Source organism: Alligator mississippiensis, chromosome 1, assembly GCF_030867095.1.
Source record: "Alligator mississippiensis isolate rAllMis1 chromosome 1, rAllMis1, whole genome shotgun sequence".
In the NCBI taxonomy this organism is placed as follows: domain Eukaryota; kingdom Metazoa; phylum Chordata; order Crocodylia; family Alligatoridae; genus Alligator; species Alligator mississippiensis.
In genome coordinates, this window is record NC_081824.1 from 262,328,951 (window position 1) to 262,438,386 (window position 109,436).

General features: G+C 43.3%; 5 protein-coding genes across 14 annotated transcripts; 2 read left to right on the forward strand and 3 right to left on the reverse strand.

The window, feature by feature from the left end:
- Nucleotides 1-5,418: 5,418 nt before the first annotated feature.
- Nucleotides 5,419-18,228, reverse strand: PCNP (PEST proteolytic signal containing nuclear protein). 2 transcript variants are annotated; one of them, XM_059720565.1, is made up of 5 exons: nucleotides 17,930-18,228; nucleotides 11,427-11,595; nucleotides 9,353-9,427; nucleotides 8,574-8,629; nucleotides 5,419-7,182 (listed from the first exon to the last, which is right to left on the reverse strand). In XM_059720565.1, exons 1-5 carry the CDS (start codon nucleotides 18,211-18,213, stop codon nucleotides 7,053-7,055), a joined length of 714 nt encoding a protein of 237 aa, XP_059576548.1. In that variant the 5' UTR covers nucleotides 18,214-18,228; the 3' UTR covers nucleotides 5,419-7,052. The 2 variants fall into 2 exon arrangements, with proteins under 2 accessions (XP_059576548.1, XP_006271835.1); XM_006271773.4 differs by having other exon boundaries at nucleotides 6,805-7,182; nucleotides 11,427-11,647; nucleotides 17,930-18,027.
- Nucleotides 18,229-18,977: 749 nt separating this feature from the next.
- Nucleotides 18,978-22,108, reverse strand: TRMT10C (tRNA methyltransferase 10C, mitochondrial RNase P subunit). Its single transcript, XM_006271774.3, has 2 exons — nucleotides 22,000-22,108; nucleotides 18,978-20,516 (listed from the first exon to the last, which is right to left on the reverse strand). Exon 2 carries the CDS (start codon nucleotides 20,483-20,485, stop codon nucleotides 19,298-19,300), a length of 1,188 nt encoding a protein of 395 aa, XP_006271836.1. The 5' UTR covers nucleotides 20,486-20,516; nucleotides 22,000-22,108; the 3' UTR covers nucleotides 18,978-19,297.
- A 271-nt stretch (nucleotides 22,109-22,379) lies between these two features.
- Nucleotides 22,380-28,847, forward strand: TXNL4B (thioredoxin like 4B). Of its 7 annotated transcripts, XM_019476249.2 has the most exons (5): nucleotides 22,793-22,888; nucleotides 26,060-26,153; nucleotides 26,567-26,735; nucleotides 27,477-27,628; nucleotides 28,478-28,847. In XM_019476249.2, the coding sequence occupies exons 3-5, from the start codon at nucleotides 26,604-26,606 to the stop codon at nucleotides 28,641-28,643; spliced, it is 450 nt and encodes a 149-aa protein (XP_019331794.2). In that variant the 5' UTR covers nucleotides 22,793-22,888; nucleotides 26,060-26,153; nucleotides 26,567-26,603; the 3' UTR covers nucleotides 28,644-28,847. The 7 variants fall into 7 exon arrangements, with proteins under 7 accessions (XP_006271837.2, XP_014454543.2, XP_014454540.2 ...); XM_006271775.4 differs by lacking the exons at nucleotides 22,793-22,888; nucleotides 26,060-26,153 and adding an exon at nucleotides 22,380-22,775; XM_014599057.3 differs by lacking the exons at nucleotides 22,793-22,888; nucleotides 26,060-26,153 and adding an exon at nucleotides 22,380-22,726.
- An 862-nt stretch (nucleotides 28,848-29,709) lies between these two features.
- On the reverse strand, nucleotides 29,710-37,127 carry LOC102564448 (putative protein FAM172B). The gene is made up of 4 exons (XM_014599051.3): nucleotides 36,846-37,127; nucleotides 36,265-36,344; nucleotides 32,845-32,918; nucleotides 29,710-31,039 (listed from the first exon to the last, which is right to left on the reverse strand). The coding sequence occupies exons 2-4, from the start codon at nucleotides 36,287-36,289 to the stop codon at nucleotides 29,978-29,980; spliced, it is 1,161 nt and encodes a 386-aa protein (XP_014454537.1). The 5' UTR covers nucleotides 36,290-36,344; nucleotides 36,846-37,127; the 3' UTR covers nucleotides 29,710-29,977.
- On the forward strand, nucleotides 37,076-107,474 carry SENP7 (SUMO specific peptidase 7). 3 transcript variants are annotated; one of them, XM_019476243.2, is made up of 26 exons: nucleotides 37,076-37,132; nucleotides 38,893-38,948; nucleotides 42,099-42,206; nucleotides 43,258-43,355; nucleotides 45,122-45,196; nucleotides 58,250-58,447; nucleotides 60,009-60,206; nucleotides 67,305-67,423; nucleotides 69,233-69,399; nucleotides 71,920-72,217; nucleotides 73,280-73,449; nucleotides 74,604-74,750; nucleotides 77,445-77,478; nucleotides 78,987-79,169; nucleotides 79,851-80,107; nucleotides 81,334-81,467; nucleotides 83,242-83,358; nucleotides 86,673-86,792; nucleotides 88,501-88,593; nucleotides 91,637-91,854; nucleotides 92,242-92,294; nucleotides 96,015-96,110; nucleotides 97,564-97,604; nucleotides 97,867-97,935; nucleotides 102,060-102,210; nucleotides 103,270-107,474. In XM_019476243.2, exons 2-26 carry the CDS (start codon nucleotides 38,901-38,903, stop codon nucleotides 103,405-103,407), a joined length of 3,330 nt encoding a protein of 1,109 aa, XP_019331788.2. In that variant the 5' UTR covers nucleotides 37,076-37,132; nucleotides 38,893-38,900; the 3' UTR covers nucleotides 103,408-107,474. The 3 variants fall into 3 exon arrangements, with proteins under 3 accessions (XP_019331788.2, XP_019331790.2, XP_019331789.1); XM_019476245.2 differs by lacking the exon at nucleotides 96,015-96,110; XM_019476244.2 differs by lacking the exon at nucleotides 45,122-45,196.
- The last annotated feature ends 1,962 nt before the right edge of the window (nucleotides 107,475-109,436 follow it).

Here is a 109,436-nt window from a genome sequence, read left to right on the forward strand (position 1 = left end):
AATCTTGGATAAAAGACCAATGCATGGGTTCAGCAACCAAGATCTTTATTGAGTGACACATACAGCTCAAGTGGGGAAAAGCACTACTTTATCTAAAATCATTCATACATACACACAGGCTAATCCACTGGTGCTCAGGTTCAGTCACAATGGCCAGTTGCAGTGCCTCTGGACACTATGATCTTATGGGAGGGATGCTGGTAATTTTCTCCTGAGTTGATGTGGATGGCATACGACATCATCAGGGCCTGGTCTTCACTGTTCTTTTATACTTAGTTTAGGCAGACTTTGCTGCAGTGCTTGACAACCTGCTTAGCCAATCACCTTGTTGTTGTCAAGCTGACTCTAGTCACATACCTCATGGCTTAGATATGCAGATGGTAAGGAGTTACTTCAATTTACAACATCCTGACAGGGGAGACAAGGTGTCTGCTTGCTCCTTATCTTCTTGTAGATAGTTTGTTTGTTTTTCTCAAGACTGCTTTTTCAGTAGGCTGGGTATGCTTGATACCATATTCATTCACTCACTCATGCATTCATCTAAAATGTTTTTTGATAATATTCTCAACAATATGAGGCTATAAGTGTGACTACACAGCCCTGATTTTCATGATCTTGGGTATTACAAGGATAAGAAAAGAGCCAAGAGAAGCTCTTGTGATCAGAAAATAAAACTGACACCCTCAAGAGAACCTGTTCTGGGGTAGTTTGGATATTTCTTCTAGGTGATTGAAAAAAATGTCTGCTCAGGTAATCTGCTAGTCCACTGGTGAAGAAACAAGACAATCATCCTATGCATATGACCCCATCTAGCTGTTCCTCAATGGAGAGCAAATGAGTGTACATGCATTGGCTCCTGATAAAATGCATGGCAGAACAGCTGTCTTTCAGGATCTGTAGCAGGGAACCTTCTAAGAGGCTGAAGACACAAAAAGTTTAGAACGCTGCGACACATCTACAAAACACCACCAAACAAGTGGCTTTTTAATTTACCACCTGCAGCTCTTCACAGAAAGGGTTTGGGGTTTTTGTTTTTCATTGATTATATGTAAAAGATAGCTTATAATGCATTGTATGAAGTATCTGCCAGTGCCACTACGTTGAAAATACAGCCTGCAGGAATGTATAGGCTACAGTTCATCTAGACCAATGTTTCTCAACCTGTGGGTCGCAAAAATACATGAAAGGGTTGCAAACAAACTTTAAAAATGAATTCTCCTTTGGAAGAGAACAATATGGGAAACTATGGCTTGTCCCTTTCAGGTTGGCAGAGTTCCAGCCTGTGAGGGGTTGCTTGGGTCTCTCATGCCCCCCCCCACCTCCAACCCACACACACTCGGAGACTGGGGCCTGGGGCAGTGGGTCAGGACTAGCCATTAATGTTTACATATGGGTCCTGCTACAAAAAAGGTTGAAAACCACTTACCTAGATGTCCAGGAGAGTTTTAAAACAGTTAGCAACTATATTGTTCACACTACCTCTGGGGCAGCTTGCTAGTTTGGATATGCCCATACAAACCAGATGAATCACTTAATATAAGCTAAATAGGTCCTAGCCCCTCAAATAAGGGGGAGGAGCAGTCTTGTGTTGCTTGGTTTCTCTTTAGGGAGCAAACCAGGAAAGCCAAGGCTGCAACTGAACTCCAACTAGCTTTGAGCATCAAGGACAATAAAAAGTCCTTTTTCAGATATATGGGGAGCTGGAGGAAAAGCAGGGGCAACATTGGACCCCTGCTGAACCAGATGGGGCAACTGACAACTGACGCCCAGGAAAAAGCCAACCTATTAAATAGGTACTTTGCGTCAGTCTTTCATCAGCCCCATGGGACGCCCATGCCCGCTACAGGGCCGGGAAGTCCGGGTGAGGGTGATCCCCTGCCCTCCATTAATGCTGACTTCGTGAAGGAACATCTTGAGAAGCTGGATACCTTCAAGTCAGCCGGCCCTGACAATCTTCACCCCAGGGTACTCAAGGAGCTGGCGAGCATCATAGCCCAGCCTCTAGCGCGGATCTTTGAAAACTCTTGGCGCTCTGGTGCAGTGCCCGAAGACTGGAAGATGGCCAATGTGGTGCCTATCTTCAAGAAAGGGAGGAAAGTGGATCCGGCTAACTATAGGCCCATCAGCCTGACTTCTATCCCGGGGAAGATCTTAGAAAAGTGTATTACAGGCCATCCTTAATGGACTGGCCGATGCCAATATCTTAAGGGATAGCCAGCACTGGTTTGTTGTGGGTAGGTCTTGCTTGACCAATCTCATTTCCTTCTACAACCAGGTGACCTATCACCTGGACAAGGGAGAAGAGATTGATGTCATATATCTTGACTTCAAAAAACCCTTCGATCTGGTTTCCCCTGATCGCCTCTTGGAGAAACTGGCCAATTGTCGCCTTGGGTCCTCCACGATCCACCTACTGGAAAATTGGCTCCAGGGTCGGACCCAGAGGGTAGTAATTGATGGAAGTCACTCATCATGGTGTCCTGTGACCAGTGGGGTCCCCCAGGGCTCTGTCCTTGGACCCATACTGTTCAACATCTTCATTAATGATGTGGACACTGGAGTCAGAAGCGGACTGGCCAAGTTCGCCGATGACACCAAACTTTGGGGAAAAGCATACACACCAGAAGACAGGCGGGCGATCCAGGCTGACCTGGACAGGCTCAGCAAGTGGGCGGATGAGAATCTGATGGTGTTCAACGCCGATAAATGCAAGGTTCTCCACCTTGGGAAGAAAAACCCACAGCATCCTTATAGGCTCAGCAGTGCTATGCTGGCTAGCACTATGGAAGAAAAAGACTTGGGGGTCATCATTGACCACAAGATGAACATGAGCCTGCAGCACGATGTTGCGGCTAGTAAAGCGACCAAAACGCTGGCTTGCATCCATAGATGCTTCTCAAGCAAATCCCGGGACGTCATTCTCCCCTTGTACTTGGCCTTAGTGAGGCCGCAGCTGGAGTACTGCGTCCAGTTTTGGGCTCCACAACTCAAAAAGGATGTGGAGAAGCTTGAGAGAGTCCAAAGAGCCACGTACATGATCAGAGGTCAGGGAAGCAGACCCTACGATGATAGCTGAACGCCCTGGGGCTCTTTAGCCTGGAAAAGCGCAGGCTCAGGGGTGATCTGATGGCCACCTATGTTTATCAGGGGTGACCACCAGTATCTGGGGGAACGTTTGTTCACCAGAGCGCCCCAAGGGATGACGACTAGGTCGAATGGTCATAAACTACTGCAAGACCATTTCAGGCTGGACATAAGGAAGAATTTCTTTACTGTCCAAGCCCCCAAGGTCTGGAACAGCTTGCCACCGGAGGTGGTTCAAGCGCCTACATTGAACACCTTCAAGAGCAAACTGGATGCTTATCTTGCTGGGATCCTATGACCCCAGCTGACTTCCTGCCCTTTGGGCAGGGGGCTGGACTTGATCTTCCAAGGTCCCTTCCAGCCCTAATGTCTATGAAATCTATGAAACTCCTAGGGATTCTAGCACCACCTCAATGGTGAAGACTGAGAAAGAGCTGAACTATGACACCGTCTCAAATTTCTTTGCCAAAGTTGAATCCCGCCCCCCTCCCCATCACACACACTTACTAGTAGTGATCATGAGGCCAACTGGGGTAGTTCGAGTAAGGGAAATTATATGAAAGTAGGAAGAGAAGTATGTTGGGAGTTGTTACTGGCCTTTAAGTAACAGGAAAGGAAAACAACACTACCCAAAGGCTGAATGGTGGAGAGACTAGTGTGGCAGTATCAGTACGAAGACCAATGCTTCATCTTGAAGAAATAAACACATCTGCCTGTGTCAATAGAGAGGGCATCTGTTCTGGTACAAGGGTTTGGAGCTGACATGCACTTTTCCCACTCTGATCCTGCAGGGGACAAAGAATCAGCCTAACTTATCTGCAGCTATCAGATCTCTGGTCCCAGCTTAAATATCACAAGGCCTGTGTTACTTTCTTTTACCACCTATTTTACAAAGAGGATCAGCACCAAGTCAACTAAGTTCCTATCTCCCATCTTAGGTAGTGGAGACAGCACTGGATCTCTGTACCTTGTTTGAAACATTAGGAACAACTGTCTGAAGGGCTAACAGTCTTCTTATTACTGGTGAAATAAGCCCCCATTTACAGGAGGTGGAAAGAATGAAGTCGCTTAGAAAAGCATCTCTTCAGAGTTAGAACAAAGCCATCCTGAATCTGGCACTCTATTCCAAAATCTCTCTCAAGGTATCTGAAGGACCAAGTAAGTTCCAGTGAAGAAGCACGTAGAGAACAACCAAAGTGTGGAAGATGAATCTCACCAAAACACAGGAGTCACTGAGTGGAAAAAAGTAGTTCCATAGTGGCAATGGCTTGGGTTCTGTCATTACACACAACAGCTTTCACTGCTTTTACACAAGCAGATACATCTGTATACTTCTCTCTCTGCTTTGAATTCTGAAGCCAATTGGAATGCAGGCTTACTTACTTGGCAAATACATATTTTTCTCCCTTCACTCCAGCTGCTGACAGACTGAGCCCAAGATGCAGACAAAATAGCTGTTATAGACTATACACCTTCATTGCAGATGTGTCAAGGAAGAAATTCAACATTTTTTCCCCCCGTTAAGAAAAATCACACTTCTTCTTATGATGTGAAAGCTGTTTCTTGTGAATATTGGCTGTATGCTTAGCATCTCAATACACTGAGGCTGGACTAAAACCTCATTACAGCTGGTAGGTCTAACAGCTAACCTTTGTTCAGAAAAGCAATTGCAAGTTGTTTATGAAATAAACAGTTGAAATATAGCACCGCTAACTACCCCAAAGAGATGTGATGGCTGTTTAAGAAACTGAACAATGATGGGGGAGTGGTTGGCCTAGGAGCTGAAAAGAAATACATGGGGCTGCACATGGTCTGAAGTGGAGAGAGCATGTTGTGGAAGGAAGCAACAGAAAAACTGCATGGCCTGGGGAAAAAGCCAACCGATCTTTTGGACAGACTGCTGGCTGCAAGGAGAATTGTTACCATGAGCACAAGAAACTCTCTTTCACGTGTGATTCCTCCAGTGTTCTGTCAGATCCTGTAAATAAACAGGATTGTATAACAAAAAGGTCCCAAACTCAGCCATCATCAATTTCTCCTACTCCCTGCAAGACCCTGAATACTGACTAACAGTAGGCTCCAAAGCAGTAATATTATCAATCTAGTATTTCTACTTACATTTCTACTGCTTTGGGGGAAGTATTCTAGATGTATGTAATCATATAAATCTTTACAGTGGATAAAACTAGATGCCTCACACTCTGCTTCTGCTTAAATCAAAGGAGGTTTTCACCACTGGCTTCAAGAACACCAAAGATAATAAGAAGCCAAAAGTCACTTTTGGAAGTCCTTAAGTTCAGCTTTCAAAGCATTTTTATAAATCAATTTCTGCTATGAAAAAAAATGTATACGTTTTTATGTTATGTTTATAACAAGGCTTTTAAAGAAAATAATAGTTACAGATATTCAACTGCATCAGACTTCAGAAGAAAAAAAGATTACACATACAATACAAAAATACAAAAAATTGGTTTTAGAACTTATAAACTCAAAGTCTAAGTGGTCAGAGCTTTTCTAAAATAAACTTTTAAAGATGCACTTTCCTCTCTGCACCAGCTATGCTCAACAAGGTCTTAAGGAGGTGTGAAAAATGGTTCATCCAAACCAAATTCTACAATCCATTTCAAACATGAAAGATTAATTTAGCAGAGGACGCTATCAGGTACTTTTAGTCACTAAAAGTGCAGTTGTTCTCAAAATATTTTTGTTCAAGACTCGTTGATACAAATGCTTTCGTAATTCAAAGCTAAAGTAAAATAGTTTTAAGGAATTTAGACTCTTCCAATGTTTGAAATCTTACCTCACTCTTCCAAAATATGAGAAATAGAAAATGAAACTGATTTTGATTTGGTGCTACTGTTTGAACCAGATCTGTAATCAAAAGTTAGATTTTTAAAGCTGCCAGTAATTAAAAGGATTAGTAATGAGAGTAATAAAGGAATTTTCTAAACCTGATAGTGTCACTTGAATCCATAAGTATAGTTTAGCATGTAAAGGCATATTTAAAAATGGCAAAATACAGAAAGTGCATCTTAACAGTTCTTGTACTTATAAACAGTAAGTTATTGAATTTTTGGTGTGGCTTTTTCTCCTTTTAGGAGTAGTACAGGAAACTATTTCAACCAAATATGAAGCTTAATTTACATATATTCATCTTTTTGGTGGTGACTCATGTATTGATAATTATTTTGTTAATATTTGTCTCCATTTAATTCACAAGGAAATGCTAACAAAGCACTACTTGATGCCAATGATTTAAGAGGAGCACAGTTAAAATACTGGTTTACCTTTGTAGCAAATAATCTTTAGAGGCTGTAGCTAATATGTAGACAAGACCCATTTCTTGAGAATGAAACAGGCCACAGATTGAATATTACATATTTTTACATAAAATTTCAAAACAAGATTAGAGCTAAATTACTATAGCCACTCAGAGCAACATAATTCCTAGTTTGTAAAGAGGTAACAAAAGATGACTACAGGGAAAGGAATCCAGGCTTTTTATATTTCTATGTTGTCTAAACTTATGTTCAAATTAATAGTCCAGTAACACTTCTAGTACAACACAATGCTCACTCTCTGTAACTTTTCCCATTAGAAGGAGGGGGCTGGAAGCCAGAGTGCAGTAGCATTCAACATTAATTTGCTTAAAGAGACAGTAACCTTTTTTGTCCACCTGAAGAAATCACTGTGACAGAACAAAAAAATCTTAAAAAGGTACCACTTCCAATTTCTTTATTATCTGTAACTTTTGAAACTAATCACATGGAACTACAAAATTAGCAAATGCCTTGAAATCTTTATACAAAACATAAATTACCTCTAATTTCAAACTCAGTTATTAGTGTACCACTTAATTCTTAAAAAAGTGGCTCCAAAGATAGTCTTACACCATTCTTAAAAAAGGAAACTGTTCCTTTAACATCACACCCTGCCCTTCCCCCAACCCAAATCTCAATACACATCATTTAGTCATCCTCTTGGTCATGAACATTTCCAAGATGAGATTTTATATTCCGCTCCCATAGCTTCTGGTTGTCAGAAAACCCATGCTTTCCTTTATTGAAGGAATTTGGTCCTGCTGAGGTTGGTGTATCCCTGTGATAAACAGAAGATTGAAGGAGGATCAATTAAAGTACCCTGTGAAACTGGATGCATAAACACAGCTTTGCAGTTTCACCTTGCTAGTTCAAATCTAACCTATGTCAGCAGTGAACAGAAACCGTCACTACTGGCAGAGCTCTTTTAGCAGCTTATGTGAACCTGTGAACAAATGGCTATATAACAAGTCACTTTTACTGACAGCTTTGTTAGCAATCCATAGGTCCTTCCAGAATCAGGATGGAAGTGGAATCAGGACACAGTGAAACACAGGGGTATGGTGGGGACAGAAGAAGTAACCTGCAAAGCTGCTGCTTGTGAAGTACTTGGTTTTTCACATAAGAAAGAATTCTAGATCCAGATTCAGATCTTTCATTAACAATAATGATCCTACAGACCTCTGGCAGATATTAATCAATGTGTTAATTGTGCAATAAACTGTAACATGTGTAAACATTCAAACAATTTGTCATGCGGTAAAAATGGCAAGCACAAGCCTACTGATATTTCTCGATTCACAGGGAGTCTGCCTCTGACACCAGGCTCCTAGGACACCAGTGGGTTTAAAACTATGCCAGGCAGCCTGGTACTGGGGACCCTGATGCCAAGCTGAATAGTGAAGCTTTAAAACTTCTGGCACACAGTGGCATTCAAGGAACTTTATCCCAGATCCCAAAAATTGTGTCGCCTGCCACAGCAGATCTTGAACATTTGATCCCATTCATTGTGCATGTAAATTAACATCTGTCAGGGGCCACAAAGACATTACCCTTTCAAAGTTACAAAATGTCAAACTGGCTTAAGAATACAAGGTCCAAGATTCAGCCTTCATGTATGGATGTAACTGACCCTGCCTGTATCAAAGCCTAATTTGGCTCTTGCTAACTTTCTCCAAGTTTCATCAGCTTACACATATTTCTAATATATACAAGGAATTCTCTTTTGTTTTTCAGCAAGAGATAAGCCTCTTTTTCCTACATGTAGAGATTTTAAGTTCTGGGCAGATGACAAAAAAGGTGTCCAGAAACATTTACACCATAAAGGTAAAACCACAGTAGTTTGAGACTGCAAGGATCTGGAGTTCAATAATGAAAGAGAAGAATAGAAAGACTGCTAACACCAGGAGTCGCACCTAATTTTCACCTTTGAAATGTAGGTACAATTTCCTCTTACTCTGGAAAATGGAAGGGGGCATTTAAGTAGCAGTCCAAAACTTAAGTCCAAGACAAAAAAAAAAAAAATCTACCTCATTTTGTAGACTGTGGCTTTGTGAAGTTGCAGGAGCATGTTTGTCCTTCTGACATTATTAGACCATCAGCAATAATTCGCCCCAAGTTGTACAAGGTCCTCCTCCACCCTCCTTTCAAAGCACTGTTACACTAACATACCTTCCAATGTTCTTCATGCGCATCTTTGCTTCTGGAGGCATTTCTTCTGGTTCGCTCTACAGAGAAAACGTGAGTATTACAGAACGGTTAAATACTAGTGTGGCTACATTTTCATATTCTCCTGTTGACATGAACATGAAATGACACCCATATATCCTTAGGAAAGTGATACACTTTAAAACAAATAAGCCCAGACTCTTAAAAAGGAGCAGAAAGAAACTAGTACAAATTCCTTTGTTAGTCTCTTTATGAATAGAGCGGACTTTTGTAGCCAGCTCTCTATATATAACAATGCTGCTATACTTCAAGCTACAGCACTAGGCCCATCTCCAAGCAATATGCTGCCACATGGATCAATGGAAACCTTCAGCATCTAATATACCTAGCTTCCTGTCTTTTATGCAGCACAAGTGGGTATACAGTAGAAAAAGTGACAAATGTCATGAGCTACATACACTAGTCAGTTTGAGTGTCTCAGGGCTATTTAGATTCAATAGCAAGACAACAGTTGCATCAAAAGAAAGCAGCACTGAGAATTCGAACTGAAGATCTGGACTCAAGGCTCCTGAGCGAGAAACTTTTCCAGAGAAAACGTATCAGCATTTCTATCACACCAGTGGAAAAGGTCAGCAAAACTACATGTTTAAGGACAACACACAGACATTTCTCCACAAAAATGCCAATGCAGGTCAAGTGAGAAGTTAACATAGCACCTGCCCATGCTCTATAACTTGTGTCCCTCTATAATACATGGCAACCACCAGGTGTTATTTACTCACATCTTCATCTTCATTGAAAGCTGCTGCTACAGAAAGGGTTTTTGGAGCAAGGGTTGGAGTAGGCTCTTTAGGCTTCTGAAAGACAGAACACACAAAAATTAGAGAAGCTTATCTATTTGTCCAGGATACATTAGTTTAACTAACCTTTTAAAACAAATGTCTAGAGTTGAGATTTCTCTGAACCAGGCAGTTTTCCACAAATGAGTTCATGGGAGCATCCACTCATTTGAGCAGGACAGTCTCTGATGATTTAGACAGATCCTCCTAGGTTTCAATTCCTCATGAGAAAGATCTTCATTTGTAGCAAACACACACCCTAACAGGGACATGTGGTCACTGTTGCATGATTTGAGCGATTAAATCAGAACCTGAGCAGCTTGCAGCAAATGTGTCTTTTTATTATGTCTCCAAAACCGAAGAGGAATTTTTTTTCTCAGTCAAATGCATTCAGCTTTTTTGCATTTATCTTCTCAAACTTTAATACTTGCATAATTTTCTAGATTAAGCCATCAATGATTTTTAAATTGGGGTTTTAAACAGTATGCCCAATTCAGAAGCAAGAGACAGCATCAGCTTGTTCAACACCCTGGAGGAGGGAACAAAACTCCCTCTCACTGACAACAATAGCTTTAATATAAACATTATGCTTCAAAAATACAGTAAAAATAGCAAACCATTAAAACCTATGATAGTTCAGCATGCCCTGCAATGCAGAGGGAATAAATGGTAGGAAAGAAAAAGGAAAACAAAGGATAGAAGGCAAAATAGTTGCTAATAACTGTTCCTTTACATGTGTGGTTTGATAATAAATAGTGCCTACTGGGGAAGTAGATAACAATGTCCTACACAACACCTATAGGGAATAGCTGCACCTACAAAATTTACTTCCTCTGAAGGCATCAGTACCACTATCCTGGATAAGAAGACAGGAGAAATGGTACCAAATCTGGATGCACCAAACTTTTCAACTGCATGTGAAGTCAGTCAATCACTGAAATCAGTGAACCAGAAAGTCTGAGCTAAAATTAGTGCCACTGAAAATAACTTTCAGTGTAAGAAATTTGAACTTATAGCAACCCAAAAGACATCTTTTCTATTTTTCAAGGGCTGAGATGACTTCCATGTGCTTATGTACCAAAATGCGGTTTTTCCCCCTAATCGGAGAACAAGCCCTTGGAAAAGCATCCTACTAAGTGTCCTCTTTTCCTCCTCTGCAGATTTGAAAACTGCTGACATTTTAGGTATGTGATCTTTAAAGACCGCAATTTTAACTGAACCTAAGGATTTATTATGCAGTCATGAGATACAAGAACTGTAGAAGACTTGTATTATGTAAACAACCAAATTCTTGCCTGCAACAGTGAGCAGTGAAGCAAGCTTTTCATTAGGAAAAGTATAGATCTAAAAAAGATCTGATCTATTTGATTGGTACAGGAATGCAAACCTCACTTCAAAATTACCTATCCTGGCAAGCAAGCAGGAGGAACTTGTCCTGGACAAGTAGAGATGTTAAGATTTCTGGAAATGCAAGGATGGCAATGAGTCCTATTTCTTGTACATTTTCTATTATTGAGGAAATGACTGAGTTCTTGCATTCTTAAATCAAGATTCAAAAGAAGCGCTAGGATAAAGAACTCAGGAAAAGAACAGATTTTTCCATGCCACAATAAAATCTTAAAATTGGAAGACCACCCACTAGATGATTCAGTGCACCTAGCAATGCCTACACAAGATTCAGAGCTTTAAAACTGGTTTTGTAAATGCCCTGAACACTGAAGCTCCTAGGACTTCCCTTCCTGGACTTAGTTACAACATTTTCTCAGATATTCAAAGATAGTTTAGAGTTGATTTAATCCTGTTAATTTTCTACTTCCCCCTCCTTTCTACACCCTCCAATACATGCATACAAGTAGATGCCCCACAGCTATTTCCCACCAGCCAATATTGATGTGCTTTTGCTAAGCTATTCACATCTTGAGGATAAAGCCTAATGAAATTCAGAGTTGATCTCCCCAAAATACTACTCCTTTCCTTTGCTTTTCTTAAAAATAAACAAAACCTTCAAACAACTTACATTTGCCCCAAGTTTGATGGATATTGCAGGTGCCTTCTTTGTTGTCTGACTGCCTATGGAAAATCCAAACTTGGACATTTTGGCAGGAGCAGGCTTTGTGGAGAAGTCTTCAGCTTCTTCATTAGCTGCCCGTTTCTCTGCGCTGCGACTCGAACTTTCCCCTCCATTACTGGAAGAAACAGTCTTAGTTTTCACAGGTTTTTCTGCCTCTTCTTCAGGTCCTGGTGAAGTCGAAACAACTTACCAAGATGAGCTATTTTTACTAAGCAGATTGATGGGAGCAGCAACCTCATAAAGCATTATTATAGGGAGGGTGCTTACAATGCTACCAGTAGTTACTAATGTCTAGTCTCTACTACTGTATACACAAACTCAGAAAGAGTAGAAGAAACTAAGTTTTTAACTAAAGTAATACAAAAACTCCTTCATATGTACAAAAGTCATAAAGTATCTTAAGTGTCACATCATTAATATAGGACTTGTATAAAAACTAAAATGCAATATTTTCAACCTTTTTAAGGACCACAAGAACTTTTTACATTTGAAATCCCATTTCATATCTGGCATAGACAAGCTGAATCAAATTATTTTTGACATAAGATTGTTTGCATGGAGTGCCTAAGCCAGTCTCTAGGCTATCATCAAACTCATACAAGTAGTTGAAATGAGCCCAGTAGCCTCAATTTAGTTTCTACTCAATGTTTGGTCACACACCTTGTCTTTATAAAATTAACTGGCTCCGCTGACAAAAGGACCATCATCAGAATAGTGCAACTGAAAAGAGGAGCTTTAGGGAAGTTTGTATCATTTCTAGTAGTGCACAAAATTGTGGGGAAAAAACAGTTTATCTGTGTAACTGGCCCATGTTGCACACCATCTGAATTATGCCTTATTTGTATATACAAGGCTTTTTCAGCTGCACCAAGTGACAAATGGTTCTGAGAAATTTAATTCTGCTCTTGAAGTAGGTGAAACAATACAGGCATAAGTATAAATCAGATCCCTTTTTCTGCAGGAAACAATGTGATAACAGCAAGAGGAACACTGTCATAATTGGGATTAAAAAAAAAAAAAAAATCAGTCTTTTGCTTCTGTTGCAAGCAGAAAATAGGAGTACCAGACAGATAACCAATTCAGATGTTGAGGACTAGTTTAGCGATAGGCAGGGCCCAACTGAAAGAATAGCTGTTCTAAATTGAGGCTTATGAGGATGCAGAGAAAGAACTGGGAAACAAGCAAGATCAAAAGAAAAAGGCTAGGGAAATGGAAAAGCCTAAGACTAAAACATTTATTCCACTTTATCAGGAAGAAAAAAAAATAAAAATCAATACTTATACAGATTTAAATTCCTAACTTTAAGGGACCCAATGTTTTCCTAAGTGCTCATTCATGGTGTACTCCAGGGGTCGGCAAGCCACGGCCCCCATGCCGAGCGTGGTACATGAGGCCATTTTGCTTGGCACGCCATGGCCAGCCCCAGATCTGGGTAGCTGTTGCCAGCGACAGAGCCCAGGCTGCTCCCAGCAGGTGGCTCGGAGGCTGCAAGCCCTGCTGCGAGCAGCCCCGGCTCCGTCACTGGCAGCAGCTACAGAGAGCTGGAGTTGGCTGCAGCCGGGAGGCTCAAAACAGCTGCGCAAGGCTCTGGAGCCCAGGCATCAGTTCTGTACCAGCACATGCACGCATGCCTCAGAGCAGGTGGTGGCGAAGGAGCCTAAGGCAGCGCAACCCCAGTCTCTCCCCCGCTCCCAGCACAGAGCTGGTGACTGGGCTCCAGAGCCTGATGCAGCTCTTTGTAGCCAGCCTGGGCTCTGGGCAGCTATAGCAAGCAGCAGGCAGGCTGCAAACAGCTGCGCCAGACTCCACAGCTCTGGGATCAGTTCCATGCTGGCGGTAACTGCATGCGCACCTCGGGGCGAGCTGGGCTGCGCTGCCCTGCTGTCTGCCCCGAGGTGCATGCACAGTCACCGCTAGCATGGAGCTGATGCCAGAGCTGTGGAGCCTGGCACAGCTGTTTAAAGCCTGCCCGCTGCTTGCTACAGCTGCCCAGAGCCCAGGCTGGCTACAAACAGCTGCGCTGGGCTCCAGAGCCCAGTCACCAGTTCTGTGCTGGAAGTGGGGGAGAGACTGGGGTTGCGCTGCCTCACGCCCCTTCCCCACCGCCTGCTCCCAGTCGTGTGCACACGCCGGTAAAGAGCTGATGCCTGGGCTCTGGAGCCCAGCACAGATATTTGCAGTCTCCCAGCTGCAGCCAGCCCTGGCTCTGGGTAGCTGCTGCCAACTGGGAGCCCAGGCTGCTCCCAGGAGACAGCTGGGACACCGCAAGCCCTGCTGGGAGCAGCCTGGGTTCCAGCAGCTACCTAGAGCCGGGGCTGGCTGCAGATGGGAGGCCACAAACAGCTGCTGCCTTCCGAGCCCCAACGGGTGCAGTACCAGCACCTGCTGCCTTCCTGGAGCCCAGGGCTGGGAAACAGTCGGGGCCAGGATGAGAGGGCAGCAGCTGTTTGAAGCCTCCCAGCTGAAGCTGGTCCCAGCTCTGGGTAGCTGCGGATAGCTGCTAAGCCCAGGCTGCTCCCATGGAAGCCCTGCTGCAAGCAGCCTGGGCTCCGTGGCTATCCGCAGCTACCCAGAACCTGGGCCAGCTGCAAACACCTGCTGCCTCCCAGCCCCGGCCCCAGGCTCCAGGGAGGCGGCACATACTGGCAATGTTCCCCCACTGTGCTGCCTTTGCCACTTCTCCAAAGCAGCGTTGGAACCCGGCTCGGCAGGGCACAGAAAGCTGCCTGCTCCGAGCTCCCCCTGCCCTGCCACACTTCCCCTGCAAGTGGGGGCAGCAGCAAGGAGCACAACCCTGCTTGCTGCCCACAGTGCTCCCATGCACACAGGGGAAGTGTGGCAGGGGAGCTGGGAGCAGGCAGCTTTCTGCTCCTCCCGCTGTGCCCTGCTGCGCCGGGTTCCAACACTGCTTTGCAGAAGCGGCAAGGGCAGCACAGCAGGGAACTCTACCAGTACGTGCTGCCTCCCTCCCGGAGCCTGGGGCTGGGAGGCAGCAAATGTTTGCAGCTGGCCCAGGTTCTGGGTAGCTGCTGACAGCCACGGAGCCCAGCCTGGGGGGGCAGGGGCTTTGGGTGGGGGGCACAGGGCAGCAGGCTGGGGGCAGGGGCACAAGCAGGGCATCCTGCCATGTACACCCTGCCCTGGTTTTTTTTTCTGGTGCACTCCAGCACCTACCAAGGTAGGCATTGTGGGGGTTTTCAGCACTCCAGCCAAAAAATATTGCCTACCCCTGGTATACTCACTACTCATCTTCCATCTATATGTAATTTCCCACCATGATTCCCAAACCATTCAAACTGCCCATTCATGATGCATCTTAACTAGGCAGCAAAATAGACTCAGACCACTGCTTTAATAGTCAAAACAACAACAGCCAGCTAACAAAACTAACATGAAAATTATAACTCTAATCTGTTTTATTAACTGCAACAACTTAAGTCTACACAGCTCCCAACTTGACTTAGAGAGAAAAAATACAGAACAAGAAAATAGAAAGGAGAAAGCTACAGACAAAGTTTAGCTTTTAACTAGCTACTGTGAGCAGTGGTAGTAGTCTACCAACCCACTTTCTGGCAGGGTAAATTGGCTCATGATGAGCTCCATGATGCCAAGGCTAAATTCTAAAGTCCCTAAGCTAGAATACTGAAGTCATCTTAGGCACCTCTATACTAAACTGAAGCTATTTCTCTGCTATTTAGGCAAATCTTAAAACATTACAATAATGGTCTTTAAAAATTACTTCAAAGAAATTATTTATTTGAAGTTCAAGCCCAATTACCCTCTCAATGTCAAGTCTCTTTCTCAATGTCCTCCACCCAATGTATTTGTTTTCTTATGATACTGCTTCTGTATTCTTTTTTCAGTGCTAGTCAGGTCATACACTACATTCCCAGGGTAGATAAAAATCAACATTTAAAAAAAATAAAATAAAATTGTATTTCTTTATTTAATTGTATTTTTAAATTTTTTTTTAAGCTGGTTAAAAATAAACTTATACGAAGATAAATTTAAGATATGTTAAAGCTCAAAGATATCACCATGAAATAGGGATTATAACTTCTAATGATATACTGTTTGAGACAATATATTCATATAACCTTTTTAGAAAAAGTTTTATAAATAGGCCACAATAGGCCATGGACTATATTATAGGGGCCCAATCTTTTTGGGGTTCCCAGAGGCTCCTCTATTGCTTAGTAAAGATTAAAGAAAACCACTGTACCCATGGGACTCAGTGCTTAGTCTAGAAGATCCCATTAAGCATCTCTGTGATGCTTAGTTTCAGTTCTCAAACTGTGGATTTCTCTCTCCAGAGATCACAGGCAGACGAGGTTTTTTGGGTAGATGTGCTATCCTTTATTAAACCAACTAAATAGTTGGCAAAATTGTTCTTTGCAAGCTTTTGGGTACAAACACCCTTCTTCAGGCATAGGGAGAGTCTGTCGTCTCCAGAGATAATATCCTTATTAACAGCAGTATATGGAGATGAGAGAGATCAGACCTGATGATTACCCTCTCATCAACTATATTGTCTCTCTGCAAGTTTGCATACAGAGTCAAGCCCTTATCTTTCTCTAAAAGTGCAACATTTCAAGAAGTTAAATGAATAAAGGATGTCCAACAACAAGACTGCACTTTTTGTAGAAAACAATGATTAAATCAAGGCTTCCTGACCAGTGGTTTAAACTGATTTGATTTAAATCAAATCCACCCTGTACATTCCAGAAGCATCAATTATTTTGGTAACTATCAAGTCCTGTATTCTGTATATAGGTCAAAGCAAGACCAAAGTGTTGGTTTCAAGGAAGTATTATTTACTTGCATATCAACAAGGATAAGCAAGGAGCCTGTTTCCACTGACATGCAGCACTGATGATGATAATTATATATCCCTCTCAAGCTTCAGCCTTGTTCATCTGTTAGATATTTCACCTCTGGGCAATAAGGCTGTGATGTGTAGGACCATGACGCATCACAACACAGAAAGAACACCTTTCAACCAAGTTAACTTCTAAAGGCAAAAGCTAGAGTCCACTTCTTTTTTTAAACAAAAAGTTAAGGAATAACCCCACAGTTTCAGACACCCCTTCCTCTTGTCATTAAAATGGATGTTCTGTTTTATACAAGACTGTATATGAGACATGACAAGCTGCATGCCTCTTGAAACTATTCAGTCACTATACTGCTACTATGCAAAATAACTATTTTCTAAAGCTTTAAGTTTCAAAGAGCTACATGAAACTAGATTTTTGAGTCAAGAAAATGAGACATGTGGGAACCTAAAATTGCAACTCCTGCATACTAACATTAAGTCACAGTTATGTGTTGAGCCTGTATCAACTGGTTTGAAGGTTCATTTCACCTTTCATCAAATCACCCAAAGACCTGGAGTCTTATTAGTGAAAGAGTTGCATCTAAAGCCAGAAAGGGGTATGGGGCTGTACGTGGATTCCGAGTCTTTTTCCTCCTTTTCCAGTTTAGGATTTCCAAGTCAACTAACGTTAATAGAAATCTTCCAAACGGATACTGGGGGTAGGAGGGGAAGGGGAGGAGCAGCCATGATGTGTAAAATGGTGCGAGAGAATTGTCTGTATTACTCAAATGCAAGAAGCTGCCATACTATTAACAAAAAAGAAAAGGAGCCCTCTTCCTTAAGTGTTTTTACTCTTGCCAAGTGGTCCTGCTCCTCTCCCAGCATTCATGGCCTGACTGCTGATTCGGTTACAAAACACGTGTGCACTAGTACAGGGCAGCCCACTGGTTAAGGTGGGAGAAGATAATTCAGAAATTGAATATCTCTATTTATACCTGGTCTCCTGGTTGTAGCCGTGTTTGTCTAGAGGCAAAAGGAATCAAAACTGGTGGCAGAGGTGATATCTTTTATGAGACCAACTAGATATTCACAAATAAATGTCTTATGTGCAAGCTTTCGGGCACACCCACTCTTCCTCAGGCCCAGGAGACATAAATAATCTCCTGCCAAACATGAGTTTTCATTCCTACCTAGGGCAACCGTATAGGAGATTGCAAAGATTGTCAAAGTTCTCCTTGGTAGAAATTAAAATCCATGTTTTGCCACAGATTATTTGCATCTCCTGTGCCCCAAAGTTTACACACAAAAGGTTTTGGGGGTTTTTTTTGAAGATCTAGTTGGTCTCATAAAAGTTTCGATCCTATATATTCTACACATCTATTTATGCCATCAGTTTTGACTCCACTTATACCTGCATCGACCTATACCGCTGGACAATACCCGGCCCCATCCTGCAGCCTTCTTTCAAGTCAGCCCGCCCCCCTTTAACGCCATTTCCCTCTGCAACGGTGGGGCAGCACTGCGGCCTCTCCCCTGGCTCGTACCCTCGGGCCCAGGCCCCCCCCCCTCCCTCCCTCCCTCCCTCCCTCCCTCCCGGCGGGCCCGCCCGGGGCTTGGAGCGGCGCTGCGTGTTCACCTCCTTCGGGCTGCGGCCGCTTCGGCTGCTCCTCGGCCTCCCTGCCGTCCGCCATCTTCCCCCGCCGCCTCCCTCCCTCCCTCCCTCAGCCCCTCTGCGCGTGCGCGGGAGCCGGGACTCAGCCCTCGCGCGCCTTCCCCACAGTACGTGGAAGGTGGCGGCAGCAAAGCGTCCAGCCGGAAGGTGTCACACCCGACCCTTCCCTGCGCGCGCGACTGGATAACTTCCGGGGGAGCGCCAGAATGCTCGAGGGCAGGTACACGCACTTCCGGGAGAAGCAGCATGGAGCTCCACAGCAAAGGGCGGGAAGCCTTTCTTTGATTGGGCAAGGAAAAGGGCGCGCGCAGCAGGCTCGAGCAATGATGGGGCGGAGGAAGTGACGCAGCCCACCAGGCCCTTAAACCGCCAGGCCGACGCTGTGGGGGAACCTCAGCCAGGCTGCTGCTTCTGGCAGTAGCGCCAAGTGTGGGCCCAGGCCCGGGTCCATGATGGGGACCTCAGCCCCTGGTGGGGTCTGCATGCTGCGCCCACAGTTTTATTGTCATTTTATTATTATTCTGGCCATTGGCTTTCAAAGGGAAAGTACAGGGCTGTAACTGCTAGGAGTGAGCAGGGGGGTTGCTCATTTGCAGAAGAATGTATGTGCACCTGTCCATCCATCCAACCTGCAACACGGCCACACTCCTGCTCCCCCAGCTTCAAATCCTTCTCATGTCACCCTGCAGGCAGAAGGACCTAGCTTGCAGCACAGTGTGGGGTGGGAAGGAGAGACAGACAGGCAGTCCTGCCAACCCCAAATTGGCTGTGGCTAACACAGCACAGGGTGGCAGGGACAGTCGCACCTGCTAGGACCCTTCTGGCTGCCTGAGGTGCTTCCCCAGCATCACCTCTGGGCTGCTCTGTGCTGTTGGGGAGGGTGACCCCACCTATGACAGTTCCCTATAATTCCCTAAGTGGCCCACAGGCCCAAATCATTGCCCACACCAGCTTTAAAATGAAGCTATATTCTCCACTGTCCCACCATTATGTTACTAAACAAACAAACAAATTTACTGTAAGTGAATTTTATATTTGGTAATCAAAGACTCCTAGAGATGTTTGAACAAGATGATTAATAAGCTTCTGTGTAAATAGCAGAAATAGTCAGGTTATACACAGCATCTCATTTCAGGCAGCTCTTCTTTTAAAGTTTTTAGGTACCGACAGTACTTTCTGAGGACTAAGTTCTGCCCTTGGCTTTTTGCAGGGAATTCCCCATTGAGAAGAAACGCAGGCATGTTTGAGGGATTTGCTTCTTAGAAACCTCCTCTTTCCACCCTTTCTTTGCTTTGTACAGTAGTTTACCAAATTCACTGTTCCTGGTGATTTCTAAAATTTTGCATCATTAAGCCTGGAAAGCAAGTCTACATCTACAAAACCGTCATAGCACCTTTGTGGAACAAACTGCAGAGCTTTCTTCCAATCACCAGTTTCTTTTAAAGTTAGTAAAATGCAAAGCATCTGGTTCAGCGTTAGACTTTTTCTACCACTGGTCCACCGCAAGTACTTATCCAGGGGGAGCTTAGCAGTTGGCAAATTTAGCCGCCTTGCTTGAGCAAAGCTACTTCGCGGCTGTCCAGTCTTGTCAACCAATGACCCAATTATGTAAATTTTATCGTGCTCAAATGTCGTCATTATCTTACGGGAATCAGGTGTTAAATAGATGAGCCTGTCTCTTGGAAAGAGATTTGTGTAACACTGTTCTGTCACTGTCACGAGTAATTTGTCCCATGCCTCTCCATAGCGCTTGCTAAACCCCTTATGATATGGCCCATCTACACTGAGGTTACAGTAGTGTAAGTGGAATGGATCTACAGACTTTCTATTAAACCCTTCACATTCCATCATCTGGTCCACTGCGTTCCCCAGTTCAGCGCGTGACATGCAATTTTCATAAACCATATCGAATACCAGAGGTTGGCCAAAGATCATAGCGTTAGCAGCCCTCCAACTATGCAAGTTTTCCATAGTATTGATGTTGAACCGTCTCAACAAAGTATTCTTTAGCTCATCGGTATCCCTTTTCTCAACAGTTCCCAGCAGTTCCTCCTGGTCTTGCTTTTTCTTTTCCTGCTTTGCCTTCCTGGCATTTATTTTTTTCTCTTTCTCAGCTAAGAATTTCAAATATTTAAGTCTTGATGACTTTGTGGGAAGTTCCATAAGGGTCTTTAACGCTTCTTCAGTCACATTTTTAGGAACAGATCTGCTAGCTAGCCTCCGCATCTCCACAAACTCCCGCATGGCAGTTAAAGTGGAATCCTCCTCGCATTTGGACGTAGGCTCACAGATTTCCTCTTGCCGTCTCGATTTCATAACATTTTTCCATTCATCCAAATTCAGCTTCTGAGAGGGGTTAGGTTCAGCGTCCTTCAAGCAAGGTGACAAATTCAGAGTTCTGTGTGGAAATGTTTTATAGAAAGATGTTAAAAACAAGCCATTCTTTCTTCTCTCCTTCATGGCAAATGGGAAGACAGAACGTCTGACAACGTTTCTCAGAAGCATATTGAAAATGCTCATGGTTGGGACTATGCTGCGTCCAAACAATTACCTGCCAAAATGGTAATAAGACAAAAAGCGAAAAAAAACCCCATCAGTAGTCAAAGACATATGAATACCTCAAATCCTGTCAATTTTACAAATCCTGAAGAACAAAAGCTTACTTCTTTATATTCCCAGGAAAACACTACAGTATTTCATTTAACTTTTTTTCCATTGGCTTTAAAAGGGAAATCAAATTGATGTTACTGCTAGAGGAAGCAATCATTAGCTTTGCTCTTTAAAATGACAATAAGACGCATCTATATTTTGCTAAGTTGAGCAACAGTTAACCATGTTCAGCTTTCCCAATTTCAAATCAAACTTGTATGTCAGATTGCAGACAGAAAAAACGGTGATGGGAGTAAGCATTATGCTACTCAGATACCACAAATGATTTCAAAGATGGAGACTTTCACAGAAACAAGAAAACAACAATTTTCTTGTTTGATGTTACAACGAACAGACATTTCCGCTGCTTTTTCAATAAGGCATAGAAACTCAAGTCATAAGCAAGTCTGTGACAAGCAAAACTCAACTGTGATGTGGCAGCACAAGCAATGCTGCTGGGATACCCTGATGTCAGAGAAAAAGCATTTCTCCTTTTAATGTTATATTTATTATAGAGAAGCTCCCATTGCAAATTCCCACCAAGACTATATAGTCACTCACTTAGGCTTAGATTTTTACAAAGATGTGTGCTATACATGTGCTGTGAACAACTGAAGCACACATGTAACTTCATTCGCATTAGTATTCCCATTCATTTCATTGGGCTGTCCTCACCAAGTTACGTTGCGTATTCCTGCTTAAACAGTGAAGAGTTGGGACTAAAAACAAAGACAACAAGTCACCAACATTTTTCCACCCTCTCCATAGTGATCCTCCTTAAGAAAGTCAAACTCTGACTTTCAAAATTTGAAAAGTAAAAAATGATTTCCAAATTCTGTATGTATGTTACTGTACGTACTCTGACGGAAGACAGCCCCGGATTGAAGACAAACCTCAAAGACAGGTGCTGCTGCAGGGTCAGGGCCAGAGTCAGAGCTGCAGCAGCCTCCTGCACCTCCCATCTACTCTGTATATAGATCTAAGATAAGGGGCTTTTTTTCACCCATGCTGATTGGGACAGCTGAAGGGAAACTCAGGACAACACCTCATTTTAGATTCAAGTAAGTGCAGTATTAACATTGCCACCTGAAAGTTAAAAAATGCTCACACACACAGTTCAAAAACTAACAGCAGTTCCAAAATAAAACCATTTCGCCTGCAACCGAGATTTACTGGACTACGACTCTCTATACAGTTGCCCAGCTTTGCAATACATGCATGCCAGCGTGACAAGTTTCCTGAAACCATCCTCAAAGACAGATGGTTTTAGTTGCTGTGACAGCCACTCCTGCACAAGCTGCACACATGTTGGCATTGCTCCAACAGAGATGCTGGCTTATCCTAGCAGCAAACACAACCTAAATGCTTTAATAAGGCTGCTTTACCTCTCCTGCTTGCCCGGTGCTGAACACACGTGCCTACATAAAAGCTCTTCGAAAAAAGCCCTTTTGCAGGGAATCTAGATGAATAGTAGATCAGAAGAGAAATCCTTTGCTGAAAAACAAAACAAAACAAACAAACATTTGGAAGTTTCGCACGTGCCCATTGGAAAAACCACCGAGCCCTTGGCCCGCTTCCGATGCCAGAAGAGGAGTCTTCCTGGTTGACTTGGCAGCTAACGAGGAGCACGCTCGCGCCCCCAGCATGGCCGGAGAGGCTCGCGCGGAACCCGGCTGAATGCAGCGTACGAGGCCAAGCGGCCCAGCCCTCTGTGACGTCACGGAGCCCCTGGAACGCGGTGCACCCGGAGCCGGGCGGGGTGCGGGCCTCACTGCCCCGCTACTCGCAGCTAAATGCGCTGCCGCCAGCCCGCCGTGGGGACTGGCCCTGGAGTGGGACACAGGGGAGACGCCATACGTAGCGCCGCCGCTGCCGCCGCAGTACTACTTGCCTCCCGCCGGACCCGAAACCAGCGCCCTCGCTGGACTCCGGCCGACCGCAGTTTCGGTCCTGACCGGAACAATATCGGCGACACACCCGCGCCTTTCGTGACAAGCCGAACACCGCGGGCTGTGGAGAACCTAAGCCTTACACTGCATTACAACTAATCAAAGGCCAGGCTCTGCGCATGCGTGGCGGGAGCCGAGAGGTCGAGCGGCTCCTACGTGTTTGGTGCGTTCGTACTCTTCCGGTCGTCCGGGGCCCGCGGCTGCGGACTGAGGTTCCTCCCTTCTTTCCTCCCCACGCCAGGCCCTGCGCGGCCTCCTTGCGGCCCGGCCAGCACGGGCGGGCGGGAGCTCAGAGGCCGGACCTGGCTGGTGATGCGAAGGCCTGGTGCTGTGGGGGGAAGGGGCCAGCCCCAAGTTGGCTGTGCAGGGGGTGGGCAGGGGGCATGGCTGGGGTTGGACCTGCCACACAGGGTTCGAGGCATGGCAGCTGGGGAGGCTGGTAGGATTAGCTGCCACTGCTCCCCTGCCACCAGATTTCCCCGGGGCTGGATGCCATGGCTTCCTGGGCTGGGTTTGGCGCAGGGGCCAGAGGTTGAGCACCCCTGCTCTAGATGTACTGACTCGTATAAGCCTTGGTGCAGTGGGGGGTGGCGGGATGGCATAGTGCAGGCTCTGGGAGTATAATAAAAATAATAGGCGAAAATGAAGAAGACACGAAACAGTGACTCTCAGGGGAAAAAATAGCTTCCTCACAGTGAGCTGTATTATGACGTAGAACAATTTGCCAAAGGAAGAAGTGTCAGAAGCCACATGAAATTGGTTATTTAAGACTAGACAGCGCTCTAGAAGGGAATAATCCTTGCAAGGCAATGAACTGGGCAGGGGTGGCCAACCTGCAGCACAGGTGGCATGGGCAGCTTCTGTGTGAGGCGCATGGCTGACTTGGGACGGGATAAGCAGCACAGTGGTAGATAGGGCAAAAAGTAGGGGTACGCCAATAAAGGTTTTCTTGGCCAATACCAATAGCCGATTATTCACCAGGCATATTGGCTGCTACTGATTCAAAAACTGATTTACAGGAGCACAGCTGGGCAGTGTGGAGATCAGCTCCCTGCAGATAAGTCTGTGGAGGGGAAGGGTAACAGGGGAGGGAGGGAGGGGGAGGGGCAGGTAGGGCCTGGGGCAGGTGCTGGGGCTGCTTAGCTAGCGCAATGAATGGGACTCAGGGCCAGCCAGGGCGGGGAGCAGGATGGAGCCACTGGCAGCTTGTCCAGGGGATCAACATCCTACAGCTTAAAAATGGCAGTGGGGTACTTGAACTAAAGTTTATCAAACAAGCTTTAGTTCAAGTGCTGACACCACCATTTTTAAGCATAGGAATGCTTTTAGGAGCCAAGCCGAGCGAGGGTAGAGGTGGGCTGCCCATTGCAGACTTGGGCTCTCTGCCCTGCTGCCTTTGCCCCAGTTGCCGTGTGCTGGCCATGCATCTCCTGCCTGCTTGGCAGCGGGAGGCACAACTCGCCACTGCCACCGGAAAAGCAGGGGACATGCAACCAGCGCATGGATCCCGGGGCGAAGGCAGCAGGGTAGAGAGCCCTGAGCCTGCAGCCTGCTTTCCCCACACACAAATCTGGGGGGCACACGCCCCCCATGCCTCCCCCAGGTGGTGCGCCCGTCAGAGAGCCAACCACCTTTCCTGTGTCCGCTGGACAAGGTGCTCACAGCTCTGTCCCGCTCCGTGCCCCAGCCCTGTGGCCCCATTCACCGCCCTGGCTGGGCAGCTCCTCCGGCTCCTGCTCCACTCCCTCCCTCCCTCCCTATGGGGGCCTTGATCTGCCTCCCCTCTGCCCCTTCCCTTCCATAGACTTACCTGCAGGGGGCTGCTCTCCATGCTGCCCGACTGCATTCCTGGCCATGTACATGCTGCGGCTGTGCACATGCACACTCCGTCTGGGGTCCACAGCCAGAAGGAATATTACATTTATTGGAGACATAACTGGCTACACCGGCCAAAAAAGCTGGTAGCCGATAATGTTAATTTTCCTTTTATCAGTGCCAATCTGACATGGCACCGATATATCAGTGCGCCTCTAATAGGATGCATAAAGGAAAGCAGCAAATCAGAAAGGGAGCACAGACCAGGGAGAAGGCAGAGCAGCATAATAAGCAGAGGAAAGTGATCAGAGTTGCACTTGGGAGGGTGCAGAGCTAGTTTGTGGCATGCCTGCCAAAAAGGTTGGCCTTTAATGGGCTAGGGAATCTAAAAGGTTTTTTCTTATGCTGCAAACATTTATCAGTTGGTGGAGGTCTTCATTTGACATGAACTGACGCAGCTTTCCACAAAGATTGGGACTGTGAATGTAAAATGTGTGTCCCGTGGCAGGTTTCTTGAGTGCAACATATGTTTAGTACCAAGCAACATATATGTTCTTCAGTGGGGCTTATCTATACCTTATTAAATTTTTTTTTTTTAATTTGACTAGACTAGTCAAATTCAATGACAAACTTCTACTTCTGCTACTGTCTTAGACCTGCTTTTTTCCCCTGACTGCTTACAACTATCCTTTTCTTTCCCATATTTTTGTCAGTTATTTCCAGCATTTCTTTTGCAAATATCTTCTTTGACATTAGTTCTGGCTTTAAGTAGTTTGAAAATTGCTTATCATTATAGCAGCATGTATGTGCATAGCTATATACAAGGTAGACAGATAGTATGATAAACAGGACTGAAAAGGTTTACAGGCAGCCCCCGCTTAATGCAGTTTTGATTAGCGCTATTTCGCTATAGCACTCACTTAAAATTGATACCAGGTTTCATGAGTGTTCAGAGAGTTTCACTATAGTGCTCAGTGGAATTTTGGTGGGAAGGCAGAGAAGCAGCGGTGGTGGTGGCAGCAGCAAGTGTGGTGAGTGGCAGCGAGTGGGGACTGGGGGTGAGCATGGTGGGGTGGGGAGAAGCCAGGCACAACTGCTGAATACAGACTGGTGGGACGGTGGAGCATCCCATGGGAGGGGATGTGGTTTTGCAGCCAGCCGGGACCGGGGTGTGGTTTACAGCCAGCCGGGCACATAGCAGGGACACTGCAAATCCCCCTTGCTCCCGGCCGGCTGCAAATATCCACCCCGCTCCTGTGGCATGCTCCACCACCTGAGTTCACCAGCTGAAGCAGCGGCGGCGGTGAGGAGTGCAGAGCTGGTGCCCAGGGCCAAGCAGGGGCCTGCACCCAGGGTGGGGCAGCAGGAGTGCGGGGCCCAGGGCCAGGGCTGGTAGGTGTCCATGCCCAGAGCAGGGCAGCAGGAGTGCCGGGGCCCAGGCTGGCACGGTGGGCAGGTGGGTAGAGGCGGTGGTGATGAGAAGTGGTGAGTGGGGAGGCAGGCATCAGTGCAGGGATTGTATTGGTGCCCAGGGCCAGAGCTGGCAGAGGCCCAGGGTAAGGCAGCAGGAATGCAGACCCAGGCTGGCACATGGGACTGGAGTGGCCAGTGGGCTAATGGGGAGCGGCAGCGGCAAGAAGCCACGGTAACAAATTATCTATATTTACATTAATTCCTATAGGCAAATGGGTTTCGCCTGCTGCGGTTTTGCTTAGCGTTCGGGTTCTCTGGAACCAATTAAGAGCGCTAAGTGGAGGTTGCCTGTACTGTACAAGGTGGGAGCGCATCTTTAGCTTACACATGTAATTATTTCTAGCACTTGGAGGAGTAAGTTTTTCCCTGCTCCTTTAAAGAAATCTTAAGAAGTTGGGCTGCCTAATGCAAACCATTCTTCTCTTGTATACTTCATTTCCCCTTCTACCCATCATTAATGTGACAGAGCCACACAACTGCTTTATCCTTGATGCTTGCCAGGTCCTCAACCTGGGTGTGCTGCACAGTCTGTGGTGCATCTACATACTCGCATATTGGACTGTCCTTGAAGCCAATCTTATAGAGTGTGGCTTTAAAGCACCCAGCAAACCATTAAACCATTAAAGATGGGGCATTGTCTAGACAAGCATATTTTTTGTGTATTGTTTGTGGGAAGGTAGCTTTTCCAATTGACAGTCTTTTTTTAAATATTTAGATACAGGACTTGATTTCCGGAGCCATTTTCAAGCAAAATGAGTTTTCTGCTGCCAAAACTGACTAGTAAAAAAGAAGTGGATCAAGCAATAAAAAGTGTAGCAGAAAAAGTTTTGGTTCTTCGATTTGGGAGAGATGAGGATCCTGTTTGTCTGCAACTGGATGATATTGTAAGTGCACTTATAAAAAGAACTTGTTTTTGATGCTATGGTGAATATCGCATACACATTTGGTCCAACAAAATTAAACAGTGTGTTAAAATAAAATACCCTTAGAACCACATTGAACTTAAATGTAATTATTATCGTAGCAATGAAGTGGAACCAATATAATGCAAATTGGAATTAATATCTAGCTATTTAAGACTAGACAAAGCATTAAAAGAATGTCCTTCACTCTTCTAATAGGGATGATGCAACACATGGCGTTGTTTGCAAATAACTTTGAAAATGAAAGTTATTTGCAAACATCTATATATAATCTTTAGTTTGTGACACTTAATTTTTTCCCAGCGTAGCTGCACGCAGATAAAATTAGTTTACTCATTGGTGGCCATACAGGAAGTGGTGCACTTTGTTTTAGAAATCAGACATTTCTGTTTCCAGGTTTCATGCTAAAATGCTATATCATGCTGCTCATGCATGAAACTAAGTGGACTAATATTTTATCGGTAATAACAAAAGCTTGGTATGGAAGAAAGCATATGTTCAAAGCAACAATCCAAGAAGAGTCAAATATGAATTAATTATCAAGTATATTTTTAAGGATAGAACCCTGTCTTTCCCCAATTATTTTCTGTCTTTTTTAAACAGGAGAATCATGAATTAGAGTTATGCTTAAAAGCAGGTCATGTTTTACCTTCTTGCGTTTCAGAATCTTTTTTACCACCTGTCTTTTTCCAATCTCAATAGCTTGCAAAGACATCTCATGACCTAAGTAAAATGGCAACCATTTACCTGGTGGATGTGAACGAGGTACCAGTGTACACCCAGTATTTTGACATCAGTTATATTCCATCTACTGTTTTTTTCTTCAATGGACAGCACATGAAAGTGGATTATGGGTATGCTGGCTTGCATATTGCCGTCTCATGTGTAACATAATTAGCTCATTCTCTGCATGTGCTAGCTTACTACATTTATAATTTCATTTTGCTAGCAATAGTACCATGCAGGATCAAAGAGGCCAGGAAAGAATAGGGCAGACCACCCCTTCCATTTTGAAAGACCTCTTCACATTTATCATTCTGCAGCAAATTCTCTGATATACTCTGCTTATGAAATTGTCTGATATACTTTCTTTATGAAATGTGGTTCGTGATTCTGCATACATTAGCATTACAGTCTTGGCCATTACACAGCATTGTTCTAAATTTTAGAGGTCTTTGAAGTCGCCTCGTCTCTTCATTCATACGTGTCATACAAGAGTAGTTCAAGCCACAGGTGTGACTAAGGATGTATACACATGGCTTCTTTACAACAGAATACATAGAACTCACTCTGCAATGAAGATGGTATGGATACACAGCATGCAGCCTTACACTGGTATAATTCATTCCACTTAAAAGGACCCCTCAGAAAGTGAGGAGTAAGGAAATGCTGGCATATGCTACACTAGCAAATTGGGCTGTGTCCACTCCTCTCGTCAGTTTTAATGCAAGTCAGCTCCCACCACCTACTGGCTAGACAATATAATAGTGTCTTCTGAGAGCAGCCAGTTCAGGGGAGTTGTGTGTCTGCTCCTTGCTACGGTGGAGATTTACTGCAGAATAAAATTACCCTGTAATAATCCTGTTGTGTGGCTTCACCTTAAATCAAAATCCTTCATGTATATATGTTTGCTTGTCTTTAAAAAGTTCTTCATTCATTTTAACAGACATTTTTGTTTCCATTTATCTTTATCTGCTTCATAGGTCTCCAGATCACTCTAAATTTGTGGGGAGCTTCAAAATAAAGCAAGACTTTATAGACCTGATTGAAGTGATTTATCGTGGAGCAATGCGTGGCAAACTTATTGTACAGAGCCCTATTGATCGTAGGAATATTCCCAAATATGATCTTCTCTATCAAGGAATTTGACATGACTGCAGATGGCTAAACACTGAAATTGCAACAGTTGTGGACAGTTTTCTTAAAATATTTCCCACGTTTGATACCACAGGACAGAAAAAAGAACTTTTAAAAGCTTGTGGTTTCTTGTTGAAGATCTTATTGGTCATCTGTTGAAGACAGACAATCTGTCATTTAATATTATCCTTTAAATAAAGTTGTGTGCTTTACTTATATGAGTAGTGCCCATAGTCTTTCCTGTAAAAGCACAATATATGGCAGTTATGAGATGGTGACAGGTTATGTACTTTCAGGGTGTGGCCATCTCACCTTGTTGATTGGAGAATAGTTTGCATTAAAGCATGATTATATATTGTTTTAGAATTTTGACACCATTTTACTTAAGAACAGCCTGTCTCTCATTCCTTGAAAGTGCTTCCATTTTACACATTGCACTGTCTTCTTTTTTCAAAGTAAATTAATAAATAGATAGTCCCTTGATGCAGTAGGAGTCCTTTGATGCAGAAGTCAAATGGACTGAGCAAAAGTTTAAAAGGGAAAGTCTTACTCTCTTTTAAGACTAAGTAGCAATATTATTTTACATATGTGGTTTCTGTTTAACTAGAATGAATGATTGTGAAAAATACTTTAGTCTGAAAGGAGATGCATAATAGAACAAATTCTGTACTCAAGTAATCTCAGTGGTTAGCCCTGGGGATTAATTTGATCCAAGTATACTATATTTAGAGCATCTCATCCCTGACTGGAGGAGAGGAGCAGTGTATGGTTTGGTGAAGTCTCCTTAGGCTCAGGAAAAATGTACCAAGGGGAGAGGTGAAAGCTCCAGTGTGAGACTTTCAAAACAAGAAAGGGCAAAATACTGGTGAACACATAATAAGCAGCAGCCCTGCACTGGCAGAGCTATGCGCAGGTTGACAAAAACATACAGGTTATTAGCATTAATCCCCTACGCCAAATTGCCCTTGACAGTAAAACTGTATATATACTCAAGGAAACCTGAGTTGTTAATAGTAAAGTGTAATTAGATCAGTGTGCATCAATATAAACTTCCAAAAACAATGTAAAGAAAACCAGATGTACCTTAAGATCTTTACTTTGCACCCTTTAAATTTTGGAACAGTTTACAGGCATCCATTTAAAAAGCACAATTCATTTTTCTGAAAAGAGTAACATCAACCCTTTTCTAATACAATGTTTTCTGCCTGGCAGGGGGGGGGGAAGCAGGGAATCAGAAAAGAAAGGTTCAGAAATTCAATACCAAAACTTCTACAATGAGAGCTTTTGTTTCAAATTTTCAGAGCTAGGCATGGGATGAGGGTTATGAAAATTAATTCAACATCCTCTTATTTACTGCATCTCTTACTTGACGTGCTCCTTGTTTTAATAGGTGAACGAGGGGAAGCTACCATGGTCTTTGCTTTCAGTGTGCTCTTCAGGTACTTGAAGATGGCCTGTAAGCTGTAGGAGGGAGCTAAGGTGTATTTTTCAGTCCCCGCAGAGACTTTAGGACAATCCACTTTAACAAGGGAACCTGTGGGCCTATCTAAATGTTTACTGTTTGTTACCCATTCACGACAGTGCTTCTGTATCCATTCTTGCACTTCTGGATTGCTTCCCACCTGGTGTTGTGTGTGGTGCATGGAGTCAATAAAGGCCACAGAATACACTTTATTCATCACCTCCCACTTCCTCTGCATGAGTAAATTGATGAAAACCAAGCCTCCATAGCCATGAGCAATGAAGGCTACATTCTTGGCTAAACTCTTGGATGAAATAAAATGATCCCAGACATAGATGGTATGTTCTTCAGGGCTGCTGCTGCATCTCTTTGGGATCTGCCCCATGGATTGGCCATTGAACAGTGATTCTCCCTTAGTTAAGAAACTCAAGCGTTCCTCCTCCATCTTCATATCAATAAAATTGTCATTGGGATTTAATACAATAACTCCCCCATAGTCATGGAGAGCCATTTGGATGAATGGTATTTGAGTTCCATGCTCCAGGCCCTCATGGATTATGGTCTTCTGACCCCATTGCCCAGCCCGAAAGACTCCATGATCTTGCAGAAGGACAACTAGGCTTGAGGGATTTGTTAATGCTTTCTCACTCATGAAAAAGAAACTCCTGGGTTCATTCTCTCTAGCATCTATTGGAACATGGACTCTCTGCAGCTTGCATGCTCTTTCCAGGAGTTGATAAACATACTGTTCAATGAGATGTCCTAATATCTGATAGCGTTTATGATTGTTCTCATGTGCATTTTTGTAGTAATTAAAGACAAAGGGTTCATTGGTATCTAGATGCCTCAGTTCACCTTTTATGTTGAAGCTGTACTTCAGATGTTCTGGGTACTCTGAACCCTCTGCTAGTTTCCTGAAGCTTAGTTCCTTCCCCATTTCCAGCCACTGCAAATAAAGTTGGTAATATCAGTATGACAGTCAGCTTGGTTTTTTTTAAACATGATTGGTTAAGCCACTGGTTCTCAAATTGTGATGTAGACTATCTGTAGAACCCAGCCTGCGTGCTAGTTTCCAAAGAGCTGGCTAGTCACATAGTCTTCGCTAAATTACCTCATGAGCAGGGATCCTGATTTTCTCTGATAAAAAATCCCCAATTTTCAGATTAAAAAAAGTAACCCAAAACTCAGTTTGTAACCTTAGTACTCCCTCCCATTTCTGTGTTCATCTCTTCCCTCATCCTCCTTAACAACATTGTGGGCGTAGGTGGGATAGTGCAAAACTAGCCCTTGGTGTAACTCTGGCCCAACTTGAACAAGAGTTTCTGGGTTAGCAGCAGGGAGAGCTGCTAACATAGAACTCCAATGATCAGAGGCCATTTTTTTAGCATTACCTGTTCTCATACATCAATTCATTTACACTTCAGTCAACAGGTAGAATGAAGCCAGGGTACTGAAGCCAAAACTGCTCAAGGCAACATATGTGGGTTTCCATTTTCCTTACTGGGTACAATAATTAAAACTTTAAAGGTATACTAACGTGTTCAGATGATGCTAAAAACTACAGTTTAATATTTCTAATAAGATAGAGCTGATAAATACAACAGGAAAGGGTTATTAAATTGGTCTGAAAAAGACATGGGACTTGGCCCTGCTTCTTCTGAAAACTATATGAAACAGCACTATGCTTAGCAAATGGAAGACTGGCTAAAAGCTTAGAATTCTAAAATCGAATCCTCCTGTTTTGTGAAAAGGTGAGGAATAGGAGTTTCCTCTTCCTTGCATGTCTTTTTTCATCCTCTCAGCCTCCTTCCCATCCAAAAATATATTACTCTCTCACAAATAATAAATCTTACTATAAAACAATCTTAAAGCAGTAGTTGGGATCCAAGATATAAGCCATAGTCTTTAGTTTAGAAAGAACACATGCTGTGGCTCTTATCTCAGAAGCATTTGAAAACAGAAGTGGCTTCCATATGACTTGCAGAAGGAGAGCATGTCATTTAGCTCCTTCATTGTGGAAGAAAGAGTCCCCAGTTTTGCCTTTTCCTTCACCCTGGCTTATTTTACCTGTTAGAAATCTAGGCCACAATACTGTAAACATGTATGTGTATGCTTAACTTTACTACTGAGAGTAAGGGAAATGGTCCTTCAAGGTCCACACCCTTCCTTCTTTTCATACATATATGGGTGGCAGACAGGGTTCAGAGCAGAGCAGGTGAGGTGTAAACCACTCCTTGCTTTTCCTGCTAGTATCTGGGGCAGAGGCAGTGCAGGGAAAATGGAAAACAGGTGGCTGTCTCTGATTCAGTCTATGGGAAAATGGGCAGAGAGAAGAATTGATGAGCATTTCTTGAGATAGAAGGACATCTGAAAGGCAGTGCATAGAGTGTATCACTGAAGTGAAAACAACTTACACCAGGACCAGAAAACATCTGGTAGAGCTACAGTTGCAAATATGGATGTCTCTCTTCCCAAGGCATGTTACAAGAGTGAAACAGGCTCAGTTGAGAGAAAAAATGTAATTGTCAAGGGAAGAATCAGCATAATAAGGGCACCCCATTGCATCTGAAAGTGGAAAGAAGGTGACTTGCAAACTGCTTGTCCAAACAAAACATCTACAAGATCAGAGCTTACTGGTGTACAATGGCCCCTCTTGGACTGTTCCAGACTAGATTATTTTTAATTTCCAAAACAAACTGAGAAAATACATATTAAGCCCTTGCAGATATAACACCTTAAGTCTATACTTACATCCATTTTTTCTTTATGGCACAGGGAAGGGCTTCTGGAGATTTCATTCAGCTCTGCTTTGGGGATCTGCTTTTCTGGTTTAAACAGTAAAATATAAATAAGGTTTTAAGTTGGGAGAGACCTGTCTCCGTATCCTCTACTACAATGATATCCAAGGTTTCAGAACAATTTACAGTACTCCTTCACGTACAGGGTGGATTAAAATCAACAATTTAAAATAAATAAATACAAATCAGATTTTTATTTAAATCAGATTTTTTTTGATTTAATCGTATTTTGCTGTTTTTCTTAAGATTTTTTTTTTTAAAGCAAACCCTATATATAGTTTTAAGATATGGTAATGCTCAAAGATATTAGCATGAAATAGGGATTATAACTTCTAATGATATACTATTTGAGACAATATATTCATATAACCTTTTTAGAAAAAGTTTTATAAATAGGTCACAACAGGCCATGGATTATATTAGGGGCCCAATCTTATGGGGTCCCCAGATGCTCCTCTATAGATTAGTAAAGATTAAAGAAAACCATTCTACCCAATGGGGCTCAGTGTACTCTAGAAGATCCTATTAATCGTTTCAGTTCTCAAACTGTGGATTTGTGTCTCCAGAGAGAATATCCTTGTTAACAGCAGTATATGGAGCTGAGAAAGAACAGACCTGATTACCTACCCATCAGCCCTCTTGTCTCTCTGCAAATTTGTGTACAGTCAAGCCCTTACCTCTCTCTACAAATGTAGAGTTTCAAGAAGTTAAATAAAGAGAGGATTGTTGGGGGCAGAGTAGATCTGGGCAAAGAGAAGAAGTCTGGAGATAAATGCAAGGAGGGAGGGGCAGTAGAAATGAAACAGAAACATTTTGAGCAGAACTTTGTTGAAATTGCAAAATACTTTGGTAACAACCACTTTGCAGCAGCTGCACTGAAGAAAGCAGGAGGAACCAAATGAACTCTCCCACAAGACATATGATGAAACTCAGTATTGGACTGTTTTGAGCGATATATTGAGAACTGGCCTAATCTGATGACAATTTGTGAGCAATATCGTGATGAAAGAGATGGAATTATCATAGCCAAAGTTCTCAACATTGGGATAAAGAGAAATGTAGAACGTAAGCTGACTATCCTGAAGCCTATTTCCATAGCCTTGAACAAAGGTTATATCAAACAACAAGACTGCACTTTTTGTAGAAACCAATGATTAAATTGAGGCTTCCTGACCAGCAATTTAAATCAATTTAAGTTAAATCCACCCTGATCACATAAGACAGTCTTTGATGAATAGTAAATAATGGAGGTGCACTGATACATTGGTGCAATATCGGATTGGTACCAATATAAAGAAAATTGGCTATACAAGCAATCCTTGCACTTACAGCAGGTTATGTTCTTGGAAATGGCACTGTAAGTCAAAACGATGCAAGTCGAATCTAATTTTCCCATACAAACAATGTTATAATAGGGGGTTACGTTCCTGACCAAGGACCTGATGCCCAACTTTTTATAGAAATGACCATAAACATATTTAAATCAACTATTTAATCAACTATAAGTGATTTAATCAGAAAGCCATGGACCACACACAATCAACTGATAGAACTGGAAGGGAGGCACTGGAGCCGGCATAGGACACTTACCAAAGGTAAGCTCCTCAGTCCTCACATGCGGCAGGCAGCAGCTCCTCCCCAAGGCGAGGCAAGGCAAGGCAAAGCAAGGGCAGGGATGCAGGCTCCACTGGCTCCAGGGAACTGCTCTGCTCCCCAGCCCTGACACCATGTGCCTCCTCACTCCCCAAGGTGATGCAGGGGTGTGGAGCATTTCCCTGGAGCTGCTGGAGCCCATGCCAGTCCCCATCCCCACCTTGCCATGCTTCTGGGAGTGAGGAGGCACGTGGTATCAGGGGTGGGAAGCGGAGTAGTTCCCTGGCACCAGCTCCCAGCTCCGGCCCCCATCCCCGTCTCACCTCCAGGAGCACCTGGCCTTGGGGAGGAGACGCTGCCTAAGCTTACCTCCAGTAACTGTCCCGCGCCAGCCCCGGTGCCTCTGCTGTTGCCTGCTGTAAGTGTGAGGATCTGGCACTGTAAGTAATGACGGGTGTAAATGGCTGAGCACTGCAAGTGCAAATCGCCATAGATCGAAATGCCTTAAGTCAAAGACTGCCTGTATCAGAAACCAGGCTGATAATTTGGCCAATAAATGCCATTCCTGCACGCAGCCAAAGCGCAGTACTCAGACAGCGAGGAGCACAGATCGGCAGTGTGGAGAGCTGCATGCACAGCTCTCCACACAGTGTAGTGGAAGGGGCAGATCAACACCCCCTGTGGTGAGGGGCAAGCAGGGACAAGGTCAGGTGCAGGGGCAGGCGCTGCCCAGCAGGGGTGGGGCGCAGGACGGAGCTGCAGCTCATGGTGGGGGGGTCAGCTCCCTCTGGTGAGCACACTTTGGGAGAGGATGGGGGGGGGTATGCGCTCCTTGGATCTGTGGGGTGGGGTGGGCTGCAGCTGCGGGCTGGAGCCAGGGCTATGCTGGGCAGGTGTCAGTGCTGGGAGTGGGGCTATGGTGAAATTTGGGGTGGCTGCAGCCCCCTCTGTAGCCCTCACCCTGAGCCCAGCCCCTGCCGAGAAGAGCCCAGTGCAGCTGTGGCTCCAGCCTGCCTGCCTCACCTTGCGCAGATCTGGGGGCACACACCTCCCCCACACCCTGTGCCCTCCCGGGGTGCAAGCAGCAGCACAAGCTGCCTTCCCCCAACCCTGATGAGCTGCGGCTCTGTCTTGCACCTGCCCCGCTCCGGCTGGGCAGTGCCTCTCCCTGCCCCTACCCCCCCTCACCTCAGGGGGTATTGATCTGCCCCCCCCCATGCCCCTTCCCCTTCCACCTCAACGGACTTGCCAGCTGCACGCAGCTGTATTGGAAATCAGATCAGTATCGGCCAATATGCCTCCTTAAAAATTAGCTATCGGTATCAGCCCCCCAAAATCTCTGTTGACGCACCCCTAGTAAATAAAAAAAATTATACACCTATTACGCAGGAAAAAGAGATTTTTTCACAGCTATATTGTCTTTAGATTTTAAAAAAAGGCATTTATAGATGGCTTTAGATGCAGTCTTGTGATGAATTGAGTCCTTTGCGGTGGTGTGAAATTCTGAAAATGGTGAGCTACTGCTGCATAGGCTGGACTGTGCTGTGAATAAACAGGACTGCAGCATGTGGTACCTTTTCTAAGTGCTATGTACATCTATGTACAAAAAGGCATATTTGAACTGAAAATTAACCATTCCCCTTCAGATTTAACAGGCTCAACTGTAAGCCCTGCCTGCTGGGGTCTTCCCATGCTTGTAAAATGTTTAAATGCTTGGGCACTACTGCCACCAAATAGACAATGCCTCCGTTACCAGGTTCACTATAGGACTGAACGTTACCTCGTGGCTTCATCTCACAAAGCATGTCATCGTCAAAAATGCAAACCTTGGCTTCTGGGGTTTGGACAGACCCCTGAAATCTTTCAAGGAAAGGAAAGCAGCGTTATTTCAGATTTCCAAATCAACATGTCAGCACCTCCCTGGAGGTCTAGAAAATGATGCCTGAAGGCCAGTGTGTTAGGAAGCAGGCATCTAGTTCAGGGGGTGACTGCCAAGGGCCACCTGAACTCCTATTCTCACTCCCCAATCCAGGCAAGTAGACATGGCTCGGACTCAGGCATGGGCACTGTCCAGGGTGCTCCGCTCGCTGTCCCCACTCAGTGCGCTTATCAGCACGAACCTACCATCTTTCCCCGGTTTATTTTGTCCGGAGGAATACACCTTATGCCCTCAGCAGCCTCCTTTTAAAGGAAGCCTTCTTATTTCACCTGGTGGGCCTAGGCCCACACGTCCCCAGCGGTGTCACAAACAGGCCTTGCAGGCAACAGGGCAGCGATTCTCAACATTTTTTTTTAATGTTTTTATCTGGAGACCCACTAAGCGGCCCGGGCTAGGTTCAGGCCCCTCTCCGAGAAGGCCACCTTTGGTTTGGGACGCCAGGAAAATACCAGCGCGACTCGTGTGGCAGAGAGCCCAGGAACCCCCCCCCGCCCCGGGCCACCGAGGTCTTTCCAGAGCCTGTCAAAGTCTCCACGTTTCTCCTGCCGGCCTCCCAGCGCGGCCGCGGCACCCCAGGGAGACGGACTGGAGGGACCGGGAAGGCGGCGGCAGCGGCTCCCCTGGGTGGGGGCGGGGGCAGGAGGCGGTGCCCGAGCCGGAAGCGGCAGCGCGGGCGGCGGCCTGGGCCGGTCAACAGCTGCGGGGCCGGGTGAGTGCGGGTGCGGGGCGCGTCGGCTTCACCCTCCGCTCTGTGTCTCTGTGCCGGGGGCACGGGAAGGGGGAAGGAAGGAGGGAGGGGGCCTGCAGCCTCTGTTCGGGCAGGGCCGGCGGCGGCGGCCGCGCTTCCTCGGGTGGGGGAGGGCGGCGGGGGCACACATACACGCACACACAATACACACGCGCACGCATAGATACGCACCCCCCCCAGTACACAGTACGCGTGCACACTACATGTACAGCCCCAATACACACGCACACAGCCTCGATATACGCACGCACACACATAGATACGCACCCCCCAGTACACAGTATGCGTGTACACTACATGTACAGCCCCAATACCCCCCCACACAGCCCCAATACACGTGCACACACACGCATATCCACACATGCACACAGCCCCGATACACATACACATACACACGCGCGTGTGCACAGCCCCAGTCCCTCCAGCAGGTAAGACAGTTCCTTCTGTCCCTTGCCCTCTGTGCTCAGCAGTGTGTTCCCCCTCCTCCCAGTAGGGTTGTCAACTGTGTCTGAAGCTATTCGGGGAGATTTTTTTTTCCTTAAAATATCCTATTAAAATCTCTCGGATGGGTTTCAGTAGTCACCAGGAGATGGATGCCGATTCTGGTAGACTCCGGGCCAAGTTGAGAGGGTTGGCAACCCTACTCTCCTGTCCTTTCCTCCCCTGCCTGTCACTGTTGCTGTCCCCAGGGCAGGGGAGGGCTGCAAAGCCTCTGGGAGGCTCCAGAGCTGCTCCTGCCCTCTCCAGCTGGGCTACATGTGGGTTAGAGGCAGTGGCAGTAGTGCCTGGATTCCCTTCCCTGTGCCTGTTCCTTGGCTGGCAGGGAGCATGTTGGAGGAGTTGGGGGCAGGACTGGAGCTCCCCCACTCCGAGCCAGAGACAGCAGCAGTAGTGGGTGAGGGAAGGGAGGAAACACGCAGGTGAGCACAGAGGGGAGGGGAGGAGAGGATCCTTACTTGCTTTGGGGAACATAAGAAAAAATAGTCCCTGGGAGCTGCTCCAGTGGTATGGTGGCCTGAAATGGGGGGGAGTCTCTCCCACTTCACGCCCCTGCATCCACCTCTGTAACCTTGTTTCCTTAAGTTAATGCCCTCAGTGTTGGGAAACTGGTTTCTGCACTTCATTATTACAGGACAATAGGGACACAAAAGACTGGTAGAGCTGGAGTGATGTTGCAGTCATGATGGTCCAGGAAATATGTGAGAGGCAAGAGTTTTTGTGGCAAAAGACAAACTTTTGAATGTCGTGCATCCAGTTCAAGGCTGGAATGAATCGGAAGGTCTCGGAGGGGGCATAGCCTGGGAGAATTGCAGTTCCAGCCTGATACTGGGATCCTTACCAAAGTGCCACCTTTGAACCCTGCCTTGGTGGCTCTCTCTATCGTATCTGCCTTTGGTTATTAGACATCAAGGAAGAAAAAAATTCTCTTTCTTAGCCATCACACCGAAAAACTTTCTTTAACAACTGGGTACCTGTTCTGCCTCCCATCTCATTTGGGGCTTTTCCAGCAATTAAATACAGAATGTTTTTTCTCTGCTACTCAAAGCCTTTCCAAACAATAACAGAATGAAACCTTTGATCTTTGATGAGTTTCAGAGCTACAAGCTAGCAGCTAGGAAATTAATGAGATTTTTGGTTGACTGTGTGGCCCATCTCTACCAAGTGTGCTGAGAGTATTCATTGTGTGTAAAAGCTGAATTCTTATCTTTATTTTTCCTCAGTAGAGAAAATGATGGAAGGAAATGGAAAAACATCTGTACCTTCAGGTCTCTACAGAGTAAGTAGTTCTGTTGCTTCAAACAAAACTGCTTTTGAGATTATCCTGCAGCCCCTTGTATTATCTGCTTGCAAAAACTCCAGGCGCTTTGCAGACATTTGTGAATCATACAGGCCTTCAGTTCCTAGGGATGCCATCCCAAGGGAACTGATTGAGTCTAGGCAAAATACAGGGGTCAGTCAGAAGGTAATCCATCCTAACTTTTATCTCCTAAATAAGCCATGGACATGAGGGTGTTTTCACCGAGTTCCTGTCAAAGTGGGCCACAGTAAACTCGGAGATGTTCATCAAGACCAGTGATTCTTAACCAAGGTGCTGTGGTCCCCTGGGGTGCCTTGAGAAACTTTCAAGGGTGCCCTGGGGTGCCACACAGTGTTAACACACATGAATAGCGTGGGCCTCCAGAGGCTGGGGGGGCATGGCGACTGCCCGCAGGCAGCGGTGGTGTTGGCGGTGGGGGCATGGTGGTGAGTGGGGAGTTCCTGCAGGTGGCCGCAGTGGTGTCGGCGGTGAGGGCATGGCGGTGAGTGGGGAGTTCCTGCAGGTGGCCGCAGTGGTGTCGGCGGTGGGGGAGGGGGAGTGAGTGGCAAGTGGTGACCGCCCACAGGGGGTGCACCGCCAATCTCGGGGTGCATGTGCACCTGACTGCACCCCCTATGTGTCACCAGTGTTAACACACTTAGGTGTACAAGCATGAATTACAAGATTAAACTCTGAGACTTCAAATAGGAATTTATAGTGTTAAAAACATTCTGAGCTGTTATGGTCTGAATCCTTTGCAACAGAAAAACTGCTGTTATTTTCTTGTAGTAAAAAAAAAAAGGGGGGAAAATATTAAGAGCTGGCATTTTCTGAGGGGTGCCTTTAGCCTAACGCGAGGTACCTTGAGCCTAAAAGGGTTGAGAACCACTGGGGCGGGGGAGAGAGGGGGCTACCATTGTTTTGTTTCTAATACCATAGTTGTTTTTGTTTTTAACCCCATCCCCTACATTCCTCTTTTTTGATTCTTAGTTCCTAGCTGCTCCTAGATTCTGGAAATATCAAAATAATATTAAAACTGAAGGCAGCTAGCCACTTACTGAAGGGAGAATCTTAATAGAAACCAGCAGTCAGGCAGCAGGTTGACTTTTTAAGTGATTTTGATTCTGGATGACATTAAGTTTAGTATTCATCTGGATGTTGGATTAAAAAAAAAATAATATGCTTTGTGCCCCTGAAAGTTAAATAAAGACTAAGAACAGTAGAAATTCAAGTTGTATGCAAATACAGGGATAGGTTGCTACATCTGAGCTTAAATCACTGCTCTGGTCATGTGCCGTATTATGGTCGGAGAGGATTGCCTTTAAGACTTACTGTCAGTCTCTCTTCTAATTAATGTTATATTACATTATATCACTTCTTTGCTAGTTAATGGTCCAAGGCCACCAGTTTCTTTCATAATATTCTTTGAACAGTCTTTGGATGGCAGTAGACTTTAGCTTACTATTGTCCCCAGGGCTATGGACAGAAATTGCATGTAAATCAGTATGAGTGATCGGAGACCAATTCATATCTGTAACAACAGAAGTTCAGTGCACGTAAACTGCTTTTAAATGGCCAAAACTGGTTTAAGAGAAACTTGGATGGATGTAGTATCAGACTTAACTGATTTAGGTTAAATTGGTTTATTGAACATCTGTCCCAGATCCCCTCCAGAATCAAGTTAACTCTCTGTTACTCAGCATCCCAGGATGTTTTGCACCTCCCCCACAAGCGCCCCTCACCCCCTCCCTCCGGTGGGCAGGCTAGCCTTGGCCCAAGATGAGCAGGGAGGCCTACTCTGGTGCCCCCCAGCTTCTGGCCTGGGCCACTACAGGCATGTGGCTGCTTTTCCAGAATCAGAAGTTAATGTCTGCTCACTTGCTTATCAGTTCAGTATGTGCATCTTATACTAATCTGGGAAGATTGAATTGATTCAGCCTCAGGCTTTTTGACTGCCTGTGCTTAGCTCAGGTGTATTAGTATCTGAACGACTTCATTGTACCATCGAATCTCTGGTACTTTACTCTAATTTGATCCCATGTAAAATGTAACATAACAAAACTTTCTGTGTTTTGTTTGCAAAACACAAATAGGCTAAAAAAAGCCTTTTTTTCCTTCTTTATTAAAATCATGTTGGGTCACCCAAGTTAACTTAACCTGATTGGAAAACATTACACTTGAACTGCCAAGATAGGTCTATAGGAATTCAATTGTCTAGTTTTTGTTTTGAACTTCATACTTTTATATTCAGGGATTGGATTATTTTCTACAGAAAAATCACATGATTTTTCTGATTTTTTTTTTGGCGAGCTGCCAAAAATGACTGAGATCCTTACTTAATTTTTTTTCCTTAAAAAAAGACAGTTTTATTTGATTAAAGTTGCAAATGGAAATACACGCTGCCTTGAGTCCACTTCAGTATCTGTATATCAGTTATCCTGGGCACATCTACAGGAAACTGCACATTGGCAGTCTACTGCACATTGGCGCGGTTGGTAAAAACCACGTTAATGCCCTAATGCACAGTGGATTATTCTGAACAGCATTAAGTGTCACAAAAAAGCATTTGCACTAATGCGCAGTAGTGCTGATTATGGCGCATTAAGTAATTACAGTGCATTAACGAGCGTGTATATGCACCCACTGTCAATAACACTGTTTTAGGGTTAAATTGTTCTTGAATGAGATATCTTTAGAGCATTTAGAATGCAACATAATTTCTTTAAATATTGTGTTTTTTCTCTCTATTCTCGCCTTAACCTCTGAGTTAGAGATCTGAATTTAATTTAATCAGAAGAGAAGGTATCTGAGAGGTGAATTGGGCGCACACATAAAATTATCAGTACAATAAATTGAGTGGGAAGGTGGGTTTTTTTTGTTTGCTTGGGGTTTTTTTAACTGATTTGAGATGTAAGGCTAGCTTTCCAGTGCCCCATATGCCTAGTGCTAGGAGCTTCATAAAGAATGCCGCCTTCAAATTAAAATTACAGGTCAGTTTTTCCATGTTTGTCCATGGTCTGAGGGCAGAAAAGATGTTTGTAAATGGCACTAGGTAAGTTCTTAGCACCTTGTATCATTTAGCCTTAACATGGATAATGAATGTATGGAAGTAATATCCTCTTCTTTCAGTTTCGAATACCAAAGAAGAAACCAAGCAGCAAGCCAGAGGAAGGCCATGTTCAGTCCCCTTTGTCGAGGCTCACAGATTCCCACCATTTGGACTGCCCTTTACAAGAGGTAAATAAAAGCTGCTGCCCTAGATGAAATTTTTTCAGAATCAAATGTGTTAGGAGTGCCTTGTCCATTCCTTGTGTGTTTGAAAATTGCACACCCCCAATCTTTTTATCTGTCAAAAATAAAGTCCCAATACTGCAGCTGCATGACTGTGTGCAGACAATCACTGAATTGGAAGCAGCTCTGCCTGGCGTCTGAGATCCTACGTGTGGGCGTTTGTTAGCTTGAGTCCTGACTGAAGTTCAGACTATTCAAAAATCATAAGTTCAGCTTATTTATGTAATTATGTATGTAATTACAGTGCATTGGAGCAGCCTCGCTGCATGTGTATAGGCGTCTTTTGATTTTGTACAGGTCCTGTTTAGGGCTTCCCCTGTAATCATGAGGGCCAGAGATTTAATGTTTTAAATGAGTTTCTCAGTTAGTGGTTTGACTCCAGAAAGTGGGACTGGATAAAAAGCAAGAAATATTGTGAGATTTGGCACAAGTGTACATGGGTGGATCTAGGATTTTGAGAAGGGGGTGCAGATGGTGTTGCACATAAACACTCATAACAACACTTGTTTCTCCAGTTAGAGATATACTAGAAGCTTTACTAATACGCTAGGAGGCTAGCACTATTATTCAGTTTATGATCAAAGCAAAAAACAAATAGCTATTGGAATGTGCTCTAATTTGCTAGAGTCTGTATAAATTAAAAAAGCAACCCAACAAAACTTGGCAAAAAAGTCAAAGGGTATTGTCCTGTAGTTACTATAGTTAAATGTACTTTTCTTATTCAGATTCATACAGCAAAATCTAGCCTTCTTGAGTATAAACATCTAACTTAGAGAAAGGGGTAGTCAGTAAAGATTCTGGAAATCATATTGGTTTCACATACGCTGTATGTCTTGGGCAAACTGAGTGTCCAGTACTTTTTGCTGATCTGCTGTACATAATCAGTTTTGTTGTTTCAAGTTTGTATCATTGTTCACCCACTCTTCCACCCATCCAGACATTAGTCACCATAATAATTTGTTTTAATTTCATTACTACAATTATTTTTGATTTTTAGTGGAAATTAAGGGCAAGGAATCGGGGCTGTTCTTCAAACAGGAAAAGACAAAGAGACTTTGACAGACATGACTTTGCTGGTGAAAGAGCCATAATTGGGTAAGATATGTCTCTAATCAAAACTAGATCCTATTACTCTTACAATATGCTTGTATACAGACTCCAATGGTGGGAGTCTGTATATTGAGTGTTGTCACCTTCTCTTGGAAACAGGTCTCCAGCCAGTGATTAAGGACATGCAAGAAGTAGTTTTTTCTTTGTTAGAAAGCCCAAGTTGAGCTGACTAGTTAGAGATGTGTGAAATGATAAGCTTTGCTTTGTTGTAATGTTTTGCACCTGACGGGATTGCAGTGTCCAACTGATATACAAATGTAACAGGAATAATTCATACCTTTAACTTTGATACCCTTATATGTTCAGATTATTATTTCAGTACATGTTGTGTTTATATCTGTATGCATGTCATTCTTATATATGTTGTCAGTCATAAAAATGTTTAGTTTTATCAACTGTCAAAAAAAAAGTTAGCTAGGCTTAGGTGCTGAGAAATTTTATGTGCGTTCTCAGACCTCTTAAGTGGGTCAGTGACATGGCCTGAAATTCTGTATTATACTAGTGGATTTTTTGGTATAGATACATTTCCATCTCTTAAATCTTAAGAGTGAATTGCCTAAAAAGTATCTATTCTGCAGCTGTGAGCCAAAGCTTGTTATGAAATCACATGTGAAGGAAGCGAAACTGGTAAAACTGAATATTAGCTGTTGTGGAATCACTTGTTGACAATAGAGAGAGGTAGTTAAGCATATTAGTCTGAGGTTAGCCAGAAGGCAGGGTAGGGTAGCACCTTAAGGTGCTTACAGATGTGGGAAAAAAAACCCAACAGCACTTTACTTTCAGGTCAATGTATCCCCACACCAAGTGCAGTACGTGCCCAGAAGAGGCATTGTGTTAGTTTGACCCAGCTCACTCAACATCTGTATAGATTGGGTGCTTCAACAGGGCTTTTTGGCACTTTTGTCTGATAGCTGGTTTAGATAAACACCAAAAAGCCACACTGAAGTGCCTAATCTGTACAGTTGCTGGGGAGTCAGGCTGAACTAAAGAGCTTCCTCTTCTAGTAAAGTGCTGGTTTTTCTTTTCGTTTTGTTTTTTTTCACATCTGTCAGTAGCATTGGAGACAAACTCATTCAGAAATGCATAAGATTTGTTAGATGCTGTAAATACACTAGGAGAGCATCTGATGTAGGCTGCTGCCTGTAAAAGCTTATACATTTCTAAATGAGTTGGCCTCTAAGGTGCCATCTTGTTGACACTAGTTAAGAAGTGTTTTGATGTCTTATTAGAATTAAGTCTACATTATTTAAACAGCTAAGTTGGTGGTGCCCAAGTCTTCTGACTCCATGGGCTGGATGGATGCTGTAGGACTGGTTCACGGGCCAGATTTGGAGTGCAGAGCCATGTCACTTGGCCTGTGGGAATGGAATTTAGTGGCAACAGCATTAACAGCTGCAGTTTCTGTGGTAACCACTGCTTTTCCAACCCCATTTCCAGCCCCATGGGCCAGATGATACAGACCTAGATCTGGCCTGCAGGTCCAGAAATTTGGTGGTGGCAAGCAGTGGCAATGTTATTTGTTCTGGCTCCTGGAGATGTAGCTATTAATGATGCTGTCTATTGCCAAACCTCAACTTCCAAACCTGTGGGGAGCCGCTTATGCCAGATCTTGGCTAACTAGGCTAATTTGGCTAACTTGGCTAACTGGGGCTAGTACCTCAGTACTAGTTTTTTCTAGTTGCTTCAAGTGCATGAATTGGTATAGAATAAATTAGAAAAATCAACTAACTTAGGAAGTGCCTTCTTTGTAGGAAGATGTTTTATGCGGGGAACAGCTGTGAAGGAAGAATTAGGACAGACACACGCTCAGTGTCATTGGATAAAAGGTGATTCTGCACTTAGACTTCAATGATTATGTGCCCTAAAAAGTATTTTGTGTAATCATTTGGCTTTATGTTTATGCCCTGAGTGCTCCAAAGAGTTGCAGGTAAGAAAGTGTGCTTATCATAACCTGAAGTTAACTTTTTGCTTTTCCAAAGGCATAAAAGTCAGCTTTTGTTTTGATACCACTGAATACTTCTTTGTAATTTAACTACAACAGAACAGCTAGCAGACTGTGAAACTATTCTAGTCCAGTGGTTATCAACCTTTGGTACTTTACGTACCCCCTGCCAATTGACGTGGCAAAAGCAAAACCAGAAGTCCCACTGTGGCACTTCCAGTTTCGCTTCCATGAGCCGAGTCCCACTTTTTCCATTGCGGCCTGGGACAAAGCAGCCTGCATGCATCCTCCCTCCCAATCCCTTTGCACACTGATGTTGGGGAGTGAAAGCTCCAGTGCACCGGACTTGGTGGGGGGGCAGTGGTTGGAATTTCTGACCCAAGCAGGCAAAGACCAAGATGCAGCACCTGCGTACCCCCTGCCTATGTCTCATGTACCCCCAGGGGTACACGTACCACAGGTTGAGAAATACTGTTAGTCCACCCTATATAACTTAAAAGCTGCAGTAACTGCTGCTAGTGGAACTCTTGTTTCCTGTCTGTGTATTTCAGTAGGGAGTACTTGATGTCCACTATTGATTCAATGACATGTTCTTGTACTGTTGCAATAAACCTTTTGAACTAGTTTTTGACTTCAGAAGGCTTAAGGGAAAAAAAAAGGTACACTTGGGATTGGATATTAGGTTACTCTTTCACTTTCTTTTTGAGATATTGATGTGTACTCATGGGTTAAATATTTTTCCCTAAACTCATGCAGATATATTGATAAAAAGGTGATTTAATTGTATAGTAAAGTAGCAAATAAGCTATGCTTTTTTTTAGATTTTAAGAGTAATATTTATGGAGAAATATTTATCCTGTTAAATTAACTTCACCACTGTCTTCAGAGAGAGCCTCTTATGAATGTTTCACTAAAATATGCAACTTTCCTCCCAATGGATACAATCAGGATTGTGCTTTTTATTGTGTGACCAAACTGGGGGGTGGAGTGGGGATCATGGACTCTAAGGGAATCAGTATTTGTTTAAACAGAAGATGAATACTGACAAAAGTAAGGAGGGAAAATATAAAATAGAATGTTATATATCTGATGTAGAAGTTTTTCCACTTCATTTCCCCCCCAGGTGTAAAGATACAACTTATAATAGACCATAACTCTTAACTTTAGAAGGAAATAGATATTTACAAAAGGTAAAATTCTTTAAGACAGTTATCAGGGTCTGGAACTAGAAATTATAGATATCAGAGCTATTTTTCTGGTTCAGGCTTTTAGTTCTCTCTCTTGGGAGAAGTTTTGTAGTAATATGTGGACCTATTAAAAAAGGTGCATGATGTTTCTGTCACCTGTTATTGTAAACATTTAACTGGAGTGCACATCACTGAGTGAGGTCGCAACTTGAAGAGTCAAAGCTTTGTGACAACACTATCAGTTACCTGTCAGCCTCTTTGGGGGATAATGATTCCCTGGTCCCTGTGGTTCAAGACGACAAGCATGGATGCTTTCTTGTTTGTTGTTGAAGTTAAAGCATCCACAGTCTGAATCCTTAACTGCAAGGCAGCAGTGCATTCTTGGAGCAGGAAAAGGAAAAACACAGGCTTTTTAAATCATCAGTGCTCTCTGAACATGCTCAGTGGGTTTCCCCTTAATTTCATAAATGAAAGTCTCATTCCCTTGAACTCAAGAGGGCACAAAGGGACTTTGTGACTTCTGCATGTAGGTCAGGAGCTCAAATGATTACATTTAAACAGCTTGTCAGCCACATCATTTTGAAGGCCAGCAGCACCAGATAGTTATTCAGATCTCTTATGTTGTACAGGTCAGTCGTATCATACATGCATTTAACTTAAGCAAATTCAACTATACGCGGGGTGGGAGGTGGGGTAGGGCTTGAGTTTGCATGCAACGCTGCTGCTTACCTGGAGGCCCATTATGGCAGTGATAGCCACTGCCTCCAAAACCTCCCGCTGTTGCCATGGAGCCGTGCCTGGAACTGTGTGGTCAGGCGGCAGCGTGGTGGTGGCCGGGTGGCACGCAGCCATCCCCACCACCACTCCGCGCTGTGCTGCTGCCGCTGACCACACAGCTCTAAGCACGGAGCCGTATGCAAACTCAAGCCCCGCCCCCCTCCCACCCTGTGTATAGTCACCGATTTTCGCCTTACGTGATTTTCACCTTACGTGCTGACTTCAGAACCGAACCCCCACATAAGATGCATCTCCACTGTACTGTTTTGGGATCCTGAAGTGGTGCATGGACTCCCTTCATTGAAATTTATGTGGTTTGCAGAATATATTATAGAAGAGTTCAGGTTTGCTGGTGGTGGCACAGGCACAGGCTTGAAGGAGTGACATAGGGCTTTAATCATCAGCCCACTTGTTAAAGGCTGCACCATCACCTGATTTTTGGTTACACTTATGCCAAAGTAAAATAGAACGTATTGGAGCCAGTGGTTTTGACCCTGGTGTGTGTATAACAGTGTGAGGAAGAAGAGCAGTGGGTTCTGCAGGAGAATCAGGAAAGAAACAAATGGAGCTATTGATGGAAGCAGCTTTAACAATGGGCTTTATGTAGTGAAGCTGGGTCAGGGAGACTAGGGTGCTATCCCTAACTGATGACCAGAGTCGTGCAAAGAGCTAACCGCAGTGTCATCATCTGTAATGTACAAAGAATACTCTTCCAGCATTGTGCAGTGCTTTGATGTCCTTTGACTAAAGGTCCTATATATACATTTTGAAGCATGTTCCTTATTGTGTTGGGTTTTTTCAGTTGTTTGTTCTGTACCTGTAGCTATCGCTATCACATTTTTTCTGGCTTTTCTCTTGTATGTAAGGGTGTGTATTTATTTAGGGATGGATGAGGCTGAGAAGGAGGCAAGGGTTGGTGTTTGGAATGAAAAATATTTGGTTTGGGTTTCCTTTCCCAAGAAGTCTCCATATTGATTGTTGTGCAAGTTCTTTGTCATACCTGCCCAGTGGGCTTACCTTTTGTGTAGCTGTCATTCCAGAGAGTAATCGGTCTTTTTTTGTTTGCTATCATGTGACTTCTCTGCTAGAGCAGTGTTTATGCACTATGGATATGTCTAGATCAGGGGTTCCCAACATTTATGTGCCCAAGGACACATTCGAATTTAAAAGGAAAAAGCAGTAGGTGCCTATATGACTGCATTTTTGTTGGTATAATGATTTTTACTGTTTGGGGAAACACATGCGGGCACCTGAATAAACCTTAGAAGGCACCATGGGACCCACAGGCACCGTATTGGGAACTGCTAGTCTAGATAGTGCTATGCAAAGATGCCCAAAGTAACCATACACAGTAACTCTGGAACAGGAAACAATATAACTACATTAATGTGGTGTTATTCCTAGGCTAATAAAACCTAGCTCAGCAGGTCCAGTTAGTCTAGATGTAGCACTATACCAACATGAGTTCACAGATTCGGGGTTTACAGTTCTTGGTCTTGTGTACACAGATCTAGCTCAAGTATCTCTGTCTGACACTATTTTGGACCACATGCATAAACTTTGTGGGTTTTTGGGGAAACTGGGGATTTTGTGCCCCAAACTCCACATTTACTAAAGGCAGGCTGGCGAGGCTGTCACAATCCTTTGTGCTTTCAATCTTTTGTGCCGAGATTTTTCCAGAAATGCTCTGTGCCACCAAGTTCCATTGACTTTGTAGAAACTGGAGCCCGTACAAGGTACGCATGTTAAACTACCTTGAAAATCAGGCTATAAATGGCTGCTGTGTTGAGTTAGAATAATTCCAGGTAAGATGAGATGCTCTATCCTTTGGGTGCTGGTATTGCTTCTAGTCGCCAACCAAATGCATATTTTTGAGTATTAACCCTCCCTCCCCCCTCCCCCCCCCAAACCCCCCAGACTTTTAAAGTCATAGATTCCATATAGTTATTCAGATGTTTTAGAAAGGCCAAAACCCAAATGTATATAAATTAAGGGTGCTCTGGTTAACTATTACAAACATGCTGGTATCCACTAAGCCAATCCATTGAAGGATCTGGAACCTGTCAAAGAGTTGTTTGACATGGATGAGAGTCCTCAAGATGAAAGCTGGCCCATAAATTATAACTATTTTACGTCTCAAATCTTTTCTGGTAAATCACAGAGATTTAGCAGTTGAACAGCACCTATATAATAAAACCAAATGGAAGTCTACCCAACACTGTTTTATAATGAAGTATTCCTTGTTTCTTTGCAAAATAATAGCCTTTTACCAGGCTTTGCATGAATTATGCAGTGGGCAGGTTACAACAAAAGCTAATAAGGATACTGGGACATGCTGCAGGTTCCAGAAAATTTATCCCTGTTTACTGTGCTGGTGTCTGCACCTGAGGGCCTAATCCTATTTGTGCCTAGAATTGCTTATGCAATTAAATGCAATATTTGGATTTAAGGTTTCATGTGGGATTTTTTTGGTGGAAAGAAATATATTTTCTAGCATACCCATCTAAAGAAAATGCAGAAGAGGGAGGCATCATGTTCCAGAACCAATTTCTTTTTCTTGTTCCTTTGCTAACCTTATAAGCTCATTAAGAATACTCAGCATTTCAGATCTTGCTGTCTCATGATTCAAGAATCCTTTCTCCCTTTTAAACTCTTTAGGAAACTATTGTTGTATAGAGCATCCATCAAAATAAATGCTCAGTAATTTGTGATCCACCTAATTTAGGCTTTGATTTTAACAAGATACTTAAACACAGGCCTAATATAAAAGTACAGAAGTAGTCCCATTAAAGTCTGTGGGGTTGGTAGCATAATATGTGGGGGAACAAAAGGGGGAGGCAAGTGGTGCACAGGGTTGGCCAAGCATAATAGGACCCCTTCCACTTTGGGGAGTCAGTGCCCTGGCAGCAGTAGGTGCCCATGCTGTTGTTGCAGGAACAGCAGCTGGATGTACAGACACTGATGCGGCTGTAGGAACAATAACCAGAGTCAGACCATGCAGCAGCCAGGGACATTTTTTGAGTCCCCAGAGCCAGTAAGACTCCTGCTTCTCCCCTGCAGTGCTCAGTGGTACCCCTTTCCTTCTGTCCTGCTCTGCCTCCAGCAGGATTTTCCTTGGGCACAAAACTTACTAGTTACACCTCTGCTTGGGGCACCTCTTCGGCTTCAGTTAGATGTTTAAGTAGCTTCCTGAATCAGGGTTCCTTAATGTTTAGTAAGATCAGATACACATTGTAATGTTCTCTCTTATCACCAAGATCACTTTGGGGAACTTTTTCAATTTATTTATTTTTTTAGATTAAAGTTGGGTCTCATTGCATCCAGTCAAACCACACGTTATTAGGATCTCATCACAAGGGAGGATGACTGTGCCTGGCTCCTTTAACTTATGCACTACACCTGCTCCCTGACGAGTATACTCCCAGAGCCCTTCACCATTCACAGAGGTTAAAATGAGCTCAGGATTTTATCTTTTTCTAATAATCTTTAGTCAGTAACACCCTCCTATTGCATGTGGGCCCCTGCGGTCACATGAAGTCCCACTAGGCTTTACCCACAAATATTCAGATGAGGGCCCAGAACCTAATTGCATAAAATAAGTTTATATGCATTTTGCCATCTCTAACGTGGAAAGGATGCAAAAACTCAAGAATTTTGACCTGCTGTTTGGTCTGGTGCCTGTTCAGATCAAATGCTCTTCCAGTCATGAGACAAAAGACACATATCCTTTTCAGATACTATAGGTGTCATACTTAAAATCTCGTATTGTCCTGCGTAAAGAAAGAGGAGATGGCACTTCTCCTCAGCTGCCTATGCTCTACTTTCTTTTGGACTACAATCAGAAAGCAAAGAACTCTTCACTGCAGATTCCTATTAAGAAATCTCTTGAAATAGAGCAATGGGGATCAACCATTTTGGCAGACATGTGACAAGGTAATCCCCACACGCTCCCCAACTGCCACTCCAATCCTCTTCCACAGTCAGAGTTGCTGATGAGTGTGTGTGTTCATGTACGTGTACGTGTACGTGTATATACACTAGGGCTGTGTGAAACAGCATTGTTCCAATTTGACTTCCGTTTCGACGATTTGATGGAACAGTTTTTCGTTTCAAGTTTTGTTTTGTTTCATCAAAACTGTTTTGCTGTTTCAATGCTGTTTCGATGTTTTGCCCTTAGGTTATTATGGGGAAACATAAAATGCAGCAGGCAGGCAGATTGGAGGCTCACCCGCACCCCTGGGAGGGCTGCCTGGGTTGTGCCTGAATCCTCCTGGGGGTGCAAACCCCTGATCTGCCTGCCAGATGAGGGAAGCTGGTTGTTGCTGCTTGGGACCAGCACTGGGAAGATTGCTGCAGCCACCGGTGCCAGGCAGCAGCACTCTGGTGCTCTCATCCAGCAGGCAGATCAGGGGTTTGCCTGCATCCCTGGGAGAGCTGTGGGGGCTGTGCCAGAGTCCTTCTGGGGGTGCAGGCCCCTGATCTGCCTGCCAGATGACAGACCAGCACTGGGCACAGATCACTCCCAGCGCCGGGAAGATCAGTGCTGCCACTGGCCCCAGGCTGTAGCACCCAGCTCCTGTCACCTGGCAGGCAGATCGGGGGCACGCACCCCCAAGGAGGACTCCAGTACAACCCCCGCAGTCTTCCCGAAGGTGCTGGTGGGCCCTCAATCTGCCTGCCAGCTGACAGGAGCTGGGTGCTGCTGCCTGGGGCCAGCAGGGCCAGGGCAGATCAGCTTGGGCAGGGACTGGGCCGGGGGAGGGTCCCTGCATCAGCTGATCTGCCCCGGGCCCCTACCTGGAGCCAGCTCCGGTAGGGGGCGAGGCAAATCAGCTCGTGGGGACCCGCCACTGCGATCCTGGGGTGGGGCAGCATCCGGTAGTTCTCTTTGCATTAACCAACTTGCACATTTTTCCTTTCAGTTAAAAATATATATATATATATGTACATGCTATATATAGATATATCTATATTTAGTGTGTGTCTATAGATATATATAGATATAGATTCATAGATGTTAGGGTCGGAAGGGACCTCAATAGATCATCGAGTCCGACCCCCTGCATAAGCAGGAAAGAGTGCTGGGTCTAGATGACCCCAGCTAGATACTCATCTAACCTCCTCTTGAAGACCCCCAGGGTGGGGGAGAGCACCACCTCCCTTGGGAGCCCGTTCCAGACCTTGGCCACTCTAACTGTGAAGAAGTTCTTCCTAATGTCCAATCTAAATCTGCTCTCTGCTAGCTTGTGGCCATTATTTCTTGTAACCCCCGGGGGCGCCTTGGTGAATAAATCCTCACCAATTCCCTTCTGTGCCCCCGTGATGAACTTATAGGCAGCCACAAGGTCGCCTCTCAACCTTCTCTTGCGGAGGCTGAAAAGGTCCAGTTTCTCTAGTCTCTCCTCATAGGCCTCGGTCTGTAGGCCCTTGACCATACGAGTGGCCCTTCTCTGGACCCTCTCCAGGTTATCCGCATCCTTCTTGAAGTGTGGTGCCCAGAATTGCACGCAGTACTCCAACTGCGGTCTGACCAGCGCCCGATAGAGGGGAAGTATCACCTCCTTGGACCTATTCATCATGCATCTGCTGATGCACGATAAAGTGCCATTGGCTTTTTTGATGGCTTTGTCACACTGCCGACTCATGTTCATCTTGGAGTCCACTAGGACTCCAAGATCCCTTTCCACCTCTGTGCCACCCAGCAGGTCATTCCCTAGGCTGTAGGTGTGCTGGACACTTTTCCTCCCTAGGTGCAGCACTTTGCATTTCTCCTTGTTGAACTGCATCCTGTTGTTTTCTGCCCACTTGTCCAACCTATCCAGGTCTGCCTGCAGCTGTTCCCTGCCCTTCAGCGTGTCCACTTCTCCCCATAGCTTTGTGTCATCTGCAAACTTGGACAGAGTACATTTCACTCCCTCGTCCAAGTCACTGATGAAGACATTAAAGAGTATCGGTCCAAGGACCGAGCCCTGCGGGACCCCACTGCCCACACCCTTCCAGGTCGAGACCGACCCATCCACCACGACTCTCTGGGTGCGACCCTCTAGCCAATTCGCCACCCACAGGACTGTGTAGTCATCCACATCACAGCCTCTTAACTTGTTCATCAGTATGGGGTGGGATACCATATCGAAGGCCTTCCTGAAGTCTAAGTATACGACATCCACCCCTCCTCCTGTGTCCAGGCGTTTCGTAACCTGGTCATAGAAAGAGACTAGATTGGTCAGGCACGATCTGCCCACCACAAACCCGTGCTGGTTTCCCCTCAGCATAATTTGCCCTGCTGGGCTCTCACAAATGTGAGCCTTGATAATTTTTTCAAAGACTTTACCAAGGATGGAGGTGAGACTGACTGGTCTATAGTTGCCCGGGTCCTCCTTCCCCCCCTTTTTGAAAATGGGGACCACGTTAGCTCTTTTCCAGTCCTCCGGGACTTGGCCCGTGCACCACGAGCGTTCGAATATTCCCGCCAGTGGCTCTGCAATGATGTCGGCCAGTGCCTTCAGCACCCTCAGATGGAGCTCATCCGGGCCTGCCGACTTAAAGGCATCCAGTTCTTCCAAGTGACTCTGCACCATCTCAGGGTCTACGCATGGCAGTCTGGCGCCTTGCTGCTGCCTCTCTACAACCCCAGTGAGAGAGTTGTTGTGCCCCTCACTTAGGAACACTGAGGCAAAGAACTCGTTGAGGAGTTCAGCCTTGTCCCCCCTGTCCGTCACCAATTGTTTCTGCCCATTTAGCAGGGGTCCTATTCTTCCCTGGGCCTTCCTTTTACTCCCAATATATCTAAAAAACAATTTCTTGTTGTCTTTTACTTGGGTTGCCATCCTCAGCTCCATGGTAGCTTTGGCCCGCCTAACTGCCTCCCTACAAGCACGAGCAGAGGAGGTATATTCGTCTTTAGTGATCTCACCTTGTTTCCACTTTTTATGTGCTCCCCTTTTGTCCCTTAGGCTGCCCTGGATTTCTCTGGTCAGCCATGGAAGCCTCCTGGCCCCTTTCCCTCTTTTGCCTCGCTCGGGGATCGTCTTGCTTTGTGCCCGAAGGATCGTTTCCTTAAGGCACAGCCACCCTTCTTGGGCTCCCATCCCATCAAAACTCCTACTTTGCAGTGCATCCTTGACTAATTGCCTGAGTTCATTGAGATCAGCTTTCCTAAAGTCTAGCACTTTCACCCTACTAGTTACCTTACCCACTCGACGTCTTATGTTGAATTCTATTATTAGGTGATCACTGTCCCCCAAATGGCTACCGATCTGGAGGTCCCAGATATAGATAAATATAGATAAATATATATAGATAAATATATCTATATATGTGTGTGGGTTTTTTTTTACTGAAAGGAAAAATGTGTAAGTTGGTTAATGCAAAGACAACTTCAGAGTATGTTTAATTAATTTAGAAATGTTAGACTTAATGAGCCTTTAGCAACTGAATTTTGAAAGCTGCTTGCCAGATTTCTCATGTACATAGGTGCATAGTTTTAGGAATGCTTTCATAATAAAGGCTGTGGGCTTGCGTTTTTGTACAGTTTTGGGGGTTGGGTAAGGCATCCTTTAAACAACTGGCACACTTTAAAAATGGACAAATAAAAAATGGCTAAATGTAGGTCCTTTCAGTTTGAGCTCTTCTGATAAAGCAAACAGGGCTTAAGATGGCAGTACCAAGCCAAAAAAACCCCCAACTTTCCACAAAGAAGTAGAACTACTTGTTCAAGAAAACTTACCTGAGAGAGAAGGTTTTGTTTTTTTTTCGTTTTGCTTCCCTTGGTAAAATGGGATGTCAGATAATTCTGACTGAGTTTCTTGTAGCTGGCTATGCACAAGTTAATTGTGTTCAGGTACTACAACATGTTGTTAGTCTTTTCTTTAGTCTGAGCAGACTGCAGCAATGGCTCTCTCTTTGCTTTCTCGTGTACGCTGTCTGAGTGCAGACCTTTCCATGGAAATAAAACCTCATGGCTCAGCTACTTTGGGCCTCCAGTGATGGGTGCTGACTTTGGAAAAGCTTAAGCACACCTTTCCACTGAGCTCCAAGCTTTGGACAGTGGGTTTTTGTGGTTTACCACATCAGGGGCACATGGTAATTGAATGAGAGGCACAAACTTTGTGAGGGGTTCCTAAAACAAACAACTTTTTTACTTTAGGTAACCCAAAAAATACACCGACCTAGATAGCATAACAAAAGCCTACGTGTATGTGTTTGCCTCAATTTCTTCACTATTCTGAAACATTTATTAACCTTGGTCAGACTCATCTAGTGAGTCTTGGATCCCTGCCCAGGATATAGTTTCTCCTCTTCTTATGAAGTTTGTGTCTCTTGTTCCTATGCATCTAGCCATATAATTGAACAGGGTTCTTCTGTTTTGAAAACGTGTTCCTCTTCTGCCTTGCCTCCTGTGTCCCTGGGTCCCTTTAACTCCATGTCTCTTCAGTTCTGTTCTGTTGGTTTTTAACACTCATTGTTAACACCTGATTATTTGTTCTCATGTCTAAGAATTTTGCACTCCCCAAATCCAACCTGCAGAGAAGTTCAGGAAGAACTAGTTTCATATAGGATGGATGTGTTCATCCCATGGTCTTGAGGGTTTGCCTTTTTCAAAGGAGCAATCAAGGTTTAATGACCCTGTATGGTACCTGGTCTGTGAAAGGCATGACAAGGTTTGCACATAGATTACTGCATGCATGTAGATTACTGCATGCCCACAGAGTTGTTCCAAAATGTAGCAATTTTATTAAGGTCGACCAGAATTTATAATTCTGCAAAGATTCTGATTTGTGACAGGGAAGTTGGTGCATGGGACTGAATGGAGAAAGGTGAGAGAGTTGCTAGGTAATCTTTATGTTGTCTTTGTTAATGTGATAATTAACTGAAGAAAAATAAATTCTGAATGTGCCAAACAAATTGCAAAAACACAGTTTGGAACTGCTGAAAGCCCATCTTTTCTGAGCCCTGCACACACCCCTAGCACGTCTCTTTCACACACAGATGTTTTTGTCTAGATTAAAAAATAAATTCCTCTTGTGATGATGGTAGTAGTAATTTTTATTATTAAATCTTTGTATTTCTTTGACTTTTCTGGTGCAGCAGAGCAGAGTGGTGCAGTGTGCAGCCCTCTCTCCTCAGGCTTTCGGCAATAGACAGCATGCTGGATAGGATCAGTTGGCATTAGGGCTGTGCAAAATGGCTGTGTTTTGATTTGGTTTTAGATTCCGCCGTTTTGGAGGACAGTGATTCCTTTCGGTGTTTCGGATCACTGTCCTGTTTCATTTCGGCCAAATCTATTTTGGAGATGCAGCTCTGCCAAATCTCCTCCGAATCTGTTTTGAAGCCCAGCCGGGCAGGGCTGCAGGGCCCCAGTGGGAAGCAGGATGGGGCCATGGGTGGCTTGTCCGGGGGAGGGACCACTGCCCTCTGTGCAGGCAATGAGACCCTGTGCGGATCTCTGATTCCTGAGGAGTCAGGTTGCATGGCAGGGACCAGCACTGCCCTGCCGTGCGACCTGGCTCCTCAGGGAGCGGAGATCTGTGCCAGGATCTCCTCCCTGCCGCTGCCCACCCTGCACTACCCCAGATATCTGCTCCCTGTGGAGCCAGGTTGTGCGGCAGGGACCAGCACTGCCCTGCCATGCGACCTGGCTTCTCGGAGAGCAGAGATCTGCGCTGGGGTTTCTTTGCCATCACTGCCTGCCCGCGCTGCCTCAGATCTCTGCTCCACGTGGAGCCAGGTCGCACAGCAGGGACCAGCACTGCCCTGCTGTGCGACCTGGCTCTGCAGGGAGCAAAAGTCCACACTGGGGTCTCCTCACCGCTGCTGCCCACCCCATGCAGCCCTGTGTCACCGGGGCAGTGAGGGGTGGGCAGCAGCAGTAAGGAGACCCCTGGTGTGGATCTCTGCTCCCTGCGGAGCCATGTTGCGTGGCAGGACAGCAGTGTACAGCTGTTTCCCTGCAAGCCCAGCTCTGAAACTCTGACATTTTCTGAAATGTTTCTGAAACTTTTTGGATGCCTTATTTCGTTTTGGAGATGTTTCTGAGCCTTCTGTTTTGATTTGGATTCTGTGTTTCGGGTGCTGAAACAGCCCGAAACACCTCCAAAACAAAATGGCTGCCAACATTTCACACAGCCCTAGTTGGCATATCCCTGGCCCTCAACAGCCCCACCAAAAGTCATTAAGTGGTCCTCCAGCCTGAATAATTGCCAACCCCTGCCATATTTTCATGAGTCATGCACCTTTTCCCCATAATTCTGCTCCAGTGAGGTATATATTGTAATTGAGGAAATACAGTAACAGCAGTTTCTGCCGCCTAATCCTCTGCCTGGAGAAAGGGAAAGTAAAGCTGCAAGTGCTTCATGCAGGACTCCATAACTTCTGGCTGTGGATATTTGCTCCTCATCTGCCTTCTTCTCGCAGCCACCTCTTCCCCTGCTCTTTGCAGAGGCTTTCAAGGAATATCTTTTTTGCCTTCATTCTGCCTTTCAAAAACAAGATGCATATTTTATTGGAAGGGGAGCATGTTATATGTGAGAAAAATACAGTATTATCAATCTCAATAGGTTTTTTTCAGTGTAACTAGCTGTTTTCACCCATTGGTAGTCAGGTCCAAGCTCAAATCTACAGTTTCAAAACTGTATTTGGCTCTGGCACTTCCTCTGTCTCTGTAGAGGTGATGCAGTGAAATTCCTACACTGTCACACAGCAAAGTTACCACTACACATCCACATTTGTTTATAGGTAGCCACTGAGGCTGAGTGCAAAACCTGGAAGGACGCTATCACCACAAAAGTCAGTTCCAGCTCCCCACCTATAAAGAGAGTAGTTCTGTAAATCATCAGCTGAGTAAACTTACCTCTAACCAAGGTGAGAAGTAGAATGCAGGAATAACAAATCTGTTAAAAGAAGCTGTGTTGAATTCATGTACCTTACCTCGAGATCAGTGCCATATTCATCATATATTATTGTATGTATGACAGGCAACCCAAAGTTATGTTGACGAATATCCTGAGGACGGAAATAGGAAGAAAATACACACAGAACCAGCTTATAACTGATGCTAATATATCTGACGATGACAAAGTGCAGTCAGATCTACCAACTTCATCTTCTGTTGCCAGCCTAGAGATTTGTCAAATATTAAACCCTCCTCTCCAAAACCTTTTTCAGTCCAAAAGGTATGTTGCTGAGTACACTCTTACTCTGTTTCAGTACTGCTTTACTTCATGTTGCATACAAAGTCTTTAATAGTTTGCTTGCAATTGTTGTTCATAACAAATAATTCCTCTTTGCATGGTAGCTGTTTCTTGTTGTTGCCAGCCTTACTTTCACCCTCACCATAGCAGACTTTGTTAGGTTTGCTTGCAACTGTCACTTTAGGCCATAATATTTGAGAGACAATGTGCCATCCATGCCCTCATGGGGTTTCTGATCCATTGTTTTCTAAATTGAACTCTATAAAAAAAACTTTATTTAAAATCTGGTTCAGTCTTTGGACCCTTGTAATCTACGTATTTCTCCTCACCCTCATGAAGAGAAGAGATCACATTCACATCCAGCCAAGCCCTCTTCTCTCCTTCCTCCAGACAAGAAATACTTGCAGTTCTTGTCTTCTCTAATTGTTCTTCTGGATCTAGCTGTGACTCTACCCTCTAAAATATATTTCTCATCGCTGACTACCTCTGCTCCATCAGCAGCTTGACGACAACCGTGCAAATACTAAGGTACTCTGAAAAGAGAATCTGTACATCTGAATGGAACAGGAGTGCAAAGAACAGTAATCGGACATCATCTTAATGTTGTGCTGTAACATGCCCCAAGTAGATCAGTACTCAGAGACATGATACTGAAAGAGGAATATGCAGTGAATATCCAGGAGGCAACGTACAGAATCATAACAGACACAAACAAGCAATGACTATCTATTATTATTTGGAATAAGTCACTATGGAAATAGTAAAGCATAAGCAACAAAGTTTGAGGACAATGAGAAGTCAGCCATCAGCCACAAAAGACAGCAAGTTGATTCTGATGATGTCAGATGTTTTGTGACAGTCTTGAACATTTTAACTGCTGATCAATATATTTTGTCATCTGATTGGTTTAACTTTGGTGCTTATTTCATCTAACACATGTAAAATCATCTCAGTTTCATAATCATGTGCTTGAAGAGTGTCACCTGGGAGCTGTGACCAAAGACTGGAATGAAATACTGAGTTTTTGTGATACCCGGTTGACCGCTGATGACCAGGCATTTGAGTGAATCAATCTGACAGTAAGCTTTGTTTTGTTAGAGACTTTCTGTTAATAGGAAAATTACTTTTTTCGCTCCATACTTCTATCAAATGCTTTGCAATTTCAATTTCACATAAAGTTTTATGGTGAGAAATATTGTGTGGACAGGGAACTGCAAAATCTTAAGGTGAGATGTCAAAGACAAGACTATGTTAATGTGCTGTTTAATTCAACAAATGTGATGTTTCTGTCCCCTCTCCGTTTGACTACCCAGCTTAGTGTAGTCTGTTACCATTGATTCTAATGTGACCTGCTTGAGTTAAACTGTTAGCTTCTCAGTGGAGGATCATGTTTTATGACTATAAAGGCCTGTGGGCAAAATTATGCTTTCTTAGTATTATTGATGTTTGGTGTTACCAAGCTATTAATTTACGTACACTCAGCCAGAAGTTTCTATATCCAGAATTCAGTGTAGTATTTCTCGTTTCTTGTTATGTATGGCAGGCAGCCCAAAATTATCTTGACAAATGTCCTGAGGACAAAAGTTGGAAGAAAATATGCAAAGAGCCATCTTAGCTTTGATGCTAATATATCTGATGCTGACAAGTTACAGTTGGGTCAACCACCCTCATCATCTGTTGCCAGCCTACAGACATGTCAGATATTAAGTCCTACTCTTCAAAGTTCTTTTCTGTCCAAAAGGTATGTGATTCAGTACTGATTTTTTTTTAGTCTTTCTTTCCCTGAAATAACATAACTGATATGAAAGATAATTTGCCTGAAACAGTTTTTATCAGAACCTCCCTTGAAGCAATAGTTGAATTTCCCGGGTTCAAACTAACATGCTGCCAACAGCCAACCCTTTTAACTATGCTTTAAACTGATTCTTGATATATCTGCATTACTAGGTCAGTTCTTTTATCAAGAAAAAACTTAAGTGTGTACAGTATCTAGGTATGGTTATAGGCTTCTTGTATCACTACATTGGTTTGAAATTATGTCTAAAACCAGTCAAAATATTACCCTCCTATTGTTGAGAGAGTTGCTGGCTGGACTTCAGGTAATTTCTTTACAACATTTCTCCACGGTGCTTGTGCATACTGATCTTTTACATCTTCCTAGAGCCACAGTTATCTCTCAGTGCTGTCAGCAAAATGCTGCAATCTAAGGGCTGCTTGTTTCATTGCTTAATTTCTACTTTTCTTGTCTTCTTTCCACATTTACCTAGACATGAGTATCATTATGGGGCTTGACATGTGGAACTAGTAGAAAGCAGGACTGTGCGAAATTTCACCAGGTGTTTCGTTTCGACACTGTTTTGAGTCGTTTCGAGCTTGAAACAGTGAAATTGAAACGAAAGGCTTCGAAACAGCCTTGAAACGAAACGAGGACACTTGAAACATTTCAAAACGTTTTGAGTTTTGAAGCTGGGCTTGCTTGCAAGGAAACAGAAGCAGTGAGTGCGAGGCCCTGTGGTGCTGGAGCCAGCAGGATCGTGGGCTGAGGGCTGGCACATGGGGCTGGAGCAGCCAGCAGGCAGGCAGAGGGGTGGGGAGAGGCGACGGCCATGGTGAGAAGCTACGGTAAGAAGCAGCAGTAACCAATTAGTTCTATTTACATTAATGCCTACGGGTAAGAGTTTTGCTTAACGCGGTTCCACTTAATGCTCAGTTTTCCTGGAACCAATTAAGAGCATTAAGCGGGGGTTGCCTGTACCCTTTTATTATTATATTCATTCATTCCTTTCAATTTATTCCTCCCCCAAAATCCTTTTTGCTTTTGTTAGTCTATTTTGATTCTTTTCCCCCAGAAAAGAAATCTGTGCTTTCTTTCACAGTGTGCATTTCACTCACTGTGCAGGGAAGCACAGCATACGTTGCATATTATAATACATAATTTATTCAGGAATACGTACATACATTTATATATTTTATTTATTACATAAATACATACATACATACATACAATTATCTACATATATTACATTAATACAGATTACATTACAGAAGAACACACAGATTTTCCAGCACATGAAACACACTTTGAAGTGTGCTGAAAAAATAGCTGGCAAGCCTTCAGGGAGGGGCAGAAGAGGGGGTAGAGGGAGAGCTGTAATTTCTACCACTCAAATTGAGACGTAGCCTCTTTCCTACAACTAGCAGGCATGAGGCTTCCAGTTCTACTGGCAGCAAGGAGAGGGGAACAGTGCCACTGCCTGAGTCTGCATCCCCTCCAAACACAGGAGCCATAACCCCTCGTACCACCACCATGACAACAAGCAGCACCAGCATTACAGTCTCCACCCCCATTTCACTTCCCATCCTGAGCCTTCAAGTGCCAGAGGAAGAGCTGGAGCTGGATCTGAGTGCCATTGCAAGGGAAATTCTGGGGAAGGAGGGGGAATCATCTAGTTTGTGCTCCACGCCCCTCAAGTTTCCCCTACAGCCAGGTCTCCTTCCCCAGAAGGCATTTCGGAGGAGGTTGAGGTAGAGCTTGTGGAGGCAAGTGGCTCAGCTGAGTCCACTCCTCCTGTTGCTGTGCCTCTGCCTGCTGAGGAGGGGGAAAAGGGAGCATCCACACATGTACCCCCACCCTAGAAGTGAGAAAGTAGCGTGGTCTGGGACAGGCCAGTGTTTGGGGTGGGGGGGGATGTAGCAGGTAAAAGTGGAGAGGTACCTGGGGAGTCAGGTGTCTGGCAGGTTGTAATGTGTCAGAATTCCAATGTCCATATTGAGTCCATGAGTTTCTGTACCTAGGAGGTTGATGAAGTGCAGTTCATAGGCTTGTCTGTGAAAAGTGGTTTGTAAATTCCCTTTGAGGATCAGTCCTGAGATCGGAGACAGGTAGTTGGGTGTGATAGATTTTCGGTGTGCGCTCATTCTGGTGCGAGAGTTTGTTGCTTGATGTCTCCTACATATTTTCTATCAGGGCACTTAGTATTATCTCTATACTGGAGATGTTGTTGGCAGGTTTTGCATGTCTTGTCATGGCATGGTCTAGAACCATTTGCTGTGTTTTGGGCTGTAGGAAGTTTGGCTTCTGGTGATGAGGTTAGTGAGGTTCAGTGCTTGTCTGTGAAAAGCGGTTTGTAAATTTAAACAAGCCTATGAACTGTACGTCATCAACCTCCTAGGTGGTAGGTATAGAAACTCATGGACTCATTATAGACATTGGAATTCTGACACACTACAGCCTGCCAGACATCTGACTCCCTAGGTACTTCTCCACTTTTACCTGCGCTGCTATATCCCCCCAATCTCCTCCCACCTCAGCCTGTTCCTCACTCCCTGGCACCTTCATTTCCATTTTTACTGACTGGCTTTCTTGCCAGCATTACATGCCAGCCTCTGACTTCTTTACTATTCCTTTCATCCAGGAATAGCGCATGCACGCACACGCGCACATGCACACACACACAACCCTCCCCTCCCCCCCCAACTGCAGGTGCTTCATCAGCCTGACGAAGGATTTTTCAACCTGAAAGCTTGCTAAGATATATTTCTCCAACTATTTAGTTGGTCTAATAAAAGATATCAGATTGACCCAAAGATGCTTGTCTGCCAGTGCCATGTCCTTAGATCAACATGGCTACAGCCTACACTCCTAGCACCTGCCCCTGGTCAGCTGACCGGAAGGACGTGGGGCCCTGGGCACATCTAAGTCCCAGAGCTGGGGCTGGCAGGGAGAGTTCTCTGGGAGCTGCTGGAGAAGCAGCTCCTGCAGGAAAGGAAAGAAAGGCTCTGTCACAGTTCGGCTGCCTGAGATGCTGCTAGTGCTACTGTGCTGCTTACTTACCTGTTGTTATTTAAAGTGATGGACTGGACTAAGGCTGTAGGGGAGGAGGAGACCTCATTGGGGCACACTACCGTGTCATGTAGAGGCCCCAGTGCCAGTGAGGCCCTTAACACACACACAGTCACACATGCCACGAGTTTTGCTTGTCAGCAGTTTGAGGTGCAGTTTCCCAGAAACCCCTGTACCTATCTCCTTGAAACTTGACAGGCTTTGTGGATTCAGCACGGGCTACCACCCCTGCTTTTTTTCATTCGAATCAGGCAAAAAATGACAAAGTTATAGGCATATTTGTGATTCCCCATTATAGCCTATGGGCAAAACGTTGAAACGTGTCAAAACAGCGAAACAGTTTTGACAAAACTAAACAGAAGAGAGCTTTGAAACGAAATGAAGTGATGAAACAAAACACTGTCCCTTTGAAATGGAAGTCAAAACAAAACAATGCTCTTTCGCACAGCCCTAGCAAAAGGCATCTGACTAGGATTGCCTAATGTTAGTTTTTTTCTGAGTGAGCAATGCAATATTAGTTTTTTAAGAGAACAGCGCAGAAAGTAGAGACACCTGAACATCAGCAAGAACAAAAAGGAAATGGCAGAAGAAAATAAAATGCTAGAGAAGTCTGGTAAATGGACAACTAATTTTAAAATATCCTTAAAAATTCCTGTAGAAACCTAGGTCACGTTCCTCACCTTTAGAAATGTTAAAATTTATGTTAACAAGGATCTGTCTCTTTTGTTCCAAGCTGCTGTAAGTATTCCTTAACAATTAATTTAGGGAAAGCTACATTTAAAACAGGATTTATACTTCAGTGAATTGACCCTGATACTACTTTGGTTCATGGTGTTCCTTTCCTCATTCTTAAAATTCTGATGGGAACACCGAGTATCTGCAAGTTAGTTCAATGCAGTACAAAAGTTTGATTTTTAGCTTATAGGATATACATCAGTATATGTACATCACGCAGACTGAACCCATTTTTTCTTAATGGAGGAACTGCTCTTCTTACTGATTGTTCCTTTATAGCCAAGATAATGTTGAGAAACAGAAATAGGTCAACTAGAATTTAGTCTTCGAATCTGTTATGAAACTATTAAAGACAGTGAATGAATGGAAGCCTGAGGTGTGTATTCTGATGTGACTAGGTATAGCTTTGGAATGATGTTGATTCTTGTGTGTATTTTTAGAGATAGTTTCTGAACATTTTTACATAGCTCTTTGTATTTGAGAGAATAGGTAAATGAACACTGTGAACATATATACAGATAAATATCTGGGAGACAGCTACTGTCTAAGTTTTACATGAAGCCACATGTTGGAAAAAGCGGTGCTGATTTTTCAGTTTTGAAATTGCTGATTACTGTTTTGCAGTGTGCCGCCATTTTTATAAGTGTACTCAGTTCTTTACTTTTATAAAAAATAGGTAGGTAAAAATGTATTAAAACGAGAAAATTGCAATAGAGGGAGCCCAAAGCTTTTAGCAAGAGATGGAAACATCTCTATGAAATTAGTTTAAATGAGCCAAATGTAAACATTACACCCCCCCCATCTTCTCTAGTTAGTGCACTAAGTAAAAGGACTGAAGTGAACAAGTCAGTGTTTCAGAAGGTGGTTCCTTTATAGTGAGGTTTCTTTGGTTTTTGAAAGATTAATTTCCTGTCTGTATTTTTTACAAACCTTTATCAACCTGTGCATTAAGGAGAAATGTCAGAATTTTTTTGCAACGCACCCTAAAATGATGAATATGCAACATAGGGAGAACTATTTTCAGGAATCATATGTCTTTTTTAATGGAAATGAGCTTATTCTATGAATATATTATACAAAGTCCGACAAGAACATTTATTATAAGCATACTGGTGGAACATTCTGCTAGTGAGGTGTCTGTCTTGGACTTGGACTCAGTTTTATTCTGGTCTCCATTTTCTCTCTAATGTTTCTGCCCAAGATACTCTTGTGACTTGGTTTCATTTTTCTGATCATCCCTTCACACCTCTAGCTCCTCAGAGACCATGCGCATGCATCCACTTTAAGGTCCATTTTAACCAGATCCATGAGAAAGGGGTGTGTTGTAAGTGAAAATCCTGTCTGTTATGTATGGTGGAAATAAATAATAAATTTAAAGTTGTAATTTCTAAAATATATGTAAGTGCATGATAGAGACTGGCTGGTCTGCCAGTCCCCACAGGGGAAAAATATGGGCTTGTTATGCAGAATGAGAATAATTAAAATACATCAATTCTTTTAAATTGGTTAGAATTAGAAAGCTTGTGTTGCACTCAGGGGGAAACTTATGTTTTTCTCATCCAGGCATTTTATTTTTTGAGGGGGAAGGTGTTTCAGAGGCAAAACACTGATTTATTTTCCAGTGTTTAGAACAGCGCTTCCCAAATATTTCCTCAGCATGGCCTCTTACCCCCAGCCTGCAGCCCTACCCACAGCCCCCTGGCCCTGAGGTGCCTCGCAGTCCCCTGGCCCTGCCTACCCAATGCCAGTGATGCTCACTCCCAACCCGCCGTCCCCTGGCCCTGCTGGTGCCTCTTCCTCCCAACTTGCCGCCCCCCATGTGCTCCAGAGCCAGGGCCTGCAGCCCCCTGTGGGAGGTGGCAGGTGCTGTGGCCAGAGCAGACTGTTGCGCCTGGCTCCTGCTCAAACCCCCCCCCCCCCCCCCCGCGTCCCCTCCCCTGTGGGTGGCACAGCTGGAGCAGACCCCATGTGCGGGGAGGGGGGAGGATTCAGGCTGCCTGCTGCAGGCTAGGGGCTCCCTGCCCTGCTGCCCTTCCCCTGGGGCACCACAGCCCAGCAGGCAGGACCTAATGCGGGAGGGAGCCCCGCATTGCCATGGCTGCCAAGCTGAGCCACCCCCTGCCCATCCAGCAGCACTGGGGGCACAACTCCATGCCATGCTGCACCTCACCTCGGCAGCCATAACGGTGCAGCATTCCCTGCAGTGCTGGATCCTGCCAGCTGGGCTGCGGAGGCAGCTTCTGCCTGGAGCTGCTTCTGTCCCACTGCAGCCCCTCACCCTGCTGTGGGCACAGAAATCCTTGTGACCCCAGTTGCTGATGTTGCGACCCTATTTGGGGTCATGACCCACCATCTGGGAACTGCTGGTCTGGAACTATGTATCAACAAGGTGTGAAATGTTCTACTAGATCAGAATGGCTGTAACTCTGTCTGTCTGTCTAAGATGCAAGGCAGTAGAGAATCAAGCTCAGTGTATTCAGTAGCCTTGGAATTTATGGTTGCTCTTCTTGGTAGTTCTGACATACAATTTAGGTTGCAGCATGTTGTTGGCTACAGGATGTTGCCAAACAACCTGAGTACCAAGGATCTAGGTTTTCCATTTCTGAGGGAAAAAAATGGAGTAAAACGCAGATTTCTCATTTTAGCAGAGAAACCCGTGGATTTTGCAGTTTTGCAGCGAGCTCTCTGTGAGCTGGCAGAGTGTCAGCTGGGAGGGAACAGGAGGGGGGTGGTCAGGCAGGGGGCACCATGTGCATGTACATGCACGTGGCCCCAGGCAGCCTGGAGAGCAGCTCCCTCAGGTAAAACGGGGGGACTTGAGGTCCCCATAGGGAGGGAGGGAGTTGGGCAAGGTTGGGGCTGGAGCTGCTGCCCAGCTGGGCAGTGTGTGATTTTAACTTCAGTTATTATGGGATAGGAGCAGATGACCTAAACTGTTACAGAGGATCAGCCTATCTGCACTTGTGATCAGTAAGTCTCCTTTTAAAGTGGTGTACTTATTTTGTCTGCTCACAAGTTAAATTACTAACACTTTCTCTACAATGTCATATTCTCATGTTGAACACCTTTTAGAACGTTGTTTTTCTGTAATGTCAATACTTGTAGCACAGTATTTCCATGGACAAAACTGAATTAGTTTGTGTTCTATTCTGCCAAGTTTCACGGTATTACAAGTGAAGCAGGAATGCATAGTCTGATCCTGCTCTGGTTAGTCAATATGATTGCAGGATCAAGGAGAATTTATTGTTAATATTTTTACAGGTATGAACGCCGCCCAAAAAAGTCAGATGACAGTCTTTTAAAATTGACTGAATCCTCAGAAGAAACTGAAAGCAATAACATTGTCATCAGTGTTAGAAGACATGATGCTCAGAAGAAAGGTTTGTAGCGAAGAGCAACTTTGTTTTGCATTTAGATGCTTGGACAATACATTTAGGCTGCATACAGACATTTGGGGAAGTTAGGGAGAAGTTAGATTATTGAGTTAGCAGGGGGAGGGGTTGGGAGATGGAGGAGCAAGCAGGGTCTGTGAGGGGGAGTTGGGTGGCAGGTGGGGTCTGCAGAGGGATTGGGGGGTAGATGGCATTTATAGAGGGGGATCTTGGGGGCAGGTGGAGTCTGTGGGAGGGATTGTGAGGGCAAATAGTGTAAATGGGAGGGGAATGGAGATGGGGGGAGGCAGAGTCCATACTGGGGATTGGAGGGGACCTGGGAGTGTTTGGCTGGATGGGGGGGGGGGGCGCTTGTGGGATCTACAGAGGGGAGGCAGTTTAGGGTCTGTCTTCCCTAGGATCAGGGGCTGTTTTTAGTCCTTTGACCCCCAGGCAAACAACCATCACCCCCAACAAATCAACAACCCCCTGCCACGAACTACTTGCCCCTTCCCCCCACTCTGACTTGCTTGGCTCCCAGCAGTAGTGAACCCCAGTAAAACTGGCACTGAGACCAGCTTGCAGGATGGAGATTTGGCAGGCTATGGTGCAGGTGTGGGAGGCTGTCCTTTGGAATGGGGGACTGGGGGGCTTAAAAATAGCCCAGTGCCAGGGAGGGAGTAGAAGAAGAACAGTCTGGGCCTGGGCCATTGCCTGGCTTTCCCAGCCCTGGGGCTGCTCTGGGAACTGTACAGAAATTCAGGACAGTTAGATCTGTTTAACAGTGGTCAGCCCAATCTAAGTTAGGTGTACCTCGGAGGTAGGCTTAACTTCTGTACAGTTTACACTTTGATCAACCTAAGTACTGTGAGGTCTGCACCTGGGCAAACTAAGTTAGATCAGGTGGCCAGTTTCAACCCAATCTAACCTGTCCTTAACTCCCCACGTGTCTGTATGCAGCCTGAGAGTCCCTAGGGTTTTGGGAAAAAAATTCTTGACCTATTTGTCTTTGAGTTACTGTATCTGAAGTAGAGAGCAATATAAAGCTTTGCAAGCAGTGTATGCATTGTCTTGTAATGTTGTTTTTAACTATGGTAGGAAATCTATATGCAGGACCAAACCTGCATTTTAAATAATGGTAATGAGATAACTTACACCCGCAGACAGGACTAACTTAAAAGACAAGTCTCAAAACTCTTTTCTTTATTTATAATACGCATTTCCTTTCATCTTAAAGGATGAAAAGTATTAAAGTGCTAAAATATTGAACAAGCACTCTATAGCCATCATTTTATCTATTGCTACAAACAGCTAAGCTTGTGTGGTACTATGTGCTAGCTTCTTGACATTGATCACCAGTGTTCCACAGATTAAGACAGGATTTGGAGACCACCATATCCAGCTGAAACGGCAAGAGGGTTTAGAAAGGCAAAAGACCCTCATAAGAATTTGGATTAGATAGTGAGGATAACACTTCTACTCTGAAGGTAGCTGTGAGCTTAGTTACATCCTTTACTAATTTTTGTGCTCCTGAAGATTTCAGGTTTGTCACTTTTAATTTAATATAGTCTTTACTGTTTAAATTAATATTATAATATTTTTCTTTCTATCTCTGTTTTATCTTGGGACAATTATCTTGTAATTGTATACAAGAAAATTGGGGAAAAAATCTCTTGTGGAAGCTAATACATGCTTTTATTTAAAACATCCTGAAAGAGATCTGAAAATAAAATCTTTAAGAATGACCACCAGTAAATTGTATAGTAGTCTGTGTCCCATTAAGTGATTTTTTTTTAAATATTAAATCTTTTGATATAGAAAATAAGGAAGCTGACCACCAGGATAAAAGGAGTAAAAATCTGAACAACACCTCTCTTGACTGGAGGGAAGCAAGCGGTCTGAATTCTGAGAAGAGGAAAAGATTTAGTGGCCATCTTTCTGATCAATGTAATACACGTTCTTCAGAAAAACTATTACTGTCCTGTGTAAGTAGTAATTCTGTTTTACTAAAGTATTTTCATGTTTCAAAAGAAGCAACTAAAATCCAAATTTCATAACAGTATCTTGTAAATTAGTCTTAATGGCTGCCCAGAAACGTGCAGAAATGGCTGCCCATACATGTGCTTGTTGGTGTTCTAATTAGAACACATTGAAGCAGACTTGATTAATCAAATCTGCTTTGTGTTCTAATTAGAACGCTGCAGCGTCACGTATTAAGCACCTGCAGGTTTAAAAATGGCAACGGGGCACTTTAGCTAAACCTCATTGAATAAGGTTTAGGTAAAGCACCCTGCAGCCATTTTCAAATGGGGAGGAGCTTAATACACGTGACACTGACTTTTTAAATAGAGTGACTGCCCAGGAGCCACTCTAATTAGCTCCCCCTGCCACTTCTGAGCATGTGTGTAGGCAGCCAAGTGCAGCTCCCAGCTGCAACTCAGAACTATTTCTGCAAAGCTTTCTGACTTACAGCATTACCCCAGACCAGACAGAAGTGCACTGTTGGTTCCAGGGGGAGGGGCATCTAGGTGCATTCTGGGAGCAATGGCCACAGGCTTTTTCTGCCAGTGCTCACTGTTTTCACAATGGGAGGTGGGGAAAGGCAGCAGAAGGAGATTGTTTTTGGGGCTCCCCAGCTGGTGCTGAAGGGTGGGGTGGGTCAGTACCTCAGATGGGCTCTAATACCCTTGCCCCACCCTTGGGGGGGGAGGGAGAGGGGAAGGGTGCTGAAAACCCCCAGACTGAACTCCCTCTGCTCCCTTGCTCCCCCTCCCATTCTGAAAACAGCAGCAGGCTGGGAGTTCAGCAGACACAAGTTACAAAAGATGCTACATTTTGAAATGTCATTATCTGATACGTCATGTAACCAGGCGTCAGATTTTCACCTGATTGGCCATTTTTGAAGCTGTCTGCAGCCACGTGCTTGTGTTTCGTCACAGCTTTAAGCTGGTTTCTGTGGCCAGATCAGGTGAAAATTGACACTTCTGTCTGCACCATAAGAGACATCACGTGCCCCTAATTGATTTCTGGTGTTGAATAGAATCTTGAAGTCTCTTTCTTTTTATTAGTCTATAATGACACACACAAACCCTGATCTTAGAACATTTACATTCTCTATTTGAGTAGTTCCATACGAATTTGTATGACTAAGCAGGTATGCAGAGTTACTTTTGTAAGTGCTTTTAGGATCAGAGTCCAAGTAGCAGAATTTTACAGGTATGTTCTGTTGCTCCTTTTACTGCATCTTGCATTTTCAGAATTTTTTTATGTATATTGTAATCTAAGATGCTAAACTATGCCTTTAAAATATGAGTCACATTAATTAGAGTGGCCTTCCAAATAAACTATTTTAAATAAATGTAATTAAAAACATTAACTGCAGTGTAAATATAGTATCAAAGCTTCCTTCACTAACAGAATCCAAATGCCTATGAACCTTGAAAGAAGTTAAAATGAAAAATTATTAGAGTTCTTAGATTCTTGAAAAAGGTATCAACAGCAAATATATTCTTTTTGGTCGTGAAGCAAGCAAAACTGGGAAAGAGCTGAACTGAGGGAATGTAAAATCAAGGGTCTACTGTAAGTTGTCTTTGTTCAGTCATCTGAATTCTGTGATCAGGGCTGACCCTACCAGAGTGCGGGGCCTGGGGCAAATCAGCCTGTGCAGGGCCCCCTTAACATTCTTATAGAGCAGGGTGGAGGCAGCAGCCCTGACGCTAGTGCTGAGGGTGCTGCTGGTGTAGCCCTCCACAGGGGGCTGCCTGCAGCACGGGGCAGCCAAGGTGAGGGTTGCACTGGGTCAGGGATGCTCTTGTGGCACAGGGGCCCTGAGCTGCGGTGCCTGGTGCCCAGCAGCCTCACAGGGGTGCCAGGTCAGGCTGTGCTGCAGGGTAGGCACTAGACAGCACCTCTGCTGCAACTCTCAGAGCCAGGATGTCGAAGCATGAGGCCCCCAAAGCACGGGGCCCAGGGCAGTTATCCTAATTCACCGTACCGTAGGGGCAGCCCTGTCTGTGGTGATGATTGCTTTCTAAAGGCCTGATTGAAAGCCCATCGATGTGAATGGACAGACACCTGTTAACTTCAATGGACTTTGGACTAAGACCTAAATTCCAAAGGTCCTGAACCTGATTGCTATACAGGACCATTAGGTTCTGACTTTAGCAAGGGTTGCTAAATGCTCATTGCCTTTCAATGTCAGAGACTGAGCTATACACCAAAAATTTGTATGCAGGTTTCTTTTTTAGTTTGGAAGTGATCCTGATTTCTTGCAAGGTTGTTTCCTGCTTTCTGTAAATCAGTCAAATGTTCTATACTGCCATAAACCAGGAAGAAAAAGAAATGAATCTTGGTTTGAATTTAAATTTAGCTAAATTAAGCATACTTCCTTCACCTTGCAAGCTGCATTGCTGGTTTGTCACAAAGCTGAGTCACCTTGGCAAAGTCAGGAAACGAGCATCTTGCACTTCAGAAAAGAGAGTAAACCTTTGATTTTTCTTTTCTAGAAAGAACAAAGAATTAGTTCAGATCAGCTTCCAGACTGCAGAGGCTCTAGTGAGAGCAGCCATGGCCACCAAGCTAACACACTTCAGGAAGATATTCCTCAGCTACTAAGCACAGAAAGTAAAGCAACATCCATCCAGGATGATGGGAAGCCTGCTGCTAGCTGTGCAAAGGAATCCTGCTTAGGGTCTCCTCCCAAGAGTTGGTTGCCTAGCAAACTGAAGGTGGACACATCGGAGTATATGAGGAAGTTGCGTAACAGATGCAGGAGCGATCGGACATTTATTCCAGCTGAGCCAAGTATGTACTGTACCTGCACTGATAGTAATAATTATACATATTGATCCATCTAGAAACTTAGGAGAGGCAGGCACGACTACCTAGTATAAATATGTACTTGAAGCAAAAGATTTAGGTGAGAAATTGCACCTTTTCAAAGCATTCTACAAGTGCGGGATGAATGCACAGTATGCACCATGGGAGGGCATTGTCTTGTAATTGAGGAGTAGCTTAAGGGTGGGTGACATTTTTTTATGCTTCCTTGTTCTGCAATTGACTCCTTGTGGAGCTTCAGGTAAGTCACTGTGTACTTGTTTCCAGTTTCCAAAATGAGGGAAATGTTTACTTTCTTTTAAGGTGGTGTGCTGTGACTTCATTAATGCCAGAAAAATGTCATTGGGTCATTAGCTGAAAGGTGATCAAAAATGCAAGTTAGATACTGTTGCACACACTTATTTTTATATCTATACAAAAATAAAAAAGTAACGTACTTTTAAATGCCTAATTGTACTGGAGTGAGTAAAGGATGCAGTGTTACTCTTAACTTAGAATCTTCTCCAAGCCTTCTACATCCTTTCTTGGTTATTGAGAAATACAGGAACAGTCACATGTGTGTGCAAGTATAGTAAAACACCTATTATTTGTATCTGAATGGTTTGCAACCCACTTAATTCAATGGGTTGTTGAATAAGGACAAACTGCTCAGCTGTTTGCTGCAGCTTCTACTTCAAAGGTCGTTGATCTCTTATCTGCTATAACTCATCAGCAGTCCTGCACAGCTGATGGCTGCAGTTGTCTGTGTCCTGGACTGTTTGCAAACTGTTGTCTTTGCAGGAGGCCAAAGAACCTAACCGTATGAAATATATCCAGGTTCTGTTGTATATATGTGGGTTACTTGAGTTAATGCACAGCTCAGCTCCCAGGGCTCTTCTCTCAGTGCAGCATTTAATGGTCATGAAGACCATTAAAAGAGAATTTCAGGGTGGATTTTTTTTTCCTAAACAGAAATCTTCTATTTGATAGGAGACACAATTTACTCTGAAGTCTGAGTCTTATAGTACAAAACTACATTTTTCTCTTCAGTTGTTCTTTCCAGTGATGAGGAAGAAGGATCTTCTGAACCAGATCACCCAGAAATGCCACATGTGCAGCCTGGGCAAGATGATTCACCTAACAGCAGAGAGAGCGAGCAAGATGCTGAGTCTTTGCCACAGGAACCATTGCAAGATGTAACTGAAAGCAAATCTGAACAGGTAGTCTGCTTTTAACCCATAGAATTTTGGATGCCAGGCTACGAATTAATTTGTACATACTTGGGTTGCATTACAAGACAATTTGAGATGCTTCAAGCAGAATTAGGTAACTTCTAGAAGCAGGCAAGTAGACACGTGCTGCAGTCTTTCTAGCTCAGTGGTGCTCAACCTTCAGGCTGTGGGCAAAATCCATTCCATGGAGCCATGTCATGTGTAGTGTTCTCCAAGGATCTGAAAGTTGGGGGCAGGGGAGTGGACAGCACCCTTGGACTGACCCAGTGCTCCTACCCCATGTGGGATTCAGCCTGCGGATCAGCCCCATGTTGCTCATTTGGCCTTTTAGGCTGGAAGATTGGGCACCACTGATGTAGCTTGCTAGGCTAAATTTCCATTTTTTATTTCTATCCCTGCAACTTCAGTGTTTCTATAATCTCAAAATATCGGTGCCTTTAACAGTCAGTAAAGTTAGGGACTAAATAGCAGCAAAGGTTGGTAAAGATACAGCTGTGGGTGCTTTTCTGCTCCCTCTACTCTTCCAATCCTTTGTCTCTTTTTCTATAGAGCCTACCAGGTATGTTGAATTTACACAGGGATCTTTCCCATGAACATCACAAAGGACTAAGTCAAAACTAGTCATTCCCTTTGTACTTAATGGGATTTGAACTGAAGGCTCATGTTAAATTAAAGTCAATGAGACACTTGCCCATCTTATATGTGCCACAGTCAGTGTTGCTGGTGGACTTTAAAGTGTCTCTGAGGGTAATGCAGTAAGAGGCTGAAAATGTTATTGTTGCTGTTCTACATGGAGGGGGAGCTTCCATGGATCTAGGTCAAACAGTGAGGTTGGATTGAGTGGGTTTGCAGGAAGGGCTGTTTTCTATATCTGTATTGTCTTGGTCTTATTTTGAATTGTATCACTTTTCAAAGAGAGTGAAAATGGACTGTTAATTTGACGGGCCTAAACTAGGAAGAGTGGATTGTTGCTTATCACTCTGAGAAGGTAACAAGTACAGCACGTAGTGTAGAGTACCAGCATGAAAAATAACTTCTAAGAGCAACATGCACAAAAATTCTGATAAGGTGGGGAAAAATTCTGAGTTTAGCAGGAGAAACCTCAATTAAGACACTGTATTAAAATATCTTTTACTTTGTAGGTTTCATCTGAACCATGTGAAGACAACTCTTCCACAGGGTCACTTTCCAGCAGCACACCAAATGAACAAAGGGGTCCAACATTAGATATCAAGTATGCCACTCTGTTCATCGGGAAAATCAAAGGAAGAGCAACAGGCTGTGTTTCAGTAAGTTGGTTTGTTGTTATTCCTGCCATTCATAAAAAAGACAAAACTTCAGTTAAATTACATACTTTTTGAATCCTAAAGTTAAGCTACATGCCAAATTATTTTGATCAAGAGATGTCAAGATCAAGTAATGTAACCTGTCACTATCTTTTGTACTTGTGGATTCCATTCAGCAACTGGAAAAGATATCAATATTTGCCAAGGTCCATACTCTGGAGATTTCAGAGACAGAATTTTTATGAGTAGGCAAGGTTACTTGTATTAATTGACATAAATCAGACAGGCACGATGTAACAAGGCAATGTCTTTTTTTAAGAGGGAGCCCTGTTAAGAGAGCCCAGGTGCAGGGCATTTGGATAATGAGGTAGTGTCCCACTAGGGAAAATACCAGAAAGGCAGCAAACAGTGAGAGGATAGTTTGTAAACAGGAGGCAACCTGTGAGCAGAACAAGCTTGCTACTAGTGAGGGGCCAGGCTGCTGTGCTGCGATCAAAGCCAAAGATATCCCCTCGTAGGGCCTGGAACAGGGCAGAAAGGTTTTGTTTGTTTGCTTGCTGCTCAAAGACTGCTTTATTTGGGAGGACTGGTAGAGGAGTTCATCAGGGAGCATAAACTGCCTACAGAAACCAGCAGGCTAGGCAACCTGCTTATAGACGAGTTTTTTTTTTTTTTTATATGTAAAAAGAGAATACACATACTGATCCTGTCAGAATTTACAATATTTATCCAAATTCAACATTGCCCTGAAATTAAGATGACCCCCCTGCAATAATTAGATTGTATACATAGGAAATGTATAAATTTGTTAAATTATCCATCTATAGAATCTAATTGTTGCAGGGTCATCTTAAATTCATCTCCCCACCATTATAACAGGTAAAGCAGTTGCAGGGCATTGGGGGGCCAGGCAATGGAGCTTAATCCCTGCCCCCATCCCCCACTACTTTGCCCCCTGATATCTGTCCACCCCACCACTTGTTGCCCATCTGTGCCTACCCTTCTTGCTGCCTCTGTTCCCTTTTTCCCCACCTTCCCCCTCCACTGCTTGCCCATGTGAGTCCCTGCTGCTAAGCTGAGCTGCGCCCACATGTGACCAGCTGCAGCGGGACTCAAGGTGCAGCAGCAGTCACCTCTGCTGCCTCTACCCCCGCAGAGATAGGGAAGGAACCTACCCTGTGCCCCTGCAGGAGCCCCTGGGCTCCAATCCTCCCACCACCCAGCCAAGCTGGGGCCCTGTTTACTTTCCCCTGCTCCTGGTTGGGCCACACGGTCAGTCGCTCACCACGGGGGCCTCCATCTGGCCCCCACCCTTTCCCTCCCCCACAGATTGACCTGCTGGAGCTGGGGGCAGCAGGTGTGCACATGTCAAGCCCAAGATCTACCCAAAGAGGCTCCAGGATCTACCTGTTGATTGGGATCCCTGGGTTGGTGACCACTGGAGTAGGGAGGTAGAGGTGGAGGGTCAGACAGCAGCTGCGGCTCTGACCCTAACCCTGGGCTGGGGCCACAGTCGCATCAGTTGCCTGCCCCCTCCCCTCTCATACTTGAATCCTTGACAGGGGGCTTGACACTCTGGATTCCTATTTTAAAACATCTGAGTTTGTTTTGTGAATCACGAGTAGGTGTTTGCACACCTAACTGCTACTATTGCATGGCATACTGAAAAAGATCTCACAACACTATACAGTTCCATGACACCCTGCTTGACAATCACTGCCCTAAAACTTACCATTTAAAGGTTCTGTTCTTTTCATAGCTTCAAAGAAAAGAGCACCAAAACTGCAGTATGGGAGATGCAGTAACTGACCTGCCATGTCATAGTAAATAGAAATTACACCACAGGCCAGGGACACTGTGAGGTCTTGGGTTTTCAGCAATTTCTTGACCCACTCAATATTCATACTACAGTGACCCCCCCCCCCCCCCAAGCTTTTGTTTGAGAAATTGTTCCATTTTAGTTTATGTAATCACAATTTGTGGCCTGCCTTTACTAATACAAAGAGCTGTTGGTAGCAAAAGCCAATAAAAATGCTTAAGTTCAGTGTCTCTCAATTTGGATGCAGTAAAAACCTGCCCAAATGCCTTTTCTGTTAGCTGACATGCTGTTGGATCAACACATCAGTACAGATTTTGAGAATTTTATCTTAGAAAAGAAATTTTGTTTCTAGTCTTTAAGGTAGTGAGAGAAAAACAAGGCCAAGTATAGAGAATACTTTTAGTTTAAAATGACATCAGATATTTATTATAACTAACAAAAAAGCACCACCTTATGTTTGATAGTACAACTATTCTTAAATTGTTAAAATAAAACAAATGTTCACATCATTAAGTAAGGCTACATGGAGTTAAGCTTTTGTTTTTGTGTTTAGACCGCTACATAAAGTGATGCAGTTTCTAGATGAGTTAGGTATTCATAGCTTCTACTGGTTAAATAGAGTTTAGAGATTGCTCAGCACCTTTGTAAATCAGGACACTATTATTAGGTCCTTCAGTATGGATTTAAGAGTCTAACATGAGTCTGCCTTGTCTGAATTTTTTGCCCAAGCTGTCAGAGAAAAAACCAAAATAGTCATTTTTAGCTTATTCAGCTGAGTGCATTTGGCAGCATACAGGAAATAAATGAGGGCTTTTAAATTTGTTTTGAGAAATAATACTAAACACAGACTAATTTTTGTTGTTTTTTTGTCTTTTAAGTTTACTACAAGGTACATTAACATCCCATTTCAAGGTAAGATGCTATATATTACTATATAACCTCTTAATAAATCCATTGCAGGACACTTGAAACATTTCTGTTTTAGCAGTTTCACATAAGAGTTCAGGTACTGAAAACTTAGTAGCTTTCAGTTATTTACTTTTTGTTGCTTATATGCTACAATGACAGATCCATTATGAATATAGGAATCTATATTGTAGCAACAGTTATACCTAATTTTAAATATGCAAGCACTTTCATTGAAATAAGTATGACTACTGAGGTGTTTGAATCTGTGCAGGATTTGGGCCTAAGCAAATGCCACTTTTGAAATGTTACAGAGTTAAAGAAGATTTCTTAACCAGGGAATCATGAAGTGGTATTTTGGAATTAGGTCATTTTCATGGGTGGATCCAGGATTTTGAGAAGGGATATGTAGATGGACAACATCACATATAACATAACACACTTTTCTTCAGGTAAAAAGAAACTAAAAGCTTTACTAATATGCTAGGGGCCTGGGGCTGTATTATTCAGTTGAAGATCAAAGCAAAAATTAACATACCTTTACTGGAGTGTATACTCATTTGCTAGATCATACATTAAGTTTAGAAAACGCAACAAACTAGACAGAAGTAATCAAAATATATTGTTTTATTAGTCCTTTAGTCATTACAGTTAAATGTATATCTCTCACTCACATTCATAAAAGAAAATTTAGTCTTCTGGAGTATCTTGACACAGTGAATTCTTCACTGTCGGTCAGTTCCACACTTGATATAATGTTCACCTGAGTAACTGTTATCACACCAGAGTTAAGGTTTTTACCTAAGATTGTCTGCAGGGCTGTTAAAGAGAGAGAGAGATATTACCATGAATGGCTAACAGACACAGCAGAAGAAAGGATAACTTGATTAATGGAATATCTAGACCATTAAAAAGGCTAGAGGGTCATTAGCATCTGAGATTAGCAGAAATCAGACAGACTACCTCAGACTGCCTCAGCTATGCCTTAATAAAAATGCTGCTGCCCCTTCCAGGCAGCTGGTTTTAAAGTTTAGGTGGAGCAGGAATCAAAGTGGGATACAACTGTGCTACTGCACCTGCCCTGGATCCTCCCTTGGTCATTTGTATTAGGTCAACAATTCACAACTAATAGAGATAAAACCGTAGTTTATAAAAATGTTAGTCTGTCTTTCTTAACTGACTGGTGAGCTGATGGAAAGGAAGTGGATAGATTTATTGACAGAATTCAAGTTTAATATAATTGGCAGAGAATTAATGTAACTGAGGGAAAAAGAAGTTGGGGTGGGTTGCTGTTTTTTAATAAGTCATGTGTGCACAGCTGTACTTTGGTATCACCTGGTAAAGGTAGACCTCTTGGGTAAGTGAAGAATTTATACTTTATACAGGTTGTACAAGTTTGATACAGTGACTTGAATGGAGGCTTCAGTTGTAGCTTTAATTTACTAATCTGACTTCCATTTGTTTCAACCTTAATGTGCAATTGCTATAGTGAGTGTGTATCTTGTTTCCTACAGTGGCTTTTAATAAGATCATAGAATTGTCAGTGGATACTGTCCACCTAAGAAAATTTGGCTTGTGGAGGAGTACTGATGACTCTCACTCTGAAAAGAGTAAAAATCTCATTTTCCTTTGGCTGTCTGCAGACTGTGTGGAACAGATTAAAACCCAACTAGGAATGTCTGTTTCAAGGAAGCCATGTAAGTATGATAGAACTATCAATGCCCCCTTTTAGACATTTATGAAATTATGGGAGAAGAACCATCACTATAGAAACTTTTTGAGGGAATGATTTAGCTGATGTAAAAGCTTCTGACTCCTGAGTCACATGAGTGTTGTTACAATAGAAAGGAAGCCAGTGATGAAGATGTCAGAGACATTCTCTCTCAAGACTAACCTGAGTTTACAATATTGTGACCCACAAATGTAACACTGGACATGTGTTATTACTGAAACTGTACTGGCAGTTTTGTCTCACAAACTTAACTCTTAAATATACTTGGAGAGAAATTGGAGAGAAAATGTAAAGTAAGCATCGTCTTTTACAAGAAGCGTGGGGATTGTGTAATATGAGATGCACAGGAATTTGTGGTCACCTGGGAGTTTTGTTTACAACCGTCACTGACATTAAGAATTGTGACAATAGGAACTGTGAGTCTAAATTCTCAACATAATTCTATATATCTTAGTCTAATTTATTTTGAAGTACTTCTGTTTAACGGTAATACATAAGGGTTTCCTATTAAGCTTTTATGCTTAGCTGCTTTGTAAAGGGGACATTCAGGAATCTGTGCTGGGGTCTTACGGACTCTACAGTTCTTACTTCTGTTCCACGATTCATGGCTGATCTGCATTAATGTTCTGCCCTTTTTCCTTCACAGCCAAGGCCAATGAATTCCTATTTCTTGAACTATTACAACCATTAATGGAACAAGAACAAATTAAGCTGAATGAGTTGATTGCAGAAGTGAGCAAGAAAAACCGGGCACCCGATCTCTCTGACTTGTCTTGGAAGCAGGTGTTACCTTTGTTTAAGGACCTGTCCCCTGAAGACAGCTCTTTTATGAAATATCACCATACCTTGTTTCAGCAGCAGCTGAAGGAGAGTGCCTCAGTTCTGCCTGACCCTGTGCCTCAGGTTAGTACGTGACCATCACTTGGTTCATTGGAGTTGCATCACTTGGCATTAGAGAAATCAAGTCAGTTTCCCTTGTGCACAATAAATGAACTATGGCAGTGTACTGTGTAGCTAAAAGTCTATAATGTTTGTTTGTTTACCCCCCTAAATGGGGCAATATATACATGAAGTGCTAGATAGTACCCCATGTTAGTACATAGGAGGAGAGTTCCAAGAGGCCTTTCACACATCCCCTGGGCAGGAGCCCACTATCATCATAAGTCCTGAACAGAAACTAACCCACTCCCTCCTACTCCCTCCAGGACTGCAGGTGGCTTCAGGAGAGAATCAGAGGAGATAGATGCTTATAATTCCACCCATTACTGCAATCTCCTGAGCTAGCTAAGAACAATAAAAGGAGGGCACTGCTCACTGTAAGGAACAATACATCTTGTCTGTTCCCTGTGGGCTCAGAAGGTCTAGTTCAGACTGTACAGCCCCTCCAGTGATCTTATGGAAACAGATAGTGGGTTCATTGTACAGCCTGCTCCTATGTATAAAATTCTCAACAATTAGTTTCATAATTGGAAAGACATGTTCTAGTCAGTAGCCCTTTGGTACCCAGAGGCAGAGGTTTGCCTGATTTGTGAGACTGGAAAATCTGACACATCATCTATTTTGCTCACAGATCTCATACCAGCTTTTTTCCAGACATAAGAAATAACTGCTGCTTTCACCAAATCCAGTGGTAACTCAGCACATCTGCTGTGGTAGCTCTATCCTTTTCATCTCCTTTTCTCCACCAAAAACTAAGATTAGGGGACCCATGTCACATGACTGACTGACATCTGCAAACTGTCCTGAAGAGATGCGCTTTGTATAAGTGGGAAGTAACTAACATGTTTTTTCACATACACACACCTCCAAATATAATACGCACCTTGTTTTTGAAGGCAACGGTGTGTGTTGTAGATGCAAGAAAATCCAGTATTATTATTGGTGTTGTTCTGTCTGACTTCTTTAGTTGATCAGCGGTACACACATACCTTCTAATTCTTGCAAGCAAAAAATTGTGAATTTTCCCAGCCAGCAAATACAGCTAGTGACAGAATATGTTCCATATTGTAAATGACTATTCATCAAAAATAGCAAAGTAGATTTGTGCAGGCCATAGGTTTATTATCAGCCTCCTGCAGTGTGCGCAATTGTGTATAAAGATGATTTTTGTTTGTTTGTTTTTATGGCAGGAATCTAAAGTAAATGCAGCCAAACCCAATTATGCTGTTTTGCATAAGCAGAATAATGGTCACTATGCCATTTCTCTGTCATCTAAGTCAGATGATAAATGGAAAGAAATAAGAGAAACCGGACCAGTTGAGAAGTATGTATGTTCTGTTTAAGTAAGCAGTTATGAAAAGGCCTCTGATTTCTAGAAGAAAAGTACTGGTTTAAGTAATATTTGTGCATTAGTTGGAGATCTCTGCAGAAGAGCTACTGTGGAAAGATAAAATATTTCTATTCTAAGTTAACATGAAATGCACGTGGTTGTAATCTGTGCCAATAAATAAGAAGTAATGTGTGTATATCCCATGTGGGGATTTTAAGATCTTCTAATTAAGAGAGAGAGAATACTTGTATTAAGGGCTCAGTCCCTATCATTGCCAGATTCTCACTGATTTCCTGAGAGTACCATTTGTGTCCAACTCATCCCTTTAACAATGAACTGCTATTATGTCATGTTTAAACTGTTCAGCTGCAAAAATGCCAAGTTTGGAGTCTCATAATTTATCTCAGGGCATTCTTGGACGAGTATAAAGCAGTTGTAAAATGAGGAAAAAAATATTATGTAATGTAGCAAGATATTGGAGTATATGCCTGGCACTGATACTGCTGCTATACCTAGGTTGCTATATCTGTCTCTTACTCCTGCTTTATAATTGCATGCAAACCAGAAAATGAATAGATTCAGGGGTTTTTCCTCTTATTTTTGGAACTTGTCAGTGTCAGTCACTACATTTTATTGATTCCCATTTTATGTTGTCTTAATACTTGTCATGTCTTAGTAGAAAGACAAACAGAAGCATTGCAGTTTTGGGAATAAAGTATTAACAAAATCCCGAGTGTTTTAATTACAGTTCTTATGAAAGCACATAGATTGAACAAATGTGCTCTCATTCTTTGAATGTGTCTATTTTAATTCTACGTTTCCTATTCCTCTTATTTTATCATTCTTTTGCAACTTATTGCTAAATCCTGCATGTTGTATAGATCACAAAAGTCTTAGGTATATATTTTGGAATCTTAGAAATGGTTAATATGTTAGCTCAAAAAAATGAAGAAAGAGGAAGTGATTTGTGAGATCTTAATAAAGTGGAGATGTAATGGTAACAATGGAGAAGGGGGAGCCAGGATAATTAGATAAGTTGAATAATTCAGCTCTGCTGAGCATGTAAATACATTTGCCTGAACTAACACAGTCCATAAACACTTGTATCTAGATCAGTGATTCTTAAAGCACTCCAGGGTGCCTTGAGATCCATTCAAGGATGCCATTTGCTTTCACACAATGGTAGTACCACTAGGTGTGCAAACATGATTCCCAAGATAAACCCCAATGGCATTTATACACGTGCTCCAGGAGGGTTGTGGTGGTGGGACGGGGGAGGGACTGGTGCTTTAATTAGAGCGGCTCCAAGAACTGCTCTAATTAAAGCACCTGCAGCATCACACATATCAGCGTCTCCACACAGAAAAATGGTGGCAGGGATGCTTCATTAATGCTTGTTGAATCAGCTCCATGCTCTGTAATTACAATATGTCAGAGCAGCCTCTATACATGTGTATAGTTGCCCAGAGTTTTCACATAGGAATGCATAGTGTTAAAAACATTCTGACTTGTTTTGGTCTGCCTGAGCTCTCAACAACAGAAGAATTGCTCTGTTACTTTTTGTGGTCAAAAAGAATGAAGCCTAAGAGCTAGCATTTTCCAGAAGGCGCCTTTGAATTTAAGAATGTTGAGAACCACTGGTCTAGGTAATGAACATAATTTTCCTTGGCAGTTTTCACCACCTTCTGACCTTCAGCAAATATGAATTCTTTGTCAGTTGCCTGTTAGTATCACAGTACATCATGTTAATATCACTTTTGCTTTCCAGTTTGATTGTTTATCCTCCTCCACCTGCCAAAGGAGGACTGGGAGTCACGAAAGAGGATCTTAAGTGTTTAGAGTATGGAGAATTCCTCAATGATGTCATCATTGACTTCTATCTGAAGTAAGTAATAGAAGGGAATAAATATGTTTCATTCTTGGATGGATTGGGCTTTTTTTTTGATGAGTAGTTAAATAGTTCATGAGCAGTTACAAAAGAGGAAAGAGGTGATCTAGTTATATCTCTGGCAGTTATTTTTAGCCTCATTGTATTCCCAGTAGTGTCAGTTGGCTGAGTTTCATTCTTCATGACTCCCTTGAGATACTGTTATATATGCTAGGTAGAGCCGAGTGAAGTAATCATTGCATGCGTATTAAACATGGAGCCTTCCATAGAACAGTGGGTACAATGGTGGAGGAGAGACTTTCAAGGCACACAGGGAAGTTAAATGTGCAACTGCCATTGACCTTCAGTGGAAGTTAGGTGCCTGAATTTTCTTGGTGTCATTGGGTGCTTGTACATGCGACCGGGGTATGGTTGTCCCTAAATTGAAATGGTGGGTTTTTAAACTGCACTATTAAAAATCCACCATTTCAATTTAGGGACTTTCATGACGTCACAGTGTGTCACAGTCCCCCATCAGCTCGCCCACCTATCCCTTCCTCCTGCCTCTGCAGGCTCCACCAGAGAAAAAAAAAAAGCGATGAGTGGACTGATCCTCTTTTTTCCCCCCACCCCAGAACCTACCTGCCCCTGTGGAGGGCGAGCTGCAGGCAGGCTGAGTGGTGCCTGAGCTGTGGGGGCCCCCAGTCCTTCCCTCTGCAGTGGCGATGCCCCCCAGGCAGTACTCATCTGCTAGCACCCTGCCTGGGCAGTCCTGGGGGGCACTGCCACCACCAAGGGAAGCACCAGGCTCCACACAGTTCAGGGGCTGTGCAACCCAGCAGCAGCTCATGCGGGCAGGCTCGACTGAAGAAAAAAAAAAAGAAGTGGCAAGGAGCCTGATCTTTTATCTTTTTTTTTTTTTTTTCCTTTTCTCAGAGCCTGCCTGGGCTGCACAGGGCCCAGTGCTTCCCTCTGCTGCGGTGGCACCCCCAGGGCAGCACCTGCCTACTAGCCGCCCACCCAGGTGGTCCCAGGGGGTGCCACAGCCACAGAGGGAAGCACCAGGTCCTTCATAGCTCAGGCAGGCAGGTTCAGGGAGAAAAAAAAAATCAGGCTCTTTGCTGCTACTTTCTTTTTTTTTCTTCTTCAGTCGAGCCTGCCCGCATGAGCTGCCAGTGGGTCGTGCAGCCCCTGAGCTACGCAGGACCTGGTGCTTCCCTCCACACTGGCAGTGCCCCCTGGGACCGCCCAGGCAGGGTGCTAATGGGTGGCTGCTGCCTGGGGGGTGCCACCACCGTGGAGGGAAGGACTGGGGTCCCCCGCAGCTCAGACCACTTGGCCTGCTGACAGCTCGCCTCCCAGCCATGGGAGAGGCAGGTAGGCTTTGGTGCCCCATGCACTGTCCCCGCCAGCTTCCCGCCACCTGGGACTGCCCAGGAACAGGCTGGCTTGTCCCTGGGACAGAGTGGCAAGGCAGCAGGAGTGTGCTGGCAGCCAGAGAAGGCATCAGAGACAGTGCATAGGGAACTGGAAGCCTGCCAAATCCAATCCTGCATGCTCCTATGGGTTGCTCCATCCGCCCCACCATTGCAGCATTCATGATCCATGCCTGGTACCTCGAGGTATGTAAAAAAAACATTTAAAGCTGTGTCTATGGCCAAATTGCTGATTCTCTGAATTGGCCGCCATCAAATCTTCAGATTTGGATTCGGCCAAATTGAATTGGGGACAGTGATCCGAATTAACAGATCAAATCATTGTCCCTGATTTGGGCCTAATCTGAGTCTGAATCGAATACAGCCCGTTTTGCACACCCCTACTGGCAATACAGGACTGCATTGCAGAAGCTGTCAAAAGTTGGATGTTTCAAGAAGCTAGATGCTTAGGAGGCTTGTGGAGAGAGGGAACTGTTGGGGATTTGGAATGGTAGTCTGGCATTGTGAGATAAACATGTTAAGTGGATCAATATAAATAAACTTCTGCATACTCGTTTTAACTGTTTAGCTTTAGAAGTGAAGAAAATAAGTTTTGCATTTACCCAGAGTATATATTTAACTGTCACATAAACAAGGCTCAGTAAGCACAGAGTGCCATCAGAGCTGTGGTACTAGCAGCCCCCAAACTTCCTAGCTATCTTCATTTTCAAGGCTTCTCATCACTTTCAGAACTACTGTTGACAGTGATGAGAAATAGCAGCCATGAAACTATCTTTCTCCCACTGTTTTCAAGTCTTCTAATAAATGTCCTTTGACAGCTGCCCCCAATTCCATGTTTCTGGTGCAGTTAAGCAAAATACAGTTAGTATAATAATATAGACCAGTCAACAACCTTAATTCCAGCCCACGAAAGTTTGATTTGGAAGGGAGAGTGGGAGGAGAAAATGCCAATTTAAAGGGGCCTCATTAAAGCTGTGACTTAAAATCTCCTTGTCTTTGTACTTACTGTCAAATTTGCCATTCCCTGATGGTGTTTGATATGTGTTTCAGCAGCACCCATTAAGCAGAGATGGGCACTGAGTAGAGAGAGGATTGGAGCAGCAAAGGATCAGTGGTTGGGGATCATCAATCTGTGGTGGTTGCTGGGTCTTAAATACCCAGCCCAGTGCCCTAAAAGTTTGTCAACCTCTGAACTGTTACTATTGTAATTAAGATGCAGTTGATAAAGCACAGTGTGTAGACAGTGGGGATGAAAGATGATAGTCATTTAGGCAGTTTTTGCATTCAATTAATATTCACATAACTGACGTTTCCTACAAAGTAAGTAACAGGCAACAAATGGGGACTGGCATTGTGCTATGCAGCCAAGTAACTTATGTACATACCTGATGTAGATGTAAGCAAAGTAGCAAAATAATTAACAGGTTGAACATCTAACTTGTAACTTTGAGGTTTCTTAATGAATAACCCATTGAGGTGAATGGTATGATTTACACTACTGACCTTTTGTTTCACACACTAGAAACTCAGGAAGGTAACACTGCATTAGTGTTCATATTTAAAATTTTCAAGCTTATCTTAATTATGTTTCTAGTTCTTGCAACTATTTAAAAAAAAGTTGACTCTGGAGCACAAATCTCAAGGCTAAGATTGGCTTTTTTGTAGCTGTGTTCACATTAACTGGTTGACGTGTACATATTACAATGATTGCCATCTATACACATACGTAAAATTACACAGAAAAGTTTGGTATGGTTAGCAACTGTGTGAAGGTAATTGGCTTCTAGGTTAAAGTAGCAGTAGTGTCCTTTAATTTTTATAAATGATGATTTTTTTCAGGGAGAACGTGGCTTCTACACAGGAAGTAAATATATGCCTTTTTCATTTCTTTTCTAGATACCTTTTATTGGAGAAAGCACCAAAGCATCTTGCTGAGCGCTCACATGTTTTTAGTAGCTTCTTCTATAAGTGCCTGACCAGGAGAGAGAAAAACTCTGAGAAAGATCCAAAGCTTTCGTAAGTTCACTTCCAGATGCCATAACATTACTGTTCCAAACTAAACTATTTGTTACATATATGCACAAGTACTGAAGGAGGCGGTCTTAATTTAGGGGTTGAGGTGGGAAGGGAGGACAGGAATGATGGGATGTCATACAACACAGATTCATAATGAAGCAGTATTCAAAGACTGGTGCTCTTCCTGGATCCCTCATACTTTCCATAAAGTGTCCTTTGGCTTGTAGCATTCCAAATGCTTTTAGGTCTTCCAGATATGTTGTCAGAAACAATATAGGATAGTAGCCTTTTAATTAAAGTTTTTCTATTATTAGGGTTTGATATAAATACAAACTAATATAGAACTGTTACTGACTCTCTTTTTATTTGAATCTGGATTTTGGGCAATTGTCTTCACTACATTTTCATTCCTGTTCTTCCGAACATTCATGCAATTGTACAGGGAAAGGGGAGGCCTTTAGGGTTTGTATTGTTCCTTTGAAGTGTAGGCTTAGCACATGTAGCACTCTTTCTTATTTATGAAGCTTATATGATGATCACAGATTGCTGTCCTGTTTTATGTAAGTGGAATGACTCATTTTGCATTGGTTGACTTCATTAGTTGTGCACCTTTCTTAGGAGTCCCTGCTTGGCTTCTGTGTAGTGGTATTCATTCCCAGCACCCATGCATATGGGCAAGTGTGTGGGTGGCAAGGTGACCACTTAGTGATGGCAGAAACTGGCTGGGATGATGTAGTTGGGGATGGTCCTGCTTTGAGCAGGGGGTTGGCCTGGATGACCTCCTGAGGTCCCTTCTAGCCCTAATTTTTTATGAGACTATGCCTTTTCCCCTGTAGGTGAGTGTGCACCACAGGTACACCAAAATTGGAAGGTTTCACTAGCAGCACCAGTTGTGTTGCCACACACCCTCTTGGTAACCTTGGGCTCCTATACACATGCAGGGAGTCTGCTTCAATGCACTGTAATTCCAGTGCGTTGGAGCATGGAAAATAACGTGCTCCAGCAACCCCCAGCGTCATGAGTATCAGTGTCCCTGTGCTGAAAAATGGCAGTGGGGTGCCTTAAACTAAAGCTGGTTCAATGAGCTTGAGTTCAAAGCGCCCCACCACCATTTTTCGGCGCAGGGGCACTGATGCACATGACACTCTGGGTGCTCTTAATTAACATGGCTCTCACAGCTACACTAAGCACCCCCCCCCCCCCCCCAAATGCCTTCTGGAGCACATGTATAAACACCCCTTGTGCCTTCAGCCAAGGCTATGGAAGATGGAGTTCTCCTGTGCCTTGCTCTAATTCCTTCTTCCCACAGGATAGTCTTTTTCTGTTAACAGCTATTGCTCCCTTTTCACTATGAATAGTTAGTACTTGGGTTAAGAGGACTTTTTTTTATTCCCAAACAAATTTTTATTTTGTTACTTAGGGTCTTGGGGTGCTTCATATGAGGCCATCATATTCAGAAGGCCCTCCTCTTGGGGTAGCTGTGACTACAAGCAGTGCCCATGCCTGCTACTTTATTGGCCTACAGGAAGGTCATAGAGAAAATTGAAGCACTTGTTACTCTGCCTTTGAGTTTGTCTGATCTCTGAGTCTCCCTTCTTTAACTGGAGAGGGAGAATGTTTTTGCTTAGGCATAGGAAGCTGTAGAGTTGGCAACCATGTCACAGTACTTAATCCAAAGAACACACAATAATAATTGTTTTATTTTCAGGGCAGCGCAGAGAAGACACAGAAGAGTAAAAACGTGGACTCGTCGTATAAACATCTTTACTAAAGATTATATCTTTGTTCCTGTGAATGAGGAGTAAGTATGACCCGCACACTTTTGAAACTGATTTGTTGAGGACCGTTTTCTGGGACTTAAGAATTCATAGGCTTGAAATTTGCTCTTATTAAAAGTCTGAAATACCTGAAGGCCTGAACCATTTCCACTAAAAAAGAGAATACTGGACCAATGAACTAGTGAATACAGTAGAATCCAATTACTTATGAGCCATCAACAGTAGAAACCAATGTCACTAGAAAAGCTGGAGAATCTTGCTTCTTAGAAATGAGTGTATTTTGTGCCTATCGAGATAAAGATTCACCATTTCCAGTATATCAAGGACAACCATCACATCAGAACATTAGATAAAAGGTCATAATTGGTGCCATGATCCAAATGGGATGGTTTTTAGGTCTCATTATCTGTCAGGGCTAGAATGCCTCTGGTTGATCAGTACAAACATTTCCAAGGACTGATTCTAACTTAACTGCTCAGGAAAAGTAGATTCTGATTTAAAAATTAAATAACGATCAGTCTTAATCATTGTGCTGAGCAAATAATTTAAAGTCCCTCAAAAATGTCATTTACAAGAAGAAGGGCAAGCAAAAAGATATTTCTTTGTCTCCAATAAACTCTGTTTTGTGGACGTTTGCTTTACCAAAGAATAGATTTGATTTTAATTCTGTAAAAGTTCTGTATGAATTTTTCTGTTCTTTCCAAGCAACTTCCTGTAGAATGTAATACATAATATTCACAGTAGCAGAGTCAGTGCTAGTGGATAGGCTTGATTCTCCATTTACTTTGGATGCATGTATCCACCATCATTCTGCATACAAAGCAGCTGCAGAATTATGTCATATAAATGTCAGGTTGGGAGCATACCATATTCCAGATTTTATCTATTATTTTGTTGTCCTGTGGGGCCCGGCCAACTCTCAGGATCTTAAAATTGTGCAGTTAGACGGGAGGGTGTGACAGTTGTGTGCACGCACGCACTCATGCACGCACGCATCAATTAGGCGCACACACGCACACTACCAACTCTGGCATATATGCATTCAAGATTACCAGTCTAAGCACATGCACACTATACACACCAAAAATTAGACAAAATCAGCTATCAATACCCACACACCCAATACACATACACGGATCACTAATTTGTATATCATGCACATGATGATATATATATTTGCCAGTTCACACACACACCACGCACCTAAACATACACACAGGTGAGTTCCTAACTTGGGTGGTATGGTGTGTATGTGTGTGCTTGGGGTACCTAGGGTGCTTGGTGACTATGGGAGGGGGAATTGAGGGTCAAAGATTTCCTTAAGGAGGGAGATGGAGAGTGAAAGTGCCGGGAGTAAAAGTTGCTGGGGCCAGGATTAGAACCAGCAGACTGGAGGGGAAGCTGGGATTACTTAAATTCAAGTGGCCCCGGGGTTACTTGAGGTCACTGGGGCTTGGGGTTACTTAGGGTTAAAGTGCCCCGGGGTTACTCGGGGTCACCTGGTGCCAGGGTAGAAGCAAGGGAAAAAGCCTGGTGGCAAGGGGGAGACAGCCAGGAAACAGACAGAAAGGTGGGAGATGGGGCTGGAAATTGAGAGGCAGAAAGCTGGGAGATAGCCGGGAAATCAAGGAGGAGGGTCGGGAGGTCAATAAGACAAAAACCCAACTCAGGGTTTCAAAATAACAGGTTTATTAAACAGGCAACGCACTACACAGCCCCATAAAGCTATTGGTTCCCACATACGCACATGCACACACACGCACACAATTACGTACACACTCACACAATGGTAGCAGGAGAAAAAAAGGCTTGGTGGAGGGATTGAAGTCAAGGTGTGTAGGGACAGAGTCCAGATCCTTTGCTTGGGGAAGGAAAGTGGGTGATAGCTACCTATCCTAGGCTGTGAGATGATCCTTGATGGCCAGTCGGGGTCTTCTCCAGCAAGGTGTTGTCCAGAGGGGGGTTGCCGGCAGGGCCTCTAGGTTTATAGGTGGTGTGGCGTGGTGCTGGTCCAGGTGGAGGGGGCATCCCACTTGGTCTGTCTTCACTGCCCCCTTTTATAGGGGCAGACCTTCTATGACCCTAGTGGCAGGGGCATGCCCAGGCAAGGGTCAGCCCCTGGTGTACTGAGCATGTGCACTCCAGGCTTGGACATGCAGTTTCAAGTGTCTGTCACGGTGGGTTGGCTGGTTTCTGCAGCAGTCTTTGTCTTCCAAATCTTGAGCCAGGGAGGGTCAATACAGGGTCATGGTTGGGTCGTTTAGCTTATGGTCCAGTAATTGAGTTGATTATTCAGTAGAGGCCTGCTACCATTGTATCTCAAGCACCCTCATTCATTCCCATTCATTCAGGAACCAATTTACATGAGACTGGTTAGACATGTGTCATAGGTTATACCCGGGCAGAAGACACAAGATGGAGGCTTGACGTACAAAATGGAAACTTGACATTACTTATGCTAACTTACACGTGTAGGCCTAAATCATATGGTATCAATTAAAAAAAAAAAGTAAAAATCGGTAAAACAGTATAAACATAATAATTATACAATATAAAACAGTGGATCAAAGAAGGAGAGAGAAAAAAAGCTTGCTACAAAAATGCTAAAGCTTATCCCATGTCTTAGCTCACTCTGTCTTAGCTTACTCATACTTATCTATAGGGAATAGAGAGGGAGAGAAAAAGTGAGAAATAGTTGGGGAAGGGAAGGAATGCATTTCAAAAGAAAAACAAAAAGAAAAACGGGGTTTTGCTACAATTTGATCCCTGCTCTTGATTGTCTGAGTAGGTGAGGGATGTTTGAAAATGAGAATCAGGCAGGAAAAATGCTTGACAAAGAATAGGTGAGAATTTTCTGTGCAGCTGTGGTGAGGTTCAAAAGTAGAAATATGTTATGAGGATTTGTATGTGATTGTATCCTTATAAATGAACATAGTAATGGTTGGAACTGATAAACAACTACCCTGTGTTCTCTATCACTTCAATGTTATAAAGGCTTTCTACAACTCTCTTGTATAGAATGCTGACCTTCCTGCCCTCTCCCCCCCACTTTCATTCTATGGACAGGTCTCATTGGTACCTTGCAGTTATTTGCTTTCCTGGGTTGGAAGCAGCTGTGTATGAAGATTGTCCGAACCAGTGCCTCCTACAGCCCCATATTAAGCAATCTTCACTTCATTCAAAAAAAGAGACAGAGGCTGTTAGAACCAGTACAGTCCTGGTCTTTGGTGATAACTGCAAGGATGAAGAAGAACTGGATCTAAACAGCAGTCTGCATTTGAAAGGTAGTCATAAATAGAGATAATGGTAATGAAACTGTTACAGAGCTTCAGCCAAGAGAGAATTCTTAAAATGAGCTACATATGTTAGCAAAGAAAGTACAATTCAGCACAGAACTGGTGTAATGGATTTTCTGGTGCAGTTGATTTTGCAGGTTACTATACATTATAAAGCTTATTAGGAACAACATTGTGTCCTTGTACGTAAATGCAAATGGAATTTGAAATCAAAGGCGTAATATGTCTACATGAATGTCACTGTACTGGGGCCTAGTTCTCATCAATGTTGATTTAAAAAGTTGATCCCCACAAAGACCAAGACATTCAAATATTGCACAATTCAAAAAGATAATACTTTCTTTTAACAACTTTTCATTTATTGTCTCATGCCAGATGGTGATCAGCAGACTACTTTGTCCTCTGCCTTGAATTCATATAATTCCAAAGTAAGTGTCTTTATATACTGGTAGAGGACTGTGAAGTCTTTATGAATCTTACTTACTTTATTATTGTTCTTTGCAAAGTAGGTTGATTGCAAAAACGTGAATTATATGTAGTGAATAGAGAAATAACTTCTATTAATACTTTTAATAGCTAAAACCTAGAACTTCTGGGGAGTCCAAAATACAGACAGGAATACCACACCGTAGTAAAGAACAAGCTTCAAGCTTTAGAAAGTTGTTCTACGAATGTTACAGAGGATGTTGTTACTGAATGAGTGGCTATTAGAGGTACAGAAAAGAAAGCTACCAAACAAAACAGGAAGAACTGAGATAAGGATCAAGGAATGATTAGATTAAGGCTGTTGGAAAACTTTTGAGGTTTGTTGTGCAGCAAGAATGTATTTACCTGTTTCCATTTAGGTTTCTTTTGGTGTCTTTGGGCAATATGCCTTGTAGTTGTGCAACAGGGTTGATTGTGTAGTTTTAGGAATAGTTTGGACAAGGAAGGACAACATGAAACAATTTTTTATATCGCAACAGCTCTGGTGGACAGGACACCTAGTAAGTAGAGACCTACCTAAATTGGGTTCTTCATGGCCTGCTTGCAGCATGCAGAGCCACTTTTGTGGGCAATTCATGGTGGTCCTGCTCCTTGCTGCTGATTAACCAAGAGGTCCTGGAGGCCCCTCCGCTCACTGGTTGGTGGACAGCTGCCCTTTATGCAGCCCCACCCCTCACTGCTGATTGATGGAGAGGCCCTGGTTGGGGAGGAGGTACAAGGAGCTAACCACCCTCTTGGCTGCTCTTGTTCATGCCACTCTGCCAACTGGTACCTTCCTCCTCCTCCATTAGGCTGAGAGGCCAGGCAGCAGTGGCCATGAGGACCGCTGGCTCCCACTGGGGACCCAGCATTTTATTTTTAGTAATTTTTTTTCCAGGTGATTCCACAGGAAATCACAGCAAATGCCATGTTTCATGGCAACTGTGGAAACCACTGTTTTTCACAGTTTCCATGAAAATCGCGAAAGCACCATTTAATTAGGTCCCTAATCATAAGGATACCTGACATCACTCCTGAAACAGGTCCTATACTCCCAGTTTGCTGATGGTCACCACTCCAGAGGTGGGCAAAAGAAGAAGAAATGTGACATTAATATCAGTACTTGGGTAACTTGAACTCTGAATTGCTCCCCGTGGCACCATGATGTATGACAAGGTATTGATCATTTAGAGCAAATTCACCTCAATATAGAAGCAGCTGGCTGAGGGAGACAAAGGGAAAGAACCAACATTACCAAGACCCACTCCTTCCCAGAACTATATGCCATGTGTGCCAGGTCAAATATGGATTTTGGATTGGCCTCTTCAGCCATCTCTGGACTCAATAATGACTCCCCTATCTAGTGGAAGACTGTCCTCATATAGAGGGGCTGTCAGTGACAGCAAGGAGAAAAGGACTTGTATGGGATGATTTGGATAAGGATGATCCTACTTGGAGAAGGGGGCTAGATTAAATGATCTCCAGATGTCCCTTCCAGATGTACTTTTCTACAATTGTATGAACTGCCATCTGTCTTATATTGAGGAATATGATAAAACCAAAAGAGGAACAAAGCATCTGATGAGTCACCACAAGAGTGTATATATAGGGGTTGGTGGAGAAAATGGAGCAGAATAGAAGCACTGAAAGCATGAAAGTGATTTACACAAGTATCAGTGTATTTGGGAAAAGAATACCTTATATGAATGAGTCTTGTAGATGATGGAACTTGAAGACTTTTGATTACAAGAGTTTACAGAAAGATGGAGAGAGTATTTTAATGAACTGCTTAATGGTGGAATTGATAAAAGTGGGCAGTGAACAGCTATTTTTCCAGACACCTTAGGTCATTTGTGGAATAACCAGATTTTGAAGAGTTCTAAGAGGCAAACAGAATAACAACTTCTCCCCATTGCTCCACACATACAAAACACCAGGTATTTGAAAATGTTCCCAATGTATTTTAAAAGCAAGAGGTGATTAGCTATGTCAAAGATTTCACAGGCTAACTTCGTCAGTTTAGACGTTTGAAAAAATTAGAAACAAATGAGGTATTTGCATGTCCAATTTTAGAGAGAGAGAGACACACACGCATACAATGGATTGTAAAAACTCTTGTGTTATCTCATTCTTCGATATAGAATCCCTTTTTTGGTACTTTTATATCGACTTATCCCTTATACAGAGGAAAAAGTAGAATATGTGTGTCCCAGAAAAAGCATCAGATATTTTGCATCAGATATTTTTAATTTGTGAAACACTTCAGAAGAGAGGGGATTATAACAAGAAGTCCTCTGAATCACACAGAAATAATTTAGAATTCCTGATGTAATTACTATGATGGTACAACTGTGTTGTGGGCAGTTTAGAAATTAGAGTCCCTGGAGAGTGAAATATCTTTCCTGTTTGACATCTGGAAGGTATTATGGTAGAGAGGTACAGGTTGTAAAATATTCTTTAATATGGGCACGGGTCAAGTGTAGCAGTATCAGTAACATTTTCCAGGTGAGGTGAATTTTAATGTCATGCACCATTTTTTTTGATGGCTTAATTTATTTATTTGGCTGTCATAAAGCAAAGAAGATACGGTTATTGATAAGCATCAATAACAAGTGAGGAAGACTAAATCCTAGGAGCATTAATTATTAACAACTATTTGATGAGGGAGAAAATTACAGTTGAGAGTGGGAATACATCTAATTTTTCTCAGAGATTTTTTTAGTTCCAAATAATTTTTAAGAAGAGACTGTGGTTAAAATAAATAAGGCCATTATACAAATTTTTATATAGATATGCCACCAGAACATATACTGAGTAGGAAGAAATATAGAAGAATACTTTTAAAAATGAAGAATTGAGATAAGGTTTTGTGCCATTAAAGAACAATATTTTGGGAAGTTTTTAAGAAGGAACTACTGTTGGTCCTTGAAGAACGAAGTAGTGAAACGTAGAATAATGTCATTAAATTCCAGTGACTTCTGTGGACATAGCATTGTGGGTAGGGAGATGGAAGAAGGATAAGCTACATGTCTCTTGTAAGGCCATTCTAGCAGTGTGTGATCTTGTGACTGACCAAGGGGAAGATGGTGGGGATAATACCGAGCAAGACCAAAGAGCTCTTAATGTAAATAACTGACAACTGACTGTTAACAGAAGGTGTTGTGGGCAGGTTGTTTGTGGACAAAGCACCCTTACAATCAGTAGAACCAAGGAAGTGTTGTTAGAGTAGTACATTTAATAGCTGGACCCTGTAAAACTTCAGTGTAGTTGAGTGTGTTTGTTTTCTCCACTGATGAATAAAGTATAATTTATTCATTATGAATACAATGAAGAGCAGAAAAAATATTTTTATTCAGGCTAGTAGATTTTCATGACTTTTGCAAAGTTGTAATCTCTGAATCTGAATTCATACTGTTTTTTGGTGGGATGATTGAAGTTCCTGATATTCGGGTTACTTTTCACTATTGCAGCTTCATTCTTGTCCAGCTGACCGCAAGCTGGAAGTGGTAGCTGTTGCCTTGTCTCTTAAAGATTGGTAGGGAGGCAGTAGAAATGGAAGATAAGCTGTTGAGTGAATCCACCCAGAGGAGCAAACAGCCCCCCCCCTCCCCCCCCCCCATCCCCAAGCTCTCTCTTCCTCCTGTCCCATTTGTGACCCCTTTCCCTCTCCCCTGGGCTGCTAGGCTTTTGCTGCTGCGGTGATTAGAAGCCTTGGGAGAAAGACCTCTGCTGCTGCAATTAAACTTGATTCTAAACCTGCTCCATCAGCCAATCAGGAGGTATGTTGTGGTGGGGTGGGCAGGGGTACCACCATGTAGGCACAAAAACGGTGGCCTCTGCCACAATTGGGCCACAATATTAGTTAGCTGGGCCCACAATTTACACCAGGCCATAGTTAGTTATAAGAAAGATCATGAGTTGCATTAGTGATTCCTAAATTCTTTGCACAAGCACTTTTTTGTACTTTTGAAAAGAGCCTGAGTGCTGTAAATTAAGTACCTCAAAGCTTGTAACTCTTTATTATAGGATCATGACCTCTAGTTTGAGGACTGCTGGACTAAACTGAGAATCAATGTAATATGTGAACCAGTGCAATATATCTTGCTAGAGTAGTGGCACTTACCCTGTCCAGCCCCGCAGGCCAGATGAGTGGTTGCATCTTGTGCTTGAGGCCAGTCCGTGGGCTGGATTGCACACTGGCCAGACCCAGCTATGAAGCAGCCTCACATACTAACATGATCTAACATATAGGGTCATGTCATCTCTACATGCATCAGGAGACCCGCAGGCTATAGGTTGAGCACCACTCTTCTCAACCAGGGGTGCCCAATTCCCAACTCCTCTAGCCTGCAGGACTAACCATGGTGTGTGGGGAGCCCTGTGGGGTGCGACCCTGTGCACTTGATGAGGCACACATGGTGGCACCAGGCTTTATCCCAGCATGCAGGGAATGGCAGAGGGCGTTGGAGCCCAGTTCTAGCACATAGGGCTCTCCGAGCCCAATCCTGGCATGCAGGAGCCTCTCCAGCTCACAGACCAGCTCTGCACCCTTTGTCTGGCCTGTGGGTCCAAAAATTTAAGCTGTGAGGGATAGAAGTCTTCTGATGTCCAGCCAAGGACCTGGTCAGAACTAGCGTTTGGACATAGGAACAAGGGGCCATGGCCTCTTCCTTCTTCAGGCACCAGACAATAGAAGTGACTTAATGTTGTGACTTGGAATGGGCTGGTGAGCAGAATTCAAGTTGACACTGACAGTCTTCCTTGCTAATGTTTTAGTGAAATGCATTGATGTTTATCTTGAATGTATCCCATACATATTGTTAGGTACAGGAAAAGCCAGGTCTTTTGGGCCCAAGTCATTTGCAACTCACTTTGCTTGCAGCAGGTTGCTGAAGGAAGGACAAGCCACTCAGCTGGATGCTACAACTTATACTTTGAAAGCTGTCACTTACCCTCTCATCTGGAGCTTATCAGCGGGTTCCATAGAACTGATCGGATAAGCAGCACCAGGGCAAACAGTTGGAGCACCTCAGTGGTTCTATACAACCATTGCTGTGGCTACACTTGTGCCCAGCTGGTTTGGGAGCCTGCATCTTTCCAGGAGAATAAGGAACCTGTGAAATTCAGATTCCACAATATTAACTTATTTCATCAGTTTTCAGTTGATGACAGTATTCAGTAATTTTGTGCCTTTTCTGGATATTGCTTGTAAATTGTAATATTTTTTTTCAGAGCTCCTTAAATGATTCCAACCCACAGAAAATTTGTAAAAGGTAGGTTTGTGCTTTCATAATGCATGAGCATTTAGATGTCTACACTCAATATATTAGGAGAATTTCTTCAAGTCTTCATATCATAAAAATGCCCATGAGCACACTCAGTTCAGACTTCCCCAGCCAGTCACTAATCTTCCTACTTGATATTACCACTGAAATTCAGTCACAAAGTTTTAAAACTCCTTTCTGATTCAAACTTTAATTAGACACTGCAAAATGAAATATGAGGTTGATTTTTTTTCCTTTTCATTCTCTGCAGGCCTTGTATACTCATCTTAGATTCCTTGAAAGCAGGTTCCCTGCGGAGCACAGTTCAGATCCTGAGACAGTGAGTAACAATTGTTTGGGGTTTATTCTTTAGTTAGAAAAGGAACATTATGAAGGACATTTTAAGTCCAACTTACAATTTGCAACTTTTCAAAGAATTTGTGTAAAACCAAAGTCCAATAGAAAAGTCTCCATGATTTATTTAAAAAAAAATGAATGCATTGTTTTTTGTTCAGTCATAAACATTTTTCTATGACATTTACAGTGTGGATGTAATAAATGGAAGTAAAACTTACAAGCCTTTTCATTGCCCATGCTAAATATAGTGCAGGGGTAGGCAACGTTTTTTGGCTGGAGTGCCAAAACCCCCCCACGATGCTTACCTTGGAAGGTGCCGGAGTGCCAGAAAAACAAAACAAGGGCAGGGGGTACATGGCAGGATGCGCTGCTTGTGCCCCTTGCCCCACACCCAAAGCCCCTGACCCCCAGCCCAGGTTCTGTGGCTATCAACAGCTACCCAGAACCTGGGCTCGCTGCAGCCAGGAAGCTGCAAACAGCTGCTGCCGCCCCAGCCCCGGCCCCTTTCCTAGCTGCTTCCCAGCCCCGGCCCCGGGGAGGCAGCAGATACTGGCGATGCTGCCCTTGCCACCGCTTCTGCAGAACAGTGTGTGGAATTCAGCATGGCAGGGCTCGGCGGGGGGCGCAGAAAGCTGCCTGCCTCTCCGAGCTCCCCACTGCCCTGGCCACACTTCTCCTGCAGGCGGGGCAGCAGTGAGCGGCACAACCCTGCGTGCTGCCCATGGTGCTCCCATGCACACAGGGGAAGTGTGACCAGGGCAGCACGGAGCTTGCAGCAGCAGGCAGCTTCCCTGTGCAGCCCCTCTGTGCACTGCCACTCTGGGTTGCACACACTGTGCTCCTGGTCCTGTTGCCCTTTCCTGGGCCCTCCAGAGCGCATTGTGTGCAACCCGGAGCAGCAGTACACAGAGAGGTTGGTTGCAGCAGGACTTCCATCCTCCCAGCTGGTTGCTGGGAGCAGCCCAGGCTCCGTGACTATCAGCAGCTACTCAGAACCTGGGCCAGCTGCAGCCAGAAGGCTACAAACAGCTGCTGCCTCCCTGCCCCAGCCCCAACACGTGCTGAGGAAAATGGCTTCACGTGCCATGCTTAGCATGTTGCCGACCCCTGATATAGTGCATTAGGGGAAAAATTAATGGTAGAAGGAATAGCAGATTTTTCAAATTCTGTGTTTTAATAGTAGGAGTGTTTTGTTAGTAACACAGATGAGAAGTTTCCTTTTTAAATCTGCAAGTGTTCTTTTTAAATGGCCAGTTTTTAAAAAGCGCTCACTTTTTTTGAGTGAATAATTGCCTTAGCGCAACATTGTATGCACGATTACGTGATTATGTCCTTTTTGCAAGGAGTTGAAGTATGATACCAGATTTGGCTAGCTGAAAATTTGGCATACTGTTTTAATTGCATTAAAGCACAAATAAATAGCTTGGAAGGCAAGACTAAGAATATGTTTAGATTTTTTTTTTATCTGTTAAGCATTGGAACGAAGTCTGCAAACTCAGTGTTCTTTATTGAAAGTACTGGGGGCTTGGAGGGGCAGAGGGAAGAATTGTATATGAGGTGATTGTGTTGAGTTGAAGTAGCCGTTTATGGCATGTTAGAATAGCAGCATTGCTACAAGTATCTCTGTAGAAGCTACAGATACAAATGACAGGGTTTTGTGTAATCTTGGATAGTGTCATTTCAACAGCAATATTGACACTGTATCTTTTCAGTAGTTTTGCACAGAACTAATTAATATAATGGCCCCCAAAATCTTTTTAAAATAGGCACCTTATTGACCATATTAAATAGCTAGCTTGAAACTGGTTGTATTCACTTAAGCAAATAGAGCAAAAAGAAGATGACTTAATGGCATGCACAGATTAAATCTCTGCGCAATTTAAATCCTGTTCACACTGTTCTGGGATTGGTTCAGGGACAGTGAATTCTGTGATATCACCTTCCTGCTCTGGGCACACAAAGGACTTCCTAGATGCCAAAGATCTATTCATAGACAAGAAAAATCTTCCCACCATCAGACTCCTATTCAAGAGTAAATAGTCTGTGCTTTGGAATGCCCCTAGTCAGAGACCTCTAGGTTGCTGCTGCCAGGAGGAGTCTTCGAAGCATGTTTCTAGTAGAGCATAGCAGCAATAAGCCAGGGAGGGCCACAGGGAATTGGGAAGTAGTTTTAAATTAAATGCTCCTGCAGGGATGTGGGACCTGTGAGGTTTGAGACCTGAACACAGTACTGTGAATGGGGAGAGGCAAACCTCACTCCACATCACCAACGCTGGAGAAAATTCTTCTAAAGGAACCTTTGAACTTTCTCTTCACAGGTTCCCTTCCTGTCATGTTTCTTGTAGGAGGAGATGGCAGTCAGGTCCACAGTAAATCAAATCCTACTTTCATCTGAACTCTGGATCCTTTCAGTTTATTGGTGTATTGCAGTTGCTGTCAGCAGGTAGCAGGGAAGCCTCCTTGTGGCTAGTCCAACACATCTGTAAATTACAACAATCCCTGAAGCATTGCGGATAAATTACAAAAGGGCTACTTGCAAGCTGTAAAGCTATAATGTATACCATATATACTGGTATGCTGCCAACATGAAGTTAATGTAAATTCTATTAGTTTTATGGTTAACATAGCAAGATGCTGGTTTTCTCATGATGAAAGGCCTGACAGCATGAACCAAATTCAAAATTTGCATGATAATCATATACGATGATTATAGTTCCTTGAGGTGTATGGGTTTAAGAAGTTCCAAAGTGTCTTAATGGCTTCATTGTACAGGGAGCTGATCAGAGTTGCCTTTTCCATAAGACTACAACTACCATGGCTATCTCAAACATTATGGAAAGTACGTATGGGTGTCAAACTCGCTTGGGGTCCTGAGCTGGATCTGGCCTGGGGAAACAGGGTGGCCACCACAGTTGCAATGGCTGCAGCAGTGATGGCAGCTATGGTGGTGGCATTTGTGGCAAACAGCTATGGGCTAGTTGGGTACTTGCTCTGGCGGAAGGGTGCAAACAGCAGCAGGCCCCAGGGTGTCTGTACACAGGTTGGATGCCTGCTCTGACGCGTTCTAATTAGAATGCTCCAGCAGCCTCGCCATCACGTGTATTCAGCATCCCCACATTTCAAAATGGCAGCAGGGGCACTTTAACTAAACCTTGTCGAGCGGGCTTTAGTTAAAGCGTGGGACGCTGAATACAGAAGACACTGTGGGCATTTTAATTAGAGCAGTTCCTGTGAGCTGCTCTAATTAAAACACCATCCCCTACCCCTACCCTGGAACATGTGTATAGATGTCCCAAGAGATCACAGGGTCTCCTAGGCTTCTGTTGCGCTGCGCAGCCCCGTGGTCTCAATGGCCATGTCTACTGGGGCCACAGGACCCCACATTCTTCAGTAGGCCATGCCCACAGCTTACCACACCCTGACTTCTGGTCGCCTCTTGGTGTTGATGAGGCAGCTCCATGGGCCGGATCCAACCCATAGATCATATATGTGACATGCCTAATGTAAATGATTTGGTAGGGACATCCATGGATATGATGTACTTTATTTACCTGCATGCTGGACAAGTACATAATTTGCTTAACTGCGTTACACAGAGCTGGTTCCTGTTTGTTGCACGTGGCTCATAGTTAACAAACTCCATTTGTCTGCATATTGATTAAGTGCACAGACTGCTTAAATTCATGATTTTTCAGTATCTTAGTAACTTAACTGCACTCCATTAACAAGCTAACTGTAATGGTAACTATTTTGTACTAATTATACTCCATATAACTGCACCAGAAATAGAGAAGGGGAAGTAGCCATCAAAAGTCTTTTAAATGAAGGAAGCTAGCCAGTTTAGGACGGCCAGTACCACAGTATTAACAGTGTTGTATATTATTTAATGAGTTTAAGTTCAAATAAGTGTATGCCCTAGGTGAGCATATAGTGTTTTCAGATGGAAGGTTACACACTTAAATGGAGTATAATCTATAACAAAATACTGCACCATTAGAAAATTTGTGATGTTTTCCTAGTTCTAGGAAAGTGCTGAGTAATACCCTCAAAAGGGTTGAATGAGATAATTATTATGTGAATATTTTATCTAACCTGTTTTCATTTTAGGTACCTGGAAATAGAATGGGAAGTTAAACGAAAAACCCACCGGGAGTTCGGCAAATCAACAATGATTGATTTCTGTCCTAGAGTCCCGAAACAGGATAACAGCAGTGATTGTGGGGTATATTTACTGCAGTATGTGGAAGCCTTTTTCCAGGTACAGTATGGAAACAATTATGTCACTCTGAGTGAAATCCTCAAATGTCTCTGAAAGCTGTAATTATCAGGATAAATGCATTTTTCTCTTTGAGTAAGCAAAGAGAAAATCCATTCTTACCCTAAGAACAGATCTTTTTGGAGCTAGGCTCTAGGCAGCCTACCTCCTACCTCTCTTTTTGTAGAGGTTTCTGGCTGTGACACTGTGGTTTTTCCCCTGGCTTGCCTGAAGATTCCTAGCTGTTCTGACATGTTTGGAGCCTGTGCATAGCACTTATTCTTCTTGTATTACTCACCTAGAGACTTTTACATATAAACTCATGGGTGGCGCCTTAGCCCTCTGACAAGTCTTTATGCAGAGAAACATATGCTGCTGCATAGGCATGAACTGAAGTTCAGTATAATTCTTTCTGAACCGCTAATTTTCTAGTAATTTCATCAGGTGCTTTTCTTATACTCTTATCTTTTTTTCCCCCTCATTAAAATGTAACGCTTGGATATCACAGTTTCCTTCTAGTGGATGATAAAGAAGGTAATTAAAGTTGCGTTCCGCACCACCCCCCAGCCCCCGATCCTGGGTTTGTGGCAGCTAATTTGTGGCCTCCAGGGAACCCTAGGTGATTAGGGCCAGCTGTTCTCACTGCACTCTATGTATTCTCCGTTTCTGCAAGTGGAATGTGGAGCATTGGGCACAGTACCAGTGCAGGCAATCTATCCCAAGCATGGTTTCTGGTGCTACAGGGCAAAAAATCTTACCCTTATCCTACAGTCTCTCCCACTGGTGTCCTTCTGAACTCAGAGTCATTCTTATTTCTTCACCAGCCAAGAATCCAACAGGGTAGATAGATGGGCTTATTATTATGCTAGTTCTTCTTCATCATGCAGTTTCCACAACTTTCGAGAACCCATATGTGACAAACTCTTCACTTACAGCAAAAGATTTGAAAATGCAGTCCATTCTCAGCAGTGGCACACTTTGTAGGTTGTGTGGGAAAGCTGATGTTTGAGTGAAGATCTCTTTACAGATCCTTGCTATAAACTTGTCTCTTTCTGTCACCAGAATCCTATCATTAACTTTGAGCAGCCCATGCACTTGGAGCGTTGGTTCCCTCGTCGGGTGGTGAAAAACAAAAGGGAAGAAATTCAAGATCTCATCTTGCAATTGCACTTGCAACAGCAAGGTGGCAGCAGCAGCTAAAGAATCTGCTCCGGCAAACCTGGAAGAGACATTTCTGTACAGTGTGACTGGAAAACTGCTTAGCAGCACCTGGGCTGTGCCTGCTTTGCAAAAAAGGAAAACCACATAGTATTTTTGTTTGTCTGTTGGTAAATTTGTTCCAGGACTTTTTGTTTGAATTGTAGGATGTGGGTTGAAGCTTTGTAGATACAGTGTAAATATGTAATTTAAAATTAACAAATATTCACCTAAGTGAATTTTTATTTGGAATATGGGAACAGCATAGAGGTATGTGCCACAAAGATGGGAAAGTTCTTTAATCCTGTAGAGGCTGTTCCTCACTGTTGTGTGCACATGCACACAACTCAGATTTGAGTGAACATATAGTCATCATGATTGGTGAGAAGATCTCATCCCTATGTTGTAACACTCTGCCTTGCAGTTCTCATATATAGTATGAATACCATGTATTTCTTTATTTTAAGAATATAGTTATGAATCTCTTTAGAGATATCTCTTGATATATTTTTATTATTATTTGTTTATAATTTGTGACATGAATAGCTGCAGCTGCATGCGTGTCAGCTTGTTGAGAGTTGAGCTCGCTGTTTTCGTGTTTCCGTCATAAAACTTAACTTATAAGGAAACTGAAAGCATTTGCTTCAGGATAAAGCTTGAAGCCTTTGCAGGTGAAACATGGACTTTTCTTGAATTTTCAAATATAGTTTTTCTTAACCACAGGTTGGAAAAAGGTTGTGCTTTTAAATTATAGATGTATCCTGGTGCAGTAAACCCTACCTGCCTGACTTGTATGTCTTTGATGCGATGAGACTTCTATCCATAAGGCAATCAGGTGTAGGTCTCAAATTGTTTTTAGGTGCTTTAATGAGAACTGTATGCACATGGCTTTACTCCAAAGGCCTGCTGTATTCAGAGTTGTAATGTGTGTTAAGAACCTGCGTAGGTATTTTGGGCCCAAGCTGGCAAACAAGTAAGTCTATATTTAGTAGTTTTACTTATTGGAGTTTTACTTAGTCATGTTGAATCACACTGAGTAAAAGTATTGAAGGTTTGGATTGGGCCTTTTATGTGATAAGCTAACAAGTGATTGGTTAAATGGATATTTATGCCATTTTCAAAGAGAAACTAGCCCCAGAAAGTTTTAATAACCCTTTAATACATGGTCACCTAGGGTGCTTTCCTCTGTTCTCCATGGTAAAGAAGTACATTTTGCAGTTGCCTTTGAAAGGACTACATTTTAATCACAGCTGTAAAGTGACATTTCAGCTTTCAAAGCTGAAAGTGAATGGCAGAGCTAAAATGAAAGTTAAGGGAGGTCCAGAAGGGTGACAGATAGTCCCAGTAGCCAGATTCAGGAACAGATCTTCAGCTGGTATATGGCACTACAATGCCATTCTCTTAATTAGAGCAGCAGGAGGAGTTGGTCACTGCTGTTCATTTTTTTTCACTTAGCATTATTATTCACACCAGGAGTTGCCTTACAGAGGGAAGAAAAAACATTTCAAAATAGGTTTATTAGCTGGCTGAGGGCTGTTACCTTCTACCTGCCTGCAGTTAGCTTAACTGAAGCAGTCAATACCCATTTCAGAGCATAACTCCACTTTCATTTTAGTTTCTTTTGACCATTGAGCAACTTTTTTTAGTTGCATAGATCATCACTCTTAGCCTCCATAAGCCTGTGTGGCTTTTGTCTCCCTAGCCATCGCATCAACATTACTATAGACCTAAGGGATTTTTTGTTTATTTATTGTTCAGATGGATAAAAGATTAAGTAAAGATATGTGAATCGTACTTGTATACTATGCCTTCTCAACTGATACATATTTTTCCTGGTGATCCCATTAAAATTATAAATACATTTTTTCCTGCATTACTAATTGATTCCCACTGTAAAATAATATTTGTGCTTCTTTAGATTGATGTGATTGTACACTTTTTCAAAGGTAATCTAGTCTTTTTTTATTAACCAGCTTTTATAACACCACCTTATGAGACCTTTATAGATTAGTGATGGAAATGTGTAATGGGAATGCCAGTGTGTTTGAAATTAAAAGGCTTTAAAAGTGGTGGACTTGATTGTTCCCTTTCAGTTTTGCTGTAGAGCCAGTGAATTAACTGTAAGCAAGGAGAGCTTTTCACTTTTAATTCACGTTCCCAGTGCATACCTATTAATAACCCCAGTACTGGGGTTATCTAATTCATTTTGAACAAAGCTGTTGTAGTTGTGCTTGAGTCCTTAAAAAGGCATTTGAAAAGTTCACAGTTCCTTGCTTGAAAAGGCATCATATTTTTAAGACAGACTTTTGGGCCCACCAAAGCTGCTTTCTGCCAGCCAGGGGGCACAGTGCAGTTTTCAAACCTGACTTGAGTGATTAGCTGAGGTGTCACTGCATCCCTGTACCTCCTTCTCATGTGATGGATGTACAGGGTTACAGAGCACTATCCTTTGGCTATATCCCTGCTTTCTGCAGTTACCCTTTATGGACCACTGCACACAGCAGAAATTAGAGCTTCCCTGAGAATGCTCTAACTTACCTTGTAGGTCAAACTGGTAAGCCACTTATGCCCATACAGGTCCTACCCCCTCCATGTCCAATGCCAAGCACAGGTTTAGCAGATATGCACCCTGAAGTCTAATGCTAGTTTAAAGAGTACAGTTATTGCAAAATGTTATACTCTGAACATATAACATTGGCACCAGGGTGCTTCACTAGGTTTTAGAAATTCATGCTATATACAAAGTGTAGCTGCTTTTAAACCAAGAATCACCAAACTTCGGCTATGCTGGGCCAGCAGTGAGAACAGATTTCAGAAAAGATCAGTGGTGTCTTCTGAGAAGGTTTTAACACCAATTGCAGAAGCTGACAAGAGCAACCCAGCGGAACCAGCCCTTGGAAAGCATCAAAAGACTGACATTGACAAAATCAAGTGGGAGTTAAATGTCTGTGGCCTGATGAGTTTGTCAACTGGCCTGGAGAATGTAAACCTGCTGTGCCCTCTCTTGGGCCTACCCAAGACTGAATTTCTGGGCCTTGACCTTGAAATGGGCTCATTCCAGTGGACAGGTACTATACTGTACAAGGAAGAAGGAGAGAGAGGGGGACAAGGGTGCACGGGACAGAAGCAGACCAGCATAATTCTCATCTTAATTGTGGCAGGAGGATAGATGCTGGTTCACATACCCAAGGACCAAACACCTTATGTTTCTATGTTTACACTCAGTAGCCTAGATTGGAACAAAGACTTTACAAGGGTTCATAGAAAATGTTCCCAAATGAAACTAATTAACTGTTGAAAATGCCATTCAAGGTGAACATGCAGGTGTCATGGTTTAGTTTGTGTTTGTTTATTGAAAATGATAAATAGATCAACAATTTTAAAGAAAAGAAAGACTCAACATTAGGCTTGTCCATTGGAATCCTTTTTGGTGAGCTACATTTTGAAAGGTTAGATTTATCTAGTTGACTTTCATTTCCCAGTTACTTTTTCTTAATTAAAATGTTTACAATAATATATGACTGAGAGTGATTAAGATGTAGCATAAAGCATGTAGGCCTATAATAGTGGTAGCCTGAGCATCCCCAATCTCATCTAATATCATTTGAGTGGTCCTAGTGCTGACTAGTGCTTGGGCAGGAAACCATCAGGCAATTTCTGGTGCTACACGCACAAGGTAAGGAAGCATTGCTGAATGCTTGGCAAATGCTAAACTACAGAAATGGAAGTCTGGAAAGACTTTATTTGCTCCTCCCTCCCCTGACCCCGCTTGTTGCTAAACTTGTAAGAGCCTAAATAAATAAAAAGTTTGTTTAGTGGCTGATTACCAAGACTTTTACCAACAAGTTAAGACACTGACAGAAATGGGAGAAGAGAAGGAGCAGAAACTCAGGTCTTAGAATTGTTAATTGACTTGGATGTATATTTTGCTTGTTTCTGTTCTGATACTTGATGATCTCTTTTACTCCACAGAAATTGTAGCTGAAACTTTTCTATACCTTCTTTGTATTTTTAAGGCTGAAAGTAAGAATTTTTGTTTTGTGTCAATAATAAAATATATATATATTTAATACTATGTTTGCATTTAAGGTTATACATTCAACAGGTTTCTGGTATACGCCAAAAAAAATTATACACAGCACACACACACTTCATTAAAATAGCACACATGTCAGAAGTCTTGCCAATCCAACTAATTGTTCCCTTTCTAATTATTTCTGCTACTCTTATCCTAAGTGGTTTGGCTGGAAATGGTTCAGGGAATTTTTTTTTCTGACCCTGAAAGTTTTAGGAGTGAAATACTGATATTTACACAATGTTCTTCTCAGAATATCTTTAATCATGTTTACTGCTAAAATAGAATATCTATATGGTTATGGTAAAATCAAAGAATAACAACTAAAAAATATCACCTTTATAAAATACGGGAAGTTACTTAGTTAAGCAGCGATAACCAGGGTCCACTTTAGCTGTAGTCTCCAATCACAAATAACACCATTTTATACTGTTCTATACTAGTTTTATGCATTTGGCCTGCCTTATTAAGTCTTTAAATATGTATCAAGGACAAAAGCAAGACATGAAGCTAAAACATGCTAGATCTAAAACATAGTCAATGGTATTTGTTTCTTTTTCAAGGAGACCTCAAAACAATCCTGAATTTATGCTTCCCTAAAACCTATACTTCCTTTTGCTTCACATAATGTTAAATAATTAATAATATTTTTGCCTTTATTATTTGTGATTGCCATTACAATTCTTTACAATTTACAATTGCTATATTCTGTAAGCAGTTGAGTTTTTCTTAAGGTCTTGGGAAACAACAATCTTGTATTCTTTGACCAGGACTAGAAGGTTGAGGTAATGCATTCACTAGATGGTTGTATACATAAAGATGACCCTTCCCTCCCCTCTCCTCCCCCACACGAAAACATCCCTCCCTCTGAACTTCTTATTTAAGGATTTAAAGTTTAATGAAAGTAAATATGCTTTTTTTTTTTTAATTTGAGGTGCCATCTGAATCTTGTTCTATAAAACCTCCTGGACTGATGCTTACTATAGATCTTTTCAGCATGAATGTAATTTTTAAATCAAGTTTGTTTAAGCTGTCATGCCTTTCAAACTGCACAATAGTGCTTGAGAGAGATTCGTTTTTTTCAAATTATAAGTTGCTCTGCCTATGGTAAAATACTTTAAAATGATGGTTAATGTGTTTTCAGTAATGCATGTTGTTGCAATAACTATTTGGAGCCAGGTCTTCATTTGGTGTAAATTGGCGTTATAAGAAGTTTGCTGACTTGCCTGCTGAGGATCTGCACTTTCAAATTATTGGCATGAGGTGTTTAATAACCTGGCACTATAGTATGTCCCCCCAACCTTGCTCAAACCTTACCCGTGCCAAAACTGAGAAAAGTGTAGGATATCTTGGAAGATTTAATTTGTGGAGAACTCTGGGTCTTTGTGTCACCCACGTGTAAAGTGCAGTCACAGTAGGGATTGTGCAAGTAAGTCTCATATGGGAAATGAGGATTTATATGTCTAATCAGATCAGTGGTCCATCTAGTCTGCTTTTGTCTTTTGACAATAGTGTCATCTAATTTTGGGAGACAATGTCACAATGAATCTAACATATCTCACTGCTAAGAAATATTTTCTAGTTTTCCCTTTGTTTTAATTAATCCGTTTACTTCTAGTTATAGGCTTTGGTGTATTGCCCAGAGCACTTCCTTTCCTTGAAGTATATGAAGGTTTATAGAAGGGGTTACATTTGTAACCTTCAGTCATCATTTGGTCAACATTTTATATGTGCTCAGAGTTTTTCTGTGATACTTCTATTTTCCTTACATTTTTGTTCTAGCCCTGAGTCATTTTTGTCACAGATTTTTTTTTCTTTGGTAGCCAGCTCTTTAAATGATTGCCTTCTGGGCCTGTTCCCTTCACCATATTCTGCTTTCGTCTATATTATTAATGTTTTTAAGGCAGTTTCTCCAATTTGTTCACAATGCAAACTTTATTCTCGTAGTTTGATAGTT

Coding starts and splice junctions, on each gene's coding strand:
- LOC102564448 (XM_014599051.3), bottom strand. CDS start 36,289: ATGCTTTGTGAGATGAAGCCACGAG. Junction 32,919..36,264: donor TTGTGAGATGAAGCCACGAG/GTAACGTTCAGT, acceptor TGTTTAAACCAG/AAAAGCAGATCCCCAAAGCA. Junction 31,040..32,844: donor GCCATAAAGAAAAAATGGAT/GTAAGTATAGAC, acceptor CTTTATTTGCAG/TGGCTGGAAATGGGGAAGGA.
- TRMT10C (XM_006271774.3), bottom strand. CDS start 20,485: ATGAGCATTTTCAATATGCTTCTGAGAAACGTTGTCAGACGTTCTGTC.
- PCNP (XM_059720565.1), bottom strand. CDS start 18,213: ATGCTGCTTCTCCCGGAAGTGCGTGTACCTGCCCTCGAGCATTCTGGC. Junction 9,428..11,426: donor CCATCAAACTTGGGGCAAAT/GTAAGTTGTTTG, acceptor TCTGTCTTTCAG/AAGCCTAAAGAGCCTACTCC. Junction 8,630..9,352: donor CTTTCAATGAAGATGAAGAT/GTGAGTAAATAA, acceptor TTTTCTCTGTAG/AGCGAACCAGAAGAAATGCC.
- TXNL4B (XM_006271775.4), top strand. CDS start 26,604: ATGAGTTTTCTGCTGCCAAAACTGACTAGTAAAAAAGAAGTGGATCAA. Junction 26,736..27,476: donor GTCTGCAACTGGATGATATT/GTAAGTGCACTT, acceptor CAATCTCAATAG/CTTGCAAAGACATCTCATGA. Junction 27,629..28,477: donor CACATGAAAGTGGATTATGG/GTATGCTGGCTT, acceptor TCTGCTTCATAG/GTCTCCAGATCACTCTAAAT.
- SENP7 (XM_019476243.2), top strand. CDS start 38,901: ATGATGGAAGGAAATGGAAAAACATCTGTACCTTCAGGTCTCTACAGA. Junction 77,479..78,986: donor CATTAACATCCCATTTCAAG/GTAAGATGCTAT, acceptor TGTTTCCTACAG/TGGCTTTTAATAAGATCATA. Junction 97,605..97,866: donor CCACAGAAAATTTGTAAAAG/GTAGGTTTGTGC, acceptor CATTCTCTGCAG/GCCTTGTATACTCATCTTAG.